The 141342-nt window shown below is 44.3% G+C and overlaps 4 protein-coding genes across 9 annotated transcripts; 2 read left to right on the plus strand and 2 right to left on the minus strand.

Moving 5' to 3' along the window:
- Positions 1–9486: 9486 nt before the first annotated feature.
- Positions 9487–12094, plus strand: LOC110509498. Its single transcript, XM_021590393.2, has 5 exons — positions 9487–10825; positions 11134–11268; positions 11367–11486; positions 11762–11854; positions 12062–12094. The coding sequence occupies exons 1-5, from the start codon at positions 9731–9733 to the stop codon at positions 12092–12094; spliced, it is 1476 nt and encodes a 491-aa protein (XP_021446068.2). The 5' UTR covers positions 9487–9730.
- Positions 12095–12272: 178 nt separating this feature from the next.
- LOC110509499 (myomegalin) lies at positions 12273–21572 on the plus strand. Its single transcript, XM_021590394.2, has 10 exons — positions 12273–12773; positions 13126–13296; positions 13760–13870; positions 14022–14159; positions 14372–14551; positions 16212–16406; positions 16531–16722; positions 20288–20420; positions 20617–20796; positions 20936–21572. Exons 1-9 carry the CDS (start codon positions 12588–12590, stop codon positions 20763–20765), a joined length of 1455 nt encoding a protein of 484 aa, XP_021446069.2. The 5' UTR covers positions 12273–12587; the 3' UTR covers positions 20766–20796; positions 20936–21572.
- An 18142-nt stretch (positions 21573–39714) lies between these two features.
- On the minus strand, positions 39715–44691 carry LOC110509500 (nucleoporin NUP188 homolog). Of its 5 annotated transcripts, none has more exons than XM_036967224.1 (7): positions 44325–44691; positions 44086–44171; positions 43761–43897; positions 42454–42600; positions 41956–42151; positions 41146–41238; positions 39715–40052 (listed from the first exon to the last, which is right to left on the minus strand). In XM_036967224.1, the coding sequence occupies exons 1-5, from the start codon at positions 44370–44372 to the stop codon at positions 42108–42110; spliced, it is 462 nt and encodes a 153-aa protein (XP_036823119.1). In that variant the 5' UTR covers positions 44373–44691; the 3' UTR covers positions 39715–40052; positions 41146–41238; positions 41956–42107. The 5 variants fall into 5 exon arrangements, with proteins under 5 accessions (XP_036823119.1, XP_036823117.1, XP_036823120.1 ...); XM_036967222.1 differs by having other exon boundaries at positions 39715–40791; XM_036967225.1 differs by having other exon boundaries at positions 41146–41270.
- On the minus strand, positions 44086–119272 carry LOC110509497 (volume-regulated anion channel subunit LRRC8A). 2 transcript variants are annotated; one of them, XM_036967221.1, is made up of 5 exons: positions 119141–119272; positions 95367–97488; positions 47494–47659; positions 47000–47102; positions 44086–44391 (listed from the first exon to the last, which is right to left on the minus strand). In XM_036967221.1, exons 2-5 carry the CDS (start codon positions 97476–97478, stop codon positions 44382–44384), a joined length of 2391 nt encoding a protein of 796 aa, XP_036823116.1. In that variant the 5' UTR covers positions 97479–97488; positions 119141–119272; the 3' UTR covers positions 44086–44381. The 2 variants fall into 2 exon arrangements, with proteins under 2 accessions (XP_036823116.1, XP_021446067.2); XM_021590392.2 differs by lacking the exons at positions 44086–44391; positions 47000–47102; positions 47494–47659 and adding an exon at positions 81999–83588.
- Between the last annotated feature and the right edge of the window lie 22070 nt (positions 119273–141342).

The following is a 141342-nucleotide window of genomic DNA, read 5'->3' on the forward strand; positions in this document are numbered from 1 at the left end:
AACCACTAGGCTACCTGGCTTCTGGGTTAAGCAAGCAGTGTGCCAAGTAGCAGTGCGGCTTGGCTCTTGACCTTTGCCGAGTCCGTAGGGAAGTTGTAGCGATGAGACAAGATTGTAACAACCAATTGGATATCATGAAAATACATTGGCCATGCTGTCAATCCAGCATGACGTCTGACATGTTCAAAACTGTCATGTATTGTCATATTATGTCTTGTTCCTGTTCTTTCTCTTCACTCCGTCTCCCTCTGCTGGTCGTATTAGGTTACCTTCTCTTCCTCTCCTTCCCCCAGCTGCTCCTCATCTTCTCTAACTACCTCGTTCACCCTTTTCCCACCTGTTCCCTTTTTTCCCTCTGATTAGGTCTCTATTTCTCTCTCTGTTCCTGCTTCTGTCTTTGTCAGATTCTCGTTTGAGTTTCTCATGCCAGAACCAAACTATCGTCTCGTTTGCTTCAACCTTGTCCTGTCCTGTCGGAATCTGCCTGTTCATCTGAGGCTACGTGTGATCAGGTACCTCTGTCCTCTACAACCCAGCTATTCTCCTCTGCTGCTAGAAGGGGACTCTAACCCAGCTATTCTCCTCTGCTGCTAGAAGGGGAACTCTTCTGTGATATTCAGAAGGACTTTATGTTTCATTTGTCGCCCTCTCTGCGGGTTGTTTATTTTGCCATCATATACATTTGAAGAGGATCTATGTCTTGTCTGTGTTTTGACATTAAAGGACTCTGTTTTTGTTAAACCGCTTTTGGGTCCTCACTCACGTGCATAACACAAAACAATTGGAAACTCGGAACTTGGCTTCAGTGAGTTCAAAACAACTGGGAACTTAGATAAAACTACCTCCAAATGGGAGTAACTATTAAGATAGTGATTTTGTCAGACAGCATAGGCAGCAGCTCACCGGAAATGAAATGATGACTTGGAATGAAATAACAAAGTCATCAAATAAAACAAATGTGTAACACAACTACACAATATTTCAGTTATTAATTAATGATGGTTAATAAGTGATAAGCAGTAACGGACAGTCCCTACCATCATGCAGAGACCAAAACAGTCATTTGCGACCGTTTGACTTGGCAGTGCGACAAACATTGGTCACAAGGGTGGCAGTGAATCTTTTTTTACCTGGTCACGTTAGATTTTTTTATTATTATGATTTATTCCAACAGTGATTACTGTGCAATTGACCAAAAATAAAACAACTTCCTGAAGAGGAAACAATGGCACAGAAATGCCCCTGTCTCTGTGTGTGCAGGGCCTATAGGTCTACTATTTTGTGTAGCTGTTAGCGATGCTATTGAATAGTCTAACCATCTTCGGGTGGATGGAAATGCAATTAAAAAGTAACTACAAAGTAGCCTGCCTGGCATAATCATGATTATTTGCATCAATCCAGTGACCATTTGTTTTGAAAACTGAAATAAATGTTAAAAATCATTCAAAATAGGCTACTACACCAGAAAGCATGATTTGGCCACCGAAGATCATTAGCTTCTTAAAGAAAGATAAGCTGTAGATGGTTTTAAATGGCATTGCCTAGTCAGAAGGGCCCGCAATTTGGGCAGTGTGCAGGCAAAAAAAAAAAAAAACACATACTGTAGATTAGTGTTTCCCAACCAGGGGTACCCTGGGGGTACTTGAGAAGACTCATGAGACCATAGGCCTACTGGTAAAATGCACATGGGGGGAGTACTTCAAGGGAACTCGGGGCAGAGCAAAATATATTTGGTGGTACAGTAACCAAAAAAGGTTGGGAACCACTGCTGTAGATTGTTGAGTTGCGACTGAGGTCAAGCCAGGCACATCGCAATATTTCACCATAGTTTTGAACGCAAATGGCTATTGCTGTAAATAGAAGACAATGGAGACACTCCTGTGTAGCTTGTGTAAAGTTTTTTTTATATACTGTATATATTTTTGTACCCCTTTTTCATGGTATCCAATTGGTAGTTACAGTCTTGTCCCATCACTGCAACTCCCGTACAGACTCAGAAGAGTGCGTCCTCCAAAACACAATCCAGCCAAGCCACACTGCCCGCTTAACCCAGAAGCCAGCCGCACCAATGTGGTCAGAGGGAACCCCATACACCTGGCGAACATGTTAGCGTGCATGCACCCGGCCCACCACAGGAGTTGCAAGAGTGCGATGGGGCAAGGACATCCGGCCGGCCCAACCCACCCCTAACCCGAACGATGCTGGGCCAATTGTGCAACACCCCATGGGTCTCCCGGTCGCGGACAGGACTCGAACCAGGATGTCTTGTGGCACTGCTAGCACTGTGATGCAGTGTCTTAGACCACTGCGCCACTTGGGAGGCAAAGTTGTTGGCTGTTTTTGTTTGGAATATCTAGCATAATATCTAATATCTACACTAGCAAGTAAGATCAGTGCATTAGGCTACATCACGTTAGTACAGTTGGCTAACAACTTAAAGTAACAAGCTAGCTGTGTGTTTTGACAGGTTATCTAAATCGTTTGTCACATCATCATCAAAATATTCTGTCAGCCCCAATATTTCTACATTTGGCTAAAATCATAAAGTATGATTTCATAGTAGGCCTATGTTTTGTCACACCCAGCTAGCTAACGTTAGATACTTTTAAATGACTTAACAAAACGTTACTGTGGCTAGCTAGCAAGCAGTTGATATTGAATAAACATGCACTTGATTGTGTGTGTGTTCTAATGTGCTGAGCAAGCTAAGATGTTAGGTAAAGGTTAAACGCCATTCATTTAATGTTCCATCTCGACATCCAGTCTGCTTGAAATTGTACATCTTATACTCATTATTACAAACTTGCCCCCCTTATTTCCATACTAGACAAGGAGCGCCCCATCTTCACAAGAGCCTTGTCCTGAAAGACACCAGCTTCTACAGTTGCACCATTGAGAGTATCCTGTCTGGCTGCATCACAGCCTGTAAAGGCAGCTGCATTGTCCCCCGGATGATCACCAAGGACTTCAGCCACGACCGTCTGGCAGACTGTCTGGCAGACTGTAACAGAGCATCCACCACCAGGCCAAAAGACTGTTGAAAAGCTGTTGACCTGCACAACCTGCACCTTAAGAGACTATTTCCACTGACTCTCTGTAACAGTATTGCTTCTGTATAAAATTATTATTACAATTATTTCTCGCTGATGTGAAAGATAAGGTCCATATGCTTCCAAAACAGTACTGCAAGCAATGTGTGTTAATGCTCAGACCAATCGTCGGGGCTCTAAAACAAACTCCCCTGTATAGAAGATGCCTTCTTACAATGACTCTTATGTGTAATGTAATGTAACTGAGAGTCATGATCAATGGCTATCTCAGGATAATTTTATTTGACCTTTATTAAGTCAGTTAAGAACAAATTCTTATTTTACAATGACGTCCTCCGACCAAACCCTAACAATGCTGGGCCAATTGAGCGCCGCCTTATGGGACTCCCAGTCACAGCTGGTTGTGATACCTCAAACACTGAGATGCAGTGCCTTAGAACGCTGCGCCACTCAGGAGTCCCAATGACTATGAGGTTAAAGTGCATACTGTCAGCTTTAATTTTAGGGTTTTTCCAAACATATCGGGTGAACCGTTTAGAAATTACAGCACATTTTGTAAATAGTCACCCCCCATTTTAGGGGACCAAAAGTATTGGGACAAATTCACTTGTGTGTATTAAAATAGTCAAAGGTTCAGTATTATGTCCCATATTCCTAGCGCGCAATGATTACGTCAAGCTTGTTACTCTACAAACTTGTTGGATGCATTTGCTTTTTATTTTGTGCCCAGTATTTTGTGCCCAGTAGAGATGACTGGTAAATAATGTATTGTGTCACTTATTGTAAATAAGAACATGTTTCTAAACACTTCTACATTAATGTGTATGCTACCAGGATTATAGATAGTCCCAATGAATTGAGAGGTAGCTGGCAAGTAAGCATTTCATTGCACTGTTTAATTAAACAAATAACATTTGATTTGATTTTTGCCATTTCAGGAGTCATAGTTCTAAAAGAGGGTACACCAGCGCTACGTCCCCGGATAATTTGGGCCAGGAGGTGGCAAACCAGCAACAAGGCACACTTGTTGGGTCAACACGACATGATTTATTTGTCATTCTCAAGGCTTCCTCCAATTCTGTCTTCAATTACTTCCTTGATTTAAAATAAAAACAACTTAGCTAACGTTACGTTTCCGATGTGAACTTGATATTAAATGTATAGATAAAGCCATTTGTCTTATTTGAGATTAACAAGATCTAACTTTTGTGGTGTTTAGGCTTAACACATTTAGGCTAAATTACAAAACTTTTACAATTATCAAAATTTGCATCTTAATTGATTGAAGAGTATATCCTATATCTTATTGGCACAAGGGGAGAGCACGGGTGGGGCTGAATGCCAAGTGTTACGTCTGGAGGAAACCTGGCACCGTCCTTAAAGTGAAACATGTTGGTGGCAGCATCATGCTGTGGGGACGTTTTTCAGCGGCAGAGACTGGGATCGAGGGAAAGATGAATGGATGAATGGAGCAAAGTACAGAGAGATCCTTGATGAAAACCTGCTCCAGAGTGCTCAGGACCTCAGACTGGGGCAAAGGTTCACTTTCCAACACTTTCCAACAGGACAACAACCCGAAGCACACAGCCAAAGCTTCGGGACAAGTCTCTGAATGTCCTTGAGTGGCCCAGCCAGAGTCTGGACTTGAACCCAATCAATCATCTCTGGAGAGACCTGACAATAGCTGTGCAGTGACGCTCCTCATCCAACCTGACAGAGCTTGAGAGGCTCTGCGGGGAAGAATGGTAGAAACTCCCCAAATACAGGTGCGCCAAGCTTGTAGCGTCATATCCAAGAAGATTTGAGGCTGTAATCTCTGCCAAAGGTGCTCAGTACTGAGCAAAGGGTCTAAATATTTATGTAAATGTGATATATATATTTTTTATATACATTTGCAAAAATGTATAAAAACCTGTTTTTGCTTTGTCATTATGGGGTATTGTGTGGTAATTGATGAGGAAAAAATACAATTTAATACATTGTAGAATAAGGCTGTAATGTAACAAAATGTGAAAAAAAGTAAAGGGGTCTGAATACTTTCCGAATGCACTGTATGTGGATACAGCAAACAACCCGGCGGATGACATCACTCAGGGAAGACCTTGAAAGAGCTGGCCCAACGACGTCGATGGCACCATGGCCCTGAGTTCCTCCAACACTCAGAAGATCAGTAGCCTTCAATGCCTTCTGCTGACCGGGTGCCTGATGACAGCGAACTGAAGAAATCAGTCTTCTGCGGACATGTGTCTGTCAGTTCCAGTCCTCAGTTCCCAGATATAAGTTTGATACATGGATAGAACTCATGATGCAACAATTAGATCCCTACACGGGATGGCCAATCCACTCTCCAGTTCATCCGGAAGTTTTAGCACACTTGTTGGCAATGCCAAAGATGGCGCACCAAACCTGAAGTTCCAAAGATGCGACTGTACAAGCCAAACTTGTTTCGGACCATTCACCATAAAAATTGGACATCACAACGAAAAGAGATGGGGCATCGTCTACAAATGCATGACCAGCAGCTGCACCCACCTGGACCTCCTGGAGGGCCTGGATGCCGATGCTTTCCTGATGTCTCTAATATGCTTCACTGCACGTTGCTCCTCACTTTGGTAGAATGTGGGAAAGAGGTGAAACCAGGGAAGACTGCTCTCAAGGTCATACTCAAGGAACAGACCCTCACTGTAACCGTGCTCTGCACTGTGCTTATCAAAGTGGAGGGAATCTTGAATGCACAACCCCTCGGGTACATCTCCGATGTCGCAGATCCAGATCCTGTCACACCAAGCCTCCTACTCATGGGATGCTACAACGCATCTCTTCTTCGAGTTTTGTATGACTCCAGTAACATCCTAGGGAAATGCCGATGGAGGCAATGGCCAAGTACTTGCTGTTCACCTTTGGTCCCAGTTTGTTCACTATTACTTGCCAAGTCTACAGGAAAGACAGAAGTGGAGGAAAGATGGAAGACAACTTACTGTGGATCAGGTGGTCCTCATCGTGGACCCTCTGCTCCATCAAGCTCTCAGGCCTGTTGGGAAGGTGACTCATACTTACCCCAGAGCTGACGGACTTATTAGATCTGCTGCTATCCAGGTCAAAGGTCGGACTTACCTACGACCAGTAGACCGGCTGGTGCAGCTCCTAGGCATCCTTGATGACGACGCAGAAGAACCATTCGCCTAGAACAGACTTTCCATCTGGTTAGAATGTCATAGCAGACATTTAGGGTGGCTGTGTAAGAAAGCCTGTCCCTTTAAGATCTCAGTGATGAGCTATCACATGCTGGCAGTGTTTAGTTCATTACCAAGTGCAGCTCGCCACCTACTGCTGTGAACACAAATCTCCATTTTGGACATTATTTCCTTTCTGACCAATTTTCCTAATTATGCCCTCGATAGGATTTAGCAGGAAAGAACACATGGCACTTTGAAATCCCTTATAAATACATTTTGCACTTTATTTTAAGTCGCTCTTCTTTGCTGTTATAATAAATCTATCCAAATTAATGTAAAGACACAAGGGCATGCTAATTTAAAATATGTCTCGCCATTCTTAGCCTGGTTCTTTATGGTAATGCAGGCACATTATGGGACAGAGGCCAGGTCAAAATCAATAATACTTTTTTATAAGGAAATTGGTGCGACCAAATCATGTGCTGATGCCACCAACTGAAAAAGTTAGTTTAGATCCCTATCATGCTTACAATTTCCAGAACAATCTAAGATAGCAAAACTATTTTTGGGCTGTCCTGGCATAAAATCGCCCAGTTGTCAGCTGTCTAAATTCTACCATCCACAAACTAAGACCAAATATTGCTGAAAGAAAAATATATCTGATAATCGTTGCATAAGATGACCAGTTGCTTTGCCTCTTGGTGGCATTGTGATGCTGTGTTGTTAAAAACTTCTTAGGGCTGAAATCCCGTTAACGGGATCGATATGACAACACCCAGTGAAAGTGCAGGGCGCCAAATTCAAAACATCAAAAATCTCATAATTAAAATTCCTCAAACATACATGTATCTTATACCGTTTTAAAGGTAGTCTTGTTGTTAATCCCACCACAGTGTCCGATTTCAAATAGGCTTTACAGCGAAAGCACCACAAACGGTTATGTTAGGTGACCAACAAACCACAATAAAAATAGCCACTTTCCCAGCCAAAGAGAGGAGTCACAAAAAGCACAAATATAAATAAAAATGAATCACTAACCTTTGATGATCTTCATCAGGTGACACACATAGGACTTCATGTTACACAAAATATGTATGTTTGTTTGATAAAGTTCATATTTATGAAAATATGAGTTTACATAGGCTAGTTCCAAAAACATCCAGTGATTTTGCATAGCCACATCATTCAACAGAAATACTCATCATAAATGTAGATGATAATACAAGTTATACACATGGAATTATAGATATACCTCTCCTTAATGCAACCGTCTGATTTCAAAAAAACTTTACGGAATAAGCAAACCATGCAATAATCTGAGACGGCGCTCAGAAGAAATAGTCACAATAGCCGCCATGTTGGCGTCAACATAAACAAGAAATTACATGATAAATATTCCCTTACCTTTGATGATCTTCATCAGAAAGCACTCCAGGAATCCCAGGTCCACAACAAATGTTTGTTTTGCTCGATAATGTCCATTATTTATGTCCAAATACCTCCTTTTGTTAGCGCGTTTGGTATACATATCCAATCGCTCATTCTGGTCAGCGTTACATCGGACAAAAACTTCAAAAAGTTATATTACAGGTCGAAGAAACATTTCAAACTAAGTACAGAATCAATCATTAGGATGCTTTTAACATATAGCTTCAATAAAGTTCCAACCGGAGTATTCCTTTGTGTCTTGATGAGCAATGGAACGCAAGTGGATACCATGAGGAATGCACATGATCAGAAAATGGCTGACTGCCAGTCACCTGATGGATTCTGCTCTCATTCAGTCCCACAACACAGTAGAAGTCTCGTTCAAATTTCTATAGATGGTTGACATCTAGTGGAACCCATAGGAAGTGCAACATCATTAATATCTCAAGGGGATTTCATTGGGAACTGTGGTGAATACATACCAAGCTCAGATTTCTCACTTCCTGTTTTCTCCTCAGGATTTTGCCTGCTATATGAGTTCTGTTATACTCGCAGACATCATTCAAACAGTTTTAGAAACGTTAAGAGTGTTTTCTATCCAATACTAATAATACTATGCATATATTAGCAACTGAGACTGAGGAGCAGGCCGTTTACTTTGGGCAACTTATTCATCCAAGCTACTCAATACTTCCCCCCCAGCCATAAGAAGTTATTAACATGGAAATCTTCCTCCATGTCCTCTGAAACAGCTGTGTGTTTTCACTGCCCAAATGTGGTTTAATGACAGTAAAGATGTTTACGTCAGGCTCAAGATATTTAAGTCAAAGGGATGATAGGCAGCACTGAAAACACTTAGGGCCTAGTCAAAAGAACAATGACTTTGCCATGTACTGTATGTTGAGTTATTTATTATGAAGGGAGGTGATCTATTTCACAACTGCACAGAAGTCATTACAAATGAGTGAAAGCACTCCAGACACACTCAACTAGAGTGGGCCTCTGTGATTGGGGTGTGATTGGGAGCAGAGCAAATCAGAAGAGAGTAGGAGTGGACGCTATCTGTAAGTCTGTATCTGGCAGTGCCCATGTTTGCTCCACACTCTTTGCCCAGGCTATTAGGTTAATACAGCAGTAGCACCCAGCAAGCGAGAGTTGTCCTCACAGGGTTATTCATAGATGAACTTTATATAAAACCCCTGTTGGTTTCTGTCTGGGCTGCCTGTCAGATTAGATTAGATGGTTTAAGTGGGTAAAAGAGGCCAGGCCACAGGTGGATTGTTGAAGATTTTGTGCGTGTGTTTGAAAGTGTCCGAGAGGGACACACATAGAGGTCTAAGTTGTCAGGCAGTATATCACTGTGGTCCTATCATGTTTTCTGAGGTGAGGCAGGTGGTGGCACAGAGGACTGAGGACCAGGTGAGGCCATCTCTTAATCTCAAAAGAGATAAATCAGATTTACAGGAGGACAGCCAAGGATAAGGGTACCAGCTACTACCACACCTTAACCCACCCCCAGTCAAAGTCAGTCTTCACCTGTATAGACCTAGGGCCAACCCAGAGTCTGTTGTCCTTGTGATTGCAGCTAGGCTAGGTAGACAGGCCAGGGGTCTGACGGGGCAGGATTACGAGGACAGCAGCCAGCCGTAACACAGGAGATCACAGCGGGTCTCATCCAGGGGATTTAGTCTGATTGAATGTGTGGGGCAGTGGAGGAGGGATTAGGGGATAGGTAGCAGGGACAGATTTCTTAACGCTTACGCTGATCTCACCAGGAAGAGCTCTGTCAGTCTCTCCTCTTCAGTCAGAGAGAGAGGGAGAGTAGGCTGTGTTCCATGATTGGCAGGCAGACGACCATGGGACAGCACAGTGTTATTTAGGGTCTGTAGTAGACTATTTGTGTTGGACTAAACTGTGAGCTTACTGCGCTGTCGTCACTGACACAGAGATGGATAGAGAGCATTTTCTGTGTGCCATGGCTGGCAAGCTGACGACTGTGGGACATCGGAGCATTTATACAAGGAGCCTATCTGAGTGTGTCTGAACTGTACTGAACTGTGATCTCTTGTCATCACCATGAAGGACCCGTGCCGCGTTTGCGGCGTACGCCTCATTGGCAGCCAGTGCCGCTGGATCTTCAACCCGTTGGGCAAGCGGCAGCTCCAGGTCATCCTGTCCCACGTGCTGGGGCGCCAGGTCGACCGCGACCCTGACGGCCAGGCCTCAGAGTTCCTGTGCGGCAAGTGTGTGTTCACACTGGAGCGCGTGGTGCAGTGCGATGTGCAGATAGGCAGGCTGCAGGAGGAGCACGCCACTCTGGTGCAGCAGCTGCAGCAGGAGAGGGAGCACCTGAAGGAGTGTGTGGCCCACGTCTACGGACGCCATAACCCCTTGCCTAAGAGGCCCGATGTGGAGGAAGAGAACAATGTTAAGGTACCCCTCTGGAGGTCCTCTGAAAGTGGGGAAAGCCCAGAGGATTACGGGGGAGGGCAGTGTACGTCAGAGGGGCAGACCAAGGAAGGCGCGGGTGAGGGTGATGGTCGGGGGAGGCGCTCTGTGAGTATGGACCTCCTGGGTGGACCGAGTGGTCCAGGGGGAGTCACAGGTCTGTCAAGCTCAGTCCCCAGGAGGGTGCAAGCAGGGACAGATCTTTGCCCGGTGTGCCAGGTGAAGAACCCCTGGCTCCAGTCATCACGGCTCCGCTCCAGGAGCCTGATGTACCTGGACCTGGTCTACCGCAAGGGTACTCTCGCCTCTCCCGGCCCCAGGCTCCGCTCAGCCTCGCTCCAGTCCCTCAACCTTGACCACCCTCAACAAACAGAACCCCTGTGCCCCCTGCCACAGAGACAGCACAGAGAGTCGAAGATACCATTGAGGGAGCGTTCGCCCTCAGTTGGCCCAGCTACCAGCACTACCACACCCCAGAGAGCCCAGCCTTCCATAATCTCTGACCTGCTGCAGCTGCTGCGCTCCCTCCCCAGACCACCAGTGCCAGGTGCCCCCGGAAGCCGCATCCCCATACTGCGTAGGAGGCCCAGTGACGGACAGCCGCTCCCCCCAAGACGCAGCCTCACCCCTTGGGTCTGGCACAGGCTGAGGGAGGCAGAGTGGAGGTCCCTCCAGGACCTCACTGAGGAGTTTAATGATGATTACATGCCGCTCAGAGTCGAGGTAGTCCAGTCAGCCCAGACCCTTACTCTGTAGAGAATCTAAAGGCCCTGGAAATGTAGCCAGGTTAAACTAGACTGAATGCTGCGCTCATGTGGCATTTATACAGAATTGGAATCATAAATTGTTTTGAATGATTAAAGATTAAAAACTAAATGGGATTCAAAGCTGATCTATGCCCATGTGTCCTAGTATTGGACACAATACTATAAATAATCCCTCTGTTAACGCACTGTCCTTTTGTCCTTTGTTAGCCAACTCATCCCTCCTTGTTGATGAATATTCCTGAATCTTGTGCTTTACTTTTCCAGGGTTTCACTGAGCATCAGAGTGAAGTGAGCAGACTGGAGACAGCCCACAGGCAGCTGAGTGAGGAGATGAACCAGTTCAGAGCAACCAACCAGAACCTCTCCAAGACCCTGGAGGACACCCAGAACAACAACAAGGTAGATTGAGGTGGAAAGAGAAAATGACCAATCTAACATGTTAGAGGCATCTACTTTCTGGCTACTTAAGGTCCCTGACTCCTGGTGTGTTTTAATAGGTGCTGTCTGGTAAACTGGAGGACACTGAGAACAAGCTCACCACTGAGAAAAAGAACACTCTGAAACAAGACAAAACCATCCAGGGACTCACTCTACTGCTCAAGGAGAAAGAAAAAGAGGTAAGGTTGCTTTTTCAACTGCTTTTCTTTCTCCAATGAGTGCTGACCATGACAACACAATTTGATCGTGTGAAATGATAATATACTGTTGTAAATATACCAATGTATGACAGAATGTTGACCATTATAGTTTTTCCCCATACGCTATGCCATCTGTGTTACGCAGACTGAGGGCTTATGTAACATCATCACACTAACCTGCCTGCCTGCCTGCCTGCCTTGCCTTGCCCTGCCCTGCCTGCCTGTCTGTCTGCCTGTCTGTCTGTGTGTTCCAGATTGAAGAGCTGTACCATGAGATTGAGGACAGGGACGAGGTTTTAGTCAAAGCCAGGGAGACGGCGCACAAAGCCCAGATCCAGAAATACCAGGCAAGACGTCAGACCAGACACTTAGCATTGGTCCCGTTCCACGCTCAATACATTGCAGTCGCACTAAACTCATCCACCAATGGCTGTGTGCCACGTCAGTCACTCCGCAGTCGGGCTTGCTATGTCATATGATGTCATTAGCTAAACACCTATAAAGGGATTGTAACTCTGCTACTCTGCTGTAATTCCAATGTGCTGTCCCTCCAGGATTCCTCGATCAAAACCTTTTTGCGAAATTAACAATTCTCCCCATATTTTGCGAGGGATTGCAAATTTGACCAATCACTGCAATGTTACCTCATAAAACATTAAAATCAGCTCAATATTACATATAAAACTGACACATCACCGTAGTTCAAAAAGAGGGCTCGCAATTTCAACCAGCCAATGCACATTTACCTCATATGGTTCAATCAAGACCCAATCAAACTGTTTCCCTTGTCAGCGCATTTTCGGGACAAATTGGAGAAAATCCCTGCATATTGCCATGCAAAATGTCAGAACTGTCACAGCAGAATCAAACATTTTTGTCTGCAAATATCACATAAAATCCCCCTGAAGTCCTGGAGGGACTGAATGTGTGTACAGTATATGCGTGTTTACAAAAGGTCACAAATGCAGACTCAACATGTACACCACAAACTAAAAAGACAAAAAGAGGTCTCCTGCTTCTCTAACTGTATCCTAATTTCATGCTTTCCCCTAGGGTGTGGAGGAGCACCAGAGCCTTTTGATGGAGAAGCAGGAGGAGCTGGCCCAGCTCCAAGGGGAGCACCAAACCAAGCTGCTGGAGGCCCAGAAGCTGCAGCGCTCCCTGGGCAGGCAGAAGCAGGAGCTGTCTGACCTGCAGCAGGCCAAGGAGCAGCTGGACCAAGAGCTGGAGGAGTTGCAGCAGCAGAAGGTCGACAAGGCCCTCAATGTAAGCCCACGGGAGGAATTTCTATTCTGTCATTGTGAGGGAAAACTTTGATAACGGCTGACAGCAGGTCTGCTGTTTTTTTTTACCACATAACTACATGGTTTTATGTAATATAATGCAGAGTGTATTACCCAAAGCCCATTGCCCAAAATATGAGGGTGACTTATTTTCAGTGCTTTTGCTAACCACGTGACCCGACCAGGAAAGAAAACTCCTGACCCTACCTGTAATCAATGTACCTTATGAGCACAAGACGTTGAAAATACTGGTTTGGTTTGTGGTTTTGGTTGAAAAGCCGTTGAAAATACGTATTTTCAATGCAACCACTCAGTGGCATTGTTCTAACCCCCAGGAGGTGCAGAACCAGCTGAAGAAACTGACCGGGGAGCCGGGCGAGAGGGAGAGCAGCCTGAAGCAGCAGTACCAGGAGCTGCTGGAGCAGACCAAGAGGAGGCTGCAGGGCCATGAGGTCACCATCCAGCGCCTCACCACTTGCCTGACCGACAAGGAGCAGCAGCTGCAGGTAGAGAGATATAATGCAGGAGGGCAGTGAAGAAGAAATGGATAGTCTAAGAACTAGAGAAACTCTAGGTGAAACCATGGAAATATAATCTATAGAAGGGGTTTAGAGCCTGTAACCCTGACCATTTGGAGAGGCCAATTCTATAGTTCATATGGGTGAAACTAGGTAAAGGCGATGTGCTAGCACGGGAACTGGTGCTGGCACGGGGACTGGTGCTGGCACGGGGACTGGTGCTGGCACGGGGACTGGTGCTGGCACGGGGACTGGTGCTGGCACGGGGACTGGTTCTGGCACGGGGACTGGTGCTGGCACGGGGACTGGTGCTGGCACGGGGACTGGTGCTGGTACGGGGACTGGTTCTTTTTTTTCTGTCTCTTCTATCTTGTTCCTTGTCTAACTTTCACACTATTTTCTCTCACTTTCTCTATCTCCTCTCTCTGTCTATTCTCTCTCTTCCTCTCAGGAGTACATGAACATAACGAGAGACATGGAACAGAGCAGAAGTCCTGGGGGAAGCGACACCATGCTGTCGAAGCTACGAGAACAACTGAAACAGAAAGAGAAGGCTCTGGAGGTGTGCTTTCCATCAATGTCTTTTTAAAATAAAATATTTCACTCACTCACACACACACTTTCTCTCGTGTTCTAGATCTGTTTCATCTGACAAAGAATGTTGTAAGCATCTACAGTCTTCATTATCAGCCTGTTGTATTGCTCCTCTACAGGAAGCGCTGGATGATAAGTTTGCGGCTCTAGAAGAGAAAGACAATGAGATCCACCAGCTGCACCTGTCACTCAGGGAGAAGGCGAGGGACCTGGAGAGACTCAACAAACTGCTGTCTTACAATGAGGACACCATCAATGTAGGGACCACTAGTGCTGTTCACACTACCTTGACTGCTCAGTGCTCACACTGTTTGCAATCCCTAGACACTTGTGGAGATCTGAGAGGATTTGATGGTGATAGCTACACTTTGCCTTACTCCTGGGGTAAAAAGCATGTTCAATGAAGTCTCAGACGGCACTATTTTTCACACCTCTTGGACTAACACATATTCTCTCTCCCGAACTCCAGAGTTTTGACACGTTGATAAAGGAGAAGGACGTGGAGCTACAGTACCTTGTGAACATGCTGAAAAACCTGCAGCAGGCCAAGCAGGACGTGGAGGACAACCTGAACTGGGCCTGCAAGGAGAAGGATGCCATCATTAGCCAGCTGCAGCTCTGCCTGGAGTGCAAGACCAAGGACATGGAGGTAGGCTGTTGAGACACGCACTAAGAAACATGCTAATGCATGCACTCACTCACCCATCCACCCACCCATCCACCCACTCATTCACCCACTCACACATAGACACATACTTACAGTACGTACATACCCCCGTAGATACACAGTACCCATCAAAAGTTTTTTCTTTATTTTGACAAATGTTTACATTGTAGAACAATAGTGAAGACATCAAAACTATGACATAACACCTATGGAATCATGTAGTAGCCAAAAATGTGTTTTCTCATGAGGACCGCCACAGGAAAGGAAGACCCAGAGTTACCTCTGCTTCAGAAGATAAGTTAATTAGAGTTAACTGCACCTCAGATATTTCAGCCCAAATGAATGCTTCAGAGCTCAAGTAACAGACACATCTCCACATCAACTGTTCAGTGGAGACTGCATGAATCAGGCCTTCATGGCCAAATTGCTGCAAAGAAACCACTACTAAAGGACACCAATAAGAGGAAGAGACTTGCTTGGGCCAAGAAACACGAGCAATAGACATTAGACCGGTAGACATCTGTCCTTTGGTCTGATGAGTCCAAATTTGTGATTTTTGGTTCCAACCACCGTGTCGTTGAGAGACGCAGAGTAGGTGAATGGAGGATCTCTACATGTGTGGTTCCCACCGTAAAGCATGAGGAAAGAGGTGTGATGGTGTGGGGGTGCTTTGCTGGTGACACTGTCTGTGATTTATTTAGAATTCAAGGCACACTTAACCAGCATGGCTACCACAGCATTCTGTAGTGATACCCAATCCCATCTGGTTTGCGCTTAGTGTTAGTATCATTTGTTTTTCAACAGGACAATGACCCAAAACACCTCCAGGCTGTGTAAGGGCTATTTGACCAAGAAGGAGAGTGATGGAGTGCTACATCAGATGACCTGGCCTCCACAATCATCCAACCTCAACCCAATTGAGATGGTTTGGGATGAGTTGGACCACAGAGTGAAGGAAAATCAGGCAACAAGTGTTAAGCATATGTGGGAACTCCTTCTAGACTGTTGGAAAAGCATTCCAGGTGAAGCTGGTTGAGAGAATGCCAAGAGTGCGCAAAGCTGTCATCGAGGCAAAGGGTGGCTACTTTGAAGAATCTCAAACTTTTTTGGTTACTACATGATTCCATATGTGTTATTTCATAGTTTTGATGATACCATGTAGAAAATAGTGAAAATAAAGAGAAACCCTTGAATTTTTTTATTTTACCTTCATTTAACTAGGCAAGTGAGTTAAGAACAAATTCTTATTTTCAATGACAGCCTAGGAACAGTGGGTTAACTGCGTGTTCAGGGGCAGAATGACAGATTTGTACCTTGTCAGCTTGGGGATTTGAATTTGCAACCTTTCCGTTACTAGTCCAACGCTCTAAACCACTAGGCTACCCTGCCGGCCTGACTGGAACTGTACATAACACATATAAAAACACACAGTTTGCAATATACTCACAACAAATATCCACAAAAATGGACACTCACTCGACACAGTCATACAGTAATAATATACTGCCTTCTTAGATCACGTCTATCTTGGAAAAAAGTTTTTTCTCCAAGGGACAAAGCTGGATAAATAAAGGTTGAACAAAAATATATGTTCAACTCATTCTTTCTCTCCGTGTCTCTCCATCCCCCTCTCTGTGTGTAGGAGATGGCGAATGCCCTGCTTAGTCAGTCCCAGTCTCAGGCCTGTGACCTTGCAGAGCAGATGGGTCAGAGGTTAAAGGTGACAGAGGCCATGCTGGCGGAGGCAGTCAAGGCCCGGGAGAGGCTGGTGGAGAACAACAAGAGCACCGTGGAGGGCCTGCTGTCCACCATCAGCAGCAACGACCAGCTGCTCAATGTACATACACACACACGTTCATATCCTCCAATCTGTCTCAGACACATTCATCTACACCCAATAACATGTCATTTTTACAGGAGGTGTAGTTTTACGATCTTTCATGTCTGTGTTGTCTTACCAGGAGTCAGCGGAGCACTATAACCGCACACTGTCTGAGCGCACCCAGGAGATCCAGGAGCTGAAGCGGCAGCTGTTTGTCCGGCAGCAGCAGCTGGCCTTGGCAGAGAAACAGAGTTCTGAGGCAACACAGGAGGGTTACCTGGAGACTGCCGAGCTCAGGGCCCTGCTGACGGAGAAGGACTCCATCATCAACGTAAGTGGGACCGAAAGCGCTACTCAGTTATTTGGTTAGATGCATTGTAAAAAAATGACTATTTTGTAAAGTGTGGGGGTCATTTTTAATAGTTTAGGATTTAGATGGGTGCTGGCTTCACTATGTGTAGGATTTTGCTCCTGCCCAACTCATACGCAGTAAAATTGGAAGACACTTTGGTTATTATTATTATATATTATCTCAAATCCCACCGTACCTTCTCCGCTGTGCAATCTCGTTTCCGAGCCGGTCAAGGGTGCACCTCAGCCACGCTCAAGGTACTAAACGATATCTTAACCGCCATCGATAAAAGACAGTACTGTGCAGCCGTCTTTATCGACCTGGCCAAGGCTTTCGACTCTGTCAATCACCATATTCTTATCGGCAGACTCAGTAGCCTCGGTTTTTCTAATGACTGCCTTGCCTGCTTCACCAACTACTTTGCAGACAGAGTTCAGTGTGTCAAATCGGAGGGCATGTTGTCTGGTCCTCTGGCAGTCTCTATGGGGGTGCCACAGGGTTCAATTCTCGGGCCGACTCTTTTCTCTGTATATATCAATGATGTTTCTCTTGCTGCGGGCGATTCCCTGATCCACCTCTACGCAGACGACACCATTCTGTATACTTCTGGCCCTTCCTTGGACACTGTGCTATCTAACCTCCAAACGAGCTTCAATGCCATACACTCTTTCCGTGGCCTCCAACTGCTCTAAAATGCTAGTAAAACCAAATGCATGCTTTCAACCGTTCGCTGCCTGCACCCGTACGCCCGACTAGCATCACCACCCTGGATGGTTCCGACCTAGAATATGTGGACATCTATAAGTACCTACAGTGCCTTGCGAAAGTATTCGGCCCCCTTGAACTTTGCGACCTTTTGCCACATTTCAGGCTTCAAACATAAAGATATAAAACTGTATTTTTTTGTGAAGAATCAACAACAAGTGGGACACAATCATGAAGTGGAACGACATTTATTGGATATTTCAAACTTTTTTAACAAATCAAAAACTGAAAAATTGGCCGTGCAAAATTATTCAGCCCCCTTAAGTTAATACTTTGTAGCGCCACCTTCTGCTGCGATTACAGCTGTAAGTCGCTTGGGGTATGTCTCTATCAGTTTTGCACATCGAGAGACTGACATTTTTTCCCATTCCTCCTTGCAAAACAGCTCGAGCTCAGTGAGGTTGGATGGAGAGCATTTGTGAACAGCAGTTTTCAGTTCTTTCCACAGATTCTCGATTGGATTCAGGTCTGGACTTTGACTTGGCCATTCTAACACCTGGATATGTTTATTTTTGAACCATTCCATTGTAGATTTTGCTTTATGTTTTGGATCATTGTCTTGTTGGAAGACAAATCTCCGTCCCAGTCTCAGGTCTTTTGTAGACTCCATCAGGTTTTCTTCCAGAATGGTCCTGTATTTGGCTCCATCCATCTTCCCATCAATTTTAACCATCTTCCCTGTCCCTGCTGAAGAAAAGCAGGCCCAAACCATGATGCTGCCACCACCATGTTTGACAGTGGGGATGGTGTGTTCAGGGTGATGAGCTGTGTTGCTTTTACGCCAAACATAACGTTTTGCATTGTTGCCAAAAAGTTCCATTTTGGTTTCATCTGACCAGAGCACCTTCTTCCACATGTTTGGTGTGTCTCCCAGGTGGCTTGTGGCAAACTTTAAACGACACTTTTTATGGATATCTTTAAGAAATGGCTTTCTTCTTGCCACTCTTCCATAAAGGCCAGATTTGTGCAATATACGACTGATTGTTGTCCTATGGACAGAGTCTCCCACCTCAGCTGTAGATCTCTGCAATTCATCCAGAGTGATCATGGGCCTCTTGGCTGCATCTCTGATCAGTCTTCTCCTTGTATGAGCTGAAAGTTTAGAGGGACGGCCAGGTCTTGGTAGATTTGCAGTGGTCTGATACTCCTTCCATTTCAATATTATCGCTTGCACAGTGCTCCTTGGGATGTTTAAAGCTTGGGAAATCTTTTTGTATCCAAATCCGGCTTTAAACTTCTTCACAACAGTATCTCGGACCTGCCTGGTGTGTTCCTTGTTCTTCATCATGCTCTCTGCGCTTTTAACGGACCTCTGAGACTATCACAGTGCAGGTGCATTTATTCGGAGACTTGATTACACACAGGTTGGATCATTCAGAGATCCTCACTGAACTTCTGGAGAGAGTTTGCTGCACTGAAAGTAAAGGGGCTGAATAATTTTGCACGCCCAATTTTTGATTTGTTAAAAAAGTTTGAAATATCCAATAAATGTCATTCCACTTCATGATTGTGTCCCACTTGTTGTTGATTCTTCACAAAAAAAGACAGTTTTATATCTTTATGTTTGAAGCCTGAAATGTGGCAAAAGGTCGCAAAGTTCAAGGGGGCCGAATACTTTCGCAATGCACTGTAGGTGTCTGGCTAGACTGTAAACTCTCCTTCCAGACTCATATCAAACATCTCCAATCTAAAATCAAATCTAGAGTTGGCTTTCTATTCGCAACAAAGCCTCCTTCACTCACGCCGCCAAACTTACCCTAGTAAAACTGACTATCTTACCGATCCTCGACTTCGGCGATGTCATCTACAAAATAGCTTCCAATACTCTACTCAGCAAACTGGATGCAGTTTATCACAGTGCCATCCGTTTTGTTACTAAAGCACCTTATACCACCCACCACTGCGACCTGTATGCTCTAGTCGGCTGGCCCTTGCTACATATTTGTCGCCAGACCCACAGGCTCCAGGTCATCTCCATGTCCATGCTAGGTAAAGCTCCGTCTTATCTCAGTTCACTGGTCACGATGGCAACACCCAGCAGGTGTATCTCACCGATCATCCCTAAAGCCAACAGCTCATTTGGCCGCCTTTCCTTCCAGTTCTCTGCTGCCTGTGACTGGAACGAATTGCAAAAATCGTTAAAGTTGGAGACTTTTTATCTCCCTCACCAACTTTAAACATCTGCTATCTGAGCAGCTAACCAATCGCTGCAGCTGTACATAGTCTATCGGTAAATAGCCCACCCAATTTACCTACCTCATCCCCATACTGTTTTTATTTATTTAATTTTCTGCTCTTTTGCACACCAGTACCTGCACATTACCATCTGACCATTTATCACTCCAGTGTTAATCTGCTAAATTGTAATTATTCGCCTACCTCCTCATGCCTTTTGCACACAATGTATATAGACTCTTTTTTTTCTACTGTGTTATTGACTTGTTTATTGTTTACTCCATGTGTAACTCTGTGTTGTTGTCTGTTCACACTGCTATGCTTTATCTTGGCCAGGTCGCAGTTGTAAATGAGAACTTGTTCTCAACTAGCCTACCTGGTTAAATAAAGGTGAAATAAAAAAATGTGTGTTAATGCTGGGCTAGAACAAAAGCCTGCGCACATCATTGGCCTGCAACCATCATCCCTGATTTCCCTTGCAATAATTGCTCCTCGTAGAATAGCGTTGAATAAAGATAATTCGGTTATTCAATTCAAGTTATTCAATTGCAAGGTTATGAACAAGAGAGCTCCAGTGTGTTAAACATTTGATTTCCTCTTCAAGAAACTTCTGGAGCGTGGGCAGGAGAGAGACCAGTTCCTGGCTGAGTTAGGGCAGAAGGAGCCTGCACCGCCCCAGGTGATGGAGATCAGACAGACCATCAAAGTTCTGCAGGAGAGGCTGGAGGAGAGGGAAGGTGAGAAACTCGTATCTCTTGAGCTACAGGCAGGTCACTGGTAATGTGAGACCAATGACTTCAAGCTGAGGACGAAGGCATTTTCAAAGCATTCAGGAAACGGGGGAAAACTTTGGGTTGAACATTGCTTTCTTTAGTCTCTCTGGGAAAGGTAACCCACTAACATTGTCCTCAACCGCTCTGTCCCTCTCTGTAGCGCAGCTCTCCAAGAAGAACAACGAGGACAACATGGAGAAGGTCCCTCTCACTAAGAATACTCTGGTCATCCTGAAGAAGGAGCTAGCTCACAAGACTGATGCTCTCAAGAAGGCTCTGAAGAGGGAGAATGACCTCAAAGTGAACTAAAAGAACACACGAACAACCCTGCTCATTCAAGGTGTGTCACTTTTTGGGTGTTTTGTTGGCTCGTCATTCTTAGGCACAGATCTAGAATCATCTTACCCTCCACAAATCCTAATATTTAACCATTAGATGGAAAAACACAAAACTGACCTTGATGTCTTCCTGTGTTCCAGATGTCCCTGGCTGATCTCGAGTCAGTGTTGTCAGAGCTGAAGGAGCGTATCGAGGTCCAGGCGGTCAGTATAGACACCCTCACCACCACCCTTGGGACCAAAGACAAGATTATAAATGAGTGGACGGCCAGTGGCATCTTCACACACTGCTACTAATCAACACACACTCATACACACATTCAAACAGGCTCATTAGGTTACCTGGTGCCATTTGGGTTCACGGGTAGCTTTCATAGGGTTAATCCATTTGACTAACCTTGAACTGAACTTATCCATCACCACCTGTTCTACTCTTGAGCGTGGCTTTAAAGTTGAAACCATGTATTGCATTCGTTGTAAATTGTAAAAGGAAATTGGGTGAACATGTCTGGGCAATACATTTACTTCAATACGTTTGTTTTTTCAACCCTTTAAGGGCACGTTTTAATTTGCTGTAAGTTTCCCTCAGTCTCTGCTATAGTGCCTTTAGAAAGTATTCATACCCCTTCACTTTTTCCACATTTTGTTGTTGCAGCCTGAATCTAAATTGATTAAAGTGAGATTTTGTGTTATCGGCCTACACACAATACCCCTATAATGTCAAAGTGGAATTATGTTCTTAGAAATGTTTACTAATTAATTAAAAAGGAAAAACAACTTGCAGACTTGTTTGCGTGTTGCTGTGCGTTTTGTTGCCAACCTTACTTTGCTACCTGACAACTTTACGGTTTTTACTTTTTAATTAATTAATTATTAATTAATTATGTTTATATTTTTAGTTTTTCCCTCACTCAACTTTTTTTCATTAAACTTTTTCACTCCGGATGCTTTAGCTGGACATGGTTCGTCAGGACCTCCAACAGGCGACCTCCAACATTGGTTAGACGCCGAAGCTTCCTGCCATTAGATCTGACAAATTGAAAACCCTAGTCATTGGCGACTCCATTACCCTCAGTATTAGACTTAAAACGAATCATCCAGCGATCATACACTGTTTACCAGGGGGCAGGGCTACCGACGTAAAGGCTAATCTGAAGATGGTGCTGGCTAACTGGTGAGTGTAGAGAGTATAGGGATATTGTTATCCACGTCAGCACCAACAATGTTAGGATGAAACAGTCAGAGGTCACCAAGGGCAACATAGCTTCAGCCTGTAAATCAGCTAGAAAGATGTGTCGGCATCGAGTAATTGTCTCTGGCCCCCTCCCAGTTAGGGGGTGATGAGCTCTACAGCAGAGACTCACAACTCAATCGCTGGTTGAAAACTGTTTTCTGCCCCTCCCAAAAGATAGCATTTATAGATAATTGGCCCTCTTTCTGGGACTCACCCAAACAGGACCAGACCTGGCCTGTTGAGGAGTGACGGACTCCATCCTAGCTCTCATCTTATCTACCAACATAGACAGGGCTCTAACTCCTCTAGCTCCACAATGAAATAGGATGCAGGCCAGGCAGCAAGCTGAAAGCCAGCCTGCCAGCTTAGTGGAGTCTGCCACTAGCACAGTCAGCGTAGTCAGCTCAGCTATCCCCATTGAGACTGTGTCTGTGCCTCGACCTAGGTTGGGCAAAACTAAACATGGCGGTGGTCGTCTGAGCAATCTCACTAGAATAAAGACCTCCTCCATTCCTACCATTATTGAAAGAGATTGTGATACCTCATATCTCAAAATAGGGCTACTTAATGTTAGATCCCTCACTTCATAGTCAAAGAACTAATCACTGATCATAATCTTGATGTGATTGGCCTGACTGAAACATGGCTTAAGCCTGATGAATTTACTGTGTTAAATGAGGCCTCACCTCCTGGTTACACTAGTGACCATATCCTGCGTGTTTCCTGCTAAGGCGGAGGTGTTGCTAACATTTACGATAGCGAATTTCAATTTACAAAAATGCCCCGGCGTTTTCGTCTTTTGAGCTTCTAGTCATGAAATCTATGTAACCTACTCAATCACTTTTTATAGCTACTGTTTACAAGCCTCCTGGGCCATATACAGCGGTCCTCACTGAGTTCCCTGAATTCCTATCGGACCTTGTAGTCATAGCAGATAATATTCTAATTTTTGGTGATTCACATGGAAAAGTCCACAGACCCACTCCAAAAGGCTTTTGGAGCAATCATCGACTCAGTGGGTTTTGTCCAACATATCTCTGGACCTACTCACTGTCACAGTCATACTCTGGACCTAGTTTTGTCCCATGGAATAAATGTTGTGGATCTTAATGTTTTCCTCATAATTCTGGACTATCGGACCATCATTTTATTATGTTTGCAATCGCAACAAATAATCTGCTCAGACCCCAACCAAGGAGCATCAAAAGTGGTGCTATATAAACCCAAAGATTCCTTGATGCCCTTCCAGACTCCCTCTGCCTACCAAGGACGCCAGAGTACAAAAATCAGTTAATTAACTACCTAACAAATTAAAAAGCAGCATTCCTCAAGAGACGATGGCTTTCACTTCAGCAGTAATACATTCATTAACTTTTTGGAGGAAAAGATCATGATCATTAGAAAGCAAATTACAGACTACTCTTTAAATCTGTGTATTCCTCCAAAGCTCAGCTGTCCTGAGTCTGCACAACTCTGCCAGGACCTAGGATCAAGAGAGACACTCGTATTTTAGTACTATATCTCTTGACACAATGATGAAAATAATCATGGCCTCTAAACCTTCAAGCTGCATACTGAACCCTATTCCAACTAAACTACTGAAAGAGCTGCTTCCTGTGCTTGGCTCTCCTATGTTGAACATAATAAACGGCTCTCTATCCACCGGATGTGTACCAAACTCACTAAAAGTGGCAGTAATAAAGCCTCTCTTGAAAAAGCCAAACCTTGACCTAGAAAATGTAAAAAAATGTCAGCCTATATCGAATCTTACATTCCGCTCTAAAATTTTAGAAAAATCTGTTTGTTTTCACTGCCTTCCTGAAGACAAACAATGTATACGAAATGCTTCAGTTTGGTTTTAGACCCCATCATAGCACTGAGACTGCACTTGTGAAGATGGTAAATTACCTTTTAATGGCGTCAGACCAAGGCTCTGCATCTGTCCTCGTGCTCCTAGACCTTAGTGCTGCTTTTGATACCATCGATCACCACATTCTTTTGGAGAGATTGGAAACCCAAATTGGTATACACTGACAAGTTCTGGCCTGGTTTAGATCTTATCTGTCAGAAAGATATCAATTTGTCTCTGTGAATGGTTTGTCCGCTGTCCGCTGTTCCTCAAGGTTCCGTTTTAGGACCGCTATTGTTTTCATTATATATTTAACCTCTTGGGGAGGTCATTCGAAAACATAATGTTAACTTTCACTGCTATGCGGATGACACACAGCTGTACATTTTAATGAAACATGGTGAAGCCCTGAGGAAGTGAATGGCTGAAAACGTTCCACTTTTAAACTCGGACAAAACAGAGATGCTTGTTCTAGGTCCCAAGAAACAAAGAGATCTTCTGTTCAATCTGACAATACATTTTGATGGTTGTACAGTCGTCTCAAATAAAACTGTGAAGGACCTTGGCGTTACTCTGGACCCTGATCTCTCTTTTGATGAACATATTAAGACTGTTTCAAGGACAGATTTTTTCCATCTACGTAACATTGCAAAAATCAGAAACTTTCTGTCCAGGAATTAGGCAGAAAAATTAATCCATGCTTTTGTTACTTCTAGGTTAGACTACTGCAATGCTCTACTTTCCGGCTACCCGGATAAAGCTCTAAATAAACTTCAGTTAGTGCTAAATACGGCTGCTAGAATCCTGACTAGAACCAAAAAATTTGATCATATTACTCCAGTGCTAGCCTCTCCACACTGGCGTCCTGTAAGGCAAGGGCTTATTTCAAGGTTTTACTGATAACCTACAAAGCATTACATGGGCTTGCTCCTACCTATCTTTACGATTTGGTCCTGCCGTACATACCTACACGTACGCCACTGTCACAAGATGCAGGCCTCCTAATTGCCCCTATAACTTCTAAGCAAACAGCTGGAGGCAGGGCTTTCTCCTATAGAGCTCCAATTTTATGGAATGGACTGCCTACCCATGTGAGAGACGCAGACTCGGTCTCAACCTTTAAGTCTTTACTGAAGACTCATCTCTTCAGTAGGTCCTATGATTGAGCGTAGTCTGGCCCAGGAGTGTGAAGGTGAACGGAAAGGCACTGGAGCAAGGAACCGCCCTTGCTGTCTCTGCCTGGCCGGTTCCCCTCTCTCCACTGGGATTCTCTGCCTATAACCCTATTACAGGGGCTGAGACACTGGCTTACTGGTGCTCTTCCATGCCGTCCCTAGGAGGGGTGCGTCACTTGAGTGGCTTGAGTCACTGACGTGGTCTTGAGTTGTTCCGTGGCAGAGACCTTTGCGGGCTATACTCTGCCTTGTCTCAGGATGGTAAGTTGGTGGTTGAAGATATCCCTCTAGTGGTGTGGGGGCTGTGCTTTGGCAAATTGGGGGGGGTTATTTCCTGCCTGTTTGGCCCTGTCTGGGGGAATCATCGGATGGGGCCACAGTGTCTCCTGACACCTCCTGTCTCAGCCTCCAGTATTCATGCTGCAGTAGTTTATGTGTCGGGGGGCTAGGGTCAGTCTGTTATATCTGGAGTATTTCTCCTGACTTATCCGGTGTCCTGTGTGAATTTAAGTATGCTCTCTCTAATTCTTTCTTTTTCTATTTTTTTCTCTCTCTCGGAGGACATGAGACCTAGGACCATGCCTCAGGACTACCTGGCATGATGACTCCTTGCTGTCTCCAGTCCACCTGGCCGTGCCGCTGCTCCAGTTTCAACTGTTCATGCTACCTGTCCCAGAACTGCTGTTTTCAACTCTCTAGAGACAGCAGGAGCGGTAGAGATACTCTCAATGATCGGCTATGAAAAGCCAAATTACATTTACTCCTGAGGTTCTGACCTGTTGCACCCTCGACAACTACTGTGATTATTGTTATTTGACCATACTGGTCATTTATGAACATTTGAACATCTTGGCCATGTTCTGTTATAATCTCCGCCCGGCACAGCCAGAAAAGGACTGGCCACCCCTCATTATCTGGTTCCTCTCTAGGTTTCTTCCTTGGTTTTGGCCTGTTTTTCTTAGCCACCGTGCTTCAACACCTGCATTGCTTGCTGTTTGGGGTTTTAGGCTGTGTTTCTGTACAGCACTTTGAGATATCAGCTGATGTAAGAAGGGCTATATAAATACATTTGATTTGATTTATTCCATGTGTAACTCTGTGTTGTTGTATGTGTCGAACTGCTGTGCTTTATCTTGGCTAGGTCGCAGTTGTAAATGAGAACTTGTTCTCAACTAGCCTACCTGGTAAAATAAAGTCAAAATAAAAAATAAAATAAAAGTGATGAGCTTGGAGGGCACTATGGTGTTGAACGCTGAGCTGTAGTCAATGAACAGCATTCTCACGTAGCTGTTCCTTTTGTCCAAGTGGGAAAGAGTTGTGTGGAGTGCAATAGAGATTGCATCATCTGTGGATCTGTTGGGGCGGTATGCAAATTAGAGGGGTCCTTTCAAAGCATTTCATTGCTACAGATGTGAGTACTACAGGGCGGTAGTCATTTAGACAGGTTACCTTGGCGGTCTTAGGCAAAGGGACTATGGTGGTTAGCTTGATCCATGTAGCTATTAAAGACTTGGTCAAAAAGAGATTGAAAATGTCAGGGAAGACACTTGCCAGCTGTTCAGCGCATGCTCTGAGTACACGTCCTGGTAATCTGTCTGGCCTTGCGGCCTTGTGAATGTAAATCTGTTTAAAGGTCTTACTCACATCGGCTACAGAGAGCGTGATCATACAGATGTCCAGAACAGCTGGTTCTCTTACGCATGGTTCAGTGTTGCTTGCCTCGAAGTGAGCATAGAAGGCATTTAACTCGTCTGGTAGGCTCGATTCACTGGGCAGCTCTCAGCTGACTTTCCCTTTACAATCCGTGATAGTTTGAAAGCCCTGCCACGTCTGACAAGTATCAGAGCTGATGTAGTAGGATACAATCTTTTATGCTGATCTTCTTTTATCTGAATGGCTGTTGATTTATTTACAGTCTCATTGTATGATTATGTACCCAAATTATTGTATTTACAATTTAATTTGTATAATTTTGTCAGCTCAAGGTCAGCTCTCTGCAGTTGAGATGTATACTTATATATTTTCCGATAATTTTGTCTAGCTAATCTAGCTATTGTGATCACCACTGAATCTCTCTTATTGGTTAAGAAATAGGCTTGGGTGGTATCCAGGTTGTCATACCAACCTTGTGTCATCCTGGGATATTCGGTACTACTGGCACTAAACACAAGGGGCGCAATTTTTCAGTTTTTGATTTGTTAAAAAAGTTTGAAATATCCAATAAATGTCGTTCCACTTCATGATTGTGTCCCACTTGTTGTTGATTCTTCACAAAAAAATACAGTTTTATATCTTTATGTTTGAAGCCTGAAATGTGGCAAAAGGTCGCAAAGTTCATGGGGGCCGAATACTTTCGCAAGGCACTGTAGATATGCATATGTTGGTCACAGATACCTTTCTGTGCATTCAAATTGCCATCGATAAAATGCAATTGTGTTCGTTGTCCGTAGCTTATGCCTGCCCATACGATAACCCCACCTTCACCATGGGGCACTCTGTTCACAACAGCAAACCGCTTGCATCCATCAAAACGCCATACGTGTGGTCTGTGGTTGAGAGGCCGGTTGGACGCACTGCCAAATTCTCTATAACAACATTGGAGGCGGTTTATGGTAGGGAAATTAACTTTCAAAACTTGAGACATCTGTGACATTGTATTGTGTGACAAAACTACTTTTTAGTGGCCTTTTTTGTCCCCTGCACAAGGTGCACCTGTGTAATGATCATGCTGTTTAATCAGCAACTTGATATGCCACACCTGTCAGGGGAATGGATTATTTTGGCAAAGGAGAAATGCTCACTAACAGGTATGTAAACAAATTTGTGCACAAAATGAGAGAAATGCGATTTTTGTGCGTATGGAAAATGTCTGGAATCTTTTAATTCAGCTCATGAAAAATGGGACCAACACTTTTCATGTTGCACTTATCTGTTCGGGATATTTGTTTCTTTTTCACCATTTTCATTTAAAAAAATCACAGCAGGTAGTTAATTGTTACCTAGAAATGATTTGATATTGTGATTAAAAAAGACTGCATTGGACCTTTAAGGAGCCCAAGACCCTATTGAGATGCTACATTCAACAACCCAATCTGAAACTGTAGTGAAGGTCAGTTGCAATATACTTTCACAACTTACTCATGGATGTGGAGATAAGATGTTGGATTGCTAACATCTGTGAGGGTCTCATTTTCTTAACAAAACACACACTTCACCTTCCAATACACACACTGCTAGGCCTCTCACCACTCAAGCTGAGTCAAGTGTTTCACTTGGCAACCAGGAGAAGACAGGCTGTTCAAAGTTGTAACGTAGACACTGGGAGTCGAGAAGCAGGTGCAGGTGGTAAGTTTAATATAACAAGTAACATGGAACGATACAATATAGGAGTAGCGTCTAGACATGAACAACAGAAACAATACTGCCTGGAGAAGGAAGCTAAGGGAGTGCCAGATAAAGGGGAGGTAATGAGTGAGGTAATGGAGAACAGCTGAGCTTACAGATGAAGCGCAGGTGCGCGTAATGATGAAAGCCAAGTGTGCATAAAGACCGGTGGTTAGTAAACTGGTGATGTCGAATGCCAGAAGGGAGGAGCGGGGATAGACGTGACAGTACGCGCGGCTCCAGCCGCAGGACAGCCCCGAGGACGAAGAGCAGGCTGGTCCGGAAGGCGAAGATGTATATTACGGATGATATTGGGATCCAGAATGTCCTCCACCGGAACCAAACACCATTCCTCTGGGCCGTACCCCTCCCAGTCCACCAACCCCCACGACGTCGGGAGTCCAGTAGGGATCTAACGGCATAGGCGAGAGCTCCCTCGACGTCCAGGAGGGCGGAGGGGTGTCGTGGGGGACAGCATCAGCCAGAGGACCAGGAACCATTGGCCTGAGAAGGGAGACATGAAAAGAAGGTGAGATACGTTAGTCACTGGGAAGCTGTAAGCTATACATCACCTCCTTGGCCCCCCGGAGAACCTTGAACGGCCCCACAATCCAGGGGCTCAGCTTCTTGCAGGGCAGCCGGAGTGGGAGGATTCTGGTAGAGAACCAGACATGATCCCCAGGATGGAACATGGGAGTCTCACTGTGGTGGCGGTCTGCCTGCTCCTTCTGATGGCGCCACACTTCATCTGCGCGCCTGATCCACTCATCAACTGCAGGAGCTTCAGTCTGGCCTGGGGTCCACGGAGCCAGAAACGGCTGAAAACCCAGAACACACTGGAAGGGAGTCAGCCCGGTGGAGGAGTGACGTAAATTTCTGTACGTACTCTGCCCATGGAAGGAATTGGGCCCACTCTCCCTGCCGGTCCTGGCAGTGACTCCTCAGGAACCTCCCCAGCTCCTGGTTCATCCTCTCCGCCAGCCTGTTGGACTGAGGCCTGTACCCGGAGGTGAGGCGGACCGTGACCTGAGCTTCTCCACCCGTGATGTGAATTGGGGCCCATGATCGGACACAATGTCCTCCGGAAGGCCATAATGCTGGAAGACCTGCTGGAATAGTGCCTCAGCAACCCGGGGAGCAGTAGGGAGACCAGACAGAGTAATGAAACAACAGGATTTAGAAAATCTATCCACAACCACCAAAATGGTGGTGAAACCGTCAGAGGGGAGATCAGTGACAAAGTCAATGGATAGATGAGACCAGGGACGATGAGGCAATGAAAGGTAAAGGAGTTTCCCTGCTGGAGCGTGCCGGGGGGACTTAGTTTGAGCACATACAGAACAGGAGTTGACTTAGCAACTAACGTCCTGTGGCAAGGTAGGCCGCCAATACTTCTTGGAGAGAGACTGGGTAGTGCGAGAAATACCTGGATGTTGGGCAATAACAGCTGTGTGCACCCAGGTCAGCAGCCGACCCCTTATCCCCGTGGGAACGTAGATGCACTCAATGAGGACAGGTAGTGGGTGCAGGCCTCCTATCCAGAGCCTGGTGGATGTCCATTCTGGACAGGACCCTTGCCCGAATCGTAGAGGCGGGACAGGGCATCAGCTTTGGTGTTCTTTGAACCTGGGCGATAGGTCAGCGTGAAGTCAAATCTTGTAAAGAATAGGGCTCACCTTGCTTGGATTCAGCCTCCTCGCTGTCCATATGTACCAGGTTTTGATGGTCGGTGAGGATGACGAATGGATCCTTGGCGCCCTCCATCCAGTGTCGCCACTCATCTAATGCCAACTTCACTGCCAGGAGCTCCCGGTCGCCAACATCATAGTTCCTCTCTGCAGGAGACAGCTTTATGGAGTAATATGCACATGGATACAATTTCTGTGGATTACCTTGATGTTGGGACAGGAGGGCACCCACACCTACTTCTGAAGCGTCCACCTACACCACGAAGGGCAGCGTAGGATCTGGATATTTGAGCAGCGAGGTGGAGGTGAAAAGTCCCTTCAGTAGGAGAAATGCTTCATCAGCTGCAGGATTCCACCGCAACTTCCGGGGACCACCCTTGAGAAGAGAAGTGAGAGGAGAGACGATCGAGCTAAAGTTCTTAATGAATCGACAGTAGAAGTTGGCAAATCCCAAAAAACATTGTGAACCCTTTATGGTGGTTGGGACTGGCCATGACCTGACAGAATCCACCTTCTTGTCATCCATCACGACTCCTTGCGGGCTGATCTGGTAACCCAAAAAGGAGACATCCTCCTAATGGATTTGGCACTTCTTCGCTTTGACGTACAGGTGTTTGGCCAGGATGCGATCCAGGACTACTCGGACGTGAGTGACATTATCCTCCAAGGTAGCCGAGTAGACCAAGTTGTTGTCGAATATACACGACCACCTGACGTCCAAGCATGTCCCGGTGCAACTCAGTGAAGAATGCCTGGAACACTGACAGAGCATTGGCTAATCCAAAAGGCATCACCAAGTACTCATAGTGACCAGATGTCGTGCTGAAGGCCATCTTCCATTCATCCCCCTAAAAGATGCGGATCAAATTGTAGGCACTCCGCAGGTCCAACTTCGTAAAAAAAATGGGCCCCACGGAGTTGCTCGATCATGACCGGTACGCGGGAGGGTAGAGGTACCTCGTGGTGATGGAATTCAGATTTCTGTAATCGATGCACGAGCGCAACCCTCCGTCCTTCTTGGAGGTGGACGTGTGAATTAAACTCTACTGGAGCACCTCCTGGATGAACTCCTACATAGCCTTGGTTTTTATTTCCATCAACTGGTATGTCCATCAATTAATAGGCTAAAAAGCATTATTTTTCATTGTTTTTCTTCTCCTGGACAATTGGCTGGTGCCAATTTCTTCTTCTTTTTTTTACGACTATTACCAGCGGAAACCCTGGTATTTTTCTGATAGACAATGAAATGAAATACACAGTTTGAGATCATTGTGAATGGGAATTGGGCTTCCTGGGAAAATGTTGTCTGAAGTTGCAATGGTAACCAAGGGGCTTAGCGACGGGTCAGTTGTCCTGATTAATCCTTAACCCCATTTGATTGTCATTATTGTGCTGATGACATTTCTTAATATGGGGATATGTAGAATTGTAGGCTTCACTGTGTGCGGCGTTGTATGGGCCGGGACTTGTGTTTGTTCCGGTATGTGCATTGGCTCTGTTTGTCTTGGCAAGGATAGAAAAAGGTGTTTGTGTATTTTGACTGACATTGTTCTGTTTGTCTCTATCAGAGCACCTGTTAGGGATCAGGGCCCTGAGGCAGCGTCTGGAGGAGACCATCCACACCAACGACCGGCTCAGAGAACAGCTGGAGAGGAGACTGGCCGAGGTTGAGAGGGACCCAGGGACACAAACACATGCACACTAAGACACGCACACACACACTCATAGACACACAGTCAGTAAATAGGAGCAAGACTTCTCAAGCGCACACACACCTCTACCTTGCTTTCTCCCACTCTCCCTATTTCTTCATCCATCTCTCTCCCCCACTCTCCATCTATGTAACTGTTTAAGTTTGAATTCTCAGTGACGAACTGACTGTACGTACTGTACTGTGTGGGTTATCCAGTAGCCACCAACATCTTCATCCATGGTACAGAGGAGCAGGGCCAGCTGATCAGCGAGCTGCGCTTTCTGTGGAGTCAGTACCAGGCCCTGAAGGAGCAGCCGAATCTGGGCTCCAGAGGTACGACTAACAAGTATTTGTTTGTTTTTGACTGCTTTGCACATTCCTGAAAAATGTTCTGTGCAGATTATAGCATGGTTTTATCACGTGGATGTGGTTCCTGAGATGTGATTATCAGATCATCTACACAGACCTGCTTTGATAATGCCACTTAGCAGATGCAACATCCTTATCGAATGTATGTTTGTTTATGGGTAACTCTGTTGTTTTTGTAGCAATGCTTCGCTTTATCTTGGCCAGGTCGCAGTTGTAAATGAGAACTGGCCTGCCTGGTTAATTAAAAAAAGGTGGGAAAAAAGACTAGTAATAGTGAGTGTATATTTTGTTAACAAGGGTATGTGATCCCTGAATTGCTTGAACCCACAACCTTGGTATTGCCCAATATAGCAGAGGGATAATCTAACATTTAGTTGTCTATTATTAATTGATCTAAACTAAATATACAGTAATTATTCTCTCTTCAGACAAGCAGAAGAACGAGAAGCCACGTGCGGCTGCTTCTCCATTTTAGAATAAGGCTGTAACGTAACAAAATGTGGAAAAAGTCAAGGGGTCTGAATACTTTCCAAATGCACTGTAAAGTGTGCAACTTCTTTTTTTAGATTTTTATACAGTTTACTCTCCGTTAGTCAGCATCTCTACAATTTTGGGTGCGTCAGCTCATGTTTTTTACTAGACTGTAGTTAACAAATGTCACATTTATGTTATGAATGTTCTTCTCTCTTAGGATGTAGTTTTGTTTTAGGGAGTTGTGTGTATAATGTCAGTGAATTTGAGATGAGTGACCGTGTGTAACATCAATGTACATCTGTCATATATCAGTCAGTGACAGCGTATATAAAATCGGGTTGTATGTATAATGTGTGTTTTCTGTGTTCTCTCTACCAGACCTGAAATGCCAGACCCATTAAAAAATGGACACCATGTCCCAGTGTAGTAACAGCTCAGGGGACAGTGTCTCTGGCTCGGGTCCCCCTCTGTCCTGACTAGTGTCCGGCTACTACCTGTAGGCTCGACTTCGGCGACGTCATCTACAAAATTGCTTCCAACACTCTACTCAGCAAACTGGATGCAGTTTATCACAGTGCCATCCGTTTTGTCACTAAAGCACCTTATACCACCCACCACTGCGACTTGTATGCTCTAGTCGGCTGGCCCTCGCTACATATTCGTCGCCAGACCCACTGGCTCCAGGTCATCTACAAGTCCATGCTAGGTAAAGCTCCGCCTTATCTCAGTTCACTGGTTACGATGGCAACACCCATCCGTAGCACGCGCTCCAGCAGGTGTATCTCACTGATCATCCCTAAAGCCAACACCTCATTTGGCCGCCTTTCGTTCCAGTTCTCTGCTGCCTGTGACTGGAACGAATTGCAAAAATCGCTGAAGTTGGAGACTTTTATCTCCCTCACCAACTTCAAACATCTGCTATCTGAGCAGCTAACCGATCGCTGCAGCTGTACATAGTCTATTGGTAAATAGCCCACCCATTTTCACCTACCTCATCCCCATACTGTTTTTATTTATTTATTTTTATTTTTCTGCTCTTTTGCACACCAATATCTCTACCTGTACATAACCATCTGATCATTTATCACTCCAGTGTTAATCTGCATAATTGTAATTATTTGCCTACCTCATGCCTTTTGCACACAATGTATATATAGACTCCCCTTTTTTTTCTACTGTGTTATTGACTTGTTAATTGTTTACTCCATGTGTAACTCTGTGTTGTCTGTTCACACTGCTATGCCTTATCTTGGCCAGGTCGCAGTTGCAAATGAGAACTTGTTCTCAACTAGCCTACCTGGTTAAATAAAGGTGAAATAAAAAAAAAATAAAAAAAAAAAGGCCAACCGCCTGGGCCTCCCCGAGAACCACAACGCCCTGTGTAAGCAGATCTCCGAGTGCAGGAGGCTCACCTGCACCACGGACACCTACCTGCAGCCAGCAGGGCTCCTTTGACAACAATGCAAATCCAACACACTCTGAAGAGTTATTGATTCCCTTGTTTTATACCATTTTCAGTTTTTCAGCTCATACTCTAAGAATTCAGAAGAATGAAAATGTACCATTACAAGCTTAAGGTCATAAGGTTTCATAATGTCATTCAACCCCACATTAACTATGACAGCATCAGCCCCGTGACTGACGCACAACCTGGTGATATCCAGAACTTTTGCCCCAGGAAAACAAAGTCTTTGCCCCAGGTACAGATATGCCTCACCATCGAACTCCCTATCACAACCGAGGCCAGAGCCACAGAACTCACCTGAGAAGAGGGCTGCTGAGACTCAGGTTGCGTGCAGGCCCCAACAGCCAAAGGGACAGAACTCTGATCCAGAGAGCACAGCCCAGCAGAGGGGGCAGCGGTGGTCCAGGATGTGCCCAGGCAGTTGATAGACTAGGTCAGTGAAGTAGCTGGAGGGGCATCCACTGCCACGGAGGGAACACCCAAGTCCCTGGCAGAATACAGCTGGTACAGGGGCTCAAAGCAATTTGAAAATCTTGAGTCTGGACGCAGGGGAAGGCGGCATGCGTGCCGAGAACGATTATTCTCCTTTCTGGTTCTGTCACGCAACCATTTACGCTCACCTGGAGTCAAACAATGAGCAGCCATTTCCTAGTTTTAGCTAGTAGAGGGGTCCAGTGGGGGAAACTGATCATAGTCCAGGAAGGCCCCATTATAATCTTCTTGGATGTTTTGATAGGAAACATTTAAAGATGCCGATCGTCACAATCATTTTGTAGTTCAAGGCGCTTGGTCAAAATGTTCATTCTTAATGAAGTGTAATAATCCTTTCTTTAGCTGCATCAAGTTCAATACATTTTTCACAAACGAAGGTATCCATCGGAACGTTCCCTGTGACAACTAAGAACATGTCGCAGATTATACACTTAAAAGCACACGAGTCCCCAGCAGATTCAAAGTGTTCACTGCTGAACACCAACAGTCCAAGGGAACAAACATTTCCCTGCTCTGCCTGGTACCTCCCTCCACGGCTGCGGCTGAGGACCAGTGCCTCGCACAACTGTGTTGTCTCTCTTTCATTGAATGTGAAGCGCGAGAGAGAAGCGCAGGGAGGCAGGTGATGGCTGGGTCGGTTATCAGTGGCAGGTCATTAAATGACCACCAACATGGCTGCGTATTAGCATTTGGTGTAGCCTCTCAGAGCTGTGTCGGGCGTGTCCCCAGTGTCACATCTTTCACCGCTGTCCCGCTTCTGTGCTGGTTTGAAATTAGTTTTGCTGTTATTTTCGGTTCTCTTAAAAAATTACGACAAAAATAAGTGTTTCACAGATATCTAGCTCTGCCTAACTTACGCTAGCCAGCTAACTGTATTGACGTCTTCCTCGCATTTCCTTTGGAAACTTGAAATTCATAGCTGCTGTCACGCTGTGCTTTGTTCAGCAAGTCCAACTGGTGCCAAATACGATCATAGAAATGCACCGCTGTTCAAAGTGGTAGACCGTTTCGTCAACATGAAAGACAGGATGTCATTGGCGTTTCTCTAAAAGTAGGCTGAGTCAACATGTTTTATTTACTTGCACGATTTTCCCCCTGCACCGCTACTGTCAATCATTATTTTAACAGTTCATGGTAGACATCATTCATAATAACAATGCACCCCATGCTGCTGATTTGAGCTGCTGAACCGTATTTGCAATTGTGTTTATGGATGAGAAATTTCCAAAAAGTTTGGGAGGGATACTGCTTTGCTATCCATTGCCTAGGACAGGGCTCTCCAACCCTGTTCGTGGAGAGCTACCATCATATACGTTTTTACTCCAAATCTAGCGCGTCCGATTCAATAATTAGCTGGTTGATAGGTTGAATGAGGTTATTTACAACTGGGGTTGGAGCGAAAACCTACAGGAAGGTAGCTCTCAAGGAACAGGGATGGAGAGCCCTGACCTAGGACATCAACAGCCAACTTGGGTTTCATTAAATAACCTATAGGCACAATATTTTTATTGCACATTTAGTCCTAATCAAACTGATGCATTTGGCGATGTTGAGATGCAATTCACTGACACTATAAAGAATAGCTTAACCATACTCATTGTTAGCCTAATATATACTTCGTATCTAGCACTGCCTCGCAAATTAACCAAACGTATATTAAATTACCAAAATATACCCTATACGCACAGCTCTGACTGTCTGTCTGCCCCGGTCCTCTCTCTCCCTCAGGTTGCCCTAGCTGGCTCCTCTTTTCACTTTGCTATGGTCTTCATTCTGTTGTTGTAGAATAGCTCTGCCTACTCATTGATAGCCCCTACTTTACGAACTTGCGCGAGGCATTGCAAGCCAGGAAATTGTGAAATACAGCATTGCGATAGCCTATATCTTTTGATTACGGATGGCTGTGCGCCTCCCATCTCTCCCTTTGCTGTGAAAGATGCGATAGCTTGTGTTCTCGAAGTAGACCACGGCAAAAATACTTCGGAATCCAAGCTTGACAACCATAAGCTTGACAACGATAAACACCTAGAGTCGATGGCAAGGAGTTGATTCTTTTGGAGTCGACTCCCCACTAAGTTAAAGCAGATATGCAATTTGTTGACACTACAACACAGTAAAGACTTGGATACACAATATCCCGAACGCTAATTCGATGCTCTGTTTTGCTTGTTTACAGCTTTTTTCATTTTGAAGGGAACTGTTTAAGGCGGTCTTGTATTGTTATATCATCAACATTTCAAGAATAACATTCTAATATGGGGTGCTAATATGGTCAGCCATTCTAAAACCTGGCTTAACTCTCTATATACACTGAAAATACAAAAGTATGTTGACACCCCTTTAAATTAGTGGATCTGGTTATTTCAGCCACACCCGTTGCTGACCGGTGTATAAACTTAAGCAAACAGCCATGCAATTTCCATAGACAAATATATGCAGTAGAATGCCCTTATTGAATTGCTCAGTGTCTTTCAATGTGGCACCATCATAGGATGCCACGTTTCCAACAAGTCAGTTCGCCAAATTTCTGCCCTGCTATACTGCATCGTAGTGCTTGAGGCGTCACTACAGCCCCGGGTTGGATCCTGGGCTGTGTTTCAGCCAGCCGTGACCAGGAGACCCATGAGGCGGTGCACAATTGGCCCAGCGTCGTCAGGGTTAAGGGAGGGTTTGGCCGGCCGGGATTTCCTTGTTACATCGCGACTCCTTGTGGAAGGTCACAGGACGGGACCGCCGAGTGCTGAAGCACATGAAAATTGTCTGTCCTCGGTTGCAATACTCACTACAGAGTTCCAAACTGCCTCTGGAAGCAACGTCAGCACAATAACTGTTCGTCGGGAGCTTAATGAAATGGGTTTTCATGGCCGAGAAGCCGCACACAAGTCTAAGATCACCATGCATAATGCCAAGCATCAGATGGAGTGGTGAAAAGCTCACTGCCATTGGACTCAGCAGTGAAAACGCATTCTCTGGAGAGATGAATCAAACTTCACCATCTGGCAGTCCGGCGAACAAATCTAGGTTTGGTGGATGCCAGGAACACGCTACCTGTGCCCAGCGGGCAAGTTAGCTGGGCATGCTGTTGGACTTACATGCTGATGTATCACCACACAGGCTACGTTTTCTACTGTGATTGGTCAACAACGGCAGCACTGCTTGAAAAATAGAGCACAATCCTATTTTCTCCGTCTCGGCTGAGCGGTTTCTACGGGCATGAGCCCCGCTGACCATTCAGCCTGGATAGAATTTCACCACGCTTAGGCATCATTGAAAATGAAAGGGCATCCCGGTCCGCCATGCCCTGTCTGACAGCGCCTTAACACTATTCAAAGGCTACACGGAATCTCCGAATAATGTTTACATCACTGGTTAGAAGAGAATTAGTTGAAGACAGTCATCTAAATTCTAGAATGTTGGATGAAGTCTCTGGGAGGCTAACGAAACAGGGCAGAAACAAATCAGTTGCTTTGTTATTTAACTGCAACGAATCACGACCCAGCATAGGATATCACCACTGAAAAGGGTTGGTTGTTATTTAACTGCAACAAATCACGACCCAGCATAGGATATCACCACTGAAAAGGGTTGGCTGTTATTTACGTAATAGTTTGACTTTCAAAAACGGAGCATTGGTGTGGGGCCATCAACTTTTATGCCCTGAATTTTCTGTGCCATTTGAGCTTAAAAATGTTAATGGCGTTTGTTTAAAATCCTGCGATGGACAGGTGCGTAATAACGGTACCAAACCGAATATATGAATCTGAAATCGCTCCGCCATTTCCCAGTTGCTAAAATTCGAATGGTTTGCCTAATTTCAGTTTGTGACAAAACAAAACTGTGAAATATATGTTCAATATCCCAAAATATGGTATTTTCAGCTGTTTAAAGCTGGTGTACAACCCTGAAAGTAAAAGACGCAAAAACAAAATTTAAGGAAAGCATAAAAGTAACGCATATACAGTACCAGTCAAAGGTTTGGACACACCTACTCATTCAAGGGTTTTTCTTTATTTATACTTTTTTTATACTATTTTTTTATTTTTAGAATAATAGTGAAGACATCAAATCTATGAAACAACACATATGGAATCATGTAGTAACAAAAATAGTGTAAACAAATCTAAATATATTTTAGATTCTTCAAAGTAGCGACCCTTTGCCTTGATAGCTTTGCACACTCTTAGCCTTCTCTCAACCAGCTTCATGAGGAATGCTTTTCCAACCGTCTTGAAGGAGTCCATCTCAATTGGGCTGAGGTCGGATGATTGTGGAGGCCAGGTCATCTGATGCAGTACTCCATCACTCTCTTTCTTGGTCAAATAGCCCTGACACAGCCTGGAGGTGTGTTTTGGGTCATTGTCCTGTTGAAAAACAAATGATAGTCCCACTAAGCACAAACCAGGTGGGATGGAGTATTGCTGCTGAATGCTGTTTAGCCATGATGGTTTAGTGAGCCTTGAATTCTAAATAAATCATGGACAGTGTTACCTTGAAAGCAACCCCACACCATCACCCCTCCTACTCCTACTACATGCTTCACGGTGGAAACCACACAAGGAGATCATATGTGCACCTACTCTGCGTCTAACAAAGGCGGCTGTAAACAAAAATCTCACATTTGGACTCAGACCAAAAGGACAGATTTCCACTGGTCTAATGTCCATTGCTTGTGTTTCTTGGCCCAAGCAAGTCTCTTCTTATTTGTGCCCATTAGATGTGGTTTCTTTGCAGCAATTCAACCGTGAAGGCCTGATTCACGCAGTCTCCTCTGAACAGTTGATGTTGAGCTGTGTCTATTACTTGAACTCTGTGGTTTGATGCACTTGAAATAACTGAGGTCTTGACATTTTCCGGATTGACTGACCTTCACGTCTTAAAGTTATGGACTGTTGTTTCTCTTTGCTTATTTGAGCTGTTCTTGACAAAATATGGACTTGGTCTTTTACCAAATAGGTCTATCTTCTGTATACCACCCCTACCTTGTCACAACACAACTGATTGGCTCAAATGCATTAAGGAATTCCACAAGTGTACTTTTAACAAGGTACACCTGGTAATTGAAATGCATTCCAGGTGACTACCTCATGAAGCTGGTTGAGAGAATCTCAAGAGTGTGCAAAGCTGTTAAGGCAAAGGGTGGCTAATTAACGGTCAATTACCGTGAGACCGGCAGTTATTTGCTTGACAATCACCAGCTGACAAAATGTCATGACAGCCACAGCCCTAGTTATGGCATCAGCTAATAGGAATCCTAATAAAATATAAATATATAAATAAGTGCGGCCAGACTTACTAAGGATCTTCAGCAGACTGCACTACCAGCAGGGCCTTCTGCTCCACCTCCACCCTCTCCTCTACCCCACCTCCGGCTTCAGCTTAGGAGGGGGTCTGATGAGCCCTCTGGGCTTGGGGGCCAGCGCCTCCCCATTCTTAGCCTGGGAAACAACGGAAGACATCAGGTAAAATACATGGAAATAATAACAGTTTGGATGTTACCTTTATTCAATCAGTGATTGTTGTGGAGGAGGTACGTGCACATCTGGCAAAGGTAACACAGATTAATCTGCAAAGAATGGAAAAAATAAATAAAAATTATAAATAAAATTTAAAATCTCATCCTCCTACATCCATCTGCTGCCTTCGACACCGCGAACCATCAGATCCTCCTCTCCACCCTCTCAGGGCTGGGCGTCTCAGGCTCTGCACATTCATGGATTGCATCCTACCTGGCAGTCCTGTCCTACATGGTGACATGAAGATGATCGGTGTCTGCACCACATGCGCTCACTTCTGGTGTCCCCAGGCCCTCTCTTCTGTTCTCTATTCACCAAGTCACGCGGCTGCGTCACTCACATGGTCTCTCCTATCGTTGCTATGCAGATGACACGCAACTACATTTCTCCTTCCCCCCCAGGTGGCGACACACACCTCTGTATGCCTGGCAGACAACTTAGCTTGGATGTCGGGCCACCACCTCAAGCTCAACAAGATGAAGCTGCTCTTCTACCCGGGGAAGACCTACTCTCTACATCACGGGCACTATTTTCACCTCCGGATGAGTTGGGGGCCTTGTTGATGAAGTTGTAGCGTCTTGAGCAGGCTTTCCATTAGGGACATAAAGAGGCGGTACACCCCAGGCCAGCAGGGAGAGTCCTGGGACTTACGGGAGAAACCCTGATCAGGGAGATGGAGAGAAGCTAACGTTATAATAACAATTCTGTTTTTGACCACGGCCTATTGGGCTCTGGTCAAAAGTAGTGCACTATGTAGGGAATAGTGTGCCATTCGGGATGCATCCTATGTAATTCCCTCTTCAGACAAATGCCTTTATGTCTTCAACTGAAAATGCACGTGCTGTGGGGAACTGAACCCAGAGACACAGAATGTGACCCGTAACCCAGTGACCAACTGCATCCCGTTCAGACTCATCATCACTTAGGTAATTTAGCCATTTTATATCAATGCTTTTATGTCATGTGCCGCATCCTAAATGGCACCATTTGCAGCCATGTTGTGGATGTGTGTTACCTGTGAGGCTCCATTGGAGGGCACTGCATAGGCACTGAGCAGAGGGAGACAGATGCTCTGGATGACGCTGGCCCCGGCTACTGCTGCTGCCCCCTGGAGGACAGGGCACAGAACATGCTCAATGGCTGAAACACAGAGTACATTTTCATGTTTAAATAGGTTTGTCTTTGCAGAATAGATAATGATATCTAATAATATTACATCTAAGTCTTTCTACAGTACTCAACATTGTGCTATTGGGGTGTGACAATTGGTGTCCTTCTGTACCTGTGGTGGGTGGGTGAATGAGAGAGACAGACAAAGTGTGTTCCTGTGGTGGGTGTGTAATAGAGAAAGACCAACATGTTTTCTTTTAGGGCCTCTACCAATTTTTGGGGGACCAAGGAAGCCGATGGACGATATTTTATGGCGATATTCAATATCATTACATTTAAAAATGTTAGTAAACATCTTCCAGAGACATCCATATATGCATCAATAAATCAAACTATATAACATAAATGGTAATAATTTATTTGTATGGTAAATCTCTATTGATACACTGGTCAGTAGCCTAGGACTACAATACAGGTGAATGCATATGCAATAGAAGTGTGCATGCATTGAGTTACTGAGCTTGCTACGGCGCCGGCTGTAGTTTGCAACACAAGAGGCACGGAGGGCTCTCGCTAGAAAGGGGACATTGGCTGCGCCGATAGTCAAGACTAAGAAAGGGGTAATACTGGCCCTAAATATCGGCCAAACTGATTATCGATCGGTCATTGACTAATGTGTACTTGTGGCGTGTGTGTACCTGTGGCGTGTGTGTACCTGTGGCGTGCGGGCCAGCGGGAGAAGCAGATGCAGGGCAGCCATCAGTAAAGTAGAGGTTGTGTTTGGATCACAGGCTCAGTTCTAGAGTGCTGAGAACCGAGTGGAGAACGGGAACCTTCCTCATCACTAGAACCCAGTGTTCCTCGTCGTCACGACACAGCTCCATAGCCAGGTGTAACACCAGCAAACACACCTTAGAGAAAGAGAAAGATTGAAAGGAAGAGGGGTACAGAGAATATTAAGGCTGAACACTTAGTCGAATTGCTTTACATAAACTACACTTGAGATGATCCACCACAGACAAGTAACATAGATCATTCTGACTGCTGAGTTGCCCTGACTAAGTTCGTCATAGATTATCATTTTTTCAGCACATACAATTGATAAAAGATGCAGAGTTAATTTTTTGGGAATGCTTTTTCAAAACACTTGGAACAACAACTGTGTGTGTTTAGAAGAGTAAAATGGCGGCCTCGGTCTGGTTGTGTGACTCACCCGTCCCTCTGGTCCTTCTGGACGCGTCCTCGGGGACATCCCCTGCCTGGGCCGTGTGATGCGTGCTGTCAATCAGTGCCAGTGCCTCGTCCTGCACAGTCTCACACACACACAGCAGTAGCTGGGGAAGTTGGCAGATCTCACCACCTGGTAAATGTAATGAGCAATACTGTTACAGTGGTATACATGTCATGTATACAGTGGTATACCCAGGGGTGCAAATAAGGAGATACAGTCTGGTACGGCGTCCCGGCAAAATAAATAGTGGGGGTAAGCCGTACCAGTAAAACATGAGCCTGTCAAAACAAAATGTCAAGAAAACTGTAGGCTATTAGACCGTTATTTATCATTACCACATGTCAGAGGCATGGAACAATTGCGAATGGACATTAAAACGGGCGATATAGTCTACGCTCCAAAATGCGATGTGGTTCGTCATTCCAAAATCATGGGCATTAATATGGACTTGGTCCCCTCTTTGCTGCTATAACCGCCTCCACTCTTCTGGGAAAGCTTTCCCACTAGAAGTTGGAACGTTGCTGTGGGAACTTGCTTCCATTCAGCCACAAGAGTATTAGTGAGATCGGGCACTGATCTTGGGCGATTAGGTCTGACTTGCAGTCGGCGTTCCAATAATCTCCGAAAGGTGTTCGATGGGGTTGAGGTCAGGGCTTTGTGCAGGTCAGTCAAGTTCTTCCACACCGATCTCGACAAACCATTTCTGTATGGACCTCGCTTTGTGAACGGGGGCAGTATCATGCTGAAACAGGAACTTCGCTAAACTGTTGAATCGAATGGGCCTAGCCCGAACCAAGATAAACAGCCCCAAACCATTATTCCTCATCGACCAAACTTTACAGTTGGCACTATGCATTCGGGCAGGCAGCATTTTCCTGGCAACCGCCAAATCCAGATTTGTCCTTTGGACTGCCAAATGGTGAAGCGTGATTCATCACTCCAGAGACGCTTTTCCACTGCTCCAGAGTCCAATGGCGTCGAGCTTTACACCACTCCAGCAGATGTTTGGCATTGTGCATGGCTTAGGCTTGTGTGTGGCAGCTCTGCCATGGAAATCCAATTCATGAAGCTCCCGACGAACAGTTATTGTGCTGAAGTTGCTTCCAGAGGCAGGTTGGAACTCGATAGTAAGTGTTGCAACCGAGGAAAGACGATTTTTACAGATTCTATGATTAGGCCTGCAGGCGTGTGCACACATAGCAGGTCCCGTACGGGGAAGAAATTACATATACTTTCACCCCTGGTATACCACACACACACCCACACACAGCGGTTGTTCCCTTCCATACCATCGAGGCCCTGCATCTGCAGCGCAGAGATGAGAGCAGAGGCCTTGGTCTTTGCCATCAGCTGCTGGTCGGTCTGCAGGACACTCTCCAGGATCAGAGAGAGGGGAAACAACACGTCAGAGGTCGTGGCCACCACACTGGAGGATGATGGAGGGAGGATGGGTAAAAAGAGGGGAAGATGTTAGAGCCAATATGTACAGAGAGAGTTGAGACTGAATTAAGTATACAACACAGGTTGGAGGTGATTTTTAGCATCCTGATTTTTCTACCTGAGTGGACACAATATATATCTATTACACCAATTCACACACACACACACACACACCTTCTCCACTGTTTGAGCAGGATCAGCAGCAGGGTAGTCATCATGGATCCCAGACGTAGACAGTGCACCGATCTGGGCACCAGCAACTGAAGAGACAGTGGAAGAGAACATGAGTGAAAAGATGAGTGAGACAGGGATGATGAGAAAACAAGTGAGTTAAAAGGAGTACAGAGATTAAATACAAGAGAGGAAGTGACAGCAAGTACACATTGCAGCAGTTGTCATGGTGACTAACTCACAACAGCTTTGGTCCCATTCAGCACATCCATGAAGAGCTTCAGTCTCATTCAACTGCATCACATCTGACTGGAGACAATACACACATCAATCAACCAACCAATCACATTGACATATCTGCATTTCACTCTGGACAAAATAAATGTAAGACTCAACACACACAAGATTTATATAACATACAACAACCAGTTCCAGTACTTGTAACTAAACAAATACAACTGATCACATGAAATTGGTAGTCTCACATCGCTACTATAACCCAAAGTCAAATTAATTCAACCTTGAACTTGAAAGTCACCGTTCAGTGCAGAGTAGTGGGTAGTGGGATGTGATAACGTACGTGGCTGCATTCCATATACAGTGCCTTGCGAAAGTATTCGGCCCCCTTGAACTTTGCGACCTTTTGCCACATTTCAGGCTTCAAACATAAAGATATAAAACTGTATTTTTTTGTGAAGAATCAACAACAAGTGGGACACAATCATGAAGTGGAACGACATTTATTGGATATTTCAAACTTTTTTAACAAATCAAAAACTGAAAAATTGGGCGTGCAAAATTATTCAGCCCCTTTACTTTCAGTGCAGCAAACTCTCTCCAGAAGTTCAGTGAGGATCTCTGAATGATCCAATGTTGACCTAAATGACTAATGATGATAAATACAATCCACCTGTGTGTAATCAAGTCTCCGTATAAATGCACTTGCACTGTGATAGTCTCAGAGGTCCGTCAAAAGCGCAGAGAGCATCATGAAGAACAAGGAACACACCAGGCAGGTCCGAGATACTGTTGTGAAGAAGTTTAAAGCCGGATTTGGATACAAAAAGATTTCCCAAGCTTTAAACATCCCAAGGAGCACTGTGCAAGCGATAATATTGAAGGAAGGAGTATCAGACCACTGCAAATCTACCAAGACCTGGCCGTCCCTCTAAACTTTCCGCTCATACAAGGAGAAGACTGATCAGAGATGCAGCCAAGAGGCCCATGATCACTCTGGATGAACTGCAGAGATCTACAGCTGAGGTGGGAGACTCTGTCCATAGGACAACAATCAGTCGTATATTGCACAAATCTGGCCTTTATGGAAGAGTGGCAAGAAGAAAGCCATTTCTTAAAGATATCCATAAAAAGTGTTGTTTAAAGTTTGCCACAAGCCACCTGGGAGACACACCAAACATGTGGAAGAAGGTGCTCTGGTCAGATTAAACCAAAATTGAACTTTTTGGCAACAATGCAAGACGTTATGTTTGGCGTAAAAGCAACACAGCTCATCACCCTGAACACACCATCTCCACTGTCAAACATGGTGGTGGCAGCATCATGGTTTGGGCCTGCTTTTCTTCAGCAGGGACAGGGAAGATGGTTAAAATTGATGGGAAGATGGATGGAGCCAAATACAGGACCATTCTGGAAGAAAACCTGATGGAGTCTGCAAAAGACCTGAGACTGGGACGGAGATTTGTCTTCCAACAAGACAATGTTCCAAAACATAAAGCAAAATCTACAATGGAATGGTTCAAAAATAAACATATCCAGGTGTTAGAATGGCCAAGTCAAAGTCCAGACCTGAATCCAATCGAGAATCTGTGGAAAGAACTGAAAACTGCTGTTCACAAATGCTCTCCATCCAACCTCACTGAGCTCGAGCTGTTTTGCAAGGAGGAATGGGAAAAAATGTCAGTCTCTCGATGTGCAAAACTGATAGAGACATACCCCAAGCGACTTACAGCTGTAATCGCAGCAAAAGGTGGCGCTACAAAGTATTAACTTAAGGGGGCTGAATAATTTTGCACGCCCAATTTTTCAGTTTTTGATTTGTTAAAAAAGTTTGAAATATCCAATAAATGTCGTTCCACTTCATGATTGTGTCCCACTTGTTGTTGATTCTTCACAAAAAAATACAGTTTTATATATTTATGTTTGAAGCCTGAAATGTGGCAAAAGGTCGCAAAGTTCAAGGGGGCTGAATACTTTCGCAAGGCACTGTATACAGTGTATACCAACCATTAGGAGCACATTCCTAATATCGAGTTGAACCCTCCCCTGTTGCCCTCAGAACAGCCGCAATTCATTGTGGCATAGACTTGAAATCGTTCCGCATGGATGCTGGCCCATGTTAAATCCAACGCTTTCCATGGTTGTGTCAAGCTGGCTGGATGACCTTTGGATGGTGGACCATTCTTGATACACACAGGAAATGGTTGAGCGTGAAAAACCCAGCAGTGTTGCAGTTCTTAACACAAACCGGTGCGCCTGGCATCTAACCAGTTCAAGTGCACTTAAATATTTTGTCTTGCACATTCATCCTCTGAATGGCACACACACAATCCATGTCACAATTTTCTCAAGGCTTAAAAATCCTTCTTTAACCGGTCTCCTCCCCTTCACTGATTGAAGTGGATTTAACAGGTGACATCAATAAGGGATAATAACTTTCACCAGGATTCACCTGGACAGTTTATGTTATGGAAAGAGCAGGTGTTCTTAATGTTTTGTATACTCAGTGTATAAACATGCACACATATATTTTGTATACATTATTGGGTCATGGCGTACGTGACTGGTGGAGAGGATAAGCAGCAAGAACCAGTCTGACATGACCATCTGGGTCTCTGAGAATGAGCGCATGCCCTCTTCCTCAGTCTCAGCTATGTGCACCACCAGAGACTTGACGTACTGGGACCAGTAGTGCCGCCCGCTGGAGAACTTCTGCAGTGCGTCCTTCAGAGTCTGCTCCAGGGAGCCACTGGGGATCAGAGGTTCGTTCAGATGGAAGAGTACTGCGTAGAATAGATATGAACGCATCTCAGGTAGGATAAGGAATTTGTGACTTATCTATCCATTACGTTTCAAAAGTCCATCTCATTTAGTTTATTTCATATCTCTATTTTACTAATTTTCACAAGAAGTTTTTTGCATTTCGCTCCAATTCACACAGATATACAAAACTTGACACATCACATGCAATTCGGGTTGATGGAGCCATTGGTACCAGTAACAACTCAATCCACCAATCCAAACAGAGGAGGAAATATCATAGATTTAATATATTAAAACTTATAAAAACAATGATACTGTATCATCTCTCATGTCGGTCTGTGTGTGGGTGTGTGTGTTCACGTGTGTGTTTCAGGTTGTGTGCGCACCCAGGCAGTGTCATAGCTCACTCACTTGGTGCGTAGGACAGAGATGGCTCTGTCCGATTGGTCCTGCCACAGGGCGTGGAGGAAGGCCAGGATGGCCCGGTGCAGCGGGGGGACACCAGTACTTCCCCTTCTGCCGAGTCGATCAGGTCCAACAGCACCTGCAGACAGCTCCAATCACCCAGCAGAAACTCCTGAGAGGGAAGGAGGGAGGGTGAGAGGGAGAGAAAGAAAGGTATTTTAAATGACTGAACTCAGTCCACAGCCTTGAGATGGGAAGAGGAATTTATCTTGCATAAAGACGCAGAAACTCAAAAAAATAAACGCTACATGTAAAGTGTTGTTCCCATGTTCCATGCTCTGAAATAAACGATCCCAGAAATGTTCCATGCACACATAATGGTTATTTCGCTCAAAATGTGCACTTTTGTTTTTACATCCCTGTTAGTGAGCATTTCTCCTTTGCCAAGTTAATCCTTACAGGTATGGCATATCAAGAAGCTGATTAACACAGCATGATTATGACACAAGTGCACCTTGTGCTGGGGACAATAAAATGCCACTCTAAAATGTGGTTGTCACACAATGCCACAGATGTCTGAAGTTTTGAGGGAGTGTGCAATTAGCATGCTTACTGCAGGAATACCCAACACAGCTGTTTTCAGAGAATTTAATGTAAATATCTCTACCATAAGCAGTCTCCAACATTATTTTAGGGAATTTGGCAGTACGTCGAACCGGCCTCACAACCACAGACCACAAGCGGTTTGCTGTTGTCAACGTTGTGAACAGAGTGCCACATGGTGAAGGTGGGGTTAGCGTATTGGCAGGCATAAGCTACGGACAACGAACACAATTGCATTTTATCGATGGCAATTTGAATGCACAGAAAGGTATCTGTGACTAACATATGCATATCTGTATTCCCTAGTTGTCACGAATATCATCAAAGGTGGCTCCCATTCCTGTTCGGGTGGCGCTCGGCTGTCGTCATCGCCGGTCAATGCATTTTCCTACTTGGCCAGAGTCAGATGAACTCATAGGTACCATTTTCATGTCTCCGCGTCCAGTATAAAGGAAGTTAGAGGTAGTATCACGAGCCGGAAGCTAACTAGCATTAGCGCAATGACGAAGTAGAGCTCTAGAGTAGCATACCTGTAGATTTTTTGGGCTCACTAGCCACTAGGGAAGATTTTAACGGTATTACTACTCTTACTGATAGTGCTTAACGAACCGGTACTTTAACAGTATTCTCATCAGTTCTTTTTGTTATTTTTTACAAAATGTAAAAAAATAAACTATTATTTACAGCAAAAGGAACTGCAATGTTTTGAACAAATCACTATTATAGACTAACGTTGTGATGAAAATGTAAAACAAACTAAATAAACTATATTTTCCTGCACAAGGACTATACAGTGGTATACAGCAACACAGGTGGGGCATACAGGTAGGCTGCAAAAGGACTATACAGTGGTATACAGCAACACGGGTGGGGCATACAGGTAGGCTGCAAAAGGACTATACAGTGGTATACAGCAACATGGGTGGGGCATACAGGTAGGCTGCAAAAGGACTATACAGTGGTATACAGCAACAGGGTGGGGCATACAGGTAGGCTGCAAAAGGACTATACAGTGGTATAGAGCAACATGGGTGGGGTATACAGGTAGGCTGCAAAAGGACTATACAGTGGTATACAGCAACAGGGTGGGGCATACAGGTAGGCTGCAAAAGGACTATACAGGGGTATACAGCAACATGGGTGGGGCATGCAGGTAGGCTGCAAAAGGACTATACAGTGGTATACAGCAACACGGGTGGGGCATACAGGTAGGCTGCAAAAGGACTATACAGTGGTATACAGCAACACGGGTGGGGCATACAGGTAGGCTGCAAAAGGACTATACAGTGGTATACAGCAACAGGGTGGGGCATACAGGTAGGCTGCAAAAGGACTATACAGTGGTATACAGCAACACGGGTGGGGCATACAGGTAGGCTGCAAAAGGACTATACAGTGGTATACAGCAACATGGGTGGGGCATACAGGTAGGCTGCAAAAGGACTATACAGTGGTATACAGCAACACGGGTGGGGCATACAGGTAGGCTGCAAAAGGACTATACAGTGGTATACAGCAACATGGGTGGGGCATACAGGTAGGCTGCAAAAGGACTATACAGTGGTATACAGCAACACGGGTGGGGCATACAGGTAGGCTGCAAAAGGACTATACAGTGGTATACAGCAACATGGGTGGGGCATGCAGGTAGGCTGCAAAAGGACTATACAGTGGTATACAGCAACAGGGTGGGGCATACAGGTAGGCTGCAAAAGGACTATACAGTGGTATACAGCAACATGGGTGGGGCATGCAGGTAGGCTGCAAAAGGACTATACAGTGGTATACAGCAACATGGGTGGGGCATACAGGTAGGCTGCAAAATGACTATACAGTGGTATACAGCAACATGGGTGGGGCATGCAGGTAGGCTGCAAAAGGACTATACAGTGGTATACAGCAACACGGGTGGGGCATGCAGGTAGGCTGCAAAAGGACTATACAGTGGTATACAGCAACACGGGTGGGGCATACAGGTAGGCTGCAAAAGGACTATACAGTGGTATACAGCAACAGGGTGGGGCATACAGGTAGGCTGCAAAAGGACTATACAGTGGTATACAGCAACACGGGTGGGGCATACAGGTAGGCTGCAAAAGGACTATACAGTGGTATACAGCAACAGGGTGGGGCATACAGGTAGGCTGCAAAAGGACTATACAGGGGTATACAGCAACATGGGTGGGGCATGCAGGTAGGCTGCAAAAGGACTATACAGTGGTATACAGCAACACGGGTGGGGCATACAGGTAGGCTGCAAAAGGACTATACAGTGGTATACAGCAACACGGGTGGGGCATACAGGTAGGCTGCAAAAGGACTATACAGTGGTATACAGCAACAGGGTGGGGCATACAGGTAGGCTGCAAAAGGACTATACAGTGGTATACAGCAACACGGGTGGGGCATACAGGTAGGCTGCAAAAGGACTATACAGTGGTATACAGCAACATGGGTGGGGCATACAGGTAGGCTGCAAAAGGACTATACAGTGGTATACAGCAACACGGGTGGGGCATACAGGTAGGCTGCAAAAGGACTATACAGTGGTATACAGCAACATGGGTGGGGCATGCAGGTAGGCTGCAAAAGGACTATACAGTGGTATACAGCAACAGGGTGGGGCATACAGGTAGGCTGCAAAAGGACTATACAGTGGTATACAGCAACATGGGTGGGGCATGCAGGTAGGCTGCAAAAGGACTATACAGTGGTATACAGCAACATGGGTGGGGCATACAGGTAGGCTGCAAAATGACTATACAGTGGTATACAGCAACATGGGTGGGGCATGCAGGTAGGCTGCAAAAGGACTATACAGTGGTATACAGCAACACGGGTGGGGCATGCAGGTAGGCTGCAAAAGGACTATACAGTGGTATACAGCAACACGGGTGGGGCATACAGGTAGGCTGCAAAAGGACTATACAGTGGTATACAGCAACAGGGTGGGGCATACAGGTAGGCTGCAAAAGGACTATACAGTGGTATACAGCAACACGGGTGGGGCATGCAGGTAGGCTGCAAAAGGACTATACAGTGGTATACAGCAACACGGGTGGGGCATGCAGGTAGGCTGCAAAAGGACTATACAGTGGTATACAGCAACACGGGTGGGGCATACAGGTAGGCTGCAAAATGACTATACAGTGGTATACAGCAACACGGGTGGGGCATGCAGGTAGGCTGCAAAAGGACTATACAGTGGTATACAGCAACACGGGTGGGGCATGCAGGTAGGCTGCAAAAGGACTATACAGTGGTATACAGCAACACGGGTGGGGCATACAGGTAGGCTGCAAAAGGACTATACAGTGGTATACAGCAACAGGGTGGGGCATACAGGTAGGCTGCAAAAGGACTATACAGTGGTATACAGCAACACGGGTGGGGCATGCAGGTAGGCTGCAAAAGGACTATACAGTGGTATACAGTAACACGGGTGGGGCATGCAGGTAGGCTGCAAAAGGACTATACAGTGGTATACAGCAACACGGGTGGGGCATACAGGTAGGCTGCAAAAGGACTATACAGTGGTATACAGCAACAGGGTGGGGCATACAGGTAGGCTGCAAAAGGACTATACAGTGGTATACAGCAACACGGGTGGGGCATGCAGGTAGGCTGCAAAAGGACTATACAGTGGTATACAGCAACACGGGTGGGGCATGCAGGTAGGCTGCAAAAGGACTATACAGTGGTATACAGCAACACGGGTGGGGCATACAGGTAGGCTGCAAAAGGACTATACAGTGGTATACAGCAACAGGGTGGGGCATACAGGTAGGCTGCAAAAGGACTATACAGTGGTATACAGCAACACGGGTGGGGCATGCAGGTAGGCTGCAAAAGGACTATACAGTGGTATACAGCAACACGGGTGGGGCATACAGGTAGGCTGCAAAAGGACTATACAGTGGTATACAGCAACACGGGTGGGGCATACAGGTAGGCTGCAAAAGGACTATACAGTGGTATACAGCAACACGGGTGGGGCATACAGGTAGGCTGCAAAAGGACTATACAGTGGTATACAGCAACACGGGTGGGGCATACAGGTAGGCTGCAAAAGGACTATACAGTGGTATACAGCAACACGGGTGGGGCATGCAGGTAGGCTGCAAAAGGACAAAGAGTTCTTAGCAGTTATTCTGGAGAAAGATCAACATATTTGCCTTTTCTGGCAGAAGTCGGGACCTCTCCTGGCTTATTGTCTTCCCTGCAGTCGAAGATACTCTCTCTCTCGCTAGGGGTGGATGAGGCTTGGGCACAGAGGTAGCTTTTTGCAATGTGAGGAGGGGCAGAGTAGCTCTATTCTCCCACCACCACTACATCACAGAATCTTCAGCCATGGGGATGGGAGGCAGGCCTTTGTAGCGCTCCACCTCTAGGTCAACATGCTCGCTGAGGGTGAGGGACAAGGTGTCCTGTTGGATCGTCAACCTCAACTCCCTGTCCTCCTCTGAGAACAGCTCCTCCAAGGCACTCCTTGTTTTGTAAAATGGAGACTGTCTTCTCCTTCAGACTCCTCCTCCTGTTGCTGGTGCTCTGTGTCTGTCTGCTTCTGCTCCTCTGACAACCCTGGTGTTGCCTCCCTTTAAATCTGGGATCCATTGCTGTGGCCTCATGCAGGAAGGCTTGAATGTCCTCATCCTGATAGGGCTCGGTGAGGTTCTCCCACACCTTCGCTTTGATGGTTGCCGCAAACGTTGCATCTTCATGCTTCACAGTGACGTGCTCTTCCAGTTTGTGGAGGATGGGTATGATCTGTCCACAGGTGGCATTCTTGTCACATGACACACAGGGTGGATGTATAGAGGATTCTCATGATCTGGACAAAGTCCTCAGCCTTATGCAAGTCCTCATCCTTCAGACGATCCAGGTTGTCCTTGGTCATTGCTTTTCGCAGTCATGGGATCAAGGCTGCTGCTTGGATCGGTGGATACTGCTCCATGAATCTCTCTATTATTAGATAAGAGTTCAATCTGGTCTTGACGTCAAGGATGAGTGAGTGTTGCCGAAGGCCTGAAACAACAAATAAAACATTTAATTGAATTAAATTGTTAAAGGTGGGAATTTCAAAATAATACTTTAATAGACTGAACTGGCTTCTTACCAAGGAGCTGCTGCTTTTCCTTCAATACTGTTTTGGACATCGAGGATCTCTTGAACCACACGACCACTGCTCTGATTGGGGCTGGACATCGAGGATCTCTTGAACCACACGACCACTGCTCTGATTGGGGCTGGACATCGAGGATCTCTTGAACCACACGACCACTGCTCTGATTGGGGCTGGACATCGAGGATCTCTTGAACCACACGACCACTGCTCTGATTGGGGCTGGACATCGAGGATCTCTTGAACCACACGACCACTGCTCTGATTGGGGCTGGACATCGAGGATCTCCTGAACCACACGACCACTGCTCTGATTGGGGCTGGACATGGAGGATCTCTTGAACCACACGACCACTGCTCTGATTGGGGCTGGACATGGAGGATCTCCTGAACCACACGACCACTGCTCTGATTGGGGCTGGACATGGAGGATCTCCTGAACCACACGACCACTGCTCTGATTGGGGCTGGACATGGAGGATCTCTTGAACCACACGACCACTGCTCTGATTGGGGCTGGACATGGAGGATCTCTTGAACCACACGACCACTGCTCTGATTGGGGCTGGACATGGAGGATCTCTTGAACCACACGACCACTGCTCTGATTGGGGCTGGACATGGAGGATCTCTTGAACCACACGACCACTGCTCTGATTGGGGCTGGACATGGAGGATCTCTTGAACGACACGACCACTGCTCTGATTGGGGCTGCCCATTTATCAATGGAAGTCATTGTGTATATGTTCTGCACTGCCAGATTTAGTGTGTGTGCCAAAGCATCCTATTTTTAGGATGTGTAGCCTCTTGATGGCAACATCCATATTGCCAGCACTATCAACAATCACAGCTACAATCTTGCTTGGCTCTATCTCAAACGCTTCCAGAACATCTGAGATCTCCTCTGCCACTACTCTCCTCTGCCACAGTTTGTGATTTGTACACTGGCCTGGTGTGGAGGACCTTGTGTTTTACACTGCCCTGGCTTGTGTAGTGCACTTTAACAGTGAGATAGTGGTCCTGACAGAGGCTGGTCCACCCGTCTGATGTGATGGCCAGCTTTGGCACGTCCTTCAGCTCAGTGATGACATTGGACATTGACTACACCATGAAAATAAAAGAAAGCCGCACACTCTAGGAGCACAGATGCAAAAATGTATTTACCAACGCTTCGACAGCCAAGCTGTCTTCATCAGGGTATAATCACAAACACTGCGGGATGACTCGTTTATATAGTGTCAAAAGACACAGGTGTCTGTAATCATGGCCAAGAGTGGCCTAATATCATTGGTTAATTCTCAAATATTAAAATGGCATACAAATAACAGCATACAAACAAATGGATAGCATACGATCATAGATTCATTTTAGACTACACAAGCTTACAAACAATTACAATGGCAAAGTCACAAATTACAATGGCAAATGGCTTCAGATCAAAGTCTACGTTGAGACCGAAGGGAGCAAAGGTCTTTAAGTTAAAGATCCAGGCAGCCTCTCGTTTTAACAATAAATTGTCGAGGTCACCCCCTCTCCTACGGAGGGTGACATGTTCGATGCCAATATAACGCAGAGACGAAATCGAGTGGCCTGCCTCCAAGAAGTGGGCCGCAACTGGGTAAGTTAAGTTTTTACACCTAATGGTGCTACGATGCTCTGAGATTCGTACTTTTAATTTGTGCTTTGTTTTACCCACATAATGTTTACCACAAGGACAAGTTCTAAGATAAATAACTGCCTTAGTGGAGCACGTAATAACAACTTTGATTGGGATCGATCTCCCTGTTTGTGGGTGTTTGAAGGATCTACATTTATAAGTGCCATTGCATTGAGCACAGCCATTACACTTGTAATTTCCATCCAGTAGGGGCGCAAATAGACGTTGTTCAGGAATATCTTTGGGTGGTAAATCAGAGTGTACCAATTGGTCTCAGATTTCTGACCCGCGAGAATACGACCAAGGGAGGGTCCGAAAACACATTACCGAGACTATCATCAGATTTTAGAATGTGCCAATGTTAGTGAACGATTCCCTTAATTTGTTCAGAGCACTTTGAATAGCGGGTAGTTAGAACACAAGAATGAGTCTTTTTACGAGACTGACCTTGAAAAACATCATGTCTCGTTTTGATTTGAATTTTCTCAATGGCAATATTAATCTGATCATTTTTGTATCCCCTCTCCTTGAACTTTCTTTGCGTCTCAGCCATATTTCTGTCGAAATCTGATTGATTTTTGCAAATTCTTTTGATTCGACAGAATTGGCTGTACTGCAAACTATTTTTCAAGGGAAGTGGATGACAACCATCAGCCCTCAACAAACTGTTACGATCAGTAGGCTTCCTGTAAAGATCAGTGTATAGAGCATTATCTTCACACAAGATCAGAAGATCAAGAAAACTGATTTGACATGTATCAGATTGCATAGTAAATCTCAAATGATCAGAACAGGAGTTAAGAAAAGCATGGAACGCCTGGAGCTGTTTTGCATCACCCCTCCATAGAACAAAAATGTCATCAATATACCGTTTCCAAATAATGATGTGAGGCAAGAAAACATTTTTGAGAGGGTTGAAAATAGACTGTTTCTCCATGTAACATACAAATTAGCATAGTTAGGAGCCATGGGGAATCCCATAGCAGTACCTGTTATGGGTGTAAGATGGCACAGTGATGCCATCTGTTGGTAAATGTTCATTACTGCAACTCTTGTGTTTTACCGGGGTGCTTGAGATACCCGGATGCGTTGTGATGTACTAAACAAGACTGGTTACTCGCATCAATGCCTCTGTCTCGTCATTTAGCATTCAAACATGGTGTCAGAAGTGGGATAACTAACCATGCTTTCCGCAAATTAGAGTCACCTGCTCTGGTTTACAAACAAATACTTATTTGTGTAAAATTTCGCCCGGAATTGGCCTTAAGCTAGAGTGAGTTTGCTAGTTAGCTTCAGTGTTGTTAGCACCGGTTAGACATGGCAGCGAACATTCCCCCTCCCGCCGTTATGAAGCTCAGCGGGGATTGGAGCACGAACTGGGATACGTTTAGAGGTGAATGGGAGGACTATGCGCTAGCAACGGGACTTCTGGAAAAGGAAGATGAGGTAGTGGCTGCCACTTTGAGGACTATAATGGGAACTGAATGCCGACACGTATACAAACACAACCTGAACCTAACAGCAGCACAGCAAGGTAACGCTATAGCTATTCTTGATGCTCTTGAACATTACTTTACGCCAGCAAAGAACGTCATCTACGAGCGTTATGTTTTCGGTCGTTGCAAACAGGAGGACGGGGAGTCCATTGACAGCTTTGTCACTAGGTTAAGGGAAAAGGCAGCTACATGTGACTATGGTGCTTTAAGAGATGAACTGATCAGAGATACGATTGTGCTTGGCATAACGGATGAGGGCACCCGCAGACGTTTGCTGAGAGAACGTGACCTGACGCTGGCCTTGGCAGTGGAGACATGCCGTGCAGCGGAGCTTACTGATATACGGATGAGGTCCATGGAGCTAGAAAGGCAACATACGGACAATGTAAATGCTACATTCAGGCAGCCAGTAAAGAAATTCCCCTTTGCCACAGCTAATGCTAATACTACAGCCAACTCTGCAGTAGACAACCCCAATACATGCCGATATTGTGGCATTTCTCATGGACGAGGAAAAGAACACTGCCCAGCCTATGGAAAAATATGCAAATCCTGTGGTACAGCTAATCACTTCGCAAGGGTCTGCATGAAAAGCAAGAGAAAGGAGGGTAAAGTGCACTCCATGGAAACAAACACAGATGAAGGGAACGACAGCACAGAGGATGTATATGCTAGCGAGTGCATAGGGGCAGTGAGGGCAAAAGGACAAAAGTGGTTTGTCACTCTGCTACTTAATAATAAACCACAGCAATGCCAGCTAGATTCAGGGGCCACATGCAACGTTATGAGCCTTAAAGACAAAAGGAGGCTTGCGCCCAGAGACAAACTCACACAGAGTAGCACCAAGCTGAAACTGTATTCAGGCCAGTTCATGACCTCTTTAGGCCTGTTTGTGACAGAGTGTGTTTTACGTGGCCAGAAATACACCCTTGAGTTTGAAATAGTTGAGGCTAGTCAACAGCCATTACTGTCAGGTTCTACATGCGAGCGCCTTGGACTTATTAACTTCACCATCCCAGCTGATCTTAACATTATAGACAAAGTCCAGGCTGGGCCCCTGAGCAAGGAGACACTCCTAAGCAAGTACCATGATGTCTTCAACGCACCGGTCGAGTCAGTTCCTGGGGAAGTCCACTTTGAGTTGGATGCAGAAATCCAGCCTGTCCAGTGTGCACCCCGCAATGTACCAGTGGCCATGAAAGCAGCTACGAAGGCTCAGCTTGACAAATACGAAGCAGATGGCCACATCATATCCGTCACCGAGCCTACGGACTGGATAAGTAATATGGTTATCATCAAGAAACCAGACAAGCTACGGATATGCATTGATCCTAAACACCTCAACCGGGCTCTGCGACGTTCACATTACATTATGCCCACGTTGGAGGATGTTCTTTACAAGCTCCCAAAGGCCAGAGTCTTCACGCTCGTGGATGCCAGAGATGCCTTTCTGCAGTGCAAGCTCGACGAGCCCAGCAGCTACATGACCACCTTTTGGACACCCTGGGGCAGGAAGAGGTGGTTGAAGCTTCCGTTTGGTGTCTCCGTGGCTCCAGAGGTGTATCAGCGGAAACAGCATGAGCTGTTAATGGGACTTAGTGGCGTGGAACCCATAGCAGATGACATTCTCGTAGTGGGCTGTGGGGACAGTGATGAGGAGGCAGAATGTGACCATGACGCCAAGCTGCTGGCCCTGATGGTCAGATGCAGACAGGTCAAGCTAAGGCTAAGCATAAAAAAGCTTCAGTTTAAAGTGCCAGAGGTCCGCTTTCATGGGCACATCTTGTCCTCCACCGGATTGAAGGCGGATCCTGAAAAAGTGAAGGCTGTCTTGGAAATGCCCCACCCATCTGACGTGAAGGGAGTGCAGCGCTTCGTCGGATTCGTCACCTACCTGGCCAAATTCCTACCGCGGCTCTCTGAAGTGTGTGAGCCACTGAGGAGGCTCATGGACAAGGACACCATCTGGCATTGGCTCCCAAAACATGACGCAGCGGTGAGGGAAATAAAACAACTGGTCACCCAGACACCTGCACTGCGATACTACAATGTGTCAAAACCTGTCACGATTCAGAGTGACTCAAGCCAGTATGGACTTGGCTGTTGCCTCATGCAGGAGGGCCAGCCTGTGGCATTCGCCTCTAGGGCACTCACCCCAACAGAGCAGAACTATGCCCAGATAGAGAAGGAGTGCCTCAGCATTGTGTTTGCATGCCAACGCTTCCACCACTACCTGTACGGGCGCGACAATATTACCGCAGAGACCGATCACAAGCCCCTTATTGCTATATTCAGCAAGCCTCTCCTGAATGCCCCAAAACGACTGCAGAGCATGCTACTGGCCCTACAAAACTACAACCTCAAGGTGGTGTATAAGCCAGGGCCAGAGATGTATGTGAGTGACACGCTCAGCAGGGCTACTGCATCAGGCACTCACACACGCTCCATGCATGAACAACACGCAGTGTGCAGCTTGCAAACAGAGCAAGTGGATGTTGAACACATCAACCAGGCTGACTACCTTAATGTTACGGACCAGCGCTTTATACAAATCAGACAGCACACAGACAGGGACGGGCAACTCCAGGCATTGAGGTCTGTGATTCTGATGGGCTGGCCCGACTGCAGGGAAGAAACTGCTTTAGCCGTCAGAGAATATTGGCCAATCAAAGAGGAGCTCAGTGTTCAAAACGGAGTGATATTCAAGAGTCAGAGAGTCGTTATTCCCCGGTCTCTGCGCCCTGAGATGTTGGCACGCGTGCACTCAAGTCACATAGGAGGTGAGGCCTGTTACAGACAAGCACGTGACACACTGTATTGGCCAGGAATGCAGAGTGAAATTAAAGACTATGTCAGTAAATGCACAATCTGCAATGAATATGCCATTGAGCAACAGAGAGAGACGATGATGTCCCACGAGCTACCGATGCGCCCCTGGCAGATAGTAAGTCTAGATCTCTTCCAGCACAGTGGCAAAGACTTTCTGCTGGTAGTCGATCATTACTCAGACTTTTGGGAGATCGACCTCCTCCCCGACCTCTCAGCAGAGACAACGATCAAACGCTGCAAGGCTCAGTTTGCCCGCTATGGACAGCCAGATAGGGTAATTTCAGACAATGGACCCCAATTCTCAGGAGTTGAGTTCCGAAAATTTGCTGCAGGATGGGAATTCGAGCACGTCACTTCATCACCACGACACCCAAAAGCTAATGGGAAGGCAGAGTCCGCAGTAAAAATCGCAAAGAACCTCTGCAAAAAGGCTCTGCGAGAGGGCAAAGATGCCTGGAAAGCAATCCTGCAGTGGCGCAATACCCCGACAGAAGGCATGGACAGCAGCCCGGCACAGCGCCTCATGGCACGGCGCTTAAAAGCAGCTCTGCCAGTAGCCAGCACTCTCCTGGAGCCATGTGTGGTGACAGACGTGCTGGTGAAGCTACGTCACAGAAGACAGGTCTCCAAGTTAATCTACGACAAATCAGCAAAAGACTTACCTGAGCTCAGGGTGGGTGAAACGGTGCGAATGAAGCCACTACCAGGGGACCGGGCAGGCCTCTGGAGACTCGGATCCTGTGTACAGAAAGTGGCACCACGCTCCTACTTGGTCGAAGTGAATGGATCACTGTACCGTCGTAACAGGGTTGACCTTCGGATTGCTGAGCCAGCACCTACTCAGAACCCTGATGGTCAAAGGGGTCGCATGACAAAAGACAGAACCCCAGCAAGTCACATGGGGCCTGAGGCACTGGGCGAAGAGCCAGGGGATCACAGGTCGGCCGCTCCCTCACCCATCAATTCTCCCCTGAGACATTCAGGTGACACGCCTGTGCGGGAACCCGCAGTCCTCGCAGACAAGCCCCCTGTCTTTTCACGATGCGGGCGTCTGTCCCAGCCACCAAAAAGACTTAATCTGTAGGTTTCCCATCAGGGATTGTTGACAGAGATAAAAGTGAAGAGAATATCAAAATGTGTTGTTGTTCTGGAAAAAAAAAAAAAAAAAATACTAAACTGTTCATGTTGGAAATTGTTACTAGGTTTGTTTTGTTAGTGAATTGACACCTCCTGTCCTATTTTATTAAAGGGAAGATGTTATGGGTGTAAGATGGCACAGTGATGCCATCTGTTGGTAAATGTTCATTACTGCAACTCTTGTGTTTTACCGGGGTGCTTGAGATACCCGGATGCGTTGTGATGTACTAAACAAGACTGGTTACTCGCATCAATGCCTCTGTCTCGTCATTTAGCATTCAAACAGTACCCTTCATCCGAATAAAGAAATCAATTAAAAAAACATTAAATAATTATGTGCGAGTACTATTTCAGCCAATTGGAACTTTGGGAGTTTCAGTAAGCAACAATTTGCCTACTTTATTCCAATATTTCTGTTATTCAGTGATATTTATTCCCATAGTAATTTCGTTATGGATCCATCCTAAAGGGTAGAGCCGCAGCTTTCAAGGGACTCGGAAGCTAATAAGAAATCTTGCTATGCCCTCTGACGAACCATCTAACAGGCAAAGCGCCAAAACAGTACTAAGATTGAATCGTACTACAACGGCTCCGACGCTCTTCTTATGTGGCAGGGCCTGCAAACTATTACAGACTATAAAAGGGAAGCACAGTCACGAGCTGCCCAGTGACACGAGCCTACCAGACGAGCTAAATCACTTCTATGCTCGCTTCGAGGCAAGCAACACTGAGGCATGCATGAGTGCATCAGCTGTTCCAGACGACTGTGTGATCACGCTCTCCATAGCCGACATGAGTAAGACCTTTAAACTGGTCAACATTCACAAGGCCGCAGGGCCAGACAGATGACCAGGACATGTGCTCCGGGAATGTGCTGACCAACTGGCAGGTGTTTTCATTGACATTGTCAACATGTCCCTGATTGAGTCTGTAATACCAACATGTTTCAAGCAGACCACCATAGTCCCTGTGCCCAAGAACACTAAGGTAACCTGCTTAACTATTTTTACTAACTTTCTATAAAGATGTATTTGGAGTGAGAATTAATTTTTTTATATGTATGGCCACATCCCCGTCAGTCCATTATAATGGTAAACTACACAGTAATGTAAAATGTATATTTTTTTGTGATCCAATACATAATATAGTACGTTTAAAAAAAATCCAGCTCGCAACATGCATCTGATTATTCATTACGAATAGGATTTATTTGAATTATTTTGTTTACATTCTTCATTTTAACCACAATGTCACAAATAATTGAACCCACACAACATGAGCAAATTAACTTGGTCAAAACCTGTCTTTATTAAAGACTATTAGAAATAATGTTGGTACTTATTTATTTTGATCCAAAGCATGAATGAGTGAGTCACTCAGCTTTATGCTGAAAAATATTCACTGGACTCTCATTATGTTTCTTCTTCACATCAGCAGAGGACTCAGTGTTTCAGAAACTCACTTCATATAGAGGGGATATCACTCTTTCACACAGGTAAATAAATACAGTTTGTTATTTAGAATTTTAAAAAAAATGTTTTTAGAGGGAGAGAAACGTCAGTTCACATGTTAAGTGTAATTCTCCGATTGTATTTACCCAAGTCTCTCTCAACTCCAGGACCACAGCCAGCATTTTTATTTTGTTTTGTTCGTTTTTTGCCTGATGCAGGATTAAAGTGCCAGAGAAGAGAGACTCTCAGATTGAAAACACCTCCATTAATTTACGAAAAGATAGTCAATTTGTGCCACAGTTTAGACTACCAACAGATCAGCATTCTAACTCCCCCTTGTGATAATGTGGTGCAATGACAGAACGATGCAATCTACCACAAACGGTTGCGGCATAAGCTCTAAACTTTTAACCAGTTGGATTTAGGGGTCACTATTGTAATTTTTGGATGAAAAACGTTCCCGTTTTAAACAAGATATTTTGTCACGAAAAGATGCTCGACTATGCATATAATTATTCTTTCCACTTTGGAAAGAAGACACTCTGACGTTTCCAAAACTGCAAGATATTGTCTGTGAGTGCCACAGAACTGATGTTACAGATGAAACCCAGATAAAAATCCAACCAGGAAGTGCCGCATTTTTTGAAACCGCCTCATGCCAATGACTCCTTAGATGGCTGTGAATGAGCTACGAATGAGCTTACGTTTTCCACATTTTCCCACAGGTGTCTACAGCATTGTGCCGTCTATTTAGGCATTTCCCTTGAAGAATGGCTGTAAGGGACCATATATGGCATGTGGTCACATGGTGTCTCCCGCAGAAAACCTTGCGTAAAATACTGAGGTAGACATTTTTCCAATCACTTCTTATTAGAAACCAACTGACTCGACGGATATATTATCGAATATATTTGTTAAAAACACCTTGAGGATGGATCCTAAACAATGTTTGCCGTGTTTCTGTCGATATTATGTAGCTAATTTTGAAAAAAGTTTGCCGTTATAGTTGTAGCATTTTTCGGTCGATTTCTCAGCCAAGCATGGTGAAGAAACGGGAGCTTTTTCGCATACAAAAATAATATTTTTGGAAAAAAGGAACATTTTGTCATGTATTGTCATGTTGTGTCTTGTTTCTGTCCTTTCCCTTCACCCTGTCTCCCTCTGCTGGTCGTTATTAGGTTACCTTTTCTCCCCCTCTTTCCCCCAGCTGTTCCTTGTCTCCTCCTAACTACCTCGTCACCCCTTTTCCCACCTGTTCCCTTTTTCCCTCTGATTAGGTCTCTATATCTCTCTCTGTTTCTGCTCCTGTCTTTGTCGGATTCTTGTTTGTGTTATTCATGCCTGAACCAGACTATCGTCATGTTTGCTGCAACCTTGTCCTGTCCTGTCGGAATCTGCCGGTCCATCTGAGCCTACGTATGTTTTGTTATTAAAGAAGCTCTGTTTACGTTAATTCGCTTTTGGGTCCTCATTCACGCACCGTAACAGAAGAATCCGACCAAGAATGGACCCAGCGACTTCGGATCCTCTCCACTCAGCCGTCGAGATCCAGGGAGCGATGCTAGGCAGACACGAGCAGGAATTGTCTGCTGCTCGACATGCCGTTGAGACCCTGGCCACCCAAGTCTCCAACCTCACAGAACAGGTTCACCATCTCCGCCTCGATCCACCGGCCACTTCCAGGGCTTTCGAATCTCCGGAGCCCAGAATCAATAACCCGCCGTGTTACTCTGGGGAGCCCACTGAATGCCGCTCGTTCCTCACCCAGTGTGATATTGTGTTTTCTCTCCAGCCCAACACTTACGCCAGGAGCACTGCTCGTGTCGCCTACGTCATATCTCTCCTTACTGGACGGGCTCGTGAGTGGGGCACGGCAATCTGGGAGGCAAGGGCTGAGTGTACTAACCAGTATCAGGACTTTAAGGAGGAGATGATACGGGTTTTTGATCGATCTGTTTTTGGGGAGGAGGCTTCCAGGGCCCTGTCTTCCCTATGCCAAGGTAATCGATCCATAACAGACTACTCTATTGAGTTTCGCACTCTTGCTGCCTCCAGTGGCTGGAACGAGCCGGCTTTGCTCGCTCGTTTTCTGGAGGGTCTCCGCGCAGAGGTAAAGGATGAGATTCTCTCCCGGGAGGTTCCTTCCAGCGTGGATTCCTTGATTGAACTCGCTATTCGCATTGAGCGACGGGTTGATCTTCGTCACCGAGCTCGTGGAAAGGAGCTCGCGTTCTCCGTTGCCCCCCTCTCCGCATCACTACCATCTTCCTCTGCCGGCTCGGGAGCTGAGCCTATGCAGCTGGGAGGTATCCGCATCTCGACTAAGGAGAGGGAACGGAGAATCACCAACCGCCTCTGTCTCTATTGCGGTTCTGCTGGTCATTTTGTCACTTCATGTCCAGTAAAAGCCAGAGCTCATCAGTAAGCGGAGGGCTACTGGTGAGCGCTACTACTCCTGTCTCTCCTTCAAGATCCTGCACTACCTTGTCGGTCCATCTACGCTGGACCGGTTCGTCAGCTTCCTGCAGTGCCTTAATAGACTCTGGGGCGGAGGGCTGTTTTATGGACGAGACCTGGGCTCGGGAACATGACATTCCTCTCAGACAGTTAAGGGAGCCCACGGCCTTGTTCGCCCTGGATGGTAGTCCTCTCCCCAGGATTCAGCGTGAGACGCTACCTTTAACCCTCACTGTTTCTGGTAATCATAGCGAAACCATTTCTTTTTTAATTTTTCGTTCACCTTTTACACCTGTTGTTTTGGGCCATCCCTGGCTAGTTTGTCATAATCCTTCCATTAATTGGTCTAGTAATTCTATCCTCTCCTGGAACGTCTCTTGTCATGTGAAATGTTTAATGTCTGCTATCCCTCCTGTTTCCTCTGTCTCTTCTTCACAGGAGGAGCCTGGTGATTTGACAGGGGTGCCGGAGGAATATCACGATCTGCGCACGGTGTTCAGTCGGTCCAGGGCCACCTCTCTTCCTCCACACCGGTCGTATGATTGTAGTATTGATCTCCTTCCGGGAACCACCCCCCCCCCGGGGTAGACTATACTCTCTGTCGGCTCCCGAACGTAAGGCTCTCGAAGATTATTTGTCTGTAGCTCTTGACGCCGGTACCATAGTCCCCTCCTCCTCTCCCGCCGGAGCGGGGTTTTTTTTTGTCAAGAAGAAGGACGGGTCTCTGCGCCCCTGCATAGATTATCGAGGGCTGAATGACATAACAGTGAAGAATCGTTATCCGCTTCCTCTTATGTCTTCAGCCTTCGAGATCCTGCAGGGAGCCAGGTTTTTCACTAAGTTGGACCTTCGTAACGCTTACCATCTCGTGCGCATCAGGGAGGGGGACGAGTGGAAGACGGCGTTTAACACTCCGTTAGGGCACTTTGAATACCGGGTTCTTCCTTTCGGCCTCGCTAACGCTCCAGCTGTCTTTCAGGCATTAGTCAATGATGTCCTGAGAGACATGCTGAACATCTTTGTTTTCGTTTACCTTGACGATATCCTGATTTTTTCACCGTCACTCCAGATTCATGTTCAGCACGTTCGACGTGTCCTCCAGCGCCTTTTAGAGAATTGTCTTTTTGTGAAGGCTGAGAAGTGCACTTTTCATGCCTCCTTCGTCACATTTCTCGGTTCTGTTATTTCCGCTGAAGGCATTAAGATGGATCCCGCTAAGGTCCAAGCTGTCATTGATTGGCCCGTCCCTAAGTCACGCGTCGAGCTGCAGCGCTTTCTCGGCTTCGCGAACTTCTATCGTCGTTTCATCCGTAATTTCGGTCAGGTGGCAGCTCCTCTCACAGCCCTTACTTCTGTCAAGACGTGCTTTAAGTGGTCCGTTTCCGCCCAGGGAGCTTTTGATCTCCTCAAGAATCGTTTTACATCCGCTCCTATCCTTGTTACACCTGACGTCTCTAGACAGTTCGTTGTCGAGGTTGACGCGTCAGAGGTGGGCGTGGGAGCCATTCTTTCTCAGCGCTCCCTCTCTGACGACAAGGTCCACCCATGCGCGTATTTTTCTCATCGCCTGTCGCCGTCGGAACGTAACTATGATGTGGGAAACCGCGAACTGCTCGCCATCCGGTTAGCCCTAGGCGAATGGCGACAGTGGTTGGAGGGGGCGACCGTTCCTTTTGTCGTTTGGACTGACCATAGGAACCTTGAGTACATCCGTTCTGCCAAACGACTTAATGCGCGTCAGGCGCGTTGGGCGCTGTTTTTCGCTCGTTTCGAGTTCGTGATTTCTTATCGTCCGGGCTCTAAGAACACCAAGCCTGATGCTTTATCTCGTCTCTTCAGTTCTTCAGTAGCCTCCACTGACCCCGAGGGGATTCTCCCTGAGGGGCGTGTTGTCGGGTTGACTGTCTGGGGAATTGAGAGGCAGGTAAAGCAAGCGCTCACTCACACTCCGTCGCCGCGCGCTTGTCCTAGGAACCTTCTTTTCGTTCCCGTTCCTACTCGTCTGGCCGTTCTTCAGTGGGCTCACTCTGCCAAGTTAGCCGGCCACCCTGGCGTTCGGGGTACGCTTGCTTCCATTCGCCAGCGTTTTTGGTGGCCCACCCGGGAGCATGACACGCGTCGTTTCGTGGCTGCTTGTTCGGTCTGCGCGCAGACTAAGTCCGGTAACTCCCCTCCTGCCGGCCGTCTCAGGCCGCTTCCCATTCCCTCTCGACCGTGGTCTCACATCGCCTTAGATTTTGTCACCGGACTGCCTTCGTCAGCGGGGAAGACTGTTATTCTTACGGTTGTCGATAGGTTCTCTAAGGCGGCTCATTTCATTCCCCTTGCTAAGCTTCCTTCTGCTAAAGAGACGGCACAAATCATCATCGAGAATGTTTTCAGAATTCATGGCCTTCCGTCAGACGTCGTTTCGGACAGAGGTCCGCAATTCACGTCTCAATTTTGGAGGGAGTTTTGCCGTTTGATTGGGGCTTCCGTCAGTCTCTCTTCCGGCTTTCACCCCCAGTCTAACGGTCAAGCAGAACGGGCCAATCAGACTATTGGTCGCATCTTACGCAGTCTTTCTTTTCGCAACCCTGCGTCTTGGTCAGAACAGCTCCCCTGGGCAGAATACGCCCACAACTCGCTTCCTTCGTCTGCGACCGGGCTATCTCCTTTTCAGAGTAGCCTCGGGTACCAGCCTCCGCTGTTCTCATCTCAGTTCGCCGAGTCCAGCGTCCCCTCCGCTCAGGCTTTTGTCCAACGTTGCGAGCGCACCTGGAAGAGGGTCAGGTCTGCACTTTGCCGTTATAGGACGCAGACTGTGAGGGCTGCTAATAAGCGTAGAACTAAGAGTCCTAGATATTGTCGCGGTCAGAGAGTTTGGCTCTCCACTCAGAACCTTCCCCTTAAGACGGCTTCTCGCAAGTTGACCCCGCGGTTCATTGGTCCGTTCCGTATTTCTCGGGTCATTAATCCTGTCGCAGTTCGACTTCTTCTTCCGCGATACCTTCGTCGCGTCCACCCGGTCTTCCATGTCTCCTGTATCAAGCCCGTTCTTCGCGCCCCCGCTCGTCTTCCTCCCCCCCCCCCCATCCTTGTCGAGGGCGCACCCATCTACAGGGTCCGTAGGATTTTGGACATGCGTCCTCGGGGCCGTGGTCATCAGTACCTAGTAGATTGGGAGGGGTACGGTCCTGAGGAGAGGAGTTGGGTTCCCTCTCGGGACGTGCTGGACCGTGCGCTGATCGAGGATTTCCTCCGTTGCCGCCAGGTTTCCTCCTCGAGTGCGCCAGGAGGCGCTCGGTGAGTGGGGGGGTACTGTCATGTACTGTCATGTTGTGTCTTGTTTCTGTCCTTTCTCTTCACCCTGTCTCCCTCTGCTGGTCGTGTTTGGTTACCTTTTCTCCCCCTCTTTCCCCCAGCTGTGCCTTGTCTCCTCCTAACTACCTCGTCACCCCTTTTCCCACCTGTTCCCTTTTTCCCTCTGATTAGGTCCCTATATCTCTCTCTGTTTCTGCTCCTGTCTTTGTCGGATTCTTGTTTGTGTGTCTCATGCCTGAACCAGACTATCATCGTGTTTGCTGCAAACTTGTCCTGTCCTGTCGGAATCTACCTGTCCATCTGAGCCCACGTGTGTTCATCATTAAAGAAACTCTGTTTGTTAATTCGCTTTTGGGTCCTCATTCACGCTCCTGACAAAGTCATGACATCATTGTACACCAATGATTTGCCCGCTGTTTCGTTGATTGACTGTCTTTTAACCCAATGACCACTGATCGTCTTGAAATCTAGCTGGGTAGATAGCCAATGAGCTGAGCTAAATGGCAATAGGTCATGTTTATGTGTTGCAAGACCAACCCATGTAGTAAGCTCCAGCGTAACGAGAGTCATTCGCTATTGAAGTTTCATACCGGAAGGAGAAACACATATTACGCACTGCATTGTTTGGAAAACACGCAGATTCAGCTGTTTATATATCAATCATTATGGCGACTAAGTCAGGGAAAGCAAATTCTAAGTCTAGGATATACAGATGTACACACAATTTTAGAATAAATTGATTGGGAAAGTGAGACATTGTTGTAGGACGTTTCATTTAGCGATTGTGGAGGAATATTTTTTTGAACGGGAGTGGACATTGTTTTGGACTGGAAGTCCAAAAGTTATTCTCATGCTAATGCCCTTGTTTGAAATTAATAATATAAAATATTATTTGTGATTTTTTTTATTTTAGAAGCAATATATAAACATGTAATGTCATGAAATGTGAGATGCGTGTGTCTGCCGCTCCACCCCAACCCACATGAAATGGCCTATTTGAGGCTATTGAGGGGAGGGCAGGCCCACAACAATGGCCAAAGTGAAATGGAGACAGTAGATACAGCTGGTCTGTTGTAATATAATAAAGACAGTAGATCTAGCTGGTCTGTCATAATATAATAGAGAAAGTGGATGTAGCAGGTCATAATAATATATTCAACCTTATGTTCCCTGTACTCTATCTGTTTATTATACCTGTTGATAAAGGGCTCATATGTGAAACTATTCTAACCGAACATTTTCTTTCACAGTGACACTGACTCCGAATGGGAGTCTCATCCGGTGTCCTGTGTGAATTTAAGTATGCTCTCTCTAATTCTCTCTTTAGCTCTCTCGGAGGACCTGAGCCCTAGGACCATGCGTCAGGACTACCTGGCAATGATGACTCCTTGCTGTCCCCAGTCCACCTGGCCTTGCTGCTGTTCCAGTTTCAACTGTTCTGCCTGCGGCTATGGAACCCTAAACTGTTCATTTTTACTCTTGAGGTGCTGTCCTGTTGTACCCTCTACAACCACTGTGATCTCCACCAGGCACAAGCCAGAAGAGGACTGGCCACCCCTCATAGCCTGGTTCCTCTCTAGGTTTCTTCCTAGGTTTTTTGCCTATCTAGGGAGTTTTTCCTAGCCACCGTGCTTCTACACCTGCATTGCTTGCTGTTTTGGGTTTTAGGCTGTGGCTATATAAATAGATTTTATTTGATAGAGGACTGAGGGTCTTCCAAATATTGAAAGTGTGTAAATAGTTACCCATGTTATTTTGTAAATGTATATATTTTTTTCATATTTTTTTTTATCAATAATCATATTTATTCCCCCAATTTTTTTTTTCTAAAATTTTTCTACAATTATTCAGCCCCATTCAGTTCAGTGAGGATCTCTGAATGATCCAATGTTGACCTAAATGACTAATGATGATAAATACAATCCACCTGTGTGTAATCAAGTCTCCGTATAAATGCACCTGCACTGTGATAGTCTCAGAGGTCCGTTAAAAGCGCAGAGAGCATCATGAAGAACGAGATACTGTTGTGAAGAAGTTTAAAGCCGGATTTGGATACAAAAAGATTTCCCAAGCTTTAAACATCCCAAGGAGCACTGTGCAAGCGATAATATTGAAATGGAAGGAGTATCAGACCACTGCAAATCTACCAAGACCTGGCCGTCCCTCTAAACTTTCAGCTCAAACAAGGAGAAGACTGATCAGAGATGCAGCCAAGAGGCCCATGATCACTCTGGATGAACTGCAGAGATCTACAGCTGAGGTGGGAGACTCTGTCCATAGGACAACAATCAGTCGTATATTGCACAAATCTGGCCTTTATGGAAGAGTGGCAAGAAGAAAGCCATTTCTTAAAGATATCCATAAAAAGTGTTGTTTAAAGTTTGCCACAAGCCACCTGGGAGAACACTAAACATGTGGAAGAAGGTGCTCTGGTCAGATGAAACCAAAATTGAACTTTTTGGCAACAATGCAAAACGTTATGTTTGGCGTAAAAGCAACACAGCTGAACACACCATCCCCACTGTCAAACATGGTGGTGGCAGCATCATGGTTTGGGCCTGCTTTTCTTCAGCAGGGACAGGGAAGATGGTTAAAATTGATGGGAAGATGGATGGAGCCAAATACAGGACCATTCTGGAAGAAAACCTGATGGAGTCTGCAAAAGACCTGAGACTGGGACGGAGATTTGTCTTCCAACAAGACAATGTTCCAAAACATAAAGCAAAATCTACAATGGAATGGTTCAAAAATAAACATATCCAGGTGTTAGAATGGCCAAGTCAAAGTCCAGACCTGAATCCAATCGAGAATCTGTGGAAAGAACTGAAAACTGCTGTTCACAAATGCTCTCCATCCAACCTCACTGAGCTCGAGCTGTTTTGCAAGGAGGAATGGGAAAAAATGTCAGTCTCTCGATGTGCAAAACTGATAGAGACATACCCCAAGCGACTTACAGCTGTAATCGCAGCAAAAGGTGGCGCTACAAAGTATTAACTTAAGGGGGCTGAATAATTTTGCACGCCCAATTTTTCAGTTTTTGATTTGTTAAAAAAGTTTGAAATATCCAATAAATGTCGTTCCACTTCATGATTGTGTCCCACTTGTTGTTGATTCTTCACAAAAAAATACAGTTTTATATCTTTATGTTTGAAGCCTGAAATGTGGCAAAAGGTCGCAAAGTTCAAGGGGGCCGAATACTTTCGCAAGGCACTGTAAGTATCAAAAGTAAAAGTGTAAATAATTTCAACTTCCTTATATTAAGCAAACCAGATGGCACAATTTTCTTGTTTATTATTTTTATTGACGGATAGCCAGGGGCACACTCCAACACTCAGACATAAATAGGTGCATTCTGGACAGGACAAAGCATTTGTGTTTAGTGAGTATGTCAGATCAGAGACAGTAGGGATGACAAGGGATGTTCTCTTGACAAGTGTGTGATTTGGACCATTTTCCTGGACAACATGTAATGAGTACTTTTGGGTGTCAGGGAAAATGTATAAAGTGTATAAAATGTATAAAGTAAAAAGTACATTATTTTCTTTAGGAATGTAGTGAAATAAAAGTACAAGTAGCCAAAAATATAAATAGTAAAGTACAGATACCCCCCAAAAATACTTAAGTAAAAATACTTTGAAAGTTCTACTTAAGTACTTTACACTAGTGATCTGGTTGAATCATACATGGACACACATGCTTTTTTGAATGCCAGTGGCAGGTCATTGGTAACAATAGAAAAGAGTAGAGGACCTAGAGAGCTGCCCTGCGGTACACCACACTTTACATATGTGACATTAGAGAAGCTTCCATTGAAGAAAACCCTCTGAGTTATATTAGATAGCTCTGAATTCACGATATGGCAGACGTTGAAGAGCCATAACACTTAAGTTTTCTTAACAGATTATGGTCAATAATATCAAGGCTGCACCGAAATCTAACAGGACAGCTCCCACAATCTTCTTATTATCAATATCTTTAAATCATCAGTCATTTGTGTCAGTGCAGAACATGTTGTGTGACCTCTATAAGCATTTATTTTTTTATTTTACCTCTAGGCAAGTCAGTTAAGAACAAATTCTTATTTTCAATGATGGCCTAGGAACAGTGAGTTAACTGCCTTGTTCAGGGGCAGAATGACAGATTATTACCTTGTCAGCTCGGGGATTTGATCCATCAACCTTCCAGTTACAAGTCCAACGCCCTAACCACCAGGCTACCTGCCACCCCAAGCATGCTGAAAGTCTGTTCATTTGTTTACAGAGAAATAACATTGTATTTGGTCAAACACCATTATTTCCCAACAGTTTGCAAAGAGCTGGCAGCAAGCTGATAGGTCTGCTGTTCGAACCAGTAAAGGCTGCTTTACCACTCTTGGGTAATGGAATGACTTTGGTTTCAGATTAAAGATCAGATTAAAGATATGACAGCTAGGACTGGCTATAGAGTCAACTACCATCCTCAGTAGCTTTCCATCGAAGTTGTCCATGCCAGGAGGTTTGTCATTACTGGTCAATAACTTTTTCCACACTAACTTTACAAAATTCTAACTTGCAATGCTTTTCTTTAATTATTTGTTTTGAGTACAATGGCTCACTGTTCGTTGTTGGCATTTCCTGCCTAAGTTTGCCCACTTTGCCAAAGGAGGGCTTGGCCCCAGTGATGTGCTGGGCCATACGCACTACCCTCTGTAGTGCCTTGCGGCCAAGCAATTACCATTCCAGGAGGTGATGCAACCCAGCAGGATGCTCTCGATGGTGCAGCTATAGAACCTTTTGAGGATCTGAGGATCCGTGCCAAATCTTTTCAGTCTCCTGAGGGGGAATAGGTTTGTCGTGCCTTCTTCACGGCTGTCTTGGTGTGCTTGGACCATGTTATTTTGTTGGTGATGTGGACACCAAGGAACTTCTCAACCTGCTCCACTACAGAATGGGGGCGTGCTCAGCCCTCCTTTTCCTGTAGTCCACAATTATTTCCTTTGTCTTGATCACGTTGAGGGAGATGTTGTACTTGCACCACATGGTCAGGTCTCTTGTTGGTGATCAGGCCCTACTGTTGTCATCGACAAACTTAATGATGGTGTTGGAGTCGTTCCTGGCCGTGCAGTCATGAGTGAACAGGGAGTACAGGAGGGGACTGAGCACACAACCCTGAGGGGCCCCGGTGGTACCGATGGTACTTCATTGGCAAAGTGGGCAAACTTAGGCAGGAAATGCCAACAACGAACAGTGAGCCAGACCTGGACTAAAGCATCCGCCAACTCCTGGACATTCTGTGGTGCAACGTGGCGTTGGTGGATGGAGCGAGACATGATGTCCCAGATGTGCTCAATTGGATTCAGGTCTGGGGAACGGGCGGGCCAGTCCATATCATCAATGCTTTCCTCTTGCAGGAACTGCTGACACACTCCAGCCACATGAGGTCTAGCATTGTCTTGCATTAGTAGGAACCCAGGGCCAACCGCACCAGCATATGGTCTCACAAGGGGTCTGAGGATCTCATCTCGGTACCTAATGACAGTCAGGGTACCTCTGGCGAGCACACGGAGGACTGTGCGGCCCCCCAAAGAAATTCCACCACACACCATGACTGACCCACCACCAAACCGGTCATGCTGGAGGATGTTGCAGGCAGCAGAACGTTCTCCACGTCGTCTTCAGACTGTCATGTCTGTCACATGTGCTCAGTGTGAACCTGCTTTCATCTGTGAAGAGCACAGGGCGCCAGTGGCGAAATTGCCAATCATGGTGTTCTCTGGCAAATGCCAAACGTCCTGCACGGTGTTGGGCTGTAAGCAAAACATCAGCCAGGAAGCATAGGAACTGAGAAGTGGTCTGTGGTTATCACCTGCAGAATCACTCCTTTATTGGGAGTGTCTTCCTAATTGCCTATAATTTCCACCTTTTGTCTATCCCATTTGCACAACAGCATGTGAAATGTATTGTCAATCAGTGTTGCTTCCTAAGTGGACAGTTTGATTTCACAGAAGTGTGATTGACTTGGAGTTACATTGTGTTGTTTAAGTGTTCCCTTTATTTTTTTGAGCAGTGTATATCTGGGCAATTCCATGGTAATGGAAAAATTTAATAAAAATAACTATGCACAATTCTTTCAACAATTTCCACAGAACATTTTACAAAAACATCTACTGGAAGAACTTTGCAGATAATGTTTGGTAACAGAATAAAACTGCAGTTTTTCCAAATATCTTTTTATTATTATATACTGTGTACATTTTTTCAAAAAACACATTGAAATCAAATGTTTTTTGTTTGCCATACATGTCATTACAGGAAATAAATACTAAAATAATGTATCACAATAGTAAAATGGGAGCGGTAAAACACCTGTCGTGGTGTTGTGAAGGCTAAAGTCTCCCACTGTTACAAGGGTCTGGGGCATTCATCATTTCTCCACTTAGAAAGATAGTGTTCACTCATTTTGGAAACAAAGTGGGCAACCATAACGGTGATGAAGAAACAGAGATTTGTTTATTTGTTTTCACTTTTGACACAGTTCCACGTTATATTCTGCATTTAAATGAAACAAGAACATTATAGTACCGCCCACTGTGGGCAGCATACAATGTGTAGGTTGAGATGAATATGACCATCCAATGATCAAAAAAGAAGGAGAGGAACCAAAACCTGACTGGACAAAAGCCAGCATAGAGCACACTCGGACCCTTACAATGCCAGCCAGCGCTGTTCTAGATTGAAAGGGGGATACCTAGTCAGTTGACTCAACTGAAATGTCTTCCGCATTTAACCCAACCCTTCAATCAGAGTGAACACAAAACAGAGTAAAAACATCTATGAACTCATTCAGTTGGCTGACTGAAATATGTATCATTGTCCTGTCAACCACCCAAATATGTATGGCTTATAAGAAACAACGAAATTGTTTGACAAACACAATCTGAACTTCCATGGGCCTTCCAATAATGAGAGAGCATGCCTTGTCCATGTCCATTTGTCATGCTGCTGAGCTATTATTTAACTAATGCCATCGTACCATGTCAACCTTTTGCACCTGCACTTTTTGTTGCTAAACCAAGTACATTATGTAATGAAAGTAAAAAGCAGTTTTCTATCTCAGCCTCCCTAAAAATTTGAGAACTTTTTAACTCTATCATGAACTTTAGCAGGTAGTGCAGTGTTTCCCAAACTCGGTCCTGGGGACCCCTAGGGGTGCACGTTTTGGTTTTTGCCCACCACTGATGCAAATAATCAACTATTCATCAAGCTTGGATCATTTGAATCAGCTGTGTAGTGCTAGGGAAAAAAGCTAAATGTGCACCCCTTTTCCTCCCCAGAAGCGAGTTTAGGAAACACTGAGGTAGTGCCTGTTTATGAATCACTGTTAGGATTTCAACAATAAGTTGCTAATTGAGAAACTATACTCCTAAACATGTAAAATACATGAGAAGCATCAATGCTGCTTAGACTATGTAAAAGACCACAAGACCATACAACCCAAATTATGGATTGAGAATGCCGTTCATTTCTCTAATCTTCATGGCCAGACATTTATGATATTTTTATGGTAATACACAACCATAGAACCTTTTTCTTACATGACAAAATTAAGGCCTACTCAGTGCTCACACGGGGGCGCTCCACCCACACTGGATGCACAAAAGGATTGTCGAAGCAAGGCATGCATCCCATGGAGCACTGAAGACCATTTCTGTGAGAATTACAATTTTGCTTGTGAAAGCAAGCTGTCAGTCATTCTGCAGAAACATAAAGGAATTTGGGGACATATACATGTACAGTCAAAAGTTTGGACACCTACTCATGCAAGGGTTTTTCTTTATTTTTACAATTTTCTTCATTGTAGAATAATAGAAGACAAACTATGATATAACACATATGGAATCATGGAGTAAGCAAAACAAGTGTTAAACAATTCAAAATATACCCAATAGAGATGTTTTGGGATGAGTTGGACTGCAGTGTGAAGGAAAAGCAGCCAATAAGTGCTCAGCATATGTGGGAACTCCTTCAAGACTGTTGGAAAAGCATTCCAGGTGAAGCTGGTTGAGAGAATGCCAAGAGTGTGCAAAGCTGTCATCAAGATAAAGGGTGGCTACTTTAAAGAATCTCAAATAAAATATTTATTTTTTAACACTTTATTGGTGACTATATGATTCCATATGTGTTATTTCATAGTTTGTTTTCACTATTATTCTACAATGTAGAAAAACCCTTGAATGAGTAGGTGTCCAAACTTTTGACTGGTACTGTATGTAAAATAGGCAAAAACCGGCACATTGCTGATGGGAGGTAACAAAAAAAGTTACAGGGTATGCATAAACTGTTGGGACCATGGTATAACGACCTAGCTAAAGTGACGGCACAGTGGGGGTAGGTGCAAGGGTCTTCCCCAAAGACTGATACAAGATCACATGCTATTTAATCTCCCCAATGACTAAGCTCATAATTGAGAGTATTGCAATCTGACCCTAGATCTGTCGTTAAGGGCAACATGTAGAGCCAGATATCGTTCCTACAGGGGCCTGAGTCATCATGTAATCAGATATTTTCTGCAGGTCACACACACACACACACACACACACACACACACACAGCTCTGTAAACACTTGGCTGACCTCACCATCGGTTCTTTAACTCGCCTGTTCCCTCTATGGTGACATGCTGGAGTGGAGTGGGGATAGATGTTCAATGTGCATTTAGGGGGGAAAGTCTAGTCTTGTGACTCAAAGGTGAAAGTGTTGCCACTGTGTCGAAGGTCAGGCCAAGTACAAAACATATATACATTTTTGCTTGTTGGGAGAGGGGCATGGAAAGGACATAAAAAGCTAGAGATGAGTTAGATACAAATAGTTCATTAAAAATTATGTTTTAACAGTGTAAAAACAGTACATAAGCAGAGGTAGTTGTGATTCAAAACAATAGCATGTAACCATCACCTCAGCTGAACATAAAGAGGCCTACACAAAGAGGGGGGATTTTTTGTGACGCTATAAGGCTGTTAAAGTATTACTTTAATTATATACATCTATATATGGCCACAGCAAAGAAGAGAAATATACTCAAATATATTATCCAGTTTTATTTGCAGAATCTCTATTTCCTACTCTAAGTCAGTCAGCGCTAACTGTTATCATATTCACCCTTTCAAGCCCGCGCCACACTAAAGCTGTGAATCAATGAGCTCTCCAGTGAAGCCCTGAGATTAAATCCTATGGCACTCAGATCAGTTTTGGTCATCAATCATAACAGCCCTGTCAAGGAATGACCAGGAGTCCGTTTGAGAGCTGTACCTGTTTGCAGTTGTTATCAAATGTTCTAAAAAGCCTGGAACAAGTCAGAGAGGAATACTTGGACATTATAGTATGTCTGTAGTCAAACAACGATTTATATATACTCACTAGATGACTGTTAGGGGGCACTATGTTGAAGCCACCGTATCTTTATCTTGGTACCGTTAAAAAATATATTTTATAAGCTATAGAAATGCCTTTATTAAATGTCTACATTTGTTTTTGCCACATGTGTTATAATTACAGACACCTTAATGCTTAATAACTTATGTGAGTTAAACATACAAATAGAAAATGAAAAAATATATAAACATTTTCCTTAAATTTTTGGAGATTAATAATATTAAAGTACACTTTTTTTGGGGGGGCGATTATGCTTCTACAAACAAAACAAATCTTAAATACATGCAATTTTGTAGTTGAAATATTTAATTGAAATAAAATCAGCAAAAAAAGAAACATCCCTTTATTAGGACCCTGTCTTTCAAATACAATTCGTAAAAATCCAAGTAACTTCACAGATCTTCATTGTAAAGGCTTTAACCTTTCTAGGGCAGGCGTTCCGCTAGCGGAACCCCTCGACAGCATTCCGCTGAAAAGGCAGTGTGCGAAATTCAGAAATATTTTTTTGAAATATGTAACTTTCACACATTAACAAGTCCAATACAGAAAATGTAAGACAAACTTCTTGTTAATCTACCCATCATGTCCGATTTCAAAAAGGCTTTACAGTGAAAGCACAACATATGATTATGTTAGGCCGGTACTCTGGAGCGGGATCGATTTGGAGGTGGAGGGTCCGTCACGGTCTGGGGCGGTGTGTTATAGCTAGAGGTCGACCGATTATGATTTCTCAACGTCGATACCGAGACCTATTATTGTAGGACAAAAAACAGCCGATACCGATTAATCGGCCGATTTTTAGAATGTATATACAGTATATCACAGAAGTGAGTACACCCCTCACATTTTTGTAAATATTTGAGTATATCTTTTCATGTGACAATACTGAAGAAATGACACGTTGCTACAATGTAAAGTAGTGAGTGTACAGCTTGTATAACAGTGTAAATTTGCTGTCCCCTCAAAATAACTCAACACACAGCCATTCATGTCTAAACCGAAGGCAACAAAAGTGAGTACATGTCCAAATTGGGCCCAAAGTGTTAATATTTTGTGTGGCCACCATCATTTTCCAGCATTGCCTTAACCCTCTTGGCATGGAGTTTACCAGAGCTTCACAGGTTGCCACTGGAGTCCTCTTCCACTCCTCCACGACATCACGGAGCTGGTGGATATTAGAGACCTTGCACTCCTCCACCTTCCGTTTGAGGATGCCCCACAGATGCTCAATAGGGTTTAGGTCTGGAGACATGCTTGGCCAGTCCATCACCTTTACCCTCAGCTTCTTTAGCAAGGCAGTGGTTGTCTTGGAGGTGTGTTTGGGGTCGTTATCACGTTGGAATACTGCCCTGCAGCCCAGTCTCCAAAGGGAGGGGATCATGCTCTGCTTCAATATGTCACAGTACATGTTGGCATTCATGGTTCCCTCAATGAACTGTAGCTCCCCAGTGCTGGCAGCACTCATGCACCCCCATGCTTGACTGTAGGCAAGACACACTTGTCTTTGTACTCCTCACCTGGTTGCCGCCACACACGCTTGACACCATCTGAACCAAATAAGTTTATCTTGGTCTCATCAGACCACAGGACATGGTTCCAGTAATTCATGTCCTTAGTCTGCTTGTCTTCAGCAAACTGTTTGCGGGCTTTCTTGTGCATCATCTTTAGAAGAGGCTTCCTTCTGGGACGACAGCCACCAATTTGATGCAGTGTACGGCGTATGGTCTGAGCACTGACAGGCTGACCCCCCACCCCTTCAACCTCTGCAGCAATGCTGGCAGCACTCATACGTCTATTTCCCAAAGACAACCTCTGGATATGACGCTGAGCACGTGCACTCAACTTCTTTGGTCGACCATGGCGAGGCCTGTTCTGAGTGGAACCTGTCCAGTTAAACCGCTGTATGGTCTTGGCCACCGTGCTGCAGCTCAGTTTCAGGGTCTTGGCAATCTTCTTATAGCCCAGGCCATCTTTACGTAGAGCAACAATTCTTTTTTTCAGATCCTCAGAGAGTTCTTTGCCATGAGGTGCCATGTTGAACTTCCAGTGACCAGTCAGTATGAGGGAGTGTGAGAGCGATGACACCAAATTTAACACACCTGCTCCCCATTCACACCTGAGACCTTGTAACACTAACGAGTCACATGACACCGGGGAGGGAAAATGGCTAATTGGGCCCAATTTGGACATTTTCACTTAGGGGTGTACTCACTTTTGTGGCCAGCGGTTTAGACATTAATGGCTGTGTGTTGAGTTATTTTGAGGGGACAGCAAATTTACACTGTTAAACAAGCTGTACACTCACTACTTTACATTGTAGCAGAGTGTCATTTCTTCAGTGTTGTCACATGAAAAGATTTACTCAAATATTTACAAAAATGTGAGGGGTGTACTCACTTTTGTGATATACTGTATATATACACATTTTTGTAATAATGACAATTGCAACAATACTGAATTAACACTTTTATTTGAACTTATTATAATACATATGGGCTTTTGGATGAGTGTTCTAATGTGATTCCACAGGTTGGTGGTATTTTTTGATTTAGCCGTTGCTGACCTCATGCTTACATCTTTATCACAAATAAGACACCTTGCTTTCCCTGGTGCCAATTCCATGTAATAGTCCCACACTGGTGCTCTGCTTTTCTCTGCCATCTGTAAAACACACACACAGCTCTGAAGTGACAATGATACTGAAGAGTCTGCTTAGGAGACAAATACTCTCAACTGTTTGAATAAAAATAGAGTTTAATTTACCTGTGATGAATGTTGAAAACAAAAACTATAATTTCTATATGCAGGAAATCCTATTTTAATAATGGACATGGTAAGAATTGACTACCAAAGTGCGAGTCATAATTCCCATGACACCTTCTAGCAAAATCTGAAAAGCGTTTCCTTCATTCATTTATTCCATAGGATATTTTTAGATTCACTTAAAATCAGGTCTGTGTTTCGTGTAGGCTTACACCACCTTGACAATTTTATAACTGTGTAGATATCCATAGGACAAGGTAACTCTGATCAATATTGGCTAAATATAAGCGAAGATTAATTTTTTTGTAGAGTGGATTTATGAAAATATGTTGACAAACGTTACCTTATCCTAGTGAGATTTACACGGGTATCAAAATGCCGAGGCGGTTTAAGCACAAAACACAGACCTGATTTGAAGTAGATCAAGACATTCTCTATGCAAGACATGAATGGTAAAATAACGAAGGAACCCCTTTCAAGTTCATCCGCAAGTTATTACAGGAATTATAACACGGCAACTATTTCTCTCTAAACCATATACCTTTGACTATTACGAGCCTGCTGCTGCCTACCACCCCTCAGTCAGACTGCTCTATCAAATATCAAATACGAGCATTAGGTCAAATCCGGAAACGATCACCTCGAAAACAAAACGTTCTGTTCCGTAATTTATTTAAAGGGTGGCATCCACGAATCTAAATATTCCTGTTACAACCTTCAATGTTATGCCATAATTACGTAAAATTCTGGCAAATTAGTTCGCAAAGAGCCAGGCGGCATATACCCTGACTCTGTGTGCAATGAATGCAAGAGAAGTGACACAATTTCACCTGGTTAATATTGCCTGCTAACCTGGATTTCTTTTAGCTAAATATGCAGGTTTAAAAATATATACTTCTGTGTATTGATTTTAAGAAAGGCATTGATGTTTATGGTTAAGTACACATTGGAGCAACGACAGTCTTTGATTGATTGTTTTTTATAAGATAAGTTTAATGCTAGCTAGCAATTTACCTTGGCTTACTGCTTTCGCGTAACAGGCAGCCTCCTTGTGAGGCAGGTGATTAGAGAGTTGGACTAGTTAACTGTAAGGTTGCAAGATTGGATCCCCCGAGCTGACAAGGTACAAATCTGTCGTTCTGCCTCGTTCCTAGGCCGTCATTGAAAATAAGAATGTGTTATTAACTGACATGCCTAGTTAAATAAAGATGAAATAAAGGAGTAAAAAAAATAAAAAAACATCTGCAAAATCGGCGATTTTCGATTGTTATGAACTTGAAATCGGCCCTAATTAATCGGCCATTCCGATTAATCGGTTGACCTCTAGTCCCAGCATCATCAGACTGAGATTGTTGTCATTGCAGGCAATCTCAACGCTGTGCGTTACAGGGAAGACATCCTCCTCCCTGAGCAAAGAGCTCAGATCTCAATCCTATTGAGCACGTCTGGGACCTGTTGGATCGGAGGGTGAGGGCTAGGGCCATTCCCCCCAGAAATGTCCGAGAACTTGCAGGTGCCTTGATGGAAGAGTGGGGTAACATCTCACAGCAAGAACTGGCAAATCTGGTGCAGTCCATGAGGAGGAGATGCACTGCAGTACTTAATACAGCTGCTGGCCACACCAGATACTGACTGTTAATTTTGATTTTAACCCCCCCTTTTTTCAGGGACACATTATTCAATTTCTGTTAGTCACATGTCTGTGGAACTTGTTCAGTTTATGTCTCAGTTGTTGAATCTTATGTTCATACAAATATTTACACATGTTAAGTTTGCTGAAAATAAACACAGTTGAGTGAGAGGATGTTTCTTTTTTTTGCTGAGTTTACTATAGAATTCCATGCATTCCTATAGAGGACTGCTCCTACTGGGGAGTGCCAATATGACCTTCCGGTGGCCTCTCAATGGCCAATACATAGCATCAGCAATTGAGGGTTTATATATATCATTGGTCTCAACCAATGATTTATATACACACTTGATTACTAATTGGGGATGCTGTGTTGAAACCACCACGCCTCCATCTTGGTACACTTTAATGCATACTTTTAAATTATATTATTTGGGCTAAACATACAAATGCATTTTTAGCATCAGCAATCCAGGGTTTATATACATCATTGGTCTCGACCAGTGAGCCTTTGCTCTGGGATCTCTTGCTCCTTTTGATGGACTCCTACTCTGTGAGCGTTGCTCCATTCATTTAAATCTGGGCCCTAGCCTTTACTAACAAATGCAAAACTGCTAAATTTTCAGAACAGAGCTAGATTCAAAACACCTAGCAGGAAAAGTTTTATTCGGTAAGTAACATTGCGAGAAAAGGGAAATGACATATGTAGTTTATACATAAAATGAAAATTATTGTGTGAACAAAGATTAATTAATCTCCCTTTCCTCCAAAGTTAGGCTTTCCTCTCCTAATATAACTTGGGACAGTTGGTGAGAAAAATAAAACCATCAATGCCTGTGCTCGAAACAGTTTTACAACAGCTATACATTTGTCTGCATATTTAGCAAAATCATGAACATTATGGTTTTAATCAAAGACAATGTGGGACGTACAGCACAGCACCCAAAAGGTAAGGCCATATTAGTAACAAGAGTTGCCTGGCTGGTCTTGAAGGAATCAGCTGAGGTGGAAATTGCCCTCCAAATTATGTTGTTTACTCCAAGTCCAATCGATAAAAATGTCTCTTCTTCGATATCCCGGCAGAATATATTGCACTAACATGTACTGTATGAGCCAATGCCGTATCCATGGACACTGTTTTGGAGTGCAAACATCTGGATAATTTTCATTAGGGCACAGTATCAAACGTTTCAAAACATTTAGCAACAGGAAACAAAAATGTGTGTTTCTTATTGATAGTCACTCTGTTTCAGACCATTTTCTTCCATTTGGTGGCTAATGAACAGGGCCCTGCTTTGGATGTATTGCCATCGAGATGTGTTCCCTTAAGCCAGTCGGATCCTGTGTCCTCTCACTGCCGTTTGGATAAACACATTCTGCTGGTATTGGTGGACTGTATACTTTAAAGTGAAAATGATGGAAAACAGAACACACACACATTGCTTGGTAGGCTACATGAGCCTTCCACTCCCATACAGCGTCTTTTCCATGTTGACCACTGGCTTTCTAGCAGTGGATCAGTTAGGCAGAAGATACTATATTTCTGAGTTCTAGGAGTGTGTGTGTGTTTTTATTTTTACCACATGGGGGAACCGTGGGGGTACTGCTTAGCTTTATAACCCATTGTCCCTTTGTGGTCTCTGTCTATACGGAGACGACTCAGTACTAAAAAAGGGCCTCGATCTCAGAGAGGTTTCTGTCTGGTTAGTCTGTTAAAGAGCATATTGTGAACCTAAACAAACTAATTAAACCAGTAAAGCCAAGACACCAACCAACCATCCTTCTCTAAACGTACGTCCAGAAATATTGACACCTCTCACCCCTTTCTCCTTCCCGATACCAATGGAGGCTGGTGGAGGGAGAAATTGGAGGTTGGCTGCTGATTTAAAATGACATCATCCTCCACTGCCAAATACCCCTTCTCTCTCCCGCTTTCCTCCTCTCCTTAGGCTCTCTGGAGTCTCTCCTCAGACCGGCTCTTTGTCGGCCCTCCACAGCTGCTCTTTGACCTCGGGGGGCAGGGTGTTAAAGAGGTCCTCCTCCACCACTAGACCACACCTCTTCAGCAGCCTGCACTCTCCCAGCTCCACGGGCAGGCACTCCAGACGGTTCCCCCGCAGCTCCAGCTGGGTCAGGCCAGTCAGCTCGCCAAAGCGCGAGGGCAGAGTCTGCAGGCAGTTGTTGCCCAGGTTAAGGGTGCGCAGCTTCTTGCACTGGAACAGATCCGGCGGGAGGGACTCGATCTGACAGGGACAAGGAGGGAGAACAGAGAGAGGATGAATGTTGAAAAATAGGAGAAAGGTTCTTGTATTTGTTAACTTCTCCCCAGTGCATAGTTAACAGCTATATTTGTAATAGCAGACTTGGAAAAAGAGGCGAGAGAAATCCGTGCACTGTTCCCGCCGTAGTTACCCAATCAAAAACCAGTCACACACCAGCCCATAGAACTTTAAACCAATCAGAAACAAATCAAAACAATCTGCCCTAAAGCAAAGACTGGCATGATACCCTAGCCAAGAATCTAGAGTAAATTATTTAGGTAGAGGTACAGACATACCGTGCATTCGGAAAGTATTCAGACCCCTTGACTTTATCCAAATTTTGTAACATTACAGCCTTATTCTAAAATGGATTCAATTGTTTTTTTCCCCCTTATCAATCTACACACAACACCCCATAATGACACATCAATAATTTTTTTGAAACATTCTTTGCAAATTTTTAAGAAAGTTAACTGAAATCACTTTGTTGAAGCACCTTTGGCATCGATTACAGCCTTGAGTCTTCTTGTGTATGACGCTACAAGATTGGCACATATATTTGGGGAGTTACTCCCATTCTTCTCTGCAGATCCTCTCAATCTGTCAGGTTGGATGGGGAGCATCGCTGCACAGCTATTTTCAGGTCTCTCAAGAGATCAAGGACATTCAGAGACTTGTCTTGAAACCACTCTTGCGTTGTCTTGGCTGTGTGCTTAGGGTCGTTGTCCTGTTGGAAGGTGAACCTTCACCCCAGTCTTAGGTCCTGAGCACTCTGTAGCAGGATTTCATCAAGGATCTCTGTACTTTGCTCTGTTAATCTTTCCCTTGATCCTGACTAGTCTCTCAGTCCCTACCGCTGAAAAACATCCCCACAGCATGATGCTGCCACCACCATGCTTCACCGTAGGGATGATGCCAGGTTTCCTCCAGACGTGACGTTTGGCATTCAGGCCAATCTTGGTTTCATCAGACCAGAGAATCCTGTTTCTCATATCCTTCAGGTGAATTTTTGCAAACTCCAAGCGGGCTGTCATGTACCTTTTACTGAGGAGTGGCCTCCATCTGGCCACTCTACCATAAAGGCCTGATTGGTGGAGTGCTACAGAGATGGTTGTCCTTCTGGAAGGTTCTCCCATATCCACAGAGGAACTCTGGAGCTCTGTCAGAGTGACCATCAGGTTCTTGCTCACCTCCCTGACCAAGGCCCTTCTCCCCCGATTGCTTGGTTTGGCTGGGCGGCCAGCTTTAGGAAGATTCTTGGTGGTTCCAAAGTTCTTCCATTTCAGAATGATGGAGGCCACCCTGTTCTTGGGGACCTTCAATGCGACATTTCTTAGTACCCTTCCCCAGATCTGCGCCTCAACACAATGCTGTCTCGGAGCTCTACGGATAATTCCGTTGACCTCATGGCTTGGTTTTTGCTCTGATATGCACTGTCAACTGTGTCAACTTATATAGAGTGGTGTGTGCCTTTCCAAATCATGTCCAATCAATTGAATTTACCACAGGTGGACTCCAATCAAGTTGGAGAAACATTTCAAAGATGATAAATGGAAACAGGATGCACCTGAGCTACATTTCAAGTCTCATAGCAAAGGGTCTGAGTAGTTCTGTAAATAAGCTCTGTTTTGATTTTTTTAATGCATTTGCAAAAAAATCTGTTTTTGCTTTGTCATTATGGGATAGTGTGTATATTGATATATATATATTGATATATAGATATATAGATATATATTGATGAGGAAAAATTACTTTAATCCATTTTAGATTAAGACTAACATAAAATGTGGAAAAGTCAAGGGGTCTGAATACTTTCTGAATGCACTGTACACGTACATATTCCATAATAGCTTATGCATCATGCCCACACTAACACCTGTTATTATTGGCTGCCATTTGTTGGGACAACAGCACAATGAGTGCATCCTATATAGATTATGTTAATTTAAGACAATTACGATCAGAGTAAGCCGATTTACGAGCCTAAAAATAGCCTTAACAAATTACAAATGCGTTTCTTCATGCGCTGAATATGTGAGATGGCTGGGGCTACTTTGGCATTGTTCTTCGAGCAAAAAACTCAAATGTAGCACATTGGTGTCCAGCTGCAAGCATTGGATCCTCGTTAGGGCCCACCTGGGAACGACGTTTTGCAAATTACACAACTCATTTAAGTCAATAATGTGCAAATTGCAAAGAGAAGACTCCGGAGAGGATGGTAAAAACGGAACACATCAGAACGGGGCTAATTTGGGATGCATAACACTCTGTTCCAGGACTATTTTCAGTGTGGACAAAGGAGTGCAGCAAAGGGTGTTTAATAGTTTTCCAACTTCATTGGGAGGAATGATGTTTGAAATTCTTTTGACATTTTTATCACGTTTTTTAAAATCATGATGAAAATGTCATTTTTTTAGACCTATACATACATGCCTTCTGTAAAACCATATGACCTGTGAACGTGATAAAGACAACATATTGGTGCCATTATACTACTTATACTGTGCTTTAAAATATGAAGTATGTCTTGAATCTAAAATATAATTTTCACATTCATTAATTAAACTACCCTTTTGAATTTGTTTATTTTAAGACACTTTGTTTGGAACAATATACTCCACAAGTACATCACATTTCCAGAGTGGGCTCTCTGCTAATTCTGAAGGTATGTAAAATTATATGAGCACCACCACCACAGTGAATGGAACAATGGATTCAAAGGGAACTCCCTCTGCTGGTGACTTCCTAAATGTGGTCTCATATTGGTTAACCTCCCAAGGTCGATGTCTGCACCCCCACAGAAATCAAATAAGCAAAATAAAAAACATCCCATACAAATCAAACAGTTTTAGCTAGAGATGTTTTTTGTTGTTGCATTGGATGCGTCCTAATTCTAGAATACCCACATACCTCACAAGACATGTCTGAAGGTCCCCCGGTACAAATTTTTTTTTTATGGAATATATATATATATATATATATATATATATATATAAATAAAACTCAGCAAAAAAAGAAACGTCCCCTCACTGTAAACTGTGTTAATTTTCAGCAAACTTAACGTGTAAATATTTGAATGAACATAAGATTCTACAACTGAGACATAACCTGAACAAGTTCCACAGACATGTCACTAACATAAATGGAATAATGTCCCTGAACAAAGGGGGGAGGGAAGGGGTCAAAATCAAAAGTAACAGTCAGTATCTAGTGTGGCCACCAGCTGCATTAAATACTGCAGTGCATCTCCTCCTCATGGACTGCACCAGATTTGCCAGTTCTTCCCCCAAGGCACCTGCAAATTCCCAGAAATTTCTGGCGGGAATGGTCCTAGCCCTCACCTTCCGATCCAAATAGGTACCAGACGTGCTCAATGAGATTGAGATTCGGGCTCTTCTCTGGCCATGGCAGAACACTGACATTCCTGTCTTGCAGGAAATCACGCACAGAACGAGCAGTATGGCTGGTGGCATTGTCATGCTGGACGGTCATGTCAGGATGAGCCTGCAGGAAGTGTACCACATGAGGGAGGATGTCTTCCCTGTAATGAACAGCATTGAGATTGCCTGCAATGACAATAAGCTCAGTCCGATGATGGTGGGACACCGCCCCAGACCATGACGGTCCCTCCACCTCCAAATCGATCCTACTCCAGAGTACAGGCCTCGGTGTAACGCTCATTCCTTCGAGATATACACACACACACACACACATACATATACATATATATATATATATATATATATATATATATATATATATATATATATATATATATACAGTATTTGATACACTGCCGATTTTGCAGGTTTTCCTACCTACAAAGCATGTAGAGGTTTGTAATTTTTATCATAGGTACACTTCAACCGTGAGAGACGGAATCTAAAACAAAAATCCAGAAAATCACATTGTATGATTTTTAAGTAATTAATTTGCATTTTATTGCATGACATAAGTATTTGATCACCTACCAACCAGTAAGAGTTCCGCAAGATCTCACCTCGTGGGGCATCAATGATCATGAGGAAGGTGAGGGATCAGTCCAGAACTACACGGCAGGACCTGGTCAATGACCTGAAGAGAACTGGGACCGCCGTCATGGATTCAAATCCTGCAGCGCACGCAAGGTCCCCCTGCTCAAACCAGCACATGTCCAGGCCCGTCTGAAGTTTGCCAATGGCCATCTGGATGATCCAGAGGAGGAATGGGAGAAGGTCATGTGGTCTGATGAGACAAAATATAGAGCGTTTTGGTCTAAACTCTACTCGCCGTGTTTGGAGGAAGAAGAGTACAACCCCAAGAACACCATCCCAACCGTGAAGCATGGAGGTGGAAACATAATTCTTTGGGGATGCTTTTCTGCAAAGAGGACAGGACGATTGCACCGTAGAGGGGAGGATGGATGGGGCCATGTATCGCGAGATCTTGGCCAACAACCTCCTTCCCTCACTAAGAGCATTGAAGATGGGTCGTGGCTGGGTCTTCCAGCATGACAACGACCCCAAACACACAGCCAGGGCAACTAAGGAGTGGCTCCGTAAGAAGCATCTCAAGGTCCTGCAGTGGCCTAGCCAGTCTCCAGACCTGAACCCAATAGAAAATCTTTGGAAGGAGCTGAAAGTCCGTATTGCCCAGCGACAGCCCCGAAACCTCAAGGATCTGGAGAAGGTCTGTATGGAGGAGTGAGCCAAAATCCCTGCTGCAGTGTGTGCAAACCTGGTCAAGAACTACAGGAAACGTATGATCTCTGTAATTGCAACCAAAGGTTTCTGTACCAAATATTAAGTTCTGCTTTTCTGATATATCAAATACTTATGTCATGCAATAAAATGCAAATCAATTACTTAAAAATCATACAATGTGATTTTCTGGATTTTGTTTTAGATTCCGTCTCTCACAGTTGAAGTGTACCTATGATAAAAAAAATTACAGACCTCTACATGCTTTGTAAGTAGGAAAACCTGCAAAATCGGCAGTGTGTTAAATACTTGTTCTCCCCACTGTATATAGATATTCATGACTCGTTTCAGGAAACTAGGCGTATGTCACATGTCACTACTTCACAGGAGCATTTGAAGAATTTTTTTTAATCAAAATGCGTTTTTTGGCAGAAATGCCTTTTGGAACATGTGAACGTTCATGTGCCCTAAAAAAAGTTGTATTCCTTCCATAAATATTAATAAAATTGTTAAAAATGACGAGCTTAGTTGGTTTAGCCATGGAAAAAATGAGGAACCTTCCCACTAGCCATGATTAGCTGAGAATGTATGGGCTGGACATGCCGGGAGTTGTTTGGATTGGTCTGCCATGTAGCCCGCTTCTGTCTATAAAGTGAGCGGTTCAGTATGTGATGACAGTCCTTTCTACGGCGCCGTTTTTGAAAGACATAACGTTAACCACCGAGAACTACAAAAGTTTTGCTACTTTTCTCAACGTTGTCCTGAATTTAGTAGGTGCTACCGACAGATCAGTAGACAAAGTGATGTGTGACTTGACGGAGTGACTGGCCAGCTTTGTGTCAAAACAAGATGAAGCTACAAACAAAACGAAGTTAAATGGTTCAAGTCTGCCGTGAAGCGTTCATCCACGTATACAGATAAGAGTCTAGCTACATTTTCAAGATAAGTTTCTAATTTTGTCAGAAAGTCATTTTTATTGCAAGTTAATGCATACTGTTAGCTTGCTAGCTAATGTTACCTGTATGATCTGTGTAGTAATATTATTAAAATCCATTTGCATTGCTAGTTATAGGATAATGTTAGCTAGTTAACATTGAACCTAGTTCGTTAGCTACCTACATATTCATACTCTTGCTAAGACACTTTGTATTGGTAGTAGTATAAGTTGGGGTTATGCCGGTTCATTGTTTAGCTAGCTAGTTACATGTCTAAACAAAAAAAGACTCCACTTTGGCCAGATTGGGATACATGTCCCATCAATTTAGACAAGTGTGTCGGGTAAGCGTCATCTAATAACGATAAAATTTTTATAAAATATTTTTAATCTGGACACTTTGTTTTTGATATTGCTCCTATGCAAGTATTATCCCTGTACCGTTTACACCTTCTGTATGGGGCAGTATTTTCGTTTTTGGCAAAAAAATACGTACCCATTTGAAACTGCCTATTTCTCAGCCCCAGAAACTAGAATATGCATATAATTGTCAGATTAGAATAGAAAACACTCTAACGTTTCCAAAACTGTCAAAATATTGTCTGTGAGTATAACAGAACTGATATTGCAGGCGAAAGCCTGAGGAAAATCCAATCATATTTTGAAACCTCTGTGTTCCTATGCATGCCTATCCTCCATTTAAAACTTCTTATGGAGGTGGTCCCTGCACAGGGACAGCTCAGCGGAAATTTCAGAGCGCCACCTATAGTACTTGAGTAAAGTACTCGATAAAACTCAAACTTTCATAAAAATACACATGCAAGGTACTGAATTAAAGCTACACTCGTTGTGAATCTAGCCACCAAGTCAGATTTGTAAAATGCTTTTCGGCGAAAGCATGAGAAGCTATTATCTGATAGCATGCACCCCCCAAAATACCAGCACGACACGTAAACAACAGATTTTGCGGTAGCCGGCGCTACCCAAAACGCAGAAATAAAATATAAAACATTCATTACCTTGGACGAGCTTCTTTGTTGGCACTCCTATATGTCCCATAAACATCACAATTGGGTCTTTTTCCCGATTAAATCCATCATTGTATACCCAAAATGTCATTTGCTGAAGACCAGTCTGATGCTGAGAAAAGTCCATTTACAAGACGCAACGTCACTTTTAAAATTACAAAAGTCGCCTATAAACTTTTACAAATCACTTCAAACAACTTTTCTAAACCAACTTTAGGTATAAATAAACTTTAATTATGTATCAAATTGATCACGGGGCGATCTGTATTCGATAGCAGCAAGTCTGGAAATCATCGTCCATTTTTTCAGTTTCACAACATACTGTGGTGCGCCTCAAGAAAGGAGGGGTCTATTCGTGTTGTAACCAAGGATAAATTAATATGAAAATGACAGCAATGGCGACATCGTGTGGAAGCTGTAGGCGTTTACAGGGGATCCACATTTATTTTAGGTCGCCTTTAACAATACATTGAATGGCGGACTAATATTTTTTGTTTTGTTTTTGGTAAACAGTTTTACCAGGGATTTTTACTCCTAAACACATTCTGTTATAGCCACAGACCCGATTTAACCAGTTTTAGAAACTTCAGAGTGTTTTCTATCCACACATACTTATCATATGCATATACTATATTCCTGGCATGAGTAGCAGGACTTTGAAATGTTGCGCGATTTTTAACAAAAAGCTGCGAAAATTCGCATCATCCATAACAGGTTTTAAAGGGATATCAACCATTCATTTTTTCTACGGCTTCCCTAAGGTGTCAACAGTCTTTAGACATCGTTTCAGGCTTTAAGTGGATAGGTGGGGGCTCTCAGAGTGAGTTTTGTGCAACTGAGTAAAGCGGCCATTGTTTCTCCCGCTGTTATTGAAAAAGCTACACACTTGGTTGATATATTATCGAATATATATTTTAAAAACAACATGAGGATTGATTATAAAAAACGTTTGACATGTTTCTGTGGACATTATGGATATTATTTGGAATATACGTCTGCGTTGTCGTGACCGCTCTTTCTTGTGGATTTCTGAACATAACTAGACAAACAAACGGCTGTATTTTGGGTATAAAAATAATCTTTATGGAACAAAAGGAACATTTGTTGTGTAACTGGGAGTCTCGTGAATGAAAACATCCAAAGATCAAAGGTAAACCATTTTTTTGATTGCTTTTCTGATTTTCGTGACCTAGCTACTTATTGCTTAGTGTACATAATGTTATGCTAGCGCTAATCTTACACAAACGCTTGGATTGCTTTCGCTGTAAAGCATCATTTCAAAATCTGAGACGACAGGTGGATTAACAAAAGGCTAAGCTGTGTTTCACTATATTTCACTTGTGATTTCATGAATATGAATATTTTTTAGTAATATTATTTGACTGTGGCGCTATGCTATTCAGCGGTTGCTGATGACAATTATCCCGGTACCGTCAAGAAGTTTTCAGAGGGTGTGAACGATGCTGATGTAGACAAAGATGAGCTCTCCAGTAGGTGTACCAAAACATTCAAGGGCCATTTTAGTTATAGCCTAATGTTAGCTAGTCAACATGGAACCTAGTTTGTTACACTCTGAAAAGTGGGGTTATAAGTTTATCAACTTTAAATGCCGAATTACTTTCCCACTGTTCCTCCACGCTCCCGAATGGCACAGCGGTCTAAAGCACTGCATCTCAGTGCAAGAGGCAGTCCCTGGTTCAAATCCAGGTTGTATCATATCATGTTGTTCTGCCCCTGGTTAAATAAAAAATAAAAATCTGCTTAACAAGGCTGAGATGCATCTAATAGGACACACTGTTCAAAGAATGACACTGTTTTAGAGGAGCTTGACTAGTGAACTATTTATAGTCCTAAAAACGAATTCACTAGACATTTTGACTTCATATTGGCTTGAAAATGCTTACATTTTCAGTTACTAAAAAAATAAAGTACAGTACCAATATAGTGAAAATCACCCCAGAGACAAGTGCTCTTTATCTGCAGCCAGAAGTATTTTATTTATGAATTTTTTGCTTTACAAAACAGACAGATAATAACAGCAAACAATACACTGAGAATACCCCCCACCCCTCAACTGGAGACAAATCAATACATTAAAAAACAACAAAACATAACATTGCTCTTAAGGAATTGGCACCTTGCTTCAATGATATTTGACACACTGCACAGTATAAGGACTATGCTCGGCATTAAAAATAATCACTGTGGATCAGGGTTGGTTGCAGGTTGCATGTTGTTTCCCATCATCACTTGAAAGATACGTGATAAAGGGCTGCCATATCTTAACAAATGTATTAGATCTGCCAGAGATATCATGTCGTATCGTTTCTATGTGTAGCAAGCTGGTGACTTCAGCTAACCAGGTTTTAAAAACAGGTACAGTCTCCTTATTCCAAAGGCTCAAAATGTTTCTTTTTGCAATAACCCTGCCATATTGTAATGTTTTTTGTTCCCAGTGGGTTAAAGCCGTTAGGTGCTGTAACCTGCCTAAAACAGCAGTATCCGGGGCTGGTATGAGGTTACAGCTGTAATACTCCTGAGAAACACTTAGAAATATCCTGCCAGAATGTGTGCAGTTTGGGGCATGACCAGAAGAGGTAACCCAGGGTACCTCTGCAGATTTGCACTGAGGGCATATCGGAGAGACCGAGGGGTAGAACGAGTGTAATTTGGTACAGGAATAGTGTAGTCTGTGAATCACTTTGTATTGAATAAGTTGGTGTCGGAGTTTATCGAGCACAAGCAAATATCTTGAAGCAATCACCCCAACAGTCATCAGTAATCTCTATAACAAGGTCTTCCTCCCAGGTCTCCTTCAAATGTTAGAGTAATATGCTGTAAAGTTATCTACAAAGCTGGAGATCAAACTCTTGGAGCCAGGGGCGAAGTTCATGAAAATATACAACTGGTGGGCAGGTGTAATTGCCTCAAAATGTGGTATATTTAAGTAAACGTAGTTTCTTATCTGAAGATATCGGTAGAAGTTAGATGCGGGGAGATCGTACATTTCCCTCAACTGTGTGAATGTGGCAAAAATATTGATGTAAAGGTCTGTAATAGTAGTAATGCCCTTTCTCTTCCAGAATAAAAAAAGTGTCAATTGTCAATTGGTGTGTGTGGGGGGGGACATAGTTATGTCAAATAGGAGTACATACAGAGGTCTCCGGGAGACCAAATGTTTTCCTTATGATACCATTTTTGCATAACGTTATTGCCAGTAATACCTGTAGAGGATTTAGTTGATGAAAAGAGAAGTGCTGGAAGAGAGGTGTTGTGTATATCTTGGATCTACCATGCCAGGGTATGCATCCTGCCAATAAACCTAATAAACCTGCCCAATAACAATGTTGAACATTTGGTAGGCTCAGGCCACCTAATTCTTTGGGCTTGATTATATGTTTTTTAGAGATCTGGTGTATTTTGTATCCCCACACAAAAGGCAAGATAATAGAATCCAAGGATTTGAAAAAAGCTTTACTTAAAATACAGCCAAATTCTGAAAGAGATAAAGGAATCTGGGGAGTGTAACAATTTTAATAGCGTTAACACGGCCTATCATAGATATAGGCAACACTCTCAAGATCTCAATGTTGCGTTTCAACTTCTCTATCACATCGTGGTAGTTCAATTTAGGGTCCTTGGGGATGACAACCCCTAAATATTTAATTTAGTCTCCTGTGAATTTAAAAGGTATATGTTTAAGGAACTCTGGGTTTAAGTCCCCTTTAAGAGGCATGAATTCGCTTTTTTGCCAGTTTATGGTATACCCAGAGAGTTCTCCTAATGATTCGATGAGCTCCAACAGCAGTGGAAATGACTCTTCGGGGCGTGAGACAAACAAGATGATGTCATCCGCATAGAGCGAGATGCGGTGATCAACCTTGCCTATGTTTAGCTGAAGCAATGGCAGGACGGCTTCTGATACAGACAGCTAGGGGTTCCATAGCAGTGGCAAATAGCAACGGACTCAAGGGGTATCCCTGGCTGCAGGAATGTTAAAGTGAAAAGGAGGGGAATTATTGTGATTAGTGAGAACTGAAGCCGTCGGGCACGCATATAGTATTTCAGGCCACGAGACAACACTCTTGCCCAGACCAAACTCATTTAATGATTTCTGGTGCGTTAAGTGCAAGTATTGCAATTTTAGAATAAAGATTTAATAGCTCTTCATACTGTCCCTCGAGGGTGGCGATGCATGTCTCGTGGTCACCTGCGTTTCCTTCCAGATCAATAATGTGGGTTGTATGTTCAGCCAGGGAGGTTTGCACTGATTGTAAGGATGAGTCGAGATGATTAAATCGAGCGTTCATATCCTCCTCCATTGTCTTGATAGCTGCTGAAATAATAGTCGGTGAGGGCTCCGAGTCAGGGCTAGCGATTACGGTCAGGCAAACGCAAGCATCGCCATCCTCGTCTTGTGCTGTGGTGGGGACTTTACCATCTTTTTTTCCGGTTGTTTTTGGATTCATTAGTTTCCCCATGGCCGTGTTTCTCATGGAGTTGCTCATAGTAGCAGTTTGGTTGGGCAAAAGTAGAATTTAAATCAAATTTAAGCAAGGGTGAGGAGGTAGTCGGAGAAGCGTCTACTCCATGGTGCTCACTAGCGCCCCCCCATCAGTGTACTTTTAAAACTCGGGCACATTGCATCACATCAGACAGTTACTTTACTTGAACTCATTTGAAACATATTATTAGCACTAGCAGGGTAGGCTGTTACTGTCTCAGAATAGTGGGCAAATGAACTATTGAAGCGATAATTTCAACTCAACGGAGTTGGAGACATCTCGGTCTACTACACAAAACTCTACAATGTGTACTCTACAATATGTGCACAAGATCATTAGGGCAAATTATCCCTAACATAACCACGTTCCGGTCTTCATCATTATGCTAAGCCCTACCTTCCCATTCACATGTGAAAGAGGCAGGTAGACGAGTAGAGCTTTTCAAGAACAAATGTCTAACATTTTCCTGTGACACACAGATAAATGCAAAGACAAGTGTTTCTTTGACCATTTGACCTGACCAGGAAATAATCTGGGCCCTAACAAAGATTGTTAGTTCCAAGTGTGTATCAAATATTTTCTCTGGGACGCTCAAATACTAGATCTGTACTCACCCTGTTGGCTGTCACAGCAAAGTACTGCAGGTTCTGGAGGAAGCCCACGTCGGCATGTATACTGGTCAGGTTGTTGTGACTCAGGTCCAGGAAGCGCAGTTTGCGGCAGTAGAACAGCTGGCCCGGGATGTTCTCGATCTTGTTGCGGTTTAGGTAGAGCCTCTCCATGTTCGTCAAGGTGCCGATCTGGATGGGGATATAGGCGATCTGGTTGTACCACAGCTTCAAGTTTACCAGACGGTGCAGGTGCTGGAAGCTGATGATCTCCTCGATGGTCTTAAGGTTGTTGTCCTTCAGGTCAATCTCCTGCAGGTTGTGCAGGCTGAAGATGGAGTGCGGGATACGTTCCAGGTCGCAGCGCAACAGCTCCAGCTCTGTCAGGTTCACCATCTTCTTCAGGCTGTTGAGCACCATCAGCTTGGTGCCCTCATTGTTGATTGACAACTTCTGGAGGTGGACCCCAACGTCTGTCACCACCTGAGGCAGCTTGGTCAGGTTACTCTTCAGACGGAGCACTTTGAGCCTCTTGAGCTCTCGTAGCCCGTCGATGACAATGTAGCGGTTGTTCTCTGCGCTCAGGTTCCCTGTGAGGTGCAGCTCGCTCAGGTTCTTCAGGCTGTAGATCCATAGAGGAATCTCCTTGATGTCAGTGAATTTTATGTGGAGGGACTTGAGGTTCTCCCTCAGAAAGGCCAAAGCTGGGGCCTCAATTTTTGCCGGTGTGTGGTAGAGCCACATCTCTCTCAGGCTGACTAGCTGGGCAATGATGGGGGGGATGGTGACATCAGGGATGAGCTCCAGCTTGAGCACCTCCAGTTCTATTAGGTCAAACACTGTTTCAGGGATTCCGTTAAGCATGAACAAGTGCAGCTCCAGTTTCTCCTGGGAGTTCTTGGTGATACGTTGCCGCAGCTTGTCCAGCGTCCACTCATTGTTGAGGTTCAGCTGACGCAGTTTGTTCTCGCTAACCTCCGACAGGAAGACCGCAAAGCGCTTGGAGTAGAGCGGGTCATACTGGTCTATCATGTGCAACATGAAGGCAAAGTCGTTTTTCACGTCTGGTATGTCACTGTACCTGCTCTCCTCGCGGATTGACTCAAAGGAGTAGCGCTTAAGCGAGCGGCTGAGCATCCAGCAGAGGGTGTACATGCAGATGAGACCGTAAATCCCCACCAGGCTGATATAGAAACATGCCAGAATCTTGAAGAGTGTGGCCAGGGGGTGAGCACAGTGGTACATCCTATAGCCTGTCAGCTTCTCAATGTCCACCGTGCAGATCACACTGAACTTGATGTAGTGCACATAGTAGGCCGTGTAGCAGATGATCAGGATGAACTTGATGACTTTGATGATGGTCTGGCGGATGTAGAGCCGGTAGACAATGTCCCCTTCTTCAACGTGGATCCGGAACTTCTTGACCTTCTCAAAAAGAGCTTTGGCCTGCTCGCCTTCCTTCTTGTCCAGGACACCCGTGTCGGAGCGGTCAACAATGCCCTGCTCGATGAGGGACTTGGTCCTTTGGAGCATGGGCACGCTGGCCTCCACGTCCTCGCTGATGCATGATGCCTTCTTGTCCATGGTACCGTTCATCTTCCCCAGAGGCTTGGGGTCGCTCTCCTCCACTACAGTCTCAGACAGAGCCCTGGTGGTCCATGGCGAGTCAAAACACTTGAGCAGGATGGACACAAAGTGCTCCAGTTTGGAGCTAGTCCGGGGGAACTTGAACCAGAAGTTACTGCAGGCCAGGAAGATGAGGGTGTGCAGTAGCACCAGGTAGGGGAAGTACTTGGCAAACCAGTGCAGCTTGTTCTCATAGCAGACCGCGTCAATGTAGTTGTACTGGTGCCGGTCCAGTTCATACTGGATGCCTTTTGGCTCTGGGTCAAAGGGGTCACGGATGCTCATATTGAGGTACTCACAGGATTTGTTGACCACCCACTTGCAGGGCAGGCAGATCATCTTGTCCTGGGTTACCTGTAGCGTGCCCCCAAACACGGCGATCATGAGCATGACGATGGAGATGTAGTCTGTGAAGACGTCCCACCATGGCTTCAGGATGCGGTACGCCGGCTGTGTGTCGGCAAAGTATCGGAGCTCTGTGATGGGGATCATGATGGTTTACCTATAGAAAGGGAGAGAGAAAAAATGTAATGGAAGACATTCACAATGCCACTCGTCACTTCAAAGTTCATTAGAGTAAAAGCTTCAAAAGGTTGGCTCCAACATGCTTGAACTACAAACATAGCTCATCAAATCGAACAGGATTGCACAATAAAGTCAGAGAATTATTTCCGTTGTGGGGAAATACGTCATGTCAGCATGAGTTAGGGCTGGGCCATGTACCGGTATTGATACACGGACCGGTTTGGGTTTATATTTTACCTTCAAAAACCGTATTTGAATATTTGGTTTGTTAAATGTGATATGCCGTGTACATTTTTATAGATTACTTTGCTACTTAAGTAATCACTCTCTGCTCTCTCAATGCTTCTTTCCACACAGACCTAGCCCCGCCTCGTCACTCAAGGAGCAGATGTTGTTCCTCAACCACGAGACACTTGAATTCAGTCTCTGCATGATTAATGCAGCACATTAAACAATGTTGAAGACAAAGATGCTGTTTTCACTTTGCTTCTTAATATAAATCCACTAGTGTTCTATTAGTTTGTGTTTCTTATATCTGCAAACAGCTAGATTGTCTTTTCTTAGCAAACTGGGCCTGAATCTTGTTAGCCGCTAATGCTAATCGCCAACTAGCTAATAAATGTACTGAGTCAGAGCAAACGTAACTAGCTATACAGCCTGATAATACCAGTGATGGTGTAGACCCACAGTACCAGCCAAAAGTTGACACACCTACTCATTCAATGATTTTTCTTTATGTGTACCATTTCCTACATTGTAGAATAATAGTGAAACTATGAAATAACTCATATGGAATCATGCAGTAAAAGAAAGTGTTAAATCAAAATATATTTCAGATTTGAGATTCTTCAAAGTAGCCACCCTTTGTCTTGACAGCTTTGCACACTCTTGGAATTCTCTCAACCAGCTTAACCTGGAATGCTTTTCCAACAGTCTTGAAGGAGTTCCCACGTACAGTGGGGCACAAAAGTATTTAGTCAGCCACCGATTTTGCAAGTTCTCCCACTTAAAAAGATGAGAGAGGCCTGTAATTTTCATCATAGGTACACTTCAACTATAACAGACAAAATGAGAAAAAAAACAGAAAATCACATTGTAGGATTTTTAATGAATTTATTTGCAAATTATGGTGGAAAATAAGTATTTGGTCAATAACAAAAGTTTCTCAATACTTTGTTATATACCCTTTGTTCACAATGACAGAGGTCAAATGTTTTCTGTAAGTCTTCACAAGGTTTTCACACACTGTTGCTGGTATTTTGGCCCATTCCTCCATGCAGATCTCCTCTAGAGCAGTGATGTTTTGGGGCAGTTGCTGGGCAACACGGACTTTCAACTCCCTCCAAAGATTTTCTATGGGGTGTGAGATCTGGAGACTGGCTAGGCCACTCCAGGACCTTGAAATGCTTCTTACGAAGCCACTCCTTTGTTGCCCAGGCGGTGTGTTTGGGATCATCGTCATGCTGAACGACCCAGCCACGTTTCATCTTCAATGCCCTTGCTGATGGAAGGAGGTTTTCACTCAAAATCTCACGATACATGGCCCCATTCATTCTTTCCTTTACACAGATCAGTCATCCTGGTTCCTTTGCAGAAAAACAGCCCCAAAGCATGATGTTTCCACCCCCATGCTTCACAGTAGGTAGGGTGTTCTTTGGATGCATTCTTTGTCCTCCAAACACGACGAGTTGAGTTTTTACCAAAAAGTTATATTTTGGTTTCATCTGACCATATGACATTCTCCCAATCTTCTCCTGGATCATCCAAATGCTCTCTAGCAAACTTCAGACGGGCCTGGACATGTACTGGCTTAAGCAGGGGGACACGTCTGGCACTGCAGGATTTGAGTCCCTGGCGGCGTAGTGTGTTACTGATGGTAGGCTTTGTTACTTTGGTCCCAGCTCTCTGCAGGTCATTCACTAGGTCCCCCATGTGGTTCTTGGAATTTTGCTCACCGTTCTTGTGATCATTTTGACCCCACAGGGTGAGATCTTGCGTGGAGCCCCAGATTGAGGGAGATGATCAGTGGTCTTGTATGTCTTCCATTTCCTAATAATTGCTCCCACAGTTGATTTCTTCAAACCAAGCTGCTTACCTATTGCAGATTCAGTCTTCCCAGCCTGGTGCAGGTCTACAATTTTGTTTCTGGTGTCCTTTGACAGCTCTTTGGTCTTGGCCATAGAGGAGTTTGGAGTGTGACTGTTTGAGGTTGTGGACAGGTGTATTTTATACTGATAACAAGTTCAAACAGGTGCCATTAATACAGGTAACAAGTAGAGGACAGGGGAGCCTCTTAAAGAAGAAGTTGCAGGTCTGTGAGAGCCAGAAATCTTGTTTGTTTGTAGGTGACCAAATACTTATTTTCCACCATAATTTGCAAATAAATTCATTAAAAATCCTACAATGTGATTTTCTGGATTTTTTTTCTCATTTTGTCTGTCATAGTTGAAAATTAGAACTTGCACAATTGGTGGCTGACTAAATACTTTTTTGCCCCACTATAGGTCTGTAGCAGTTTGGGTCTAGAGTGTCACCCCCTTTGAAGAGGGGGATGACCCCGGCAGCTTTCCAATCTTTGGGAATCTCAGACGATACGAAAGAGAGGTTGAACAGGCTAGTAATAGGGGCTGCAACAATTTTGGCAGATAATTTGAGAAGGAGAGTTCAGATTGTCTAGCCTGTCTGATTTGTAGGGGTCCAGATTTTGCAGCTCTTTCAGAACATCAGCTATCTGGATTTGAGTAAAGGAGAAATGGTGGGGGCCATGTGGAAAGCATGGCCAGCCGTAGAGAAATGCTTATTGAAATTCTCAATTATAGTGGATTTATCGGTGGTGACGGTGTTTCCTAGCCTCAGAGCAGTGGGCAGCTGGGAGGAGGTGCTCTTATTCTCCATGGATTTTACAGTGTCCCAGAACTTTTTGGAGTTAGTACTACAGGATGCAAATTCTGTTTGAAAAAGCTTGTCTTAGCTTTTCTAACTGCCTGTGTATATTTGTTCCTAACTTCCATGAAAAGTTGCATATCACGGGGGCTATTCGATGCTAATGCAGAACGCCACAGGATGTTTTTGTGCTGGTCAAGGGCAGACAGGTCTGGAGTGAACCAAGGACTATATCTATTCCTAGTTCTACATTTTTTGAGAGGGGCATGCGTATTTAAGATGGTAAGGAAGGCACTTTTAAAGAATAGCCAGGCTTCATCTACTGACGGGATGAGGTCAATGTCAGTCAATGTCATTCCAGGATACCCCGGCCAGGTCAATTAGAAAGGCCTGCTCGCAGAAGTGTTTCAGGGAGCGTTTGACAGTGATGAGGGGTGGTCGTTTGCTCGCAGACCCATTACGGATGCAGGCAATGAGGCAGTGATCGCTGAGATCTTGGTTGAAAACAGCAGAGGTGAATTTGGAGGATGAATTAGTTAGGATGACATCTATGAGGGTGCCCGTGTTTACTGATTTGGGGTTGTATCTGGTAGGTTCATTGATCATGTGTGTGAGATTGAGGGCATCAAGCTTAGTTTGTAGGATGGCCGGGGTGTTAAGCACGTCCCAGTTTAGGTCACCTAGTAGTGCGAGCTCAGAAAATAGATGGGGGGCAATCAATTCACATATGGTATCGAGGGCACAGCTGGGGGCAGAGGGAGGTCTATAGCAAGCGGCAAGAGTGAGAGACTTGTTTCTGGAAAGGTGAATTTTTAGAAGTAGAAGCTCAAATTGTTTGGGTACAGACTTAGATAGTAATACAGAACTCTGCAGGCTATCTTTGCAGTAGATTGCAACACCGCCCCATTTGGCAGTTCCATCTTGGCGGAAAACGTTATAGTTAGCAATGGAAATTTCAGGGTTTTTGGTGGTTTTCCTAAGCCAGGATTCAGACACGGCTAAGACATCTGGGTTGGCAGAGTGTGCTAAAGCAGTGAGTAAAACAAACTTAGGGAGTAGGCTTCTAATGTTAACATGCATGAAACCAAGGCTTTTACATTTACAGAAGTCAACAAATGAGAACACCTGGGGGGTGGGAGTGGAGCTAGGCACTGCAGGACCTGGATTAACCTCCACATCACCAGAGGAACAGAGGAGAAGTAGGATAAGGGTACGGCTAAAGACTATACGAACTGGCCGTCTAGCACATTCAGAACAGAGAGTAAAAGGAGCAGGTTTCTGGGCACGATAGTATAGATTCAAGGCATAGTGTACAGACAAAGGTAAGGTAGGATGTGAGTACATTGGAGGTAAACCTAGGCATTGAGTAATGAAGAGAGAGATATAGTCTCTAGAGATGTTTAAACCAGGTTATGTCATCGCATATGTAGGAGGTGGAACAACATGGTTGGTTAAGGCATATTGAGCAGGGCTAGAGGCTCTACAGTGAAATAAGACAGTAATCACTAACCAGGACAGTAATGGACAAGGCATATTGATATTAGAGAGAGGCATGCGTTGCCAAGTGAACATATGGGTCCAGTGAGTGGTTGGACAGCGATTCAGACAGTTAGCAGGCTAACAAGCTAAAAGTTAGTAGGCCGGGTCTAAACAAGCTAGCAGCTAGTAGATCGGGGCAAGCTAGCAGTTAGCAGGCCGGGTTAGCAAGCAAGCAGTTAGCATGGGCTAGCAGTTACAGACCGGGCAGGTAAGCTAGCAGTTAGCAGGCCGGCAGCTAGCTGTTAGTAGACCGGGGCAAGCTAGCAGTTAGCAGGCCGGGTTAGCAAGCAGATAGCAGGGGCTAGAAAGTTAGCCTTTGGGGGACGTCGCTATGGGGGTAAGTCTGTTTTTGCCTCTTCGTGCAGTGACGTCGATAGACCAGTCGTGGAATTAGTAGAGTTCCAAGTAGCTCTAGGTAGCTAGCAGGCCTAGCTGGTTAGTATAATCTGCCTTCAGCGGGCGTCGCGCCTGAGGGGCCTGTTGGAGTCCTCGGGCAGATTATGTCGGTATTCCAGTCGTAGGGGATCTGCGGGGTTCCATGCCCCGTACCGGCTGTAGAAGAAGTCCGGATATTGTAGCCCAGGAGTATACTTCGGTGGTAGCACAGGAGCCCTGGCCGGGCTAGCTTCAAGCTAATTGGTGCTTGCTCTGGGATGGAAACGCTAGCCAGGAGTATTCGTCCGGGATTGCGGTTAGCTAGTTGTGAAGATCCAGATGAAAATGTTCAGTTTGCGGTAGGAATCCGGGGATAAAAATAACAGGTCCGTTATGCTCTGATTAGAGTCACGTTGTTCCAACTGACTAGAGCTTTCCGAGCTGAAGGTTAGCTGATGACCACTGGCAATGTTTTGCTGACTAATAGCTGGTAGTTAGCTGGCTAGCTTCAGTTGAGGGGTTCCAGATCCGAAGTAAATATAAATACTTTAGGGAAAAAAAGCAGATCCACGCCACATTGGGTGAGGCGGGTTGCAGGAGAGTATTTAGATGTTGAGGTTTAGCAAAATATTTTAAAGGATATGCGACGAAAAAGATGTAATGCGATATATACAAGGGACACGACAGAACAAAGACGTCTGACTGCTACACCATCTTGGATTCATTCATCATCATTAAATAGCCTACCTAAAATATGTCAGTATTTTTAAACTAAGTACAATTTCAAGAAATTAGCTTCAAAACAACATTTTCCAAGGTCAAAAAGGGGGGCTTGGGGAAAAAATGTTGGGAAACCCTGCTCCAGCCAAATGTTTAGGCTATGCTTCATCACCAAGTTAATTCAAACAATTAGGAAGTAATCTTTATGATGCCTTTTACAATAGGCCTACAGCCCAGTCAGCTACTTTCAGGTCAAGCCAGTGTGTGGGTTGCCAGAGTGGTGTGTGTGTGTGTGTGTGTGTGGGGGGGGGGGGGGTGTACTCCATGTCAGGGACATCCCAGACATCCTGTGAGCAGACAGAGAACACTATGTGGCTCCAAGAGCACAGCGGAAGCTGGATGCAGAGGGGAACAGAAACTGACACAGCACACAAATGCTAAAGTAAGCAATACATGTATTGTTACAAGACCCCGCACAAAAATGAGTAATCATTGTGACTCGTACTTTAAAAACACACATTTTTAAAAAGGACAAGCCCATCAGGTAGGCAAACTTGACATTGTCAGGAAGGCGAGCTTTTGAGAACTTTGGCCTTTAAAAGTACATTAAGAAAACAGGGACTGGCTGCGAGAGTGAACATGTTTCTAACGGTTAACTTTCTGAAGACATATTACTCAATGCGGGAGGTTTAATGACGGTATTTATGGGCCAACAGCTAAATTTCTTAGACAGCCTGTCTGATTATAATAAATCCAATGCTGAATCCATTAACATGGCTAGAATGTGTTTATGCCGAAAAGGCTCACATCCTCATGGTGTTCCATCTGTTATGTCTAGCTCAGCTATAGTCAAACTGTATCCTCTCCACCAGTGATATTTTATCTCCCAGACAGCACAGACGTGGAAAAATGTAAGGTTACTTTGCATAACCCTGGTTCTCTGCTATTACTAGTGAGATCTCTTCACTAAGACTGCCCACCCTCTCGGAGGTGCCTATCAAAAGTGTTTGTTGGAGACAGACCGGTAAGAGTGGCGAATGAGGTGAAACCCTCACACTTCCATAAAAGGAATAACTCTCCCGCCCTCTGGTTATTCTCAAGCATGCTTTTCTTCCTCATGCTCCTGTGAGCAGGGGAATGCAGTGAGATGTCTCATACCATATCAGAGAACCAGGGATATGAAAGTAATCTTCAGTTCCCTTTCAATTATTTGTTTTGATATCTCACATGGGGATATGGCCAACTCCCGTATTGCAAAACATGCTCTCCAAAGCCAGGGAAGTCCCAACATCAGCAACCCTCAGAGGTCCCGAATACGTACCGAAGAGGTGCAGAGACAACCCAACGGGGGAAAAACTTTATAAAGTGAGGGTCAGCCCAAAATAAGACGCATACAATCTCAGTTTAATGAGATATGCTACAAAAACAGTGCCCAAGAGGTAAACTCCTTTGTAGGAGAGGGACCTTCCAGGCACCTCCAAAGAGTATCGCCCCATTATAATGATTCCCATGATCCGGCAGGATATCGTCAAAAAGAGAAGGGCCCAATAAGTGAAGCGCATAACACCCTTGCCCGAGCTCTCCTACAATCCAAGTAGATGCGAACCGCACCTAATGGACAACAGGGACACCCTTCTAGAGAAGGCAACAGGTGAAAAGCCATAGGCTCCAAGGTGCGACAATGGGAAAAAGTCGACCCAAAGATAGGGTTAGGTACATTGACCTGAAAAACCCCAGGGCAGACTGTTGGCGCGAACAGTGACTGGTAAAGCACAGTCCACACATACGTTTAGCGATGCCAAAGGCCTTAGTAAAGTGAAAGGAGGATGAATATTACATCTCCACACTTTCCAGTGGCTAATAATAGACACGTTCCAGAACGAGCTAAAATCTCAGAGACTGGGATTAAGCAAAGAGCCCTGCTTAGAGACTACACAACAGTTATGGATAATCTGTTTCAAGCATCTCTGAACTTTGCTCCATTCATCTTTACCTTGATCCTGACTAGTCTCCCAGTCCCTGCCGCTAGAAAACCTTGAGCCTTGGAAGGCTGAAAAAGTGGCTAAAGGACCATAACAAAGATGAACCTTCTCTCACCCTGTCACGCCCTGGTCTTAGTATTTTGTGTTTTCTTTATTAATTTGGTCAGGCCAGGGTGTGACATGGGTTTTGTATGTGGTGTGTTTTGTCTTGGGTTTTTTTCGTACGTATTGGGATTGTGGCTTAGTGGGGTTTTCTAGGTAAGTCTATGGCTGTCTGGAGTGGTTCTCAATCAGAGGCAGGTGTTTGTTGTTGTCTCTGATTGGGAACCATATTTAGGCAGCCATATTCTTTGAGTGTTTTGTGGGTGATTGTTCCTGTCTTTGTTGTCACCAGATAGGCTGTATAGGTTTTCACGTTACGTTTGTTGTTTTTGTATTGTTCGTGTTTATTCTTTATTAAACATGTATCAAGAATATCACGCTGCATTTTGGTCCGACTCTCCTTCACCTAAAGAAAACCGTTACACACCCCAACAAATCCTGCAAGGAGCATAGGACCATGGAAAACAGTGTAGTGAAAAACAATCTGTCTAGTCACACCATTTCTCCACAAAAAAACAACACACCAACTGTGAAAACAGAAAGCTTGCATAAGTGGCTGCTACTCTTTTCCAAGAGTTGCAGGCCTGTCTCTTTCCCTTTTTTCTAAAGAATCTGGTTGAGGGTGGAGAATTGCTTCGTTCGCTAGGGTTTAAACCCTGCATGACGACAGCCAGGGTTGGGGAGTAACTGATTAATGTATACTGATTACAAAAAAAATACTTTTAAATTTAGAAAGAATGTTTGCGAAAAAAAGAGACCTTTCTGTTCTCAATGACATTCAACTCAGCATTGGAAAAAAGGCACAATTTGAAGTTTGTTTCACCTCAGCGAGTCTGACCACAAGTCAGAGATCACGTATCCTTTTTGTCTTCTTCTAATGCATCTTAAGGCGAAAGTAATATAAAAGTAACGGAAAGTAAATGAGATTACATTATTGAGTTTGGGTAATCCAATGTCCAGGCTCAGGGTAGCCTTAGCAAGGATCCTGCTAGTGAGGGCCTGAGGCAAAGGCAAACTGGTACTGCAGGGAGCAGTTAATAAATACAAAAAAAATAAATAAATCAGGGCTTTCCCGTTGTATAGATCCATTGACGGGCGCTGAGCCACTACAGGGGATGGCCACTCGATGTCTAGTCTGGCCGCAGCCGCTTTCAGACATAAAAGAGCCCAAACTTCACTGGACGTGGTCTGTGGGCCTGAGAGGGTGGGAGAACGGGGTCGTCAGTCCCCATCTCCTGCACTCTCTCAAGGATCTCCATGATATTAATCCCATCGTGATCCCCCAACTCGCCTTCCCCTATACACTATGTCGTCAGCCATTGAGGGGAGAGAGTGGAGGCTAGCGGGGCATTAGCTAGCTAGAAGCTACCTTGTGGTGAAGGTGTGCCGTGGCTAGCTCAGTGCTGGCCAAGTTAGCCTTCAGAAAGAGCGCTTCCGCAACCGAAGGTGCCGTGAAGGCTGAGATGGTCAGTCTAGTAAACACAACAGGTGAATGTAGACGATAAAAGTGTGCTCACAATGCTACCGTGTTGCAGATAAGGTATGCTAGCAAGGTTAGCTTGCCTCTCAGCAAGGTAGCCAAGTTAGCCTTGCAGAGTGGGCTAACCGAGTCTCAGTAGCTAGCGGAGACTGAGAAGTAGAAAAGGATTTTAAAACAAAAACTTTTCGATTAGTACACAACCTCTTGACAGGGTATGAAGACCACCAGTTGAAGTCAGAAGTTATCCTTCAGGGTTCATTTCTGGGTATCCAGTCGATATGCGGCGAGCTAGAGTAGTGAGACCATTCGTGAGGAAGAGAAGCAAGAATAACCAGAGGGTGGGAGAGTGGCTCCTTTTGTAGAAGTGAGAGTCTCACCTCATTCGCTACTCTACCTCTGTCTCCAACAGACACTTTTGATAGGTACTTCCATGAGAATAGGCGGTCGTAGAGAACTTCCACATGTGAGATATCAAAATTAATATTTGAAAGAGAACGACCAATTTATTAGGACATTGTTGGGGCCAGGAGTTTTTACTAATCACATGACCTGATTAGGGAAAATAATATCTACCCTAGTCAGGACAAGAGGTCAGAAACACCTTTGTCCTGAGACATTAATACTACTACTACGGTCTACTGGGGAAACCAGTAGACCGTAGGACATTCCTCAGGAAATGAAATCATTATTCAGGTACACAAGTCCTCCGTATTTGGACTGTTTAACCCAGACACGCTACTTAATGAAAACATCTCAAACTGAGATCATAGTGAAGCTTAGAGTGCCTACCCCCAGCAGAACAACCCCTTCCAGTATCACAGACAAATTTCAGACATCAGCTATCTAATCTAAGAGATTTCCCGTTTCCTTTTTGTATGTGTGAGGTCAGCTGGGGTGGACTGGGTGTAGACTTTAGTTTCTAGCTCCCTCTCTCCATGTGCACCTCCCCTTCTACCTGCACGAACTAACAGGAAGAGAATAAGGGAGTGTGGTCAATGGAAGCTCACAAAAGAGCCTCATCCAGTCCAAACCAGTCAGACGAAGCCATCTTAAGTCACTCTATTTCTTTGGATCGCTGCCCACTCTTACAGTAGCTCCCAGTTTGTCAGAAGTCTAGTTTAAACACTCCGACTGAGACCGAAAAAAATGTTTGTTTCTCTCTCTACGCTGTCCATTCCCCCCCCTCCCTCCCTCCACCCCCACCCCCTCCCCTCTGTAGCACGAACCAAGTAACCTATCAAATGAAGTCTTTGTTTGCACAAATTTCAAGTCGTGGTGGCATGACTTCTACAATTCCGTCTGAGCATAATGAATAATGTGTGCCAGCCTACTGGGTGACTCAAACAGGCCGTTGCACAGCTGCTCAGTTCACAGTGTACCTAGCTGCGCACTATCTGGCAGATCTGACACTGTAAAGGCAGTTCACATGGATCACTATACGGCAGCTTGATAAATCATTCCCGTTTGCCCCTGGGGTATTAAACATATCCATCCAACAACAGTACAAACAAAATAATGTCTCTCTTTCTGCTGGAGTTACACTACCGGTGAAAAGTTTTAGAATAGCTACTCATTCCAGGGTTTATCTTAATTTTTACAATTTTCTACATTGTAGAATAATAGTAAAGACATCAAAACTATGAAATAACACATAAGGAATCATGTAGTAATCAAAAAAAGAGATTCTTCAAATAGCTTTTGCATTGATGACAGCTTTGCACACTTGGAATTCTCTCAACCAGCGTCATGAGGTGGTCACCTGGAATGCATTTCAATTAACAAGTGTGCCTTCTTAAAAAGTTAATTTTTGACGCTTCATGCGTTTGAGCCAATCAGTTGTGTTGTGACAAGGTAGGGGGGAATACAGAAGACAGTCTTTTACCAAATAGGGCTAAGTTCATATTATGGCAAAACAGCTCAAATAAGCAAAGAGAAACAACAGTCCATCATTACTTTAAGACAGGAAGATCAGTCAATACCAAAAATGTCAAGAACTTTGAAAGTTTCAAGTGCAGTAGCAAAAACCAAATCTAATTTTATTGGTCACATACACTCGCAATAACATCTGATAACCATGTGTAACAAAATGCTTGTGCTTCTAGTTCTGACAGTGCAGCAATATCTAACAAGTAATATCTAACAATTCCACAACAAATACCTAATACACACAGATCTAAGAAAAGGAATGGAATAAGAATATATAAATACAGTGGGGCAAAAAAGTATTTAGTCAGCCACCAAGTGTGCAAGTTATCCCACTTAAAAAGATGAGGCCTTTAATTTTCATCATAGGTACACTTCAACTATGACAGACAAAATGAGAAAATAAAATCCAGAAAATCACATTGTACGATTTTTAATTTATTTCTTTGCAAATTATGGTGGAAAATAAGTATTTGGTCACCTACAAACAAGCAAGATTTCTGGCTCTCATCGACCTGTAACTTCTTCTTTAAGAGGCTCCTCTGTCCTCCACTCGTTACCTGTATTAATGGCACCTGTTTGAACTTGTTATCAGTATAAAAGACACCTGTCCACAACCTCAAACAGTCACACTCCAAACTCCACTATGGCCAAGACCAAAGAGCTGTCAAAGGACACCAGAAACAAAATTGTAGACCTGCACCAAGCTGGGAAGACAATCTGCAAGCTTGGTTTGAAGAAATCAACTGTGGGAGCTTGGTTTGAAGAAATCAACTGTGGGAGCAATTATTAGGAAATGGAAGACATACAAGACCACTGATAATCTCACTCGATCTGGAGCTCCACGCAAGATCTCACCCCGTGGGGTCAAAATGATCACAAGAATGGTGAGCAAAAATCCAAGAACCACACTGGGGGACCTAGTGAATGACATGCAGAGAGCTGGAACCAAATTAACAGAGCCTACCATCAGCAAGGGCATTGAAGATGAAACGTGGCTGGGTCTTTCAGCATGACAATGATCCCAAACACACCGCCCAGTCAACGAAGGAGTGGCTTCGTAAGAAGCATTTCAAGGTCCTGGAGTGGCCTAGCCAGTCTCCAGATCTCAACCCCATAGAAAATCTTTGGAGGGAGTTGAAAGTCCGTGTTGCCCAGCAACAGCCCCAAAACATCACTGCTCTAGAGGAGATCTGCATGGAGGAATGGGCCAAAATACCAGCAACAGTGTGTGAAAACCTTGTGAAGACTTACAGAAAACGTTTGACCTCTCATTTCCAACAAAGGGTATATAACAAAGTATTGAGATTAAGTATTTGGTCAATAACAAAAGTTTTTTTCCATCATAATTTGCAAATACATTTATTAAAAATCCTACAATGTAATTTTCTGGATTTTTTTCTAATTTTGTCTGTCATAGTTGAAGTGTACCTATGATGAAAATTACAGGCCTCTCATCTTTTTAAGTAGGAGAACTCGCACAAATGGTGGCTGACTAAATACTTTTTTGCCCCACTGTATATGGATGAGCAATGAATGAGCGGAATAGGCTAAGATGCAATAGATAGTATAGAATACAGTATGAGACGAGTAATGCAAGATATGTCAATATTATTAAAGTGGCATTATTAAAGTGGCTAATGATTTAAAGTATTATGTAGGCAGCAGCCTCTCTGTGCTAGTGATGGCTATTTAACACATCTGATGACCTTGAGATAGAAGCTGTTTTTCAGTCTCTCGGTCTCAGCTTTGATGCACCTGCACTGACCTCGCCTTCTGGATGGTAGCAGGATGAACAGGCAGTGGCTCAGGTGGTTGTTGTCCTTATGATCTTTTTGGCCTTCCTGTAACATCGGGTGCCTTAGGTGTCCTGGAGGGCAGGTAGTTTGCCCCCAGTGATGCGTTGTGCAGACCACACCATCCTCAAGAGAGCCCTGCGGTTGTGGGCAATGCAGTTGCCGTACCAGGCGGTGATACAGCCCGACAGGATGCTCTCAAATGTGCATCTGTTAAAGTTTGTGAGGGTTTTAGGTGACATGCCAAACTTCTTCAGCCTCCTGAGGTTGAAGAGGCGCAGTTGTGCCTTCTTCACCCCACGGTCTGTGTGGGTGGACCATTTCAGTTTGTCAGTGATGTGTACGCCGAGGAATTTAAAAAAAAACTTTCCACCTTCTCCACTGCTGTCCTGTCGATGTGGATAGGGGGATGCTCTCTCTGCTGTTTCCTGAAGTCCACGATCATCTCCTTAATTTTTCTGACATTGAGTGAGGTTAATTTCCTGACACCACACTCCGAGAGCCCTCACCTCCTCCCTTTAGGCGGTCTCGTCATTGTTGGTAATCAAGCCTACTACTGTTGTGTCATCTGCAAACTTGATTGAGTTGAAGGTGTGCATGGCCACGCAGTCATGGGTGAACAGGGAGTACAGAAGAGGGCTGAGCATGCACCCTGTTGGGGCCCCAGGATCAGCGACGTGAAGATGTTGTTTCCTACCTTCACCACCTGCGGGCAGCCCGTCAGGAAGTCCAGGACCTAATTGCACAGGGCGGGGTTGAGACTAGGGATGCACCGATATGACATTTTTGTCCGGTACCAATATCTGAATATTTCCTTGCCAAATAAAAACCGATACCAATATTTAACATTTTATCGGCCATTTAAGCATTCTAGTACAATGAAATAGTTGAAACACTCACACACTGACCAAAAAGTTATTTTGTTGGCATTTACGTATGTCCCCATTACCAGTAAAGCATAATCAAAACCTATTTCTTTCACTTACTTGCTGTGCTGTTTTGTTGTTCATTTGTTCAGTCTCAACCAGGATTTCATTATACATGTCAAGCAGTGAAGTTTCAGCTGTGTCTGTCCGTGGCCTTTCTTCCTCGGTTCGCACTGTCACTGTGTCCGTTTTCATCTTGTCCAGCTGTGTCTAACATTTCACGTAAACCCTGTTCCTTGTGTGCATTGAAGTAAAAGGTCCTTGTACCTAGCATTGACCATGGTGGTGACAGAGTAAAGAGGCTCAGAGAGAATGGCACGAATCACTTGTTCACAGCCTTGAGAACTTTTGCAAGTTCTCTGTGTCGGCAGTTTTGTGGAGCAGGCGTCTCAATACCATGACAGAGGGTATCATGTCTGCTGCAGACGCAGTTGATTAGCTTATTTCTCGAGTCAGCTGTTCAAATGGAGCTAGGGGTATGTTCATGTTTCCAAGTTTCAAACATGTTCTCAAATGCCATTGAAATGGCAGCAGCGGTATGAGGACCAGCACATTCTAGAGCATGCAATACAGTTTTCCTCAGTACGAAATCCTCGTCGACCCACTGTGCTGTCAGACTCAGCATGCTCATGGGGCTGACATCGCTGGTCCAAATGTCAGTTGTGAAGCTAAAAGCAGTGATGCCCATAGCAAGTAGCTCATAGATGTGCGTTTCAACAATACTATTTAACTCCAACATCTGCAAAATAGCACCTACTTGGTAGTGTGTTTTCCCGGGGCTCGAGGTGCTTGACCAGTCGGCGAAAGCCAACATCATCCATGACAGAGAACAGTTGATTGTCAAGGTCAATGAATTCCATTATCTTGGCGTTAATGGATGTGGCCTTTGAGTTGTCTTGCTGAAAATGTCTTACTCTTTCAAATGACAACTTGTTCAGTTGTTGGACGTGTGCGCTTGGTATTTTTCTGCTTTTGTTCTGTGTAGCGCTGTATTTTTGTGGCGTCATTACATAATCTACCTATGTTTATATTAAGTATGCACGTCAGCTTTGACATTGGTTTTGCACATTGGTGTTAAACTAGACATTGGGCCGATGCTGGCATTTTTAGAAATATATCGGGCATCCTTAGTTGAGACGCAGGGCCTCAAGCTCAATGATGATCTTGAAGGGTACTATGGTGTTGAATGCTGTAGTCAATGAACAGCATTCTTGCATAGGTATTCCTCTTGTCCCAATGGGATAGGGCAGTGTGCAATGTGACGGCGATTGCGTCATCTGTGGACCTATTTGGGCAGTAAGCAAATTGAAGTGGGTCTAGGGTGACAGGTAAGATAGAGGTGATATGATCCTTGACTAGTCTCTCAAAGCACTTCATGATGACAGAAGTGAGTGCTATGGGGCGATAGTCATTTAATTCAGTTACCTTTGCATTCTTGGGTACAGAACAATGGTGGCCATCTTGAAGCATGTGGGGACAGCAGACTGGGATAGGTGGAGATTGAATATGTCCGTAAACACACCAGCCAGCTGGTCTGTGCATGCTCGGAGGACATGGATAGGGATGCCGTCTGGGCCAGAAGCCTTGCGAGGGTTAACATGTTTAAATGTCTTAATCACGACGGCCACAGGGAGGGAGAACCCACAGTGCTTGGTGGAGGGCCGCGTCGGTGGCACTGTATTATCCTCAAAGCGGGCAAAGAAGGTGTTTCGTTTGTCTGGAAACAAGATGTCAGTGTCCATGAAGTGGCTGGTTTTCCTTTTGTGGTCCGTGATTGTCTGTAGACCCTGCCACATAAGTCATGTATAAGCAGTTGAATTGCGACTACACTTTGTCTCTATACAGACATTATGCTTGTTTGATTGCCTTCCAGAGGGAATAACTACACAGTTTGGCCATATTTCCAGTCGCCTTGCCATGGTTAAATGCAGTGGTACGCGCTTTCAGTTGTGTGAAAATGCTGCCATCTATCCACGGTTTCTGGTTAGGGTAGGTTTTAATAATAGTGGGTACAACAACTCCTATACACTTCCTTATAAACTCACTCACTGAATCAGCGCATACGTCGATATTATTCTCTGAGGCTACCTGGAACCTATCCCAGTCCGCGTGATCAAAACAATCTCCAAGCGTGGATTCCGACTGGTCAGCCTTGCATTGAATAGTCCTTAACACGGGTACTTCCTGTTTGAGTTTCAACTTATAGGAAGGGAGGAGAAAAATTGTCAGATTTTCTGAAACAAGGGCGGGTGAGCATTGTGGAAGTCAGAGTAACAGTGTTCAAGTTTTTCCCAGCGCGTGTGCTACAGTCGACATGCTGATAGATCTTAGGTAGCCTTGTTCTCAAATTTGCTTTGTTAAAATCCCCAGCTACAATAAATGCAGCCTTAGGATATATGGTTTCTAGTTTGCATAAAGTCCAGTGAAGTTCCTTGAGGGCCGTTGTGGTATCGGCTTGAGGGGGGATATACACAGCTGTTACAATAACCGAAGAGAATTCTCTTGGGAGATAATACGGTCGGCATTTGATTGTGAGGAACTGTAGGTCAGGTGAACAAAAAGGACTTGAGTTTCTGTATGTTTATACAATTACACCATGAGTCATCAATCATGAAACATACACCCCTGCCCTTCTTCCCGTAGAGATGTTTATTCCTGTCGGCGCGAAGCACTGAGAATCCAGGTGGCTGTACCGACTCCGACAGCATATCTCAAGAGAGCCATGCTTCCGTGAAACAGAGTATGTTAAAATCCCTGATGTCAATCTAGAAATCAACCCTTGTCCTGATTTTGTTGTTATCTGATTTTGTTGTTACCTTGTTATTTAGGGACTGGACATTAGCGAGTAATATACTCGAAAGTGGTGGGTGGTGTGTGCGCCGCCGAAGTCTGACTAGAAGACCGCTCCAGTCTCTATCTTCTCCGGCTGCGTTGTTTTGGGTCGGCCTCTGGAATCAGTTCAAATGCCCTTGGCTGGGGCTCGACGCCATCTTTCACTACCATCAAGCGCTATGATGAAACTGGCTCTCATGAGGACCGCCGCAGGAATGGAAGACCCAGAGTTACCTCTGCTGCAGACTATACGTTCATTAGAGTTAGAGGCCTTAGAAATTGCAGCCCAAATAAATGCTTCAGAGTAACAGACACATCTCAACATCAACTGTTCAGTGGAGACTGATGAATCAGTCATTCATGGTCGAATTGCTGCCAAGAAACCACTGCTAAATGACACCAATAATAAGAAGAAAGTCGCTTGGGCCAAGAAACACTTGCAATGGACATTAGACCAGTGGAAATTGTCCTTTGGTCTGATGAGTCCAAATGAGATTTTTGGTTCCAACCGCCATGTCGTTGTGAGATGCAGAGGAGGTGAACGGATGTGGAGGTGTGATGGTATGGGAGTGCTTTGCTTGTGACACGGTCTGTGATTTATTTCAAATTCAAGGCACACTTAACCAGCATGGCTACCACATACCATTCTGCAGCCATACGCCATCCCATCTGGTTTAGGCTTAGTGGGACTATCATTTGTGTTTCAACAGGACAATGACCCAACACACCTCCAGGCTGTGTAAGGGCTATTTGACCAAGAAGGAGAGTGATGGAGTGCTGCATCAGATGACCTGGCATCCACAATCCCCCGACCTCAACCAAATTGAGATGGTTTGGGATGAGTCAGACCACAGAGTGAAGGAAAAGCAGCCAAGTGCTCAGCATTTATGGGAACTCCAGGTGAAGCTGGTTGAGAGAATACCAAGAGTGTGCAAAGCTGTCATCAAGGCAAAAAAAAATATTTTTTGATATGTTCAACACTTTTTTTGGTTACTACATGATTCCATTTGTGTTCTTTCATAGTTTTGATGTCTTCACTATTGTTCTACAATGTAGAAAATAGAACAAATAAAGAAAAACCCTGAACAAGTAGGTGTTCTAAAACTTTTGACCAGTAGTGTAGTGTCAAGAAAAAGTATGTGAACACTTTGGAATTATCTGGATGTTTGATTAAATTGGTCATACAATTTGATCTGATCTTCATCTACTCACAACAATAGACAAACAAAGTCTGCTTAAACTATTAACACACAAACAATTATGAGTTATGTCTTTATTGAACACACCGTGTAAACATTCATAGTGCAGGGTGGGAAAAGTATGTGAACCCTTGTTTTAGTTCAGCAATATTCTTGTGATGTCGGGTGTGAACCGCTCTCGAGGTCATGCCACAGCATCTCAAATCGGGTTGAGGTCAGGACTCTGACTGGGCCATTCCAGAAGGCTTCTTATGTTGAAGCCATTCTGTTGATTTACTTCTGTGTTATGGGTCGTTGTCCCGTTGCGTCACCCAACTTCTGTTGACCTTCAATTGACGGACAGATAGCCTTACATTCTCCTGCAAAAAGTATTGCTAAACTTGGGAATTTAGTTCTCTGTCGATGATCGCAAGCTGTCCAGGCCCTGAGGCAGCAAAGCAGCCCCAAACCATGATGCTCCCTCCACCATACTTTACAGTTTGGATGAGGTTTTGATGTTGGTGTGCTGTGCCTTTTTTTCTCCACACAGTGTTGTGTTCCTTCCAAACAACTCAACTGTAGTTTCATCTATCCACAGAATATTTTGCCAGTAGCTCTGTGGAACATCCAGGTGCTCTTTTGCGAACTTCAGATGTGCAGCAATGTTTTTTTTGGACAGCAGTGGCTTCTACCGTGGTGTCCTTCCATGAACACCATTCTTGTTTAGTGTTTTACATATCGTAGACTCGTCAACAGCGATTTTAACATGTTCCAGAGATTTCTGTAAGTCTTTAGCTGATACTAGAATTATTCTTAACCTCATTGAGCATTCTGAGCTGTGCTCTTGCAGTCATCTTTGCAGGACAGCCAGTCCTAGGGAGAGTAGCAACAGTGCTTAACTTTCTCCATTTATAGACAATTTGTCTTACCATGGACTGATGAACATCAAGGCTTTTAGAGATAATTTTGTAACCCTTTCCAGCTTAATGCAAGTCAAAAATTCTTAATCTTAGGTCTTCTGAGATCTCATTTGTTTGAGGCATTGTTCACATCAGGCAATGCTTCTTGTGAATAGCAAACTCAAATTTTGTGAGTGTTTTGTATAGGGCAGGGCAACTAACCAACATCTCCAATCTCGTCTCAATGATTGGACTCCAGGTTAGCAGACTCCTGACTCCAATTATCTTTTGGAGAAGTCATTAGCCTTGAGGTTCACATACTTTTTCCAACCTACACTGTGAATTTTTAAATTATGTATTCAATATAGACTAGAAAAATACAATAATTTGTGTGTTATTGGTTTAAGCACACTGTGTGTGCCTATTGTTGTGTCTTTGATGAAGGTCAGATCAAATTTTATGACCAATTTATGCAGAAATCCAGGTAATTCCAAAGGGTTCACATACTTTTTATTGCCACTGTGTGTGTGTAATATATATATTACATTATCTCCAAAATGTCAGACAGAATTATAATCACATGGTGAAGCCTTGCCTGATTGAACTGCAACATATATTTACCACTCAAATTGTTTCCCTGACAGTTGCCTGACATAGTATTTAAGTAGACAGATAGAGAGCTTAAGGCTTACCTGCCACCCCTCCTGCATCTTAATTTATGTTATTCCCCGGTAGATTGATCGACGTAGTCTGATCGTCTGGGCTACAGAAATCTGAAAACATACCACTAACAGAACAGTCCTTGTGTAGAAATGGGGGTACAGGAGAATAGTAATGCCCAGCTGAACATTGGATGGTAATGCATTTCAGTAAGAGATTACCTGAGTCTGTTTTAGGTCTCCATCCAGAACAAGCAAAGATGATGACCAGTCTGTTAAATAGTATGGCTTATTTTATGTAAGCCTTTGAGGAGAGGAGTAAAATAAGAGAATTTGGTGGCCGGTTTTCACATCCTACCCTCAGCCTTATGTAGGTACAGTGAGTCAGTGCTCCCACCTTCTGAAGACAAAGCTACCATTGTCCAGGCAGGGCTGCTTTGTCCAGGCAGTGTTGACTGGCATACATTAGAAAAAGGGCCAAACATAGAAATATAATTACTAGAAGTCCCGTCACCACTGCGATTTGTATGTACCATGATAGGTACACTAATTGGAGATGCTAGTTCTAATAATTATATTTCTATGGGGCCAAACCTGAGCCAAACTTATATCCCTGAGTCAAGGCCAAATAACCTCCTCCAAGGGCATTACTGCTCTTTACCTGGAACTACAGGGAGAAATCTTAGAGAAAATATCAAAGAATGGTCCCTGTGAAAATAGGGAACAAATACTATCCCTCTAAAAGAGCATTAAGATGTTGAGTGATGTAGCTGAAATTCATCAGAGGGTGATTTGCACTGCCAAGAGGATCCAAGGACAGTTGAAACACTCAACATTTAAAAACAAATTACATTTGATTTACAAACATGGTGGTGCGTAGCAGACAAACAAGCCATTTGTTAGCAACCTAATCAACACCACGTACTCGACAAAGAAGTTAGAGGTCAAGTTGTTTGTAACATTTTTACACACAGGGTAATTACATTGTGTCCCTCTTTATGTCAGCCTTGTAAAAGAGATGTTGACTTTCTTCAACAATGTTTTGAAAGTAGACCAAGGCTGAGACAGTAGCACAGTCCAGTGCATAGGATTAGCATGAGGGCTGTTTGTGTTTGTTATGATCTGGTGAGTAACTTCAAAAATAACACTCTGCAGAACATTCCAGTGACCTCGCCGATGTCCAGCCCCAGGGACAGACAGTGTCACAGAGAGACAAGATGTCATCATCATTTTATGTCAGGGCATCCATGCTCAGGTGTTATAATTGGGTGGAGGGGGGGACATGTAGTGGTGGCCATTTCTTTTGGAATAAATAGCAATTTTGTGAACAGTTCAACCTCTCTGAAATAAAAACACTCCAATTTAGCCTTGATGTCCAACTCACATACAGGGTTCTGATGGCATCAATGTGATGTGTACATTTCATTTATAATTTTCTCCATGAGGTTCAGTGGACAATGTTAAGTGGCCTGCCTGGCAGTCCTATATGTTGTTCTGGACAGTAGCCTACCTGAGGTGCCCCCAGGGCAGGTAAAATGCCAACAGACAGCAGAATATTGCTTTTGGCACTAGCGCCAACTAACGCTAACTTACAAATCGATACTTGGAGTCAAAGTATCGATATGTCTGTCCAAAATAATATCGCAAAATGTAACTGTATACATTCTTCCCCCATCACTATCCAAATCCATTATTTGCTGAAATGCAACTGCATAGAATGACATGTTGCCAACTGATGTGCTATTACAGACTGCAGATAATCCAAGACCGGTGAGCATTTGAAGGCCCACTCAATATGTGCTTCTGTGTGCCATTGTTTGAGCTGTTATTATTTTTTATTTTTTTTTACAATACATGTTGTAAGGCCTACTTTAAATTTTTCCAAATAATCATTCCATATTGAAATATCATCCCATGACATTAATTTAACAAGTGTATATCCAGAAATCATTCATTATCGTCACTAACATTTTATTCACATTGCAACGATTTATAGGAAAGTGATATACAATTGCCTACCTAGACTGGTGTAACATTAAACCGCTGTGAAATCATAAAAAGACTAACAGTCTAAATGCGTGTGCCAGGTGCCGGTTGAATGGCACGTGTTATGGCTCCAACAAAATGCACAATCTGATAATGAAGCAACAAGCCACAAAAGACAGTTTAAGTGTATATAGAAAGTCGTTTCGTGTCTATAACAAAGGTAGAATTACGTTATCACCGACAGTCTTTGTTGGATTCCTAAACAACACCCCGGTGACGCTGTTACGATGTCATACACAGGAGTCGCATTTTTTCTCTGAACATCATAATGTATAAAGTCCTTACTCACCTAATTTGTTACAGTAACTGTCTTTATCCTCTTCAGCACATAATTGAAACATTTCGTATTGTTTCACAGAGGGGCAATGTTACGGTTCACACTAACCATCCGCAGCACGTGTGTGTCGTGAGCAACATTAGCATATAGTGGAATCGGCGGTTCGCCTTCAAAATAAAAGTCTGCAATTGAAACTGATGCAAACGGATAAAAAGTCAAAACATGCCACAATTGAACTATAATTATATACAAATTAACAAAATACAATTATTAGTTCATTTGAACCCCCAAAAATCACACTGGGGATGTATTTGAATTCAGAATTTAATTGGGGACATATGTATATGCACTGTACAGACTAACCTATGGATTGTGCACCCATGAAATGCAGTGTGGAGAAGCATCTCTGGAAGTATAGTTTATTAAGTTACCATGTACTTCCCTCTGGAAGAAGTTAATTAAGCTACACTAAAACTACCCTCGCAAAATATACATTTCTTAACTAAAGTTACTTTGATGGATGGAAATTACAAATGTAACGGCTGTGCTCAATGCAATGGCACTCATAAATGTAGATCCTTCAAACACCCCCAAAACCGGGAAACAAATCCCAATAAAAGTTATTACGTGCTCCACTAAGGCAGTTATTTATCTTATAACTTGTCCTTGTGGTAAAAATGATGTGGGTAAAACAAAGAGCGAATTAAAAGTACGTATCTCAGAGCATCGTAGCACCATTAGGTGTAAAAACTTTACTTACCCAGTTGCGGCCCATTTCTTGGAAGAAAACCACTCGATTTTGTCTCTACTTAGCATCGAACACGATCAACAATTTATTGTTAAAACGAGAGGCTGCCTGGATCTTTAATTTAAAGTCCCTTGCTCCCTTCGGTCTCAACGTAGACTTTGATCTGAAGCCATTCTTGTGATTATTGTGATTTTGCTATTGTAAATGTTTGTAGGCTTATGTAGCCAAATTGTATCTATGATTGTATGTTATCCATTTATGTTTTATGTATGTTATTTTAATATATGAGAATTAACCAATGATATCAGGCCACAACTGGCCATGATGACAGACACCTGTGTGTGTCTTTTGACACTATATAAATGAGTCATCTCACAGCGTTTGTCATTATACCCTGATGAAGACAGCTTGTCTGTCAAAACGTTGGACATAAAAATTATTGCATCTGAGCTCCTAGAGTGTGCGGTTCTCCTTCATTTTTTCAAGTGTTCTACTCCGCTAGCCAGCACCTCGACTAAATAGGTGAAGTTAATTTCGCCTCTAGATTACTTTGAAAAAGGAATTCACTACATCGTGATAAATTATCAGATGTAAATCTGAAATGTCATCACTTTGGGGATAATTTGATTCAGTTTGCTACAGTAAGACAATAATCATGCAACAGGGAATGAGAATTATAATTAATTAAAATTTTTGTAGGGGTTGATACATTTGTGAGGAAAAATCAAGTCTGACTGTAGCAGGTGTGTAATGGGTGGCAGAGAAGTCAGGCGCAGGAGAGCAGAACTGGGTGATAACAGGAGATTTATTATGCAAAACCAACGGCATCTAGAACAACAAGATAAAAAGGCACAAAAATAACCCACCGTGCGCTAACGGGGAACGTGCACAGGCACTACAATAAACAATCCCACACAAAGACATGGGGGGGAACAGAGGTGAGGTCTGAGGAAAAACAAGGTGTGAGGTGTGAGGAAAAACAAGAAAACACATGGAAAATGAAAAATGGATCGATGATGGCTAGAAGACCGGCGACGCAGACCGCCGAGCGCTGCCCGAACAAGGAGAGGACCCGACTTCCGCGTCTCCCTCACTCCATACGGGTTGGCCCACTCCAGGGCGAGGGCGGCCCTTGACGCCTGGAGAGGGCCAAACACCACCGGCCTGAGGAGAGACACATGGAACAAGGGGTTAATACGGTAATCAGGGGAGCTGTAACCTATAAAAAACCTTGTTCACTCTCCTCAGGACTTTAAATGGCCCCACAAACCGCGGACCTAGATTCCGGCAGGGCAGGCGGAGGGGCAGGTTCCGGGGCGAGAGCCAGACCCGGTCCCCCGGTACGAACACCGAAGCCTCACTGCGGTGACGTTCTGCACTGGTTTTCTGGTGCAGCACGGCCCGCTGGAGGTGAACATGGGTGACATCCCATGTCTCCTCCGCGCGCCAAAACCAGTCGTCCACCGCAGGAGCCTCGGTCTGACTGATGCCAAGGCAACCGAACCCGCTGGTACCGCAGTACGCACTGGAAGGGGGAGAGGTTAGTGGAGGAGTGGCGGAGCGAGTTCTGAGCCATCTCGGCCCAGGGCACGAACGCTGCCCACTCCCCCAGCCGATCCTGGCAATACGACCGCAGAAACCTGCCCACATCCTGGTTCACTCTCTCCACCTGCCCATTACTCTCGGGATGAAACCCCAAGGTAAGGCTGATCGAGACCCCCAGACGTTCCATGAACGCTCTCCAGACCCTGGATGTGAACTGTGGACTCCGATCAGAAACTATATCCTCAGGCACCCCGTAGTGCCGGAAGATGTGAGTAAACAGGGCCTCCACAGTCTGTAGGGACGTAGGGAGACCGGGCAAAGGGAGGAGACGGCAGGACTTAGAAAACCGATCCACAACGACCAGGATCGTGGTGTTGCCCTGTGATGGACGAAGATCTGTTAGGAAGTCCACCGATAGGTGTGACCACGGCCGTTGTGGAATGGGTAGGGGTTGTAGCTTCTCTCTGGGCAGGTGCTTGGGAGCCTTGAACTGGGTGCACACCGAGCAGGAGGAAACATAAACCCTCACGTCCTTGGCCAAGGTGGACCACCAGTACTTCCCACTAAGGCAACGCACCGTCCAACCGATGCCAGGGTGACCAGAGGAGGGTGATGTGTGGGCCCAATAGATCAAAGGGTCGCGGACAGTAGACGGAATGTACAGGCACCCAGCTGGACACTGGGGGGGGAGTGGGCTCTGTGCGTAACACCCGCTCTGTGTCCGCATCCAACTCCAACACCACCGGTGCCACCAGGCAAGAGGCCGGAAGTATGGGAATGTGATCCATGGACCGCTCCTCTGTGTCATACATCTGGGACAGTGCCTTAGCGTTCTGGGAACCTGGTCTGTAGGACAGAGTGGAAAAAAATGGGTAAAGAACATGGCCCACCTTGCCTGGTGAGGGTTCAGTCTCCTCACCGCCCAGATGTACTCCAGATTGCAGTGGTCAGTCCAGATGAGAAAAGGGTGTTTAGGCCCCTCAAGCCAATATCTCCACGCCTTCAGAGCCTTGATAATAGCCAACAGTCCCCCACATCATAGTTTCGCTCCGCCGGGCTGAGCTTCTTCGAAAATAATGCACAGGGGCGGAGCTTTGATAGCATGCCCGAGCACTGAGAGAGCATGGTTCCTATCTCAGCCTGGGATACGTCCACCTCCACTATGAACGCCAAAGAGGGATCCGGATGAGCCAGCACGGGAGCCGAGGTAAACAGAGCCCTCAGGTGACCAAAGGCCCTGTCCGCCTCAGCCGACCACAGCAGCCGCAACGGTCCCCCCTTCAGCAGTGAGGTAATGGGAGTTGCTACCTGACCAAAACCCAAGATAAACCTCCGGTAGTAGTTGGCAAACCAGGGTAAGCCCAGCACCACGGGAAACGCAGGAGAATCAATAAGGAACAGATTGATTCTCTCCTTATGACCCTCCTGCGTAACCATATTAAGTGGAGCGGTGGCCTCCCTAATCAGCCCTGACCCTAATGGGCGACTATCTAGGGCATGCACAGGAAAAGTCATATCCACAGGAACAAGGGGAATCCCTAAACTATGAGCAAATGAATGGTCAATAAAATTCCCAGCTGCGCCTGAATCTACTAGTGCCTTATGCTGGGAATGAGGGGAAAACTCAGGAAATGAATTTAACACATACATGTGAGCAACAGGGGGCTCTGGGTGAGCCTGGTGCCAACTCACCTGGGGTGACACGATAGTGTCCTGCCTGCTGCCTCGACTCCCTGAGGAACCCCCCCAGCACGACCAGCAGTGTGCCCTCTGCGGCCACAGATGGTGCAGGGAATGGCCCCTCCTCCGGTCGCCCTAAGTGCAGCACCTCCCCAACTCCATCGGCGTCGGAGCGGAGGTGCTGGAACTGACAGGTCCCGATCCGGACGTCCGCGGACAGTCAGCAGGTTGTCCAGCCGGATGGACAGGTCCACCAGCTGGTCCAATGTGAGGGTGGTGTCTCGGCAGGCCAGCTCCCGACGGACGTCCTCGCTCAGACTGCACCTGTAGTGATCGATCAGGGCCCTGTCGTTCCATCCGGCGCTGGCGGCCAGGGTCTGGAAGTCCAAGGCGACTGTGCACTCCTCGTCCCCTGCCTCAGGTGGAACAGATGTTCACCCGTCGCTCGATCCTCAGGCGGGTGGTTGAACACTGCCCGAAAGCGGCGGGTGAAGTCTGCGTAATGGTCCAACGCCGCGTCTCCCTCACTCCATACGGGTTGGCCCACTCCAGGGCGAGGGCGGACACACTCTCACGACCCGAAGGAGCCAGGTGGACGGTCGCCAGGTAGAGCTCCAGCTGTAGTAGAAACCCCTGGCATCCGGCAGCAGTCCCATCATACTCCCTCGGGAGCCTACGTCGAATCCCGCTGGGACCGGGTGAAGGAGAGGTGGAAAGTGGGACCTGTTGTAGTGGGGCTGGTGGAGGCGCTGGAAAACCTCCTCCTCTCTCCCAACGATCCATCCTTTGCAGCACACAATCCATGGCGGTGCTCAGATGTTTGCAATATGGGCGCGTGCTGCTGGACACGCTCCTCTATCTCTGAAGGGAGGGCGTCTGCTCCTGCTGACTCCATTCTTTCGGGTGAGTGATTCTGTAAGGAAGTCTGTGTGTAGCAGGTGTATAGGAGTCAGGCACAGGACAGCAGATATGAGTAAATAAACATATTTTACTTAACATATAATAAATGCAATACAAATACAGAGCCCACATTAACGGACCTTCCTACATAGAAACAATCACTCACAAACAAACATGGGGGAACAGAGGGTTAAATAATGAACAGGGAATTGGGGGATTGAAACCAGGTGTGTAAGACAAAGACAAAACAAATGCAAAATGAAAAGTGGATTGGCGATGGCTAGAAGGCCGGGGACATCGACCACCGAACGCCGCCCGAACAAGGAGAGGGGCCGACTTCGGCAGAAGTCGTGACAAGCTGCTACCCCCAAGCCATAAGACTGCTGAACAGTTAATCAATTGGCTACCCAGACTATTTGCATTGACACCCCCCCCCCTTTTTTTTTACACTGCTGACACTCGCTGTTAATTATCTATGCATAGTCACTTTACCCCTACCTACAAGTACATATTTCCTAAATTACCTCAACTAACCTGTACCCACATTGACTTGGTGCCGGTACCCCTTGTAATATAGCCTTGTTATTATTTTATTATGTTACATTTTTTTACTTTTATTTATTTAGGAAATATTTTCTTAACTTTCATTTTTCTTAAAAGTGCATTGTTGGGGGCTCGTAAGTAAGTTTAACTTTTAGCTTGCTTGGACAGTTTCACCACCACCACCATGTGAGTTACCTTGTTTCCCCTTACAGCTTAGACAAGAAACAGTCAGAAAATGCAATTCTTTACCTTGTATTTCTAACAGTTTAGCTGAAGGCCACCCCAACATATTCGAGTTGGTAAGTGCATGAGAAAACAACACATTTACTAATTCATCTGTTCTTGATTCTTTGTCTCCTGTGGAGCTCAATTAGTCCAGTAGTCTACTAGTTAAAGGTGAGTAGGTTGTCTTTTGCTACTTCAATATATAATTTGCAGTATTTTGTCGCTGTTTTTCATGTAACACACAGATGTTCTGCAGTTCTATTCTGAACTCTGCCCCTCATCTGTCTCCTGACCTCCCCAGTTAAAACAGAGCCTGTAAACAACAGTGAGACACCACAGAAGGCAGTACTGGACAGCCATGCAGGCGACGATAACACCACACACAGTTTCAGCCTCTCACTTCTCCCTTTAAAACGGAGCCTAAGACACATGCATACTCACAGATGTTGGTTTAACAGCCATATTAAAACCAACTCTCACCAAGTTTACCATTACAGACATCCGTTTCCCTTCCCACCAACACACATACTGTAAGCTGTTCATGTGATGTCACCATTACTCTCACTCTTGTTATAAAGTCAGCTTTTACCATATTTATTAAAAATCTTGTATTTTCTTTCTCCTAGGAATTATATTTTATGCATTGCTGGTGAAATGGACAATCAAACACGTCAGGTGTGGCTTGATTGGATAATACAATTGCCATGCAACCTTATATCTTGTGCAATCTGTGCATTCTTTTGAAGGAATGTGGATTGACCTACATGAAATTATCTGAAGGATGAGGAAAGAATCTACAGGAATTCTTCCCTGGAAATCTTGTGGAATTAACTGCAGGACTCTTACCTACAGGATATCCCACAGGATCTTGGGGCCATTTTGGTGTAGGACAATTCCTTAATGTAGTCCTTCAGGAAACAGTCCTGCAGTATTTATTTGAGGACTATCTGCAGGATCCCTGCAGGATTGTTTTCCTGAAGGACTACCGGCACGATTCCGACAGGATCCTGCAGGAATTGTCATACAGGAGAGTGGCCTCGAAAATCCTGTGGGATATCCAGCATGACTTCCTATTCCTGCAGGATAAATAATCTGCAGGATTCCTGCAAAATTTATTGTGAAGGATTCCTGTAGGACTTTTTTGGAATGGTGGTCTGGATTGCGCTGCTTGTATACAACTTTTTAACCCTTTACAACCCATATCGGCCTTCGATGGCCTTTCTTTAAATGAATATAGCGGCCGCGAACGGTCTTGTTTTTCTAACAATAACATCTCTGTCAATAACACAAAATGAACTCGCTAACAACTTGTTTTAGTATTCGCATGGCTGTTGTCATCAACCAGACACCGGAAACAGGGTATGCTGTCATCAGGTTTTTTTGTGTGATTTTTTTCTCTTTCAATTCATTACTCAAAATGCTTGAATGATTGCTTTCTGTCTCATGGAAATAGCTCCAGCATTTAGCTGTGTACAGTCAGCTAACTAGATGGCTGTTTTGTCTTGTTTCTACAAATGTAATTCATATGGAAACGACTCAAGCTGCTTGCTATAGCTACCTAGTCTGTAAGGCAAGAAAAGTTGTGTGCCGGTAAATGTGGGCTGCGCTCTTGAAGCATCAACCTCAGCTATCCATACAGTCAACCAGCTAACTAGCCACCAAAATGGAGATTAGAGCAATTTGTGTTTATCTGTTGGGATAAGGTTATGGTTTGTCATGTTTGGTAGGTACAGATATTCATAGGCTATACGTTGCCCTTTTCCTATTATTTGACAGTTTAGCTGTCGTCTTAGTGGACATGCCCGCGCAGTGGAACTCATAAGATGTTGAGTGGCAGTGATATTTGTTTACATAGCCAGCTAACAAGTTGCTTGTTTTGTCCTGTTTCTACGGATGCTATTCACTTGGAAACTGTCCCATATTCATAACTAGCTAATAAGCTAACATTGGCGAACTCTGTAGTTAGTCTGTCAAGCAGGAAAACGAGAGTCGATTGTGCTTCGCTCGCGACGCTGTCATTTGATCGTCTCACTCCCTTCGTACAAAGACAACCAGTTAACTATGCCTGTCGTAGCATCATCCCCCGTTCTGAAAGACTTGGCATTAACCATCAATCAGACATCATATGCTGCGACATCTGTAGAACGTTGATAACAATGGCAATGATGCGACCGAGTTGCAACACATGAAGAGATCGTAATCAATAAAAGGTTGCAACACATGAAGAGATCGTAATCAATAAAAGGTTGCAACACATGAAGAGATCGTAATCAATAAAAGGTCACAATATGGTGCAGAGCGTTCCATTTGCCTCCTGGGGGGCAAGGAGACTCTCCAGCTCCCCTACCATTGACAACTGAGTGCCATTTTCACGGGATTGTTAAATAAATGTTTACCATTTGGTTGCAATATCCTCGATCTTGAAGAGCATAGTCAGAACTACACATTTCTGATTATTCCATGCAAAGTAATTGTGCACATTTAGCTCTATCATCAGAGATATAAAGCAAGTAACTGCATGCTTTTCATGATCAGTAAACATAAATTGATCATGTCATTTCAGATATGTGATGGTAGCCCCTCAATATTGGCCACCATTAATTTGATATTTGACTGATATAAAATTAAAGTGAACTATGCAAGCATGAGTTGTTTAGGTTCATTTCTCGTCCTTTGTGGGCTCTGCCTTTCAAGCAGCAGAAGGGTGAATTTGCCGTGCAGTGGTAAGTAAACCTAAGGCCTTTTCACACTGCATTGTTCTTAGCCCCGGAGTATCTTAGCCCCAGGAGACTGGCATGGGGCTAAAAAGTGTAGTTCTGAGTGAACTTAGAGGTAACGATATTAAAATCAAATAGTTTTACTATAACATTTATTTAACAATCCCTCGAAAACGGCACTTAGTTGTCAATGGTTTTAGCAGAGTTCGGCGTCTCCTTGCCCCCCAGCAGCCCAATGGAATGCTCTGCACCGTATTGTCACGTTTTAGTGATAACAGCACATTAAATGTTCTATCCTTCTTTTTGTTCTCCACTTTCATGGGATTTCCTCAGCATTCTAAAAGTCCCATTGTGACATCATCATGACTTACAACATTCCATTCACTGTAAATGCAACAATACAACTTTTGACACAAATCAGCTACTTTGTCAACAATGTAGACACACAACTAGTGAACACAACACACACAAATTCTGACCACAACCACACAACTACTGACCACAACCAAACAACTACTGGCAACGACAACACAACTACAGACTACAACTTCTGACCAAAACCATACAACTACTGACCATAACTACTGATCCCAACCACACAACTGACCACAACCACACAACTACTGGCCACAACTACATTCCATAACTACTGAACACAACTTCTGACCACAAGTACTGACCACAACCACTGATCACAATTATTGATCCCAACCACAAAACAACTGATCACAACTACTGACCACAACCACAACCACACAACTAACGGCCACAACCACAAAACTACTGACCACTAATGACTACAAATAATGACCACTACTACAGGAAACCACACAGTACATTCAAATCTAGGTAGTGTTTTCAGTAGCTAACTAGACGGTAACTTTACAGGTAAAGCTTTAGTTATATATAGTAAAATAATTGGTCTGATTACTTTGATAGACTACTATATCAACCGTATTACTTTTGGCTCCAATGCCTTCCCACTGTGTGACACAATGTCACTATTTTCATTCCATTTCCCCCAGTGGTGTACATTTTGCACATACTGCCACGTTCAGAACAAGTTCCCGAGTTGGATGACTGTTGGATGACCGTTAAAATAGATTTTTCCCAGTCGGAAGTTGGAGATTTCTGAGTTGCAAGTTTTTTGGAATGTGGCATACGTGTGCAACAGTTGGTGTTTTCAAGACAACTGTGGTGCGTTCAGTTCGCTTAAACATTTGCTGTTGCGGAATAGTTTGTACTGAAAGACAAAGCTGCTGACCACGCCGCCCGCAAGCGTTGCAAAATAAATGTACACATAAGTTATTCAATCATTGCACCCACACTGTTTATGCGCTTCTGCGTAGCCAGGCGCTAAAATAGAACTTGGTTCTATTTGTGGCGCTTGACGTGCTGCAAGTTCCGCCTCTCCCATCATTGGTTTTTAGGAGCATACAGTGGGGCAAAAAAATATTTAGTCAGACACCAATTGTGCAAGTTCTCCCACTTAAAAAGATGAGAGGCCTGTAACTTTCATCATAGGTACACTTCAACTATGACAGACAAAATGAGAAAAAAAAAACAGAAAATCACATTGTAGGATTTTTTAGTAATGTTTTTGCAAAGTATGGTGGAAAATAAGTATTTGGTCAATAACAAAAGTTTATCTCAATACTTTGTTATATACCCTTTGTTGGCAATGACAGAGGTCAAATGTTTTCTGTAAGTCTTCACAAGGTTTTCACACACTGTTGCTGGTATTTTGGCCCATTCCTCCATGCAGATCTCCTCTAGAGCAGTGATGTTTTGGGGCTGTTGCTGGGCAACACGGATTTTCAACTCCCTCCAAAGATTTTCTATGGGGTTGAGATCTGGAGACTGGCTAGGCCACTCCAGGACCTTGAAATGCTTCTTACGAAGCCACTCCTTCGTTGCCCGGGCGGTGTGTTTGGGATCATTGTCATGCTGAAAGACCCAGACACGTTTCATCTTCAATGCCCTTGCTGATGGAAGGAGGTTTTCACTCAAAATCTCATGATACATGGCCCCATTCATTCTTTCCTTTACACGGATCAGTCGTCCTGGTCCCTTTGCAGAAAAACAGCCCCAAAGCATGATGTTTCCACCCCCATGCTTCACAGTAGGTATGGTGTTTTTTGGATGCAACTCAGCATTCCTTGTCCTCCAAACACGACGAGTTGAGTTTTTACCATAGAGTTATATTTTGGTTTCATCTGACCATATGACATTCTCCCAATCTTCTGTGTCTTTTATACTGATAACAAGTTCAAACAGGTGACATTAATACAGGTAACGAGTGGAGGACAGAGGAGCCTCTTAAAGAAGAAGTTACAGGTCTGTGAGAGCCAGAAATCTTGCTTGTTTGTAGGTGACCAAATACTTATTTTCCACCATAATTTGTAGGATTTTTTATGAATGTATTTGCAATGTGATTTTCTGGATTTCTGATTTTTCTCATTTTGTCTGTCATAGTTGAAGTGTACCTATGATGAAAATTATAGGCCTCTCATATTTTTAAATGGGATAACTTGCACACTTGGTGGCTGACTAAATACTTTTTTGCCCCACTGTATATCCATGTGGGTGATTGAAAGATGAACTGAGGTCCACACTCCAGTCCAGTTGGTGGTGGTAATGCACCTTAAATTGGTTGCCAAACACCTTATAAAGTCCAAACAAGAAGAAGCCTGAAGGAGGAGAGATTACTGGAAAATAACTTGGTTTACCGTTTTATCTGTGGATTAATTGTCAGAATAGAGGACCTTGTAAATTTCAGGTAAAATAACAACCCTGTCACTGGTGTAGAGAGGAGTAGGCAGGAGGCAGTTACAGGTTTAGAACTCCTGAATTTATTTAAGCACCATAGATCAAAGCGGGACGACACCCAAACGCTGTTGTGCTCAAACTATATCTACATAAACAAAAACGTGTTTGTCTCCTGAGGGGGAATAGACTTTGTTGTGCCCTCTTCACGACTGTCTTGGTGTGTTTGGACCATGATAGTTTGTTGGTGATGTGGACACCAAGGAACTTGAAGCTCTCAACCTGTTCCACTACAGCCCCGTCGTGAGAATGGGGGCGTGCTCGGTCCTCCTTTTCCTGTTGTCCACAATCATCTCCTTTGTCTTGATCACGTTGAGGGAGAGGTTGTTGTCCTGGCACCAGACGGCCAGGTCTCTGACCTCCTCCCTATAGGCTGTCTCATCTTTGTCGGTGATTAGGCCTACCACTGTTGTGTCATCGGCAAACTTGATGATGGTGTTGGAGTCGTTCCTGGCCATGCAGCCATGAGTGAACAGGGAGTACAGGAGGGGACTGAGCACACACCCCTGAGGGTCCCCCTGTTGAGGTTCAGCGTAGCGGATGTGTTGTTCCCTACCCTTCCCTTCCCAGGATCCAGTTGCAGAGGGAGACGTTTTGTCCCTAGGTCCTTAGCTTAGTGATGAAAACTGAGGGCACTATGGTGTTGAACGCTGAGCTGTAGTCAATGAACAGCATTCTCACATAGGTGTTCCTACTGTCCACGTGGGAAAGGGCAGTGTTGAGTGCAATAGAGATTGAATGATCTGTGGATCTGCTGGGGCGGTATGCGTTTTTGAGTGGGTCTAGGGTTTCTGGGATGATGGTGTTGATGTGAGCCATGACCAGCCTTTCAAAGCACTTCATGGCTACCAATGTGAGTGCTACGGGTCGGTAGTCATTTAGGAAGGCTTCCTTAGTGTTCTTGGGTACAGGGACTATGGTGGTCTGCTTGCAACATGTTGGTATTACAGACTGAGTCAGGGACTGGTTGAAAATGTCAGTGACGACACTTGCCAGTTGGTCAGCGCATGCTCAGAGGACACGTCCTGGTAATCCGTCTGGCCCTGCGGCCTTGTAAGGAGAGCGGGATCACACAGTCGTCCGGAACAGCTGGTGCTTTCATGCATGTTTCAGTATTACTTGGAGCAAAGCGAGCATAAAAGTAATTTAGCTCATCTGGTAGGTTTGTGTCACTGGGCAGCTCATCTGTTAGGTTTGTGTCACTGGTAGGTTTGTGTCACTGTGCTTCCCTTTGTAGTCTGTAATAGTTTGCAAGCCCTGCCACATCCGACAAGCGTCGGAGCCGGTGTAGTACAATTCAATCTTAGTCCTATATTGACGCGTTGCCTGTTTGATGGTTCGTCGGAGGGTATAGCGGGATTTCTTATAAGCTTCCGGGTTAGAGTTCCGCTCCTTGAAAGCGGCAGCTCAACCTTTTAATACAGTGTGAATATTCTCTGTAATCCTTCTGGTTGGGGTATGTAATAGATGTTACTGTTTCATCAGGGAGCCACAAAGATGAAGTAAACACATGTAATCGCTGAATTCACGTTGTTTGCTATTTCATGCAGCCACAGAATAGAAAGCTAAACAAATGATTTTGTATTCAAATTTCGCAATGTTTAAAGTTGAGATATCATTCACACAAAGTAATTCAATTGGTTGTGCAAGTAATCCTCCACGATAATTGTAAAATTTGCCTCATGCTAGGTTTAGACGAGGGACACAAAAAATGTCATACCAGTCGGTATAGCGGGACAAGAAAGCAAGAAGGAGGGTGACGCAAAAGAAAGCCAGCATGACAATATGCATTGCTATGGTGAGTTCAGTAAATAAACAGTGCAAATCAACATCCAGTAGAAAACAACACTATGGCAGAAGGCAGAAGTTGAAATATTTGGCGGCAGTTGGTTAAACTCTGGCGGCAAGGCCCGTCTACCGTGGCAGCTGACGACATTCACCGCCAGTCTCAACAGCATTTTCCGTTGTGCTCTTATTGAAAACAATGACTTCCAGCTTACCATCTACCTCCTACCATCTAAGCACAGCATCGTGTAAGGACATTCAAAACTATTCAGATTAACAGTTAATGAAACCAGCAACGCACATAATTATTGTCAGTGATTGACAGTATATAGGTATTATTGCATGCTGAATAAGTAATCACATTGAAATGAGATTCAATGATCATGATCAGTTTTATATATAATCTATGACAGTTTTGTAAATTGGTTTGGTAGCGGTATTGACATTGTTGGTTGGTTAGCAAGCAATTGATGTTACACATCATTCACATTTGGGAAAATTTGTCCCGCCGCTTGGTAGCTAGCTGTCGTTAGTTCAAATAAAGCAAATTATGTACTAATATGAAAGGGAAATTGTAGGCTAAACTATGAAGTATGAACACCCCATATCTTAATTTAATTAATGAGGTCCCATGCAGAGGGTTCTCTGTTGAACGTAGATGTGCTTTGGGCAGTCCTTGCACTTTCAAACCCATGCCAAACCGTCACATATAGCACCGCCCGTAATGCTAAATGGCGTGAAAAGAGTTTGCTTGTTTGACATTGCAGCCGACACTGCAGGCGACTGCCGACTGACTGATCTACAAATCACCTTGGATCATAAAAAATGACTCATAATTGTTTGTAGATCAGTGAGTCACAATTTGCCCATGATACATCACGTTTTTTGAAGTTCTCGAACACAGTCAGTGTGTCTGTCACGCCCTGACCATAGAGAGCTGTTTATTCTCTATGTTGGTTGAGTCGGGTTAGGGTGATTTAGGGTGTATTATCTAGGGGAATTGTATATCTATGTTGGCCTGATATGGTTCCCAATCAGAGGCAGCTGTTTATCATTGACTCTGATTGGGGATCATATTTAGGTAGCCATTTTCCCATTGTGCTTGGTGGGATCTTGTCTAGGTATAGTTGCCTGTGAGCACTACTCTGAGCTTCACGTTTCCTTTGTTCACTTTATTGTTTTTGTTATTGGAGTTTTCTCTTCCTAATAAAAAGGATGGAAATATACCACGCTGAATTTTGGTCCACTCCTTATGATGATTGTGACAGTGTCCCTTCACACTGCGGCTGTACTTGTGCATCGAACCATGTGCAGTGTTGCAGACATGTTGAAATTGTAGTACCTGGATGTAACTGCCGCCCGCCCACATGGTAGAGGCGTTTGAGTTCTATCCACATAATTTGAAATGTCAAAATGATTTGCATATTCAGCACAGCCTACACGCCCATCACATCACAAAATCCGGTGACAGCCAGCTCTGCTTCTTCGTTGACACTTAGCCCCCTGTTAAACTGTAATAGTGACAGAATGAATTAACTAGGAAGGAAATGCGTTGATTTACGGTACCAGTCAAAAGTTTGGACACACCTTCTCATAAGGGTTTTTCTTTGTTTTATTCTTTTGACTGTTTTCTACATTGTAGAATAATAGTGAAAACATCAAAACTATGAAATATGGCCTACATGGAATCATGTAGTAACCAAAAGTGTTAAACAAATCCAAATATATTTTATGTTTGAGATTCTTTAAAGTAGCTTGACATTCTCTCAACCAGCTTTTAATTGTTTTATTATGAGTTTTCAGGGCGTGCTGCAGCACCTTCTGCACCCCTATTTCCCACGTCTATGGCCATGAGTACAGTAGTCTGCAGAAGAAACATCACTAAGTAAGAATCAATCAAGGTAGCTCTGGTGATTGTTTGCAGTCTGGCCGATTAATTAGGGCCGATTTCAAGTTTTCATAACAATCGGTAATCGTCATTTATGGGCGCTGATTATGGCCGATTACATTGCATTCCACGAGGAAACTGCTTGGCAGGCTGACCACCTGTTATGCAAGTGCAGCAAGGACCCAAGGTAAGTTGCTAGCTAGCATTAAACCTATCTTATAAAAAAACAATCAATCTTCACATAATCACTAGTTAACTACACATGGTTGATATTACTAGGTTAACTAGCTTGTCCTGTGTTGCATATAATCATATAATTTATCATCGAATCACAGCCTACGTCACCAAACGGGATGATTTAACAAAAGCCCATTTGCGAAAAAAGCACAATCGTTGCACGAATGTACCTAACCATAAACATCAATGCCTTTCTTAAAATTAATACACAGAAGTATATTTTTTCAAACCTGCATATTTTAGTTAAAATAAATTACTGTTAGCAGGCAATATTAACTAGGGAAATTGTGTCACTTCTCTTACGTTCATTGTACGCGGAGTCAGGATATATGCACAATTTGGGCCGCCTGGCTCGTTGCGAACTAATTTGCCAGAATTGTACATAATTATGACATAACATTGAAGGTTGTGCAATGTAACAGCAATATTTAGACTTAGGGTTGCCACCCGTTCAATATAATACAGAACGGTTCCGTATTTCACTGAAAGAATAAACGTTTTGTTTTCGAAATGATAGTTTCTGAATTTGACCATATTAATGACCAAAGGCTCGTATTTCTGTGTTTATTATATTATAATTAAGTCTATGATTTGGTATTTGCCAGCAGCTATTAACAAAGCTTGATTCACAGTGCTGTTTATGTCTTCAAGTCTATCAATTCCTGGCAAAACTAAAGTGCCTATTAAAACATCCAATAGTCAAAGGTATATGAAATACAAATGGTATAGAGAGAAATAGTCGACGCGTCATAATTCCTATAATAACTGCTATAAGAACATCCAATAGTCAAAGGTATATGAAATACAAATGGTATAGTGAGAAATAGTCCTATAATAACTACAACCTAAAACTTCTTAACTGGGAATATTGAAGAACTGGCAATATTGAACCACCAGCTTTCATATGTTCTCAACAAGGATCTTAAACGTTAGCTTTTTTACATGGCACATATTGCACTTTTGCTTTCTTCTCCAACACTGTTTTTGCATTATTTAAACCAAATTGAGCATATTTCATTATTTATTTGAGACTAAATAGATTTTATTTATGTATTATATTATTAAGTTAAAATACGTTTTCATTGCTCATTCAGTATTTTTGTAACGGTCATTGTTATTATTATATATAATAACAAGGACAATGACAATATATATAAAGAAATCAGACGATTTAATCAGTATCGGCTTTTTTTGGTCCTCCAATATTCGTATTGGTATTGGCATTGAAAAATCATACTCGGTCGACCTCTAGTCTTTATCTTGATCAATACAAGTTTAAAAAAGGCTGTCCTGCTCCCCTTCTCTCCACTTAACTCCCCCTCACAGTCCCCTTAGTTTCTCTTATTGAGTCTAGGTAGTTTGGCTGCTCAGTTTAACTAGTTGTCATTCACCCATCATAGCCCTGCCTTTCCCAACCAATAAGAGCTTGGAAATGCGAATCTGGACATTGCACCCACCCCCTCAGGTCAGTGTTATTGTTGTACAAAGAGAGGAGACGCACAGCTTCTGATTACTTTTTGATTGTGGACAGTAACACTGTAACAGTGGTACTTCTATGTCATACTTGAGTAAAATAAAAAATGATTTAGAATTAAGGATCCGGACCCACTCGGGTCCAGGATCGGGGCTCGGGTATTCGGATGCAGGTGGATCTGTGAAGACCTCTACTCCACGGTAGGGTCAGAGTTCCCTTCCTGCCCGGTAGGTTTGGAGTTCCCTTTCTTCCCGATTCTTGGACTCCTGCAATAGTGCTAGGCCCCCAGGCCTCTGTCGTTCTAGGTCCACAGTTCCCTGTACTAGCAGCCCCTAAGTTTGTTGCTCTGCCAGGCCCTAGGCATTTGTTCTTAACTGACTTGCCTAGTTAAATAAAGGTAAAATACAAAAAATGTCCTACCTAGCTAGGACACATGTTCACTTTGTTGTCAGGTCTGCAGTATCCTGCACTGCACGGACCGCAGATCCCCGCCTTATTGGGTACGCAGCATCCTAGCCTGCCAGGCTTAGAGTCCCCTGCCATGCTAGGCCCTAAGTTATCTGGTCCGATTGCAGGTTTGCAGTCTCCTGCCCTGTTTGGATTGCAGCCCTCTGCCTTCGTTGGTTGGCAGTTGCCTATTCCGCCAGGTTTAGAGCCTCCTGCCTTACTAGGCCCCCTTTATAGACCCACATTAGAGACTGTGCCATTTAGGTTAGAGGCCTTTTTGTGGAAGTTAATATTTCCATAAGAAATATTGGGGCGTCTGAAAAAAAACTGTCCTACTCCCCTTCTCTCGACCTAACTTCCCCTCATAGTCCCTTTAGTTGCCCTGCCATTCCCAACCAATCAGAGCGCTTGGAAATGCATATCTGGACTAGAGGTCGACCGATTATGTTTTTTCAACGCCGATACCGATTATTGGAGGACCAAAAAAGCCGAGACCGATAAATCGGCCGATTAAAAAAATATATGTATATTTGTAATAATGACAATTACAACAATACTGAATAAACACTTATTGTAACTTAATATAATACATCAATAAAATCTATTTAGCCTCAAGTAGATAATGAAACATGTTCAATTTGGTTAAAATAATGCAAAAACAAAGTGTTGGAGAAGAAAGTAAAAGTGCAATATGTGCTATGTAAGAAAGCTAACGTTTCAGTTCCTTGCTCAGAACATGAGAACATATGAAAGCTGGTGGTTCCTTTCAACATGAGTCTTCAATATTCCCAGGTAAGAAGTTTTAGGTTGTAGTTATTATAGGAATTATAGGACTATTTCCCTCTATACCATTTGTATTTCATTAACCTTTGACTATTGGATGTTCTTATAGGCACTTTAGTATTGCCAGTGCAACAGTATAGCCTCCGTCCCTCTCCTCCCTCCTCCCTGGGCTCGAACCAGCAACACAACGACAACAGCCACCACATCCAAGCAGCGTTACCCATGCAGAGCAAGGGAAACAACCACCCCAAGGCTCAGAGCGAGTGAAGTTTGAAACGCTATTAGCGCATGCTAACTAGCCAGCCATTTCACTTCGGTTACACCAGCCTCATCTCGGGAGTTGATAGGCTTGAAGTCATAAACGGCGCAATGTTTGATGCACAACGAAGAGCTGCTGGCAAAACGCACAATGTTTACGTGCCTGCTTCTGCCTACCACCGCTCAGTCAGATACTTATACTTGTATGCTCAGTCAGATTATATGCTTGTATACTCAGTCAGATTATATGCTTGTATACTTAGTCAGATTATATGCAACACAGGACACGCTAGATAATATCTAGTAATATCATCAACCATGTGTAGTTAACAAGTGATTCTGATTAATTGTTTTTTATAAGATAAGTTTAATGCTAGCTAGCAATTTACCTTGGTTTACTGCACTCCTTGTGGAGTGCAACGAGAGAGAGGCAGGTCGTTATTGCGTTGGACTAGTTAACTGTAAGGTTGCAAGATTGGATCCCCCGAGCTGACAAGGTGAAAATCTGTCGTTCTGCCCCTGAACAAGGCAGGTAACCCACCGTTCCTAGGCCGTCATTGAAAATAAGAATGTGTTCTTAACTGACTTGCCTAGTTAAATAAAGTTTAACTAAAGGTGTTAAAAAAATAAATAAAAATCAGCGCCCAAAAATACGGATTTCCGATTGTTATGAAAACTTGAAATTGGCCATTAGTCGGTTGACCTCCAATCTGGACACTGCACTCGCATTGGATCCCTGCCTTTTGGCTGATTCATATGTAGTCTCAGGCTGGGTAGAAAAGAAGTTGAGCACTGTTAAATTGGTGAAGGTAGCTCAAAGTGGTCTTGTGATGATTTTCTTTGTTTATTCCATCCCGAGAGAGCGTGCACTTCATGTTACGTGACTAGACTAGCTTTGCTCTCCAGAGCAGGGTGTCTGAGTGATTACTGGGGTGGCGTCGAGGTGGACTGAAATGGAAAATTCCCTGTGTCTGACGAACACCGTTTGGTGCGACGCAGACCCGGTGGCGAGCGTGGTAAAACTGAGAAGACATTGTTCTTTTGAGTTTTGAAGCAGTTTTTACCTGATAAAGTCATGTTAGGATATGTCAGTTATTCAGTGAGAGCTTTTGTGCCAAACCCACTAAGGTGTTCAGATGCCAAGCTAATGGTTATGTTGCAGCAGTGTGTAGGAGGGAGATTCCAAGATATGAGAAGTGTGCAGGAGGGCATGAGACAAAGGAATGTGTAGTTTTGTGTCAATTGTGGAGTTGCCCAAGTTGCTGGGGATCAGAAGTGCTCGGTGCGAGAGAGACAGGTTGAGGTTGCCAGGGTCAGAAAAGAACAGCAGGTGTGGTATGCTGAGGCAATGAAGAGACAATGCGTTTACACTTATCCTACAACTACTACTGCACTGATCACAGTCAAACAGAAAAGGCTGATGCTTGGAATTAATTTTTATTGTGAAGTTATTTGATATAGGAAAAATAAAAATCCAAAAGCCCATTTAGGGCCATGGCAAACTACCAATCATGGACACTCTCCCTCTTCCTCCATGGTGTCCTCCAGTCGCTCATTAGAAGCAATGACTTCAATCCATACAGAATGTAATCATACGGTGCTGTAAAACAAACAAAAATTTAGTTTTTCATTGAATCAAATCAAATTGTATTTGTCACATGCGCCGAAATGAAAGTCACATACAGTGAAATGCTTACTTACAAGCCATTAACCAACAATGCAGTTAAGAAAGAAAGTGTTGAAGTATCTACTAAAATAAACTGAAGTAAAAAAATAAATGAATAAAATAAATGATTATGGAGCAAAAATAAAATAAAAGTAGTGAGGCTATATACAGGGGGTCCTGGTACAGAGTCAATGTGCGAGGGCACCGGTTATTAGTCGAGGTAATTGAGGTAATATGTAGAGGTAAGGTAACTATGCATGGATAATAAACAGAGAGTAGCAGCAGCGTAAAAATGGGGGTGGGGGGGACAATGCAAATAGTCCGGGTAGACTTTGATTAGCTATTCGGGAGTCTTATAGCTTGGGGGTAAAAGCTGTTAAGAAGCCTTTTGGATAAAGACATTGGATAAATGCATTTATACACATACAGTAATTCACAATCTCCAATCATGCTGGTGCTGTGGCCAGGGCTGGAAACCGTGCTGGTACTGGGGCCGGGACTAGTACTGGGACGGTAACCGGTAACCGGGAACTGGTGTTGGTGCAGGTGCTGTGTTGGATCTGGGACTGTAGAGGGGAGAAATGACAACCTGAGGAGCAAGCAGGCACACAAGGGAGTCCAAGACCGTCAGATTAGGACTGGCACCTTCCTGTGACCTGCTCACTCTGGGTGAAGGTTCGATCTTTGGTCCCTTTTGTCCCACCGCACCTCGAGTGGTGGTCGGGTGCTGGGACTGGTGTTGGATCTGCAGAGGGGAGGAAGGACAACCCAAGGAGCAAGCAGGCACACAAGCAAGCCCTAGACCCAGAGGTTGGTGGTGGGACTTCCCTGTGGCCTGCTCGCTCCGGATGAAGGTCCGATCTTTAGTCTCTCCTCCGTGCCTCTTCCAGTGTTCTGGTGCTGGATACCGGGAACTAGGTTGGTGCTGGGAATGGAATTGGTGCTGGAACTATAAAGGGGAGGAAAGGCAACCTGAGGAGCAAGCAGGCAGACAAGGAAGCCCTAGACCCGGAGGTCAGTGGTGGCACTCCCTGTGGCCTGCTCAACCAGGGTGGAGGGCTGGGGGTGGAGAGTGAGGGGGCAGTTTAGATGTTAATGTCCTTCCATCTTGCGCCCATAGGGGAAAATATGCAGTGTTTCTTAGATGGGTCCTTCTGGGTGCCGGCAGCATGCTGGTCAGGCTCCGATTGGCTGTTGACAAGGTACCTGTGGAGGTTGTACCTAGGGAGAGCTTCCAGTGTCGGGGAGATGGGTCGAAGAATGGAGGAGGTGGAGCGCTGCTTGATCAGTCCTTTATCCACCCTAATCTGCATGATGACAGACACGTTTCTATTACTTAATAGCTTAATGGTCCATGTTATAACTATCTTAAAACAATTCTGTGTATTGGGTAGTACATCTCATAGAGAAAACACGTTTATATTACTGTATCTCAGCCTATTAGAAAAATAGCAAGGTCCACACTCTTGAAATAAAGGTGAAAAATATTTATTCCAATTCATAGATTCTTCCATTCTTTTTCAACTCTTTTCCAAGAATGCCGACCTTCCTAAGAATATTACCAGTGTGCAGCTTTTCTTTCTTTTACTATTTACATATTATTTCCATGTATCAGGATTGGGCAAAGCAACCATCTACTGTTTTGAAAGTCTGATTTAAGGAAACTGATGTTACCTCCTCCAACAGCTCATGCAGCCTAAATATTTCTCCATACAGTGCCTTAATCTCCCTCATGTTTCCTCGCTCAGTACTCCATGTCGCTCTAGCCAATCTCCAATAGGCAAGCTCAAGATCATGGATATCCTCCCGCATGCGTAGTTCAACCTGGGTCCCCTTCTCATTGGGCTGCTTCTTTTTCCTCTTCTTTGGGATTGAATCTGTATTTTCCATGCCTGCCTACGCACCCTTGGGGCATGAAGGAAATTTAGAATAGAACATGTTATATTTGATTTTACTCATTGGATTATTATGTGCATTCCATTGTTATAGAAGTGGTTCCCAAACGTTTTAATGTCCCGTACCCCTTCAAACATTCAACTTCCAGCTGCGCACTCTCAAATGTTGTTTTTAGCCATTTTTCCCCATGTTTTTTTATTTCACCTTTATTTAATTAACCAGGTAGGCTAGGTGAGAACAAGTCCTCATTTACAACTACGACCTGGCCGAGATAAAGCAAAGCAACACAAACAACAAACAGTCAGTAACACAATAGAGAAAAAATAGTCCATATACAGCGTCTGCAAATGAGGTAAGGGAGGTAAAGCAATAAATAGGCCATATTGGAAAAGTAATTACAATTTAGCAATTAAACATTGGAGTGAAAGATGTGCAGAAGATGAATGTGCAAGTAGAGATACTGGGGTGCAAAGGAGCAAAAATATAAATAACAGTATAGGGAGGAGGTAGTTGGATGGGCTATTTACAGATGGGCTATGTAGTGCAGTGATCTGTGAGCTGCTCAGACAGCTGGTGCTTAAAAGTTAGCAAGGGAC

The sequence above is a fragment of the Oncorhynchus mykiss genome, chromosome Y (genome assembly GCF_013265735.2).
Source record: "Oncorhynchus mykiss isolate Arlee chromosome Y, USDA_OmykA_1.1, whole genome shotgun sequence".
Classification (NCBI taxonomy): domain Eukaryota; kingdom Metazoa; phylum Chordata; class Actinopteri; order Salmoniformes; family Salmonidae; genus Oncorhynchus; species Oncorhynchus mykiss.

Bases quoted from the DNA above. Each gene is read 5' to 3' on its own strand.
- LOC110509500 (XM_036967224.1), bottom strand. From the start codon at position 44,372: ATGAGACTGAAGCTCTTCATGGATGTGCTGAATGGGACCAAAGCTGTT. The intron at 42,601-43,760 runs GTATGGAAGGGA...TACATTTACCAG, and splicing joins GCAGATGCAGGGCCTCGATG to GTGGTGAGATCTGCCAACTT. The intron at 42,152-42,453 runs GTGAGTCACACA...TCTTTCTCTAAG, and splicing joins CAGAAGGACCAGAGGGACGG to GTGTGTTTGCTGGTGTTACA.
- LOC110509497 (XM_036967221.1), bottom strand. From the start codon at position 97,478: ATGATCCCCATCACAGAGCTCCGATACTTTGCCGACACACAGCCGGCG. The intron at 47,660-95,366 runs GTGAGTACAGAT...CTTCCCTCTCAG, and splicing joins TTGCTGTGACAGCCAACAGG to GAGTTTCTGCTGGGTGATTG. The intron at 47,103-47,493 runs GTGAGTGAGCTA...TATTCTACGCAG, and splicing joins ATCTCTGTCCTACGCACCAA to TACTCTTCCATCTGAACGAA.
- LOC110509498 (XM_021590393.2), top strand. From the start codon at position 9,731: ATGAAGGACCCGTGCCGCGTTTGCGGCGTACGCCTCATTGGCAGCCAG. The intron at 10,826-11,133 runs GTAGTCCAGTCA...TTACTTTTCCAG, and splicing joins ACATGCCGCTCAGAGTCGAG to GGTTTCACTGAGCATCAGAG. The intron at 11,855-12,061 runs GCAAGACGTCAG...CTGTCCCTCCAG, and splicing joins CCCAGATCCAGAAATACCAG to GATTCCTCGATCAAAACCTT.
- LOC110509499 (XM_021590394.2), top strand. From the start codon at position 12,588: ATGGAGAAGCAGGAGGAGCTGGCCCAGCTCCAAGGGGAGCACCAAACC. The intron at 12,774-13,125 runs GTAAGCCCACGG...TCTAACCCCCAG, and splicing joins AGGTCGACAAGGCCCTCAAT to GAGGTGCAGAACCAGCTGAA. The intron at 13,871-14,021 runs GTGTGCTTTCCA...GCTCCTCTACAG, and splicing joins AGAAAGAGAAGGCTCTGGAG to GAAGCGCTGGATGATAAGTT.